This window comes from Onychomys torridus, chromosome 22 (assembly GCF_903995425.1).
Source record: "Onychomys torridus chromosome 22, mOncTor1.1, whole genome shotgun sequence".
NCBI lineage: Eukaryota > Metazoa > Chordata > Mammalia > Rodentia > Cricetidae > Onychomys > Onychomys torridus.
The window spans coordinates 18,842,972-18,972,661 of NC_050464.1; the positions used below are offsets into that span (position 1 = coordinate 18,842,972).

The 129,690-nt window shown below is 50.8% G+C and overlaps 3 protein-coding genes across 8 annotated transcripts in view; all 3 read left to right on the forward strand.

Annotated features, from left to right (window-relative positions):
* Positions 1 to 19,641: 19,641 nt before the first annotated feature.
* On the forward strand, positions 19,642 to 23,814 carry LOC118572675 (syncytin-A-like). Its single transcript, XM_036172455.1, has 3 exons — positions 19,642 to 19,656; positions 20,042 to 20,163; positions 21,642 to 23,814. Exon 3 carries the CDS (start codon positions 21,737 to 21,739, stop codon positions 23,612 to 23,614), a length of 1,878 nt encoding a protein of 625 aa, XP_036028348.1. The 5' UTR covers positions 19,642 to 19,656; positions 20,042 to 20,163; positions 21,642 to 21,736; the 3' UTR covers positions 23,615 to 23,814.
* Positions 23,815 to 32,744: 8,930 nt separating this feature from the next.
* Clip2 (CAP-Gly domain containing linker protein 2) lies at positions 32,745 to 94,026 on the forward strand. 2 transcript variants are annotated; one of them, XM_036171767.1, is made up of 17 exons: positions 32,746 to 33,126; positions 48,407 to 48,597; positions 60,369 to 60,919; positions 65,295 to 65,419; positions 66,307 to 66,520; positions 67,018 to 67,215; positions 68,830 to 68,933; positions 73,347 to 73,407; positions 79,906 to 80,010; positions 81,314 to 82,249; positions 84,544 to 84,601; positions 86,066 to 86,149; positions 87,371 to 87,527; positions 89,722 to 89,881; positions 90,835 to 91,023; positions 91,346 to 91,408; positions 92,682 to 94,026. In XM_036171767.1, the coding sequence occupies exons 2-17, from the start codon at positions 48,474 to 48,476 to the stop codon at positions 92,691 to 92,693; spliced, it is 3,141 nt and encodes a 1,046-aa protein (XP_036027660.1). In that variant the 5' UTR covers positions 32,746 to 33,126; positions 48,407 to 48,473; the 3' UTR covers positions 92,694 to 94,026. The 2 variants fall into 2 exon arrangements, with proteins under 2 accessions (XP_036027661.1, XP_036027660.1); XM_036171768.1 differs by lacking the exon at positions 79,906 to 80,010 and having other exon boundaries at positions 32,745 to 33,126.
* A 27,977-nt stretch (positions 94,027 to 122,003) lies between these two features.
* The window catches only part of Gtf2ird1 (GTF2I repeat domain containing 1), a 76,463-nt gene continuing 68,776 nt past the window's right edge, over positions 122,004 to 129,690 (forward strand). For 2 of the 5 annotated variants that reach the window (XM_036171956.1, XM_036171960.1), the window contains exon 1: positions 122,446 to 122,498. Coding sequence is in view for 1 of the 5 variants with exons in the window: in XM_036171955.1 (XP_036027848.1) it covers positions 122,199 to 122,498 (300 nt within the window). In the remaining 4 variants the exon portion in view is untranslated. Of the gene's footprint in view, positions 122,022 to 122,188; positions 122,499 to 122,756; positions 122,908 to 129,690 lie in introns of those variants that run through there. The other 3 variants (XM_036171959.1, XM_036171955.1, XM_036171957.1) reach the window with 3 other exon arrangements.

A 129,690-nucleotide genomic window follows, 5' to 3' on the forward strand; every position in this document is an offset into this window, starting at 1 on the left:
ATAAAATAAAAACTAAAGATACTTTCTGGCCAGGCATGGCGGCGCACATCTGTCATCCTAACGCCAGCGATGAGAATAATGAGTTCTAGACCGGCCTGGGACTACATAAAGGGAGCCTCTGCCTGGACAGAATAACAACAAAAAAAGGCCGACAGGAGACACATACCTCAGCACTTGGGAGATGGAGGCCAGCCTGAGATACGCAAGATTCCGTCTCAGAGCAATAACAGGGTTTGTGTTAGAAGCCTCGGGTGTGGGGGGCAGATGTTTCCCCCAAGGTGGCATTTTCAAGCATTGGAGCTGGTGATTTCCAAGTGGGCGTGCCCGACCGTTAGCAAACTCAGCAGAGCATTCATATGAACTCGCCTGCTTGTCTAGACACATTCCACCAAGCGCCTCTGCTAAGCACAAAGGTTTTCATTTGAACTCTAGTTGAACATTGACAGTTTTGAATTGCCTGCCTGGCTTTTCGTTTTGTTGTTGTTGTTGAGACAAAGTCTCTCTAGGTAACCCTGGCTGACCTAGACTCACTATGGAGACCAGGCTGGACTTGAACTCACAGAGCTTTCCACTGCCCCCGCCTTTGGAGTGCTGAGATTAAAGGCTTCTCCACCACTCGTGGTCATACTTTGTCTTCCTTAATAATAAAAAAGCAAGAACAGAACTTTCCCAGATGGGCACCAAGCACAGATTTTATGTCCCAGAAGGGGCTAAGATATGGCTCAATGGTAGAGCCCCTGCCTAGAATCCCCCAGTGAGGGGCTGAGGTGTGGCTCAGTGGTAGAGCCCCTGCCTAGAATCCCCCAGTGAGGGGCTGGGGTGTGGCTCAGTGGTAGAGCCCCTGCCTAGAATCCCCCAGTGAGGGGATGGGGTGTGGCTCAGTGGTAGAGCCCCTGCCTAGACTCCCCCAGTGAGGGGCTGGGGTGTGGTTCAGGAGGAGACCATTTGCCTAGAATCCCAGACTGACCTCAAAGTCACTATGTCATTTAGGATGGCCTTGAACTTTTAATCGTCTTGCCTCTTCTCTTGCTCATGTGTGCTGGGATTACAAGTGTGTAGCACCACACACACACACACACACACACACACACACACACACATCCCTTTTAAGGTTTATTTTTATGTCTATGTCTGCATATGCATATGGTCTGACTGGAGCTGTCCACCTGTAGGGTGGGCGTGTGCACTTGGATACCAGAAGAGGAAATCCTATCCTCTGGAGCTGGAGTTGCAGACAATTAGGAACTGAGAACTGAACTCAGGTCTACAAAAGGTACAAGTCCCCTTAACCCTGAGCCAGCTCTCCAGCTCTCTTTTTCTTAAGATTTATTTTATTATTATTTTAAAGTAAGTGTGTATGTGTGTGTGTGTGTGTGTGTGTGTGTGTGTGTGTGTGTGCGCGCGCGCGCATGAGTGCAGCTGCCAGTGGAGGCCAAAGTCATTGGATCCCGTGCAGCTGGAATTGCATATGGTTGTGAGCTGACGTCTGGGCTGGTAAGAGAACTCAAGACCTCTGCAAGAGCAGCACATGCTCTTACCATCTCTCCAGCCTCCCAGGCATTTTCAAAGTCATGCTGGGCACCAAACCCAGGCCTTCATGCATCCTTGAATCCTAACACTGTAATCCATGAGCCACATCCCCAACACCTAGGCCGATATTGCTTGTGTCTATTCTCTCTAATTCCAGGAATCTCTGTGTGTGGGCTTCATTATCTGAAGCATTCACAGTGAGCCCTCTGGCAGAGGAGTCCTGGCCTGCCGAGGCATGTGCGCACACGGGGACGCACAAGCTCACCACATTCTGTGCTGCCCTGAGGGTGTGCATTCCAAGAAGGCGGTGTCTTACAGGAAATAATACTTTCCTCATACCTAGCTTGTTAGGTGCAGGGTGTAAACCTTTGCTACTCTTCCAGATCCCAAACAGACTTCAATTTTGGTGCCTTTTTGGGTTTTGGGTTTTTGTGCGAGTAGGTCTTACCACGTAGCCGAGGTTGGCTTCAAATTTGTGATCCTCCTGCCTCCATCCCCTGATTGACAGTAGGACAGAATCGCTGGAGTCAAACTGATTACATGTTAGTCGATCATCTTGGGTGCATGGTGGAGCAAGCAGGCTGAGGGTGGAACTCAAAGGGGAAGAAAACACAAAGGACTTACAGCCAAGGGCGTGGTGGCCCACGCTGAAGTCCCAGCCATTCAAGGGGCTAAGACAGCGGCATGTTCAAAGGCAGCCTGGTCACCTTAGCCAGATCCATCTCAGAACTAAAAGGCGAGAGCTGGTGTGGTGGATCGGTGGGTGGCACTTGCCACCAAGCCTGAAGACTGGAGTTTGATCCCAGGGACCCACATGGTGGAAGGGGAGAAGCGACCCCACTACCATGCTTTGGTGTGTGCGCACGCACATATCAATAAATGTGAATAAGTAAATGGTGGACAGGTCCGAGGATTTAGAGCCCTTGTAGAGTAGAGCACTTGCCTGACATCCCCCAGAGAGGAGCGAGGGGCGTGGCTCAGCAGCTGAGTGTTTTGCCTAAAGGAAGCCTCAAGTTTGATCCTCAAACAACAAACCACAAACATACTCACTCATGCTGGGCTTAGAGCGAAACAAGCCTGGTTTTTTTTGTTTTTTTTTTTTACTTAATTTATTTATTTTTATTTTATGTGCATTGATTGATGTTTTGCTGTGGGTGTTGGGTCCCCTGGAACTGGAATTACAGACAGTTGCTGCCATGTGGGTGCTAGGAATTGAACCCAGGTCCTCTGGAAGAGCAGTCAGTGCTCTTAACCACTGAGCCATCTCTCCAGCCCCCAAGCCTGGTTCTTAACCAAGCTCTGTTGCCTGTCCCATTCCAAAGGTTATTGGAAACTTGAAGAGTTCTGTTCAGGAATTGGTTTTCAATTCTCTCTTTTTCTATGTGTGTCATACCAGGGGGTGGGCCAGGCCTTGGGCTAGGCCAGCACTCTACCACTAAGTATTGCCCAACTTTTTTTTCTCTTCTTTTTGTTTTTATTTTATGTCTGTGCACCACACACATGCAGTGCTCTGGGAAACTAAAAAAAAGCGTTGGATCCCCTGGAACTGAAATTACAGATGGTTGTGAGCCACCATGTGGGTGCTGGGATTTGAACTCAAGTCCTCTGGAATACCAGCTAGTGCTTTTCTTAGCTGCTGAGCCATCTCTCCAGCTCCCCTTACCCCCATCCCTGTCCTTTTTTTTTTGAAATTTCATGACAGGGTCTCACAAAGTTGCCAGGGTTTCTTTTTCTTTTTCTTTATTTATAAATTATTATTATTGTTGTTGTTATTATTATTTTGTCTCACTATGTAACCCTGGCTGTCTCATTATGTAGGTCAGGCTGGCCTCTAACTACACACATCCTCCTGAATGTGCCTCCCGGGTGGTGGGATTAAATGTTACCATACCCCAATAAATACTTTTTTTTTTTTGGTTTTTCGAGACAGGGTTTCTCTGTGTAGCTTTGCACCTTCCCTGGAACTCGCTTTGGAGACTAGGCTGGCCTCGAACTCACAAAGATCTGCCTGCTTCTGTCTCCCGAGTGCTGGGATTAAAGGCATGCACCACCACCCCCCGGCTACTTTTTGTTTTGTTTTTTGTATTAAGTATTTGACTATATGTCTGTATATGTACTGTGTGTGTGTGTGTGTGTGTTGTCCGGGGAGGCCAGAAGAGGGCAGTGGATTTCCTGGCATGAGAGTAAAAGACAGATGTGAGCCTCCATGCAGGCTGGGAATGAACCCAGGTCCTCTGCAAAGCAGCAAGTGCTTTTAACTATTGCGTCATTCTCTCCTAATTAAGAAAAAAAAATTAGGGTCTTATGTAGTTCAAGTTGGCCTGGAAGTGTCATATGGCTGAGGTTGACCTTGAACTCCTGACCCTCCTGCCTCTACATCCTGAGTGCTGGGATCACAGGGGTACGCCATTACACCTGGTTTTATGCTGTACTGGGGATGGGACTCAGGGACTCATGCATCCTCTAATGCATATTGAGTTTGAGATCCTGCTTGGCAAAGTGACCCTGTCTCAAAGAACGAAAAGATAGGGCTGGGCATGGTGATACATTTAATCCCAGCACACTCTGGAGGTAGAGGCAGCTGCATCTCAGAGTTCGTGCACAGCATGGTCCATATAGTCAGTACTGGAGGATCGGGCCTACAGACAGAGACCCTGCCTCAAACAAACAAACAAAAACCCAGAGAAGATGGTGGGGGACTCATGAGGCCTCCCACGGAGACGAAGAGCTGTTGGTAATTGATAGCATCTGGCAAAGGAGAATCAACTTTCTTTCTTTCTCTTTCAGATTTATTTTATTTGGGTGTGTCTGTGAATACGCATGTGAGTGTAGATGGCCAAGGAGGCCAGAAGGGGGCGTCAGATCTCCTAAAGCTGGAGTTACAGGCAGTTGTGAGCCACTAGACATAGGTGCTGGGAATTGAACCCTGGTCCTCTGAAAGAGCAGCAAGCACTCTGACCCACTGAGCTATCCCTCCTGCCCAGAGTCAGTTTTCTTCTGAGAGTCAAGCTTGACAAGTTGTCCACACTCTAGTGGTCGACCACACCTAGGCACAGTGGGCAGAACCAATCAGACACTGAGTCAGAAGAGAACAAGAGCGTATGAAGAGGGAGTGGGACACGTGGGGACACAGGGAAAGACAGTGGGTGAGTGGGGGTGGGTATAATCAAGGTACATGTATACGTGTTTGAAATTGACAAGGAACAAGTATAGGCTAAGCCAGTGGTTCTCCACCTTCCTAATGCTGCGACCCTTTAACACAGTTCCTCGTGTTGCGGTGACCCCCCCAACCGTAAAATTGTTTTCATTGCTTCATCATAACTGTAATTCTGCTACTGTTATGAATCGTAAATATCTGTTAGGAGGGATATGTGATATGTGACCCCTCAAAGGGGTCTCAACCCACAGGTTAAGAACTGCTGGAATTAAAAAAAAAAAAAAAGCAGGGTGACTTGGCACATGTTTTTAACTCCAGTTCTGAAGAGGCAGGTATATCTACCAGGATGCAGTAACCAGGCAGCCAGGCCAGTGAGACAAAAAAAAATTAAAAAAAAAAAAAAAGTCAGGGGCTGCAGAGGTGAAGCAGATGAGGCACATGCTGCTCTTGCAGAGGACTCAGATCCCATCAGCACCCTCACGGTGGCTCGGCTCACAGCCATCTTTAACTCTAGTTCCAGAGGATCTGACTCTCTCTTCTGGCTTCCACAGGCACCAGGCATGCATGTGGTGCACATACGTGCATGCAGGTAGAATATTCAGACCCATAAAATAAAAACGAATAAATCTTTAAAAACAAACAATGGCAGGTCCAGAGAGCTGGCTCAGCAGGTAAAGGCGCTTGCCACCAAGAATGATGATGAGGATTCAATCCCCAGAACTCACACAACAGAAAGAGAGAACTGACTCCTGCAAGTTGTACTTTGGCGTCCATACCCCTTTGGTAGTTCCTGTGTATCACACACACACACGCACACATACACATGCACACAACAAATAAATGTTTTGAAAGGTTTTGTTAAGATGCACTGGTGGGAGGAGAACGGAGGATGTGGCTAAGTGGGTAGAGTGTTTACCTAACGTACTGGGAGCACAGGTTTATCATGCCCACCCAGAGTGACACACATCTGTAATCTCAATATTAGAGGAGATGGGTACCGAAGGATCAGGAGTTTATGGTCATCCTCAGCTAGGTAGTGATTTCAAGGTCATTCAGGATTACATGAGACCCTGTCTCAAAAATTAAAACTAGGCCAGGTGGTGGTGGTGCACACCTTTAATCCCAGTACTCAAGAGGCAGAGGCAGGCGGATGTCTATGAGTTCGAGGTCAGCCTGGTCTACATAGTGAGTTCTAGGACAGCCAAGACGAAACCTTGTCTCAGAAAACAAAATAAAACAAAACAATTAAAATTAGATCCTTCTTCAAAACGGAGGTGTCCCAAGGCAGATATGATGGTAGACCTACAGAGGCTGAGGCTGAAGGATTACACCAAAGCCAAACAACAAAATGCAAGGTACAGACAGAGGGGTAAGCAGGCAGGGGCGTGGGGGAGGTAAAGTATATAAAAAATAGAGATGGGCTGTATCTCAGTTGGCAGAGTGTCTGTCTAGCATACACAAAGCCCTGAGTTCAATTCTTAGCGCTGTATAAACTGGGCATGGAGCTGACTGCAATCCCACGGCTCAGGAGGTGGAGGCAGGAGCATCAGAAGTTCAAAGACACCCTAAACTTATCGGGAGTTTGGGGTCCAGCCTGGGTTACACAAGACCCTGTCTAAAAATAGGGCCAGCTTCCTGTGAAGCCTGGGCCATGTGTCGCTGTGGGTGACCCTCCCCTTCCAGTTCCCTCCAGCTATCCGACAGCGGTGTGGGTGGACGGTACACCAGGACCTATGTACCAGGATGGTCAGACCATGAACCTCCCCTCTGCTCATTTCCCATTTCCCACACAAAGCTCACGAGGCAGCTTCTTTTCAAGGTGACATCTGGGGTGATGTCCCTGTCGAGCAGTTATTTTTTGGATGCTGTTGCCCAAAGCCACCTTGTGACCTACTTAATGATTGTGATCGGGGAATGTCTCTCAAGGAGACAGTGGGGGATAGGTGACTCAGATAAGGTGGAAAAGAAAAGTCTGTTTGTTTGTTTTTTTTTTCCTGAGACAGAGTTTCTCTGTGTAACAGCCTCTGGCTGTCCTGGAACTCACTCTGTAGACCAGGCTGGCCTCGAACTCACAGAGATCCGCCTGCCTCTGCCTCGCGAGTGCTGGAGTTCAAGGCGTGGGAGAACCTCCTCTGCATGTCCCAGGCCACCAGTGTTCCCCAGGCAGTTCCCAGCCCGGCCCAGTTAACCTCAGTGAGGCAAGCTGAGTGAAGCCAGCTGCAGAATGTAGATGTGGGCACGATGATCCCGTAGGCATCACATCCTGCTCAGAGGGAGACCTTGGGGACCTTGTGCCACTGTGCCACAGTACCACAGCTGCCACGGGGAACTGCCAGGATTCAGCCATTCCACCTGGACGGGTCAGGTCGTTAGGTAGCCCTAAACTGAGGCATGCTGGCCCATGCCTGTAATCCCATCCCTTGGGATGCGGAGGTAGTAGGACTACATAGAGAGGTCCAGGACAGCCTGGACTACATAAGAACTAGGAAAAAAGAAAGAAAGAAAAGGGGGGGGTGGATCGGGGCTCGGTTCCACGGTGGGGCTCCCTTGCCTAGAATACCACGCCCCCTCCCATTCCTCACACGTGCCGCGTAGGTACACACCAAGGGGAACTACTGAGGGCTGGGAACAAGGCTGCCGTAAGAACCGCAGTGAGACTCTGAATCAGCTGGGGCAAGGGGAATGCGGGAGCCCCGGGGGTTTGGAGGACAGAATGCAAGAGAGCGTTCCACAGGATCGGGGGCTCGCCTCCAGGACACTCGAATCGCAAGCCGAGCTCCGGCTCCGAGCACCCCCAACACTGACCGCCAGTACACCAGGACCTCCAGCTCAGTCCTCCACCCTCAACCTGTAGCCGTGTTGGAGGTGGGCGGGTCCCCAAGGAAGCATTGTCCCTGGCGTCCCAGCTCGGGACAGCCCCTGCGCAGATATCGCCTCTCCTTCAACTGCCCGCAAATATTTACATCCTGTTTATGCCAAGGCCTCCCAGGGCCTCAATTTTCATGAATAAAATATGAGTTTCTAGGCCAAGCTTAGAAGGGAAGAAACCCAGGCTAGCCAGCTGGTAGGGACCAGAGGTGGTTTAATATTTTGGTTGCTGTCGCCTCCCGTATGGGATTTCGAGGGACTTTTCCTCTGTGGTCAAGGAGACCAGAGGCGGGCGATTTTTGTGGCATTTTCTGTATTTCTTGGCCATTTCCTGGAATTAGACCACCAAGCTTTACTCACAGGTCTGTTCCAGAGGAACATAAAAATTTTTCTTGTTTTCTTTTTTCTCTAGTTTTCCTAATCTTTTAAGAACGTCTATTTTATGTATTTTTTGACCGAGTGTCATGTAGTGAAAATTGACCTGGAACTCAGATCTGAAAATGACCTTGAACTTCAGATGTTCCTGCCTCCGTCCCTGTTGGGTGCTGAGATTACAGGCATGCACCCCTGTTCCCAGTTCTGGGGTGCTGGTGTGGAACCCAGGGCATCTTGCCTGGTAGACAAGCACACTACTCACTGAGCTCTGGTCAGAGCACTTGTTAATTTTTCTTTTTTTTTCTTCCCCCCCCCCCCCCCCCCCGAGACAGGGTTTCTCTGTAGCTTTGGAGCCTTTCCTGGACTAGCTCTGTAGACCAGGCTGGCCTCGAACTCACAGAGATCCACCTGCCTCTGCCTCCCGAGTCCTGGGATTACAGGTGTGCACCACCACCGCCTGGCTAATTTTTTTAAATATTTATTTATTTAATATGTATAAGTATTTTGCCTGCATGTCTGTTCCCCGTGTGCACACAGTGCCCTTGGAGGCTAGAAGAGGACATTGGATGCCCTGGAATGGAGTTACAGACAGTTGCGAGCCTCCATATGGGTGCTGGGAACACCAGTCATTTCAAGGTTTAGCCAGAGCTCTTAATGCTGACCCAGCTCTCCAAGCCCTTGCTTTTGTTTTTATTTTTTATTTATTTTTATTTTTGGTGTTTTCGAGACAGGGTTTCTCTGTGTAGCTTTGCGCCTTTCCTGGAACTCACTCTGTAGCCCAGGCTGGCCTCGAACTCACAGAGATCCGCCTGCCTCTGCCTCCCGAGTGCTGGGATTAAAGATGCCGACCGCTATGCCTGGCAGTCCTGGTTTATCTTAGAGATAGGGTCTCAGTGTAGCCTAGGCTGTCCTCTAACTTGAGACAGTCTTCCTGCCTCAGCTTCCCAAGTGCGAGATTACAAGTGGGAGCCAACACACACACACACACACACAGCAAAGGCTTTTATTAATCTTTCTGGATTAGTATAATCAAGTCAGAACATTGTGTAGCTAGAGTGGGGGATGTTTAGGCAGGAGATTATCTTTCTCCCAAGCCTTCATTTAGACACGAGCAAACACAGGATCAGAGGGCAAAGGCTGGCGGTAGTTCTGACAGTTTATCAGGGATTATTTATCTATCTATCTATCTATCTATCTATTTATTTATTTATTTAGTGTGTGTGCCTGTGAACTTGAGACTCGGCACTCAAGTGGAGGTCAGAGGAGAGCTTTCAGGAGTCGGTTCTCGTCTCAGCTTGTGGGTTCCAGACATAGAACTTGGGTGGTCAGGCTTGGCGGTAGACTCCTTTACCTGCTGAGCCATCTCATCACCCACAGGCACAATTTATTTATTATTTGTTTCAAGACAAAGTCTTATGTAGCCCAGGCTGACCTTAAACTCACTATGTAGCTGAGGATGGTCCTGAACTCCTGAACTTCCTGCCTTCACCTCCCAAGTGTTGGAATTACATGTGTGCATTGCCACACCCCATCATCCCCCGCCCTTTTTTGAGCGGGATCTCAATAAAAGCTCAGGCTGGCTTTGAACTCATGATCTTTTGGTTTCTGTTTGTGGAATACTTGGATTATGTGTATACTACCATGTCCTACTTAAAATAATATGTGTGTGTGTGTGTGTGTGTGTGTGTGTGTGTGTGTGCCATGTGAGTGCAGGTATCCTAGAGCACAGAAGAGGGTGCTGTATGCCATTGAGCTGGAATTACAGGCAGTTGTGAGCTGCCAGACATGGGTGCTGGGAACCCAATTCAGGTCCTCTGCAAAAGCAGCAAATGCTCTGAACTGCTGAGCCATTGCTCCAGTTCTGGTTTTAATTTTAATTTTGGTCCAAATAAAAAGTATTTCAGGTTGGGGATTTAGCTCGGTGGTAGAGCACTTGCCTAGCAAGCACAAGGCCCTGGGTTCGATCCTCAGCTCAAAAAAAATAAAATAAAAAAATAAAAAGTATTCCAAATATCCCTCCTTTTTAAAGTGGCCTCACCGAGTTGGTAACATGAAACATTTTGTTGCTGTTGGTTTATGGGAAAGGAAATTATGATTTAGACACATTATTGGAATTGGTCAACATGGTGACTAATGCCTGCAATTCCAGCACTGGAGAGGCTGAGGCAGGAGGACTGCTTCCAGTTCCAGGCTAATCTGGGTTACAGAGAGAACTCCAGGCCAGCCTTGGCTATAAAGTATGACTCGTACCCAAATTTTTGTTTTGTTTTGTTTTTTTTAGACAGGGTTTCTCTGTGTAAGAGTACTGGCTGTCCGGGAACTGAATTTGTAGACCAGGCCTGACTCAAATTTAAAAAAAAAAAAAAAAAAGAATGTGGTTGGGGAAATAAAAACAGGAAGTTCCCAGCTTAAAAGGGACCATCTGGGAATGTGCTATAATCAGGCCTTCAGTGGTCCAGGCTGCTGGGTTTCCCCGTGTGTGTGTGTGTGTGTGTGTGTGTGTGTGTGTGTGTGTGTGTGTGTGTGCTGGGCTCAGGAGAGGAGAGAGAGGCACTGGGGACTGTCGGAAGCCCTGTGCTTGACCTGCTCTCCCAGTGGTGTCCTGTGGGCTGGAGGCCACAAGGTGATCTAAGGGGAGGAGGCAAGGGTAGTGTATCAGGGTGGGGGGTGGGGGGGTCAGGGGCCTGGGAAGGCTGAGCGGATGTAGCTGTCAGGGCTGGGGCTGATGAATCAATTGTGTGGGTGTTGCTCCACAGAGAGGGCCTGAGCCTGCCTGGTTCCAGCTATGTGGGCTCCTGGAATGTGTAGACACTCTCCCAGGGAGCCCTGCTAGGCTGGAGCCTCACTTCCGCCTTGGATACAAATTGTCCCTGGCAGTCTTGGCTCTGGGAGAGCAATGGTCACTGCATCCCGGAGACCAGTCATCATCTCCTACACCATCCTGATCACCAGTTTGACGAAATTTGAATCACCCAGAGAGAACTCTGGGCTTATCTGGGAGGGAGTTTCTAGACTGAATTAACAGAGGTGAGAAGACCCACACTGAGTGTGAGCAGCATCACAGGCTGGGGCCCTGGACTGAATGAAGAGGAGAAAGTGAGCTTTGGTCTCTCTTTGCTTCCTGACTGCAATGGGTAATGGGACCAGGCACACTGCTCCTGCGGCTGTGAACACCCCACCCCACCCCAGATAGGGTTTCTCTGTGTAGTTTTGGTGCCTGTCCTGGAGCTTGCTCTGTAGAGCAGGCTGGCCTCGAACTCACAGAGATCCTCCTGGCTCTGCCTCCCGAGTGCTGGGATTAAAGGCGTGCACCACCACTGCCACCACCCGGAGCAGCTGTGACTTTTCTACCATGATGGGCTGTATGCCCTCAAACTGTGAGCCAAGATTAACTCTTCCCCAATTAAGCTGTTTTTTGTTGTTCTTGCTTGGTATTTTAACTAACACATCCTCTTTTGTTCTTTGTTGCTTTATAAGACTCTGGGGAATTGTTCCAAATCACATGTAAGGTTGATTGAAAGAAAATGGCCCCCAAAGTGCATGGCACTATTAGGAGGTCAGGCCTTGTTGGAGGAAGTGCGTCACTGTGGAGGTGGGCTTTGAGGGCTTGTCAAGCCATGCCCAATGAGGCAGACCACTTCCTATTGCCTTGAGTAAAGATGTAGGACTCTCAGACTCTCAGCTACTTCTCTATCACCATGTCCGCCTGCACGCCACCATGTTGCACCATGATGGTAATGGACTAAGTCTCTGAAAATGTAAGCCACCTCAATTAAATGTTTTTCAATCATGGTGTATCTTCACATCAATAGAAACCCTGACTAAGACCCCGTATTTCTTTTCTTATTTTTTTTACACACATACCTAAGATAGTTTATAAGTTAAGCACTGTAGAGATTAACAGTAACATAGAAACTATGGTACCACAGCAGTGGGTTTGATAATAGACACCCACAGAATGACTAACAGGAGGGTAGCACATACTGTGTGGATATGTTGCAGTTCGAGGCTCAGGTTCTTCTCCACAAATTAAAGAATTGAAAGAGAAAAAGTTCAAGGCAAAGTGAAGGTAAATTTCACTGGCAAGTGATACACACTCTGAGTGAAGAAGGGCCCCTGAGCTTGTAGTCCACTGACTTTAGAGACCTGGATTTCCTAGAGTCTAAGAATCCCCTCTCACTTGCTACCCTAGTCTTTCCTCTATTGGCTCAAGCTGTCTATGCACTCCCTCTGGAACAGGGATTGGATCCCCCACTTCAAATGCATCCATTTGTCTACTGATAGGGCTCTCCCCTCCCACCCTACCTCAGGACACAAGTGTTACAGTAGGGTCCCTGTCTCAGGGCATGGGTATGCAAATAATTGGCTGGTAGTTGGGATCTGTTACCAATCTGGGTGGGCTCCTAGCCTTTTCTCTTCTCTTAGGGCCAAGGTTTCAGAGACATTAACTAGCAATCCATTTGATAACTGAGATAGCTATCAGGGTTGTGTATACAGGGTTGATACTCTGCACATCAATCAGTCTTTGAAGAGGGCTATTAGTTAGACTTAACAGGGGGGTAGGATATACACCATGGAAACACTCCACAAAGAGATAATTCACATCCCAGGCAAGATGGATGGATAGAAAGGGACCGTGAAAGATTCCATCAGGCTACTTAAAATGGCACAGAGATGTACATTTATGAATTGTTTTGTGTGTGAGAGAGAGACAGAAACTAAGAATCTCACTATAGTCGGGTGGTGGCAGTGCACACTTTAATCCCAGCACTCGGGAGGCAGAGCTCTCTGTGAGTTCGAGGCCAGCCTGGGCTACAGAGTGAGATCCAGGACAGCCTCCAAAGCTACACAGAGAAACTCTGTCTCAAAAAACCAAAAATCAAAAAACAAAAACAACTCACTGTGGTTGGGGATTTAGCTCAGTGATAGAGCACTTGCCTAGCAAGCGCAAGGCCCTGGGTTCGGTCCTCAGCTCTGACAAAAAAAAAACAAAAAACAAAAAAGCAACTCACCATATGACTCAAGTTGGCCTTGAACTTTCACTTTTCCTGTCTCTGCCTGCTGAATTCAGAGATTTCATGCCGGTACTTTCTAGAAATTTCCATTTCAATACTTTGAGACTACGATTTTTAGCAGTAGGTAACTGAGACCTCAGCAGGCGGAACTCAGATTGTAGGGGTGTAGAAGGGGTAGAGGTATGGGGAGCGATGGGGATGGGGTGGGGAGTGTGATGCTACTTACAGCTTACCAGGTTGTAAGTGAAAAGTTCTGGAGAAAAGAAAAGGGTGATGTCACTTTGTTGCCCCAGATTCCTGTTGGGGAGGTGCTGCCATGTCCCCATTTGGCAGAGACTAAAGTATGCAGGTGGAGAAGGGCTGTGGCCTAAGGTTGGGGCCCAGCTCTGAAGAGTTAGCCCACTCCCTGGAGGAGACAGGAAGGCAGAGGTAAGGATGGGGAGGCCCCAGTGCTCACGGCCTGTGGCTGGTTGGGTAGAGGACAGGAGGCAGAAGGCAGCGCCACCACGGAGAGGCTTCCCGGGTGAACAGGATTCATCATGTTTTTCTCAGTCCGGAGGGTCTCCTGCGGGGGCCTCAAGGCCAGCACACGGGCAGCGCCCTCTGTACCCCGGGCCACCCTCAATCACACCAGCCTGTCCACTCTTCAGCGCAGCTGGAAGGCAGATATGAATTCGAACACCCACCCACGGTATGATTTGGAGGGGAAGAAGCCTTGGCTGTGCTGGCAGTGATGTTTTTCGAGGAGGCCTTGTGACTGCTGGTGCTGCTGGTGCCACCAGGCCATGGGCAGGGTCCAGGGCTCCCTCAGCCCACAAGGACTGGTCCCTCCAGGGCCCATTGTCCATCATCATCCGACTGCAGGTGAGCTGTTCTAGTCTAGGAAGCTGATCTAAGTGGGGCTTTACTGTCTCTGTCTGCTTCCTTTCTCTCTCCTCCTTCTCCTCCTCCTTTCTTCTCTCTCCTCCTCCTCTTCTTCTCCCTCCTCCTCCTCTTCTTCTTCCTCCTCCTCCTCCTCTTCTTCTTTTTCCTCTTCTTCTGCTTCTTCCCTCCCTTCTTCCCTCCCTCCCTCCCTCCCTTCCTCCCTCCCTCCCTCCCTCCCTTCCTCCCTCCCTCCCTCCCTCCCTCCCTCCCTCCCTCCTTTCTTTCCTTCACCGGACTACACAGGTTTCTCTGTGTAGTTCTGGCTGTCTTGAAACTTGCTCTGTAGACCAGGCTGGCCTCGAATTCAGAGATCGGCCTGCCTCTGCCTCTGCCAGTGCTGGGATTAAAGGCAATCTCCACCACACCTAGCCTCTGCTTTCAAGCAGCACCCTGCCTTAGTTAATGTTTCTGTGGCTGCAATGAAACACCATGACCAAAAAGCAAGCTGGGGCTGGACAGTGGTGGCACGTGCCTTTAGTCCCACTGCTCAGATATCAGTGAGTTCAAGGCCAACCTGGTCTACAGAGAGTTCCAGGAAGAGCCAGAGCTGTTACACAGAGAAACCCTGTCTCATAAAAAAGCAAGTTTGGGAGGAAAAGGTTTATTTGACTTACATTTCCATATCACTCATAGCTCATCATCAAAGGAATCAGGACAGGAACTCAAGCAGGGCAGGAATCTGGAGGCAGGAGCTGATGCAGAAACCATGGAGGGGTGCTGCTTACTGGCTTGCTCCTCATGGTTTGCTCTCCATGGCTGCTTTCTTATAGAACCCAGGACCACCAGCCCAGGGATGAAACCACCCACAAGGGGCTGGGCCCTCCCCATCAATCACTAATTAAGAAAAAGCCTTACAGCCAGATCTTATGGAGGCATTTTCTCAATTGAGGTTCCCTACTTTCAGATGACTCTAGTTTGTGTGTCCAGTTGACATGAGACCAGCCAGTACTCATCCCATATCAGAAGGCCAGGTGCATTTCTAGACCATCAGCTAGGAGCCCTTAGTTCCCTAGATCATAAAAAGAGGACCTTGGCAGGCGGTGGTGGCACACGCCTTTAATCCTAGCACTCAGGAGGCGGAGCCAGGAGGATCTTTGTGAGTTCGAGGCCAGCCTGGGCTACCAAGTGAGTTCCAGGACAGGCACAAAGCTACACAGAGAAACCCTGTCTTGAAAAACAAAACAAAACAAAACAAACAAAAAAATAAAACAAAACAAAAAAACAAGGGGATCTTGGATATTGGTGTCCTCAGGTCTTAGCCTGTTCCCAACATGCTGTCTCTTCTTTTTCTAGGGTAGTGAGGTTGGAACCTAACTAAGGCTTTGTACATACTAGATAAGTGCCCTACACCTGAGCCACGCCCCCAGCCCCTCACTGGGGGATTCTAGGCAGGTGCCCTACACCTGAGGCACACCCCAGCCCCTCACTGGGAGATTCTAGCAGGGGCTCTACCACTGAGCCACAGCCCAGCCCCTCACTGGGGGATTCTAGGTAGGTGCTCTACCACTGAGCCACACCCCAGCCCCTCACTGGGGGATTCTAGGCAGGGGCTCTCCCACTGAGCCACACCCCAGCCCCTCACTGGGGGATTCTAGGCAGGGGCTCTACCACTGAGTCACACCCCAGCCCCTCACTGGGGGATTCTAGGCAGGTGCTCTACCACTGAGCCACACCCCAGCCCCTCACTGTGGGATTCTAGGCAGAGGCTCTACCACTGAATCAGACCTCCAACCCTTAATTACTACTTATTTTGAGACCATCTCCACAGTGGTCTTGGATCACCTCTGCAGCCCATTTGCCTCCTGGATGCTGGGATGACAGGTATCAGCCACCACACTCCTCTCAAAAACAAAACAAAAGCAAAAATACGAAATCAGTTTTCTGTTTGTTATCTAAAGCCAGGATGTCAGCCCAACATGGTGGCTCACACTCGTAATCCCAGCAACTGGAGAAGCTGAGGCTGGAGTTCTGCTGAGATTTCAAAACTAGCCTTGACTACATGGGAAGACTGTCTAAACAAACAAACAAAAAAATATGGCTGGACGTGTGGCACATGCCTGTAACCCCAGCAATCAGCAGGTAGAGCACTCAGGAGGACCAGGAATTCAGTCAGCCTTAACTACATAGAGAGTTCTAGGCCAGTCTGAGTTACATGAAACCCTGTCACAAAAATGTACAAGTAAAATAAAATTAAGGGGCTGGAGACATGGCTCAGTGGTTATGAGTACTTGCTGCTCTTGCCGAGGGACCAAGTTTGGTTCCCAGCACAGTGGCATACATTCAGACGCACTCAGGCACACAAATAATTAATTAACAGCTCTAAAAAGGGCTTTGTTCTTGAGACAACAGCAGCTTGAATAGGAACCCTCACTTTTGTACACTTTTCTGTAAGGGACTCACAGGTAAGCACTAAAGAAACCAGGAATGTTAAACATGCAGGAGTGTCTCCTGGATGAAGAAAATAAAACCACCTGCTTTCCACCCAGAAATCTGGGAGTGGATGTTCCAGTGACCTTTTGCTATCTGTAGAGTCAGACCATACCCAAATCCTTCAGAATGATGTTTGGTTTTTGTTTGTTTGTTTTCAAATAGAGTTTCTCTGTGTAACAGCTGTAGCTGTCCTGGATCTCACTCTGTAGATCAGGCTGGCCTTGAACTCAAAGAGATCCACCTGCCTCTGCCTCCCGAGTGCTGGGATTAAAGGTGTGTGCTATTATGCCTAGCTCCCCTGAAATGACTTATCCCAGACTCTCCTTCCCTAGACCTTTATGTTTAGCTCAGTTAATGGAAGACATCCTTAGTGGAGATGACACTTGTAGTTTATGGCCTGCTGACCTCTATGCTATCTCAGTCAGAGACCACACTGGATTCAAGGGCTTCTAGCTTTAGAACCCATCTTCATGGTCACAAGGGTTTCTATGTAGTCAAGTTCAGTCAACTTCAGGTGGAGTTTCTCTGTGTCCTGGCAGCCGCTCCCAAATATTCACACTGAGACTTATTATTTATTATAACTGCTCGGCCAATAGCTTAGACTTGTTACTAACTAGCTCTTACAACTTAACCCATATTTCTTCTCTACCCTCTGCCACATGGAGGTACCTTCTTTTGGCACGGCACGTTCATCCCCTGCTTCCTCTGTGTCTCCTGAAACTCCACCCTTCTTCACCCTAGCATTCTCTCTGCCCCGAGAATCCTGCCTAGCTATCGACCGATCAGCGTTTTACTGAGAATCGAGAGCAACCCGTTTTCACAGCGTACAGAAGGGTTATTCCACAGCACCGATCCAGCCTGGCAAAATCGAGCTGAATTGAGTTTCCATTCTCGCCTCTCCATGGATTATTATTTCGCTGCCAGCATGATGCCAGCAGGAACCCCCACACTGTTCACACACTGGCCCCATCTCTGGGATGAAGCTGTTCTAAGTGGTGAAGCTACTCGGGTAAGTCTCAGCCTAAGGAGATCGCTCTGCCTCAGCACTGCTGAGCTCCACCTGAAATGCCACAGCAATTGGATGGATCAATGACCCCCCTGGTGACTCTCAAACATCTGGCCCCCAGACATTGGGGGTGTAGTGACATATGAAGCTCAGGTGGGATTGGGGGAGAGTGGAGGTAACCCAAGAAAGGCCAAGCCACAACTCTCAGAGAAGCCAAAGTGACCTGGAGCATGGGAAGGAGGATATTACGGAATAGTGGTTCTCAATCTGGGGGTCGCGACCCCCTTGGGGGTAGAATGTCAGATGTTTATTTTACGATTCATAACAGCAGCAAAAATTAGTTATGGAGTAGCGATGAAACAGTTGTATGGTTGAGGGTCCCCACACACGAGGAACTGTATTAAAGGGTCTCAGCATTAGGAAGGTTGCGAACCACTGTTGTAGGACGTGGTCCTTTCAGCCAAGCGGCCTCCATCTCCATGAGATCAGCTGTGCCCTTGTGGCTGCACGGACACAGCTCACTTCAAAGGGGAGAAGAGATGGTTTATTCTGAAGCCAAATATGAGTGACCGTGGCCCGAGAACACAGATTTAGGTTACTCAAAATTCTGTTTCCCCATGAGGCCCCAATTTCATTTAAGTTTTTAATAGGAACATAGCAAAGTAAGTCATAAACGCAAACACTTCTTTTTTCATTAAGGATTTATTTATTTATTTTTATTGTATGTGTTCAAGTGTTGCATGCATGCATGTATGTGCACCAAGTGCGTGCCTGGTGCCCACAGACACCGGAAGAAGTTACAGGCAGTTGCAAGCCACCATGTGGGTGCTGGGAACTGAACTTGGGTCCTCTGCAAGTAAGTGCTTTTCACTACAGAGCCATCTCTCCAACTCCAATACTTTTTTTTTTTTTTCAATTACGTCAGTGGAAACGTCAGAGTGACAGGTTATAGCAACGCTGGGAAACCTTTCCTAATGGCTTCACATGCTATCTGAAGTCACCCTTTGCTGTTGGGTTGAGCAAGGTAGTTGCCTGCTAAGCTAATACATTTTTAAAAAATACCTCACCTGATAGTCACAAGAGTGTTAGATCACGTTTAGAGCGCTCGTGGGAGGTGGGGGGGGGTATGCCTAAAGATAGCCCAAGATAAATTTTAATTAGGCTCTGGCCTGCAACATTCCCACCTCACCACAAATGCAGAAGGTTTGATCAGTTGATCAGCCTCAAAGAAGGTTCAGGGTGAGACGCAGCTTCTTTTGGAAATGCCTGTGCACATCTGTTACGAGAGTGCATCATGGTTGTCCTGTTGACTCTTCCATGGCCTTTTAGAAGGAGGGGGTGCCTGAGATTCCAGCCATTCCTTATACAGAACTATGCTCTAATTACACATAGCCTGGAGGTGTTGTCTAAGGACATGCTAGAGTATATTTAAACTGGGGAGAATTAACCGAAGAAGCTCAGTTCATGTGACCATGTGGAAGTCATCATCCTTGCTGGACAAAGACTTTCCAGGGCTGATACTTTTGGGTCACCCACACTCTATAGGTAAGCCCCAATAAACTCACTGGTTTCCCCTAGGTCACCTTTAGTGGAATCATACTTTGGTTGGTCATTGGGATTTTTTCTTTTTAGATTTATTTTTATCATTCTGTGTGTATGAGTGTTTTGTGGGCATGTACGTCTATGCACCAGATGTGTGTGTGAGGAGGTTGTGAGCCCCCATGTGGGTGCTGGGAATCGAACCTGGGTCCTTTGCAAGAAGAACGAGTTCTTGCTCTTAACTACTGAGCCAACTTTCCAGCCCTGGGATCTTAAGAAGAGTGAGGAGATGTGTATATCTCCCTAGGAAAAGAATTCTTTTTGTTTTGCTTTATTTGAGACAGGGTCTCACTATGTAGTTCAGCAGGCTTGGAGCTTGCTCTGTAGATCAGGTTGGCCTTGAACTCACGGAGATCTGCCTGCCTCAGCCTCCTAAGTGCTGGGATTTAAAGGCCTGAGCCACTTTGTCTGGCAAGATTTCTTGCAATGTTAAGGACCAAAGTCACTTCTGTCAGCCATGGCCATGCCATCTTGAAATTTTTCTCCATTTTGGTGAATTAATGATAGTTTCTCAAAACTACACTAATCAGCATCAATCCAGGCTTGCTTTCCTAGATTCCTCCCAGCAATCCTGCAACCCACTAAGAATAACTGGTCATAAGAGATGTTTATGACTGCCTGACATTCTGTTTTGTTTTTTGAAACAGGGTCTCACTGTGTATCCTTGAATCTGGAGCTCCCTAGGTAGACCCAGCTGGCCTGGAACTCACAGAGATCTACCTGCTTCTGCCTCTCAAGTGCAGGGGTTAAAGGTGTGTGCCGCCATGCCCACCCTGACATACATTCTCTTTCTCTTACTCAACACTCCACTCCTGGCATTGGAAGATTTTGTCCTTCCAATAACTACCCCTACTCTGTAAGCAGTGAGCGCTCTGGTTTTCCCATCTAGAGACCTCTGGTGTGGAAGTTGCACATTTCCTTCTGACCTTTGGTGGTTCCTACAGGGAGCTGGGGTGAGGGCATCTGATATTAGAAGCCTCAAAGATTAGAGACTGACTCTCACACCCCGGGAGAGCCTGCCCCATTCTGTGCCTGCCACTTTGCCCCTGCCCCCCAAGTGGGGAGGAAAAAAAAAACCACTCCAAACCAGATTGCATTCAGCTCTAGTTGCCCAGAGCCCGGCTCTTTCTCTCCCAGGTCCCAACAATCCTCTGAACCTGGACTCCCGCTTGGCAAGCTTTCGGGGATTGATTATGACTGCCTGGGATCAGGGGTCCTTGCCCCCAGCTATCATCCTCAGTGGACCCTAGGTAACCTGGGTAAGATTACATCGTGTTTATTGGCTTGGGGGCGGGGGAGAGCTGCTTATTCAGTTTTACCAGAATCGGCTGGACCCCAGCCTGTTCCCTCCCCCTCTTAAGGGACAGGAAGACGTTCCTGTGAAATCTAAGCAACACAGGCCAGTACTGCAGACTGTTGGGGCATCCCTTTCCCCATTCCCGACTCCTCTCTCGGGAGGTGGCATTCTAGATGAGTTCTGCACTGCTATTGTCATTATTTCACAAAGCCTGCACAGGGCAGCCGCCCTCCTGTGACTTTAAAGTCATCCAGACCCGACCCTTCCTGAGGACCGTGATAGCGCGGTCCTACTCTGACACCCTCAGATCGCCGCTACCTCCCCCACCGTTGCCACCCACCATACTCCTAATTTAAAAAGGACCTTTCTGTGGGGCGGTGGTGGCGCATGCCTTTAATCCCAGCACTGGGGGAGATGGAGGGGGCGCAGAGGCAGGTGGGAGGATCTCTGTGAGTTCCAGGACAACCTGGTCTAACAGAGCGAGTTCAGGACAGCCAGGGCTGTTACACAGAGAAACCCTGTCTTGAGAAACTTTAAAAAAAAAAGGACCTGTCTGCTTTTTGTGTGGCAGGCTCAGTATCCACTCACTCTAAAGGAACTCAAGGGATTTAAACTTGTGATTAGCAGTCTCTGGAAAGCCTCCGTTTCACACTCCACTAACTCCCCACACCATCCTGTCCCGGAAGTCCAACTCACAGAGATCTGCCTGCCTCTCCCTCCCAAGGGCTGGGATTATAGGCATGCACCACCACCACCCGGCTTCCTTGCTACTTTCTAACCCTAACCCCAACCCTAAGTTCCTATTGCTGAGACTCCCTAACTGGTATATTGATGAGTGCCCTAAGGTTATGCCATTGTCACAGGCGACCCCACCTTAGAGGCCCTGCCCCCAACATCCCCTCAAGGCAGGGCCCTGGCACAAAATCAGAAAGTTGGTATCTACACTGACTCTAAATACACACACACCACATCCTCCATCCTCATGCCTTCACTTGGCAGGAGAAGGTCTCTCTCATGTCACAAGAGCCACCTATAATTAATTGCAAATTATTCTACAAACTCAACCAGGCCACCACCAGTGGCGGTTTATCCACATTAGCCATCAAGGTAGCCCAAGGCCACACTCAGGGGCTGTGACAGAAACCAAGGTACAGGGGCTCTGTCACTTGCTACATCTAAGCTCAAAAGTGGCTCCAGGGCTGGAGAGATGGCTCAGCGGTTAAGAGCACCGGCTGCTCTTCCAGAGGTCCTGAGTTCAATTCCCAGCAACCACATGGTGGCTCAAAACCATCAGTAGTGAGATCTGGCACGCAGGCAGAACACTGTCTACATAATACACAATAAATAAATCTAAAAAAAAAAAAAAGTAGCTCCAGATCCTAACTCTAAGGCTTCTGACCCTTCTGGGCACCCTCCCACTTTGTGTTTCTGTTCTCACAGATCCATAAGTATAATCGGAACAAGCCGGAGCTTCCTTGACTCCTCAGTCACTCCTGCACTAAGTGACAGACGACCACTCCCCTGTGCCTCCCACCATGGCCGGCCACCCCTGCAGAGCCATGATCCGCCCTTGGGTTCTCTGTCTCCTCCTTTCTTCTTACTCCTCTGCCTCTTCCGATAGCTGGCTGCCCCTCGTAAACCTCGCTCACCGCTTCCTCAAGGACACTAACTCTTCCTTCCTTTCCAACTGCTGGGTCTGCCTGTCCATCCAAACCCAGCGCTCGCTAGCCATCCCAGCCCCACTCACGACCTGGACGGACTCACCCATGAAACTTCATATTACATACTCGGCCCGGACGCTCTCCGGCCCTTATCCTATTACTGACCTCGAGAAACGCCTCCTGAATTTCCACCCATTAACTGCTTATTACTCCTTCGTCAATCCCGACCGGCGGTCCATTGCTCTTCTTCATCTCACTAGCTCAACACACATACTTCCGATACTTTCCCGGCTCACCTCTGTGAAATACACTAATGACCACGTCTATGAATCTGCCCAGCGCCCCATATGGGGGCCGCTCTCTACCCAGACACTCCTCACCTCCCAGGCCCCTCTCTGTATATCCCGTTTCTTCAAGAACTCAGAATATGCCACCTTCGTGGGCAATCTCTCGGCCTCTCTTTGCAACCACACCTTTCACCTCTCCCCCTCGGCCGACCACCAATCCATTGATCTGTCCACCAGCTACGCGTTTGCCGAGCTAATGACCATGCCAGGCTCCAAGTGGAGAAACCCCTTACGCTTTTCAGGGCCCCCTTCCCTAACCTCAGGGAAGCCTTACTACCCTTGCCTGGTGGATGACATCCACTGTCACACCTACCCGACCACTCCCTGGAGGCGATGTCCTTCCTTCCCATCTAGCACCTGCTCTAATCTGACGCTCTTCGAACGCGACAACATCACTCACCCCCTTACCCTGTCTGTGGACACCACCTACTTCAAGATTAAACTTCACGGACACAAAGAACCCTATCCGATCTTTCAGTACCAGCCCCTCATGGGGGCTGCTCTCTCTGGACAATATTCAATCTGGGAGGATGAACCCACTGTCCAGGAAAACGGGGGCATCACTCCAAACATCTTCTCACACCTCCTCTCCTTGACCTACTCCTTCTGTCTCAACTCCTCGGGCGTCTTCTTCCTCTGCGGGAGCTCGACTTACGTCTGTCTGCCGGCCAACTGGTCGGGTGTCTGTACCCTTGTCTTCCAATACCCAGACATTGAACTCCTCCCCGGCAACCAAACCATAACTGTCCCCCTTTTTGCTACAATCCCCTCCGCGGTCTCCACGTCTCGCCGGAAGAGAGCCATTCACCTCCTCCCTCTCCTCGCGGGCCTGGGCATTACTTCCGCCCTCGGGTTGGGCATCGCTGGCATCACCACTTCGACCGTCTATTTCCAACAGCTCTCGAAGGCTCTCTCCGACAGCCTAGACGAAACAGCCACCTCCTTTACCACCCTCCAGGATCAAATAGACTCGCTGGCGGGCCTCGTTCTCCAAAACCGCAGAGCCCTGGACCTCATCACCGCCGAGAAAGGGGGCACCTGCCTCTTCCTCCAGGAGGAGTGCTGCTTCTATGTGAATCAGTCGGGAGTAGTCCGGGATGCCGCAAGAAAACTTCGAGAAAGAGCATCCCAACTCCGCCCAAGCTCCAGCTCTTGGATCCAGGGGCTGGGGCTGGGATACTGGCTGCCCTCCTGGCTGACTTCCTTCGTGGGACCCCTTCTCTTCATTCTCTTTCTGCTCATTTTCGGGCCTTGTCTTCTTAACTGCCTGACTCATTTTGTGTCCCAGCGAATGAGCTCTTTCATTCAGAGCACAACCAAAGGGCACGTGGACAAGATCCTGCTGCTCCGAGATTCCCAGTACAAGAGGCTTCCCCTGCAGCCCCCCGAGGAGGACGCCTTCTAACTGGAAGGGGCTACCTGAACCACAGCTCCCCCACCAAACCCCCTCCCCCGTCTCTATCTACCGATCTGTAGAAATAAACATCAATGCTAGCCACACCTGGGCCATTTTGGAAAAACTCCGTTTTGTTTAAATGGTGGCAGTTTTCCCCAAACCACAGCAATCAGTATTCTAGGCTTATTTTTCCAGATGCCACGCATCCCTTGCAGCCCTGATAATGGCTGGCCCTTGGAGATGTTTGTGTTCACCTGACAATCTTCAGTCACTGCTCACGACGCTGCGATGGTTACTCCCGGAAACAGGAGCTTTTAAGCCTCACTCCCACTCCCCCAATTCCATATCTGTAGGGTAAAAGGGCGAGTCAAAGCAACCTGTCCTGGCCCTGGAACCAGAGCAAGTAAAAGAAATCCACCCTGGCCCCAAGACCCAAGCCAGTGAAAGAAACCGCTTCATTTATTTATTTATTTAGTGATTGATTTATTTATTTAGTGACTTATTGATTGATTGATTGATTGATAAAAAATATATTTATTATGTATACAGTATGTATGACCAGAAGAGGGCACCAGATCTCATTACAGATGGTTGTGAGCCACCATGTGGGTGCTGGGAATTGAACTCAGGACCTCTGGAAGAGCAGTCAGTGCTCTTAACCTCTGAGCCATCTCTCCAACCCCAAGAAAAACACTTTAACACTGAACCCAGAACCAAAGAAACACACTCTGAAACCAATGCCAAAGAAACTCACTTCAGTCCTAGAGTCAGAGCCTGGCCCTGAAATTAGAGGCAAAAGGACCAGTGAAAGAAACACACTTTGGCACTCAGGAGGCAGAGGCAGGTGGATCTCTGTGAATTCGAGGCCAGCCTGGTCTACAGAGCTAGTCCAGGACAGGCTCCAAAGCTACAGAGAAACCCTGTCTCGAAAAAACCAAACACACACACACACACACACACACACACACACACACACACACACCACACTTTGGCCCTGAAACCAGAGCCAAATCAGCCCCCGACCAACTAAGCAGAAAATGAACCAATCCCTGGGCAGGAAAATCAGCCAATCCCTGAGCAGAAAACCAACCAATTCCTGAGCTCAAGATCTAGCCCATCTGAGCTCAAGGACTGAAATCTGATCAATTCCCACCAGGAAAAATCTTCTCCCTGGGAAAACTCCACCCTAATAAGCCCTGTATGAGCCGTGCATCTGTTCAATTGGGAGCTGCCTTTTTCCACCCCGATGAGGCAGCCGCCCTCCTGGATTTTTCCCTCCCAATAAATCTCTTGAATGAGGTTTGGATGACGAGCTTCTTTTGCCAGAGGGGAAACTGGAGCAGAAAGCTAGGGAAACCCTCACCTGCCGAAGCAGAGCTGTTACACTGGGAAAGCCTTTCCCTGGAGCAGGGCTGTAAGCTGCTACGCTCACTGTGACCCAAGGTATTACTTGGCTCCAGACTGCCAGAATACTTTTCCATCTGAGCTGTGCTAACACTTACAATATCTACCCGCTAGTCTGCAAGCGGAGACATCCTTTCCCATCATTTTTTTTCTCGGATTGAACCCATCCTGTTGCACAAGTTGCTCATCTCCTTGTCTGTCTTTCCTTCCTTGGACCTTTCAGCCACCACCCTGGGGGCTTCTGAACCAGAGGAACTTGTCTGGATGCTGGCTCCCCAGTTCCAGGGACAACGGTCAGCCGTGAATATATTTCCCGTCCTGCTGATGCCAAACGAACAAAACGGAGACTTTTCTAGAAAGTGAAGTACACTGGGTTTACAAGGAACTTTGTTATTCCGAAAGTAGGCTGGGGTCCTACCTCGTGCCCATGTCTTTTCTGTGAGGGGGACTGTTAGTTCCCTCCGCAGCAGGGGCAGCCAGCAGCAGGCCTGAGCGGGGACAGCATCACCCGCCACCAGGTACCTTTGCATGTCAGCTATGCAACCCACACACCCTTAAAAGTGCCTGTCTTTGGGTTGGGGATTTAGCTCAGTGGTAGAGTGCTTGCCTAGCAAGCGCAAGGCCCTGGGTTCGGTTCTCAGCTCCAGGGGTGGGGGTGGGGGTGGGGGTGGGGGTGGGGGTGGGGTGGGGGTGGGGGTGGGGGTGGGGGTGGGGAATGCCTGTCTTGGAGAGATGGCTCAGCAGTCAAGGGCACTGGCTGTGCTTCTGGAGGTCCTGAGTTCAATTCCCAGTAACCACATGGGGGCTCACAACCATCTGTAATGAGATCTGGTGCCCTCTTCTGGCCTGCAGTCATACATGCTGCATTCATAATGAATAAATAAATAAATAAAATTTTAAAAGTGCCTGTCTGTCACAGTTCCCTCTCTTGCTTCTCTTGCCTCTTCTTGTCCTCCGCTTGCCTGTTCTCTGTCTGTCTGTCTGTCTGTCTGCCTGCCTCTCTCATGTCCCCACTCCCAGACGGCCTTTGGCTCTTTCATTGCCCCGCCCCCAACCTTTGCACACGTTCTCTTAGGGGCATAGCTTGGCAGGGCCCTTCCTAGGTACCCTTTTCCTGCGTTTTCATCCTTTCAGGGAGCATGGCCCCCACAGGTTCAGATGTTTGAATACTGAGTCCCCTGTGGGCAGGTGATGTTGGGAGATGATGTAGGGGGTGTGGCCCTGTTGGAAGAGGTGTGCTCTTGGTGGTGAGAATTTAAAGAAGCAGGCCACTTTGAGTGTGCTACCTCTGCCTTGTGCTGGAGGTTCAAGATGTGAGCCTTCAGTTTCTGCTATGTCTACCATTTGCTGCATGCCCCCGCCCCCGCCCCCACCCCATGACAGACACACCACTCCAGAACAGTAAGACAAATAATCCCTCACCTCTATAAGTTGCCTTGGTCATGATGTTTTATCAGAGCAATAGAAAAATAATACAGACGGGCGGTGGTGGCACACGCCTTTAATCCCAGCACTCAGGAGGCAGAGGCAGGTGGATCTCTGTGAGTTCGAGGCCAGCCTGGTCTACAGAGAGAGATCCAGGAAAGGCACCAAAACTATACAGAGAAACCCTGTCTCAAAAAACAAAAAACAAACAAAAAAAAAGAAAGAAAGAAAGAAAAAGAATACAGAGGGTGACAACATGGGTTATTTCATCCAGCATGTATGAAATGTAGTCCAGGCTAGACCTGAACTCTCACAGTAATGCTCCTGCCTCAGCTTCTTGAGTACTGGGACCACAGGAATGCATCAGCACACTCAGCTCTAACATTGTTTTTTGTTTTTTTTTTTTAGTCAAAGTCACAAACCAGTGACATTCCATCTGTCTCTCGGGCTGCGTTTTGGGAGGAAATAGAAGGCTCTCAATGGCATGAATTCCCAGAAGGGCCCAAAATTCTCAAGAGATGTCCCCTTATAGGGCTGGAGAAATTAGATCCGTGATTAAGAGCGCTTCTCTGAGTTGGGTTCCCAGCCACCAAGACTGGGTAACTCACAGCTGCCTGCAACTTGGCCTCCAGGGGATCCTGGCTCACTTTTCTGACTCAAGGAGACTGCACCCAGGTGCACACACATGCACATAATTAAAAAAAAAAATCTTTAAACAGATGTCCCCTTAGGCTTGTACGGATCCTAGGACAGGGCTGGAGGAAGACACCTGTCCCCAGGCAAAGAGCTCACAGAGAGCTGGGTTTGACAGCGTGTCTGTCATGCCAGCCAGCACTCCAGAGGCTGAGGCTGAGGCTGGAGAATTGGAGGTCAGCCTGGGCTACATAAAGGAGACCTTATCTCAAAAAGCTGAATCTATGCAGTTTTATTTACAGAGGGAGGTCTCTCAGGAAATCCGGAAGGCTGCAAGGAAAAGTTCCCAGGACCTCAGAAGCCCAGCTCCCGCTGCCGGGTAGCAGAACCCCGCCTCCTACTCAAGACGTCCGCTTCCCTTCCTCCACAGCGGTACCAACCAGAGGCGGAGACGTTCGGCTTCCTCTGTGGCAGGAAGAATCCGGAACCAGCCAAGTCCACATGTCTGGAAGCAGCCCGGTGGTGGCCAGCTCAGCAGACGTCTCCATGGCGACACCTCGCCCATCCCAATGGGGAGGGCTCAGTTGTAAGGCCAGGCTACCTCAGATCCAATGGGTAGAGGCTACCATCCTCATTCAAACCAGAATCTCCACAGTGGTGTTTGGACTTTTAAGTTTCTTTAATGCCTATTGGCAATGGCAAGAGGAGCCGGAAGGAAGGCGGGAATGGTGTAGTAGAAACAGAAAACTCCCATGGATTTCCTTCCCCCTCCCCGCCCCCAAGGCCCACTGTAGCTGGAGCACACAGGGTTAATGACGTGCTGTATCCACAATATTTTGTCCAGGGCTTTTTTTTTTTTTTTTTTTTTTTTAAGCAAGCTATACATAACAATTTAATTTAATAGAACCTGAGAATCTAATTCCAGTAATTTTCAAATTCATCTGTAAGTCTTTCCATTCTGGGGCTCACTGTGAAATGAAAACTTCAGCTGAATGTCAAGCTAACTATATATGACATAGTTGCTTCTATAATGCAATTATGAAGGACTGTCAAGAAACTTGTATGTAGAAAAGTTAGTCAAAATACTAACCATAATATAAAATACGAAGCATTTCTCATTTGCTAGATGGAGAGGCCTTTGGCTCATCATTTTTAACTACAATGCCATGGAGCTGAAGGAACCAGTCGCCTTGTGAACATAAGGGAAAAAACACATGCAAATGGATAAAATATTACAACTTTTCTAGACCATCTCTACCTTTAACACTTCTTTTTATTTAAGGAGAATAAATTTCTTATTTTATGTGTATTGTTTGTGTATGCGAGGGTGCCAGATCCCTCGGAACTGGACTTACAGACAGTTGTAAGTCCGTGACGTCAGCACTACAGTAACAAGAGGTGCAGTGTCCTTTTGTTATGGTCCCAGAAAGCGGGGAAAGAGGTCATAGGGAAAAGAATCAAAACTGTTACAGCCCAGAAACTATTTGTTGAGTTTCACCACGGTGCCACCTTCATTTTTACGTAACTACGACGGCATTGTTCAAACTCAATAAATCAGAAGTCTTAATATTTAAATCTCACCTTGACTTTCGGTTATGACAATATTAACAACCAAAACCTAAGATAAAGCACAAAGGGAAGGGACTATGGCACCGGCTTTGCTAGAATCTCACTGTGCAGCCCTGCCTGGCCTGGAACTCACTCTGTAGACTAGGCTGGCCTCGAACTCACAGACATTCACCTACCTCCACCTCTCAAATGCTGGGATTACAGTCACCGTGTCCAACAAAAATGTACAGTGTGAGGAGAAAAAAGCACCAAGGAGTGGAATGCTGTACTCAAGGAGATGAAGCTGAAGAAAGGCCTGATGGGGGCTGGACAGATGGCTCAGAGGTTAAGAGCACTGGCTGCTAGAGGACCTGAGTTCAATTCCCAGCACCCACATGGCGGCTCACAACCATCTATAACGGGGTCTGGTGCCCTCTTCTGGCCTACAGGCATATATGCAGGCAGATCACTGTATACATAATGAATAAATTACTTTTTTTTTTTTTTAAAAAAAGAAAGGCCTGATGGTATGTTAATAATTACAAATTAATGATCCTGTAACCTGCAAAAAAGAAGCTTATGTAACAAAGGAAAACATCAGCAAGTCAAAGCTCAGCAAATGTAACTCAAGGAAGACGCCAGGTTCCGGCCCAAGCAAGCGGAACTTGGTGGGAGCAGGACTGGGACTGTGGAATCTTCCTCCGCCGTTAAAGAAAGCCACTGAGGCATGTGGCAGAGTCCCTGCATGGAGGTCCGGAGATGCCATGGCCTGAAGCTGTGAAAGTGAAGCCTGGCTTTTGTTGGGGCATCTCCCCCAAGATGTTAGGGGTCCCAGAGCCATGGGATGTCTGCAGAGGAGAGCCGCAAACAGAATGTGGAAACAGCCCAAGAGAGAGAACTGTGGCTGTCTGCAAAGCTGGAAGGAGTGGGAGGTCCCAAAAGCAACCGCTTCAGCCTTTGACGTCAGACATGGACTTACAGGGTTTGGAGTCTGTCCTGCTGTCCTGCTTTCTTTCTCCACTATGCCCCTTTCTCCCTTTTGGAATGATAACAGATATTCTCTGCCACTGTACATTGGAAATATATTGTTTGCTTTTGATTTTAATTTCACAGAAGGTTGTAGGGGGTGTTGTTTTTGTTTTTTTTTAAGTTGGGTTCAAGGACATGAGTGTTTCTCATGTTATTCCAAATTCCTTAGAAATAGCTTCTAATTTATTTTGAGACAGGTTTCTTCAGTATGTAGCCCTGGCTGTCCTGGATCTCACTCTGTAGACCAAGCTGGCCTTGAACTCACAGAGATCTGCCTCCCAAGTGCTGGGATGAAAGAAGACCTGTGCCACTATGCCCAGCTTTAAATAGCAATTCAGAGACTGGAAAACATTCCATCAAAGAACTGGAGGCGACGGCTGTACGGGTGGCTCAGTGGTTAGCAATGCTTGCTGCTCTTGCAGAGCACCTGAGCTCGGTTCCCAGTACCCACACTGGGAGGATGGGTCCTTATCATCACCTGTAACTCCAGCTCTAGGGCAGTTTCAAACCCTCCTTTGGCCTTGGCAGGTGCCCCCACTCATGTACACATACTTAGACAAAAACACGTGGGAAGACATGATTAAAATAATATCAGCCATGCCAGGCTTGGTGGTGCATGCCTTTAATCCCAGCATTTGGGGGACAGTCTAATGTTGTGAGTTCGAAGCCAGACTGGTCCACGTAGTGGGTTCCAGGCCAGCCAGGGCTAGCTACATAGGGAGGCTCTATTTCAACAAATAAAATAAACCTTCCAAAAAAGCGGGGGGGGGGGGGGGGGGGGTGGGAGTGCCTGAGTGCCAAAGCATTTGCTTTGTAAGCATGCCAGCAGTCACGGATCCCATCCCCGTCTTCACATACACACAAAATAGTAAAATTATGGGCTGGGACCAGACATGATGGCACATGACTGGAATCCCAGCACAGGAGGGTCAGAGGCCACAGAGGGAATTTAAGGCAACCCTGGGTAACTTAGTGAGACTCTGTTTAAATAAATAAATAATGGAGGGCCAGGGGTGTAGCTTATGGGTAGAGCACTAGCCTAGAATTTCCCCCATTGAAACTGGAGGTGTGGCTAAGATACAGAGTACCTGCCAGAAACCTTCCAGTAAAGGAAGGGTTTATCTTTTTCTCACCTAGAAGGAGCTTGCCAATAGCCAGGGTCAAAGGTCCACCTCTCAAGTCGGTCACCCTTTGAGGAACTGCCCAAGAGCTGCTTGGTGGGGCTCTGGAGCTGAGTGCAACAGCCTGAGGCAGGTGTTCAGTCTGCAGGCCTTGCTGTGGGTCCACTGGGGGCAAGACAGTGGTTCCTTCTGCCTACCTGCCCAGGGCACAAACAGGATGCTCAGGTGCCTCATGTGGGCACCTATGACCTGAACAAATCCCTGTCCCTTTCCCTCTTGAGTAGGGTCTCATGTAGCCTGGGCTGTCCTCCAACTTATGCAACCAAAGCTGGCCTTGAACTCATGACTTGTCTTCCTCCATCTCCTACCTGGATTACAGGTATATGTCACTACACAGTTTTATGCTGTGTTGGGGATTGAATTTAGGGTTCTGTGTGTAAACTGAACTGTGTGTAATTCTGCCAACCGAGCTACATCCCCAGTTCCCATTTGTTTTTCTGTTTTATTATATGTTTAATTATGTGTATATGTGTAGGTATGTGCATGCATATGTGAGTTACAGGCAGTTGTGAGCTACCTAATGTGGGTGCTGAGAACTGAACTCAAGTCCTCTGCAAGAGCAGTATATATTTTTTAACTATTTCATCTGTGAGATTGTATTAATTTTCCTTCTTTTTGAGACAGGATCTCACATATAGCCCTGGCTGGCCTGGAACTCTAAGTAGACCAGACTGGCCTTGAACTAATATAGATCTGTCTCGGTGTCTCAAGTGCTGGGATTAAAGGCAGGTACTACCATGTCTAGGTAATTCATTTTTCTGTTGGTGGAGATGGAGCCTCATTAATACTAAGCAAATGCTCTACCACTGAGTCACATCCCCAGCCCCTCACTGGGGGATTCTAGGCAGGTGCTCTACCACTGAGCCACACCCCAGCCCCTCACTGGGGGATTCTAGGCAGGTGCTCTACACTGAGCCACACCCCAGCCCCTCACTGGGGGATTCTAGGCAGGGGCTCTACCACTGAGTCACACCCCAGCCCCTCACTGGGGGATTCTAGGCAGGTGCTCTACCACTGAGCCAGGACCCAACTCAGGAGGTAGATTCTTCCCACTCTGCTATGATTTGGGTCCTATATCAACACTGAAGCTGTCCACCTAGCTACACAGAACTTGCTCTTTCCAAAACACCCCCTTCTCCACCTTGTATCCCCTCCAGTCATGAGGGGTTAGCTCCTTCTTTTCACCTGAGCACTCTTGGCTGCGGATCTCGTCAGGGCTGGCCCAGTGCTGGCATCATTACGCGACCACTCTTTTGTTCTGTTGAACTGAAGCACCCTGCCTCCTTTAAAGATAGGGAAACTGAGGCCAAGAGGTTAACGTACCACCACACCAGGCTGAGTGAGACCTGGGGGGTTTTGTTGTTGTTTTGAGACAGGATCTCACTACGTAGCTCAGCTTGCCCCCCACCCCCTGCCCCATCAGCCTGCCAGGTGGTCCGGGAGTGCCTTCAGGAGGCACACCTGAAGTTCCCATTTCAATTGCATCACCCACCCCGCTCCTCGCCTCTTTCAACACGGTCCCTAAGTCAACTCTTCGGTGAAGCCTTCCAGATCCCGGCCCCGCCCCCCTTGCCTTCTCAAGCTTCTGTGTCTCCTAATATGGAACATTCGCGTTAAGCCCTGCGAGGCCGACACAGAAAATGGAACGCACATAGGATGCCTAGAGCCGAAGCGCGTGTGGGTGAACTCTATTTCCAAGGTCCAAGTCAGCTGTAGGTGGTCAGGGGTGGGGGAAGACGAGGTTCCAAAGTCTTCTCCGCCCGCCCGCTCCCCAGTTTCCGAGCGTCACTAACGCCGGAGAACCGTGAGACCACGATTGCGGGCCCCGCCCCCGACGCTCCCCCCCACCCCCAGTCGCTCCGGGAGCCCCACCTTCCTGCGCCTGCCCGTACGGACGCCGGCCCCTTTTGTTCGCTCCCTGGCCGCTGCGCTTTCCTGGCGCTCGGCTTCTCTCGGCTGGGCTCGGCTCGCCTTGGCAGGGCTCCACGGGGCTCAGCTCCGCTCCGCTCGGCTCCTCTCGCCTCCACCCCTGTTCGGCGGCTCGGCTCCGCTCGGCTCGACTCGGCTCGGCTCCGCCTCGGGGCGCGCAGGCTGAAGAAGCCCGGCTTACCGGATCGGCCCCTCCCTCGATCCCCTTCTGGCTGTAGATCGTGTGCGGCGAGGCCCGGACTGGGAGCGCGGAGACCGGGCTAGGGTAGCGGCGTGCGAGGGACCGGCGCAGCATCCTCGTTTCCGGGGCGCGCGGACCGAGGAAGAGGCGAAGAAGGGGTGTCGGGTCCGGGTGGCTGCTGGAGCTCCAAGGTAGGCGCAGCTCTGGGGACGCGCGCGATGGGGGCGCGCGGGCAACAAAGGACGCAGAGTCGCGGGGGGCGGCGGCACCCTAGCCTGGGAAGAAAAGGGGGGTACCATCACCGAGGCATTGTCGCTGCGTGGGCAGGGACAGCGGGCAGGGTCGCCGCCGTTGGTGGGCGTGGGCGGGGTGAACCCCAACTTCCTCAACCCGGAGGGCACGCTGCTGGGATTGGGGGGGTGGCGCCCCTGGATTGCACGTCCGGGTGGTGCGCACATCCACAGACTGGGGTGCGGGTGTATTTGTTGGGGTTCTCTTTCCAAGAGCAGGTCCAGGCAGCTGGATGAGCTGCAGAGCTCTCGGGGGAGGCTCTCAGGCTCTTGGGGAGGGTGGGGGGGCACAGCCTGGTGGGCGCGGCCATCAGTCCTCATCTCCAGACCTGGCATCTGGGATGAGACACGGAGGCCCCCGCCCCGCCACCTGGGGTCGCCTGATTCGTGCCCTTTGCAAAACTTGACTGGAGAGCCTGGCTTGGAATAGGAGGGTAGGGTAAGGGGGAGGCCCAGGCAGGGTGGCTTTCCGCAGGGGTCCCCCCCCCCCCAAGCTGGCGCTGGTGGCTGGTGAGGCAGCAGATTTTTTTTTTTCCCTTCCCCCCCAGGGAGGGGCAGTGGCGACGCAGGATGCAGGGCTGAGCCTCCAGGGCGAGCCCGCGTGGACTCTTCAGGCGGGGCCTGTGTGTTTGCCCCCGGGCACACAGGGCTTTGCCACGCGTGCCTCCTCTACAGCCAGGTCCAAGCCTGGAAAGGTCGTTGCAGAGGGACACCTTACGGGTAGAGGAATCACAACACAGGAATGCACCCAGTCTCTGAGATTCCTTCCGTTCCTGTCTTCTGGGCTACAAATGGCCGGGAGTGGGGGTGGGGGTTGGGGTGTTAGAACTAGGAAAGGAATTGGCCTTAATCTTGAAAGGTGCCCTAGACAGAGGATGGTGGGGGTGGGGCTGGCCTAGGGTGGTGCTCTGAGGAAGAGATGGGGAGCACCACGTGGGGCTACCTTGCCTCCGCTGTGAGAGCCAGAGGTCTCCTCCCCTTCAGTTGTAAATGTAAACAATGAGCCCTTCATTCATAAGGCTGCTGTCACCTGGATTGGCACCACCAGGGGCTGGCAGGTACGCAGAACCGGAACCGTTCTGCACAGCCCAGCCCAGCCTGATGCCCCAAATGGGGAGAAGCTGGGGGCACAGACGTGGCACAGCTGGAAGGTGGGGCAGACCCTGAAGGGTGGTTGGGCTCGGTGCCCTGCTCAAGGGTGCTTTTTACATAACAGACCCTGAAGGGTGGTTGAGCCAGGTGCCCTGCCCAAGGGTGCTTTTAACATAGGCAGTGTGGCTCTCACAAGAGCTTCCAAACAGGAGGCATACTGGCTTAGATGGGCAGAGGTGGATTTAGGTTACTGGGGCATGAAGTTCAAAGCAGAGCCTGTTAGCCAGTTCTCTTCCTGTATACAGTCGGTGCCCACTTAGCACAGGACGCATGGGTCTCAGTAGTGCCCTACAAAGGAGTATGCTGAAATAGATGCTCCATAGTGAGGGTAGAGATAGAGGAGCCCCAAAGGTAGAAGAGGCTTGGAGGAATACACATATACACACTCCCAGACACTTGGGGGTGGGGTGGGGAATGGGCTCCTCAGAGCCCCAAATTCCCAGCCCAGAGACATCCTGAGGAGCAGGTGCTGCTGTGCGCTTGGATGGCTGAGAGTTCAGAGTTTCACATCATGGGTTTAAATCCTTGCTCGGCTACTTACATAGCTATGTGGCTTTGGACAAGATCATGTACCCTTCTGTCTCCATTTCCCCATCAGTAAAATGTGGGTACTTAGGGCATTTGCCTCTTAGGGATTTTGAGAGACTCATGGACCCTAGAACAAGAGTTTTTGTGATTTTACTTACTTGTATATTTGGTGGCATGGGGAATTGAACCTAGGTCCTCATGCATTCTCTGGCTGAGCCATACCCCCAGCCCCTCACTGGGGGATTCTAGGCAGGTGCTCTACCACTGAGCCACATCTCTGGGGGATTCCAGATAAGAGCTTCACCACTGAGCTATATTCCCAATGGAGGAGTTTTTTGCTACAGGAAGTGACCCTCAGCCTGGGGCAGGAGACTTCTCCCCTGCTCCGTCGGCCCTCTAACCTTCACACAGCCTAGCCCTTTAGACCTGCCCCAGGGCCCTGCTCTTTTCTGCCTCTCTGTCCAGCTGCCTGCTTACCTTCATTGATGGCAAAACATCATAAAATGCTCCTATCCCCAAGTCTTCTCTGTTCCCACCTAGAAGACAGACTCAGTGTGATTTCCAGTTCCTCTCTGGCGCTGGAACTGCACAGCTTTGCCCAGAGTGGGGACTCTGCACTTCCACCCAGTAGCTCTTGGGAGAAATCCCCCCCCCCCCCCCAGACAGGATTTCTCTGTGTAACTTTGGTGCCTGTCTGGGATCTCACTCTGTTGACCAGGCTGGCCTCAAACTCACAGAGATCCACCTGCCTCTGCCTCCCAAGTGCTGGGATTAAATGCATGTGCCACCACCACCCAGCTCTCCTATAGGTTTTTAAAAAACACATACTAGGGGCTGGAGAGATGGCTCAGAGGTTAAGAGCACTGACTGCTCTTCCAGAGGTCCTGAGTTCAATTCCCAGTACCCACATGGTGGCTGACAACCATCTGTAATGAGATCTGGTGCCCTCTTCTGTGTACATAATAAATAAATAAATCTTTAAAAAAACATACTAAGTGCTTACTCTGGACCAGGAATATTTGGTTCTGCACCCCTACCCCCTTTTGAGACCAGGTCTCACTGTGTAGTCCTGGCTAGCTTGGAACTTGCCATGCAGCCCAGGCTGGCCTTGAACTCACAGATATCTGCCTGCCTCTGCTTGCTGAGTGCTGGGACTAAAGGCATGCACCACTGTGCCCAATGGCTCTGCCCTTTGTATATACATGCATTCGTTTGTTGGTTTTCACAGAATTTTTAAGATTTATTTTTATCTTTATTTATGCGTATCTATGGGACTGTATGCCATGTGTATGCAGGTACAGCATAGAGGCCAGGAGGGAGGGTATGGGGATTCCCTGGAACTGGAGTTTCAGACTGTTGTGAGCTGCCTGATGTGGGTGCTGGGAATGAACCTGGGTCCTCTGAAACAGCAGTAAGAACTCCCAATCCCTGAGCCATCTCTCCAGCCCCCGCTTTGTTTATTGGAGACAAAGTCTCATATATCCGAGGCTTGCCTTAGACTTATATAGCCCCAGCCTTGAACTTTTGCTCCTCCTGCCTACATCTCCCGACAGCTGGGATGACAGGTGTGCCACCCCTCCAGGTTTACATGGTGTTTGGGATAGACTTGGGAGGCGTACGTGTTAGGCCGGCGCTTCACCAAATGAGCCACAGCACCCGCTCTGCTTTTGTTCTGTTTTGGTTTTAGACAAGGTCTCGTGGAGCTTAGGCTGGCCTCAAAGTCACTGTGTATGTAGCCCGGGCTGGTCTTCCTGCCTCCGCTTCTGGAGTTCTGGGATGACAGGTACGCACGCACCACTGTGCGCCCTGTCCATGCGTTGTTGGTTAAGCACTTACTGTGTGCCTGATGGGCACACCATCTTCTGCAAAATCCTTTTACCCTGCTCCCGGCTCTGTTTCTCTAAAGTGTAATTACAGTCTGGCCGACGCCTCTACCCCTTTTGCTCAGTACAAAGTCTAAACACACTCTGGCTTTTGGAGCTCACACAGCTGTCTGGGCCTTGCCTTCCAAAGGACTGGCTCTCCTCTGTGTCTCTGTCTGTCTGTCTCTCGTCAGCTGGCCAGACTTTACACACCTCCACTAAAGTCACCTCAGTTCTCTTTATAAGCTATAAGTGATGGGCATGTTTGTTGAGCCCAGTTGTCACGGAAGAGACACAGGATTGGAAGAGGGTCACCTTTGAGGCCCCGTTGTTGGGAGTTTTTGTTGCTGTTTTGAGACAGGCTTTCATGTAGTACAGGCTGGCCTCAAACTTGGCTACACCCTGGAGGCTAGCCTGATTGTCCTTTCCAAGTCCTCGGGTTACAGGAGTGTAACACCAGGGTTGGCGTTTGTGTGGACATGCACGTGTAGAGGCTAGAGGTCAACTGTGTCTCCCTCACTCGCTGTCCATTTTGTGTCTTATTTGTTTTGTGTTCATGTGGTTGTGGGGGTGTGTATATGCGTGGAGGTGAGAGGATCACTTGCCCAGATCTCATTCTGAGCCCTGTGGATCCCAGGGATTAAAGTCAGGTTGTCAGACTTGGTGGCAAACCCCTTTAACCACTGAGCTGGCCCTTCAGCTTATGTTTTGAGACAGGGTCTCTCACTTAACCTAGAGCTCACCGACTCCATGAGGCTGGCTAAATCTCCAGCCCCACGAGCCTCCGACCACCTCTAGTGCAGCGATTCCAGGCCCGCGCTGCTTCTTGACGTGGGTGCTGGTGATCTGAACTTGGGTCCTCGGGTTTGTGTGGCAAGCAGTTTGCTGAGGGAACCATCTCCACAGCCCCACCGTGTCTGGCTTCTTTGAGAAAAGTCTTGTCCCAGGAATCAGAGCCTCATTCAGTTAAGTAAAGGGAGACCTAAGTTACATTTATTTATTTAATATTTATTTGTGTGTGTGTGTGCGCGCTCCCACACACTATGGTGTGCCTGTGGGGGGTCATGGAACAACTCTGGGAAGTTGTTTCTCTTTCCTCTGTGGGTGTCGGGGATTGAACTGAGTTCTTTAGGCTTGGCAGCCAGTACTTTCTCCTCTCACCCTCTTGCCGGCCCCCAAAGGAGATTTCAGAGTATTGCAGGGGGCCTGGGCCACCTAGACTGGGGAGCTGGCCGGCAGCCCCTCACGTTTCTCTCTGGATGTTGGCTTCATTTTTTTCTACCTTTCATCTTGCCTCCGCCTCATTCTTTCCTTGACTCACGAGTGTGGTCTGGCCCAGTGTGGCCGTTCCAAATGCTCCTGTTCATAGGCCCCTCCTGGTGGTATCTCCTTTAGTCCTGGGTTGCTAAAGAGACCAAATGAGGAAGTTACCCCCATCTGCTGGGCTGGTGGTAGTCTGGGGCTACGGATACCTAGTATAGTCTGTCAGTCAAGTTTTCGGGGCAGGAAGTGTGTGTGTGTGTGTGTGTGTGTGCGTGTGTGTGTGTGTGTGTGTGTGTGTGTGTGTAGAACTGGGGTATGGCTGTGCACAGGAGCGGGTGACGGTGATGGGGAGGCAGAGTGGTGGACAGTTCACCCGTGTGTCCCCAGCTACTGTGTGATGCTCCAGTCCCCAGCTCTGTACAGACTTCGGAGAAACCGAAGGGTGTGACCTCCGTAAACCCTTGGCAGCGCAGGCCCAGGAGGAGGGGAAACCCTCTCCTCCCAAGAGCTGGATATACTGGAGGTGGGTCCAGCTGCAGCACCCTGTGTTTTCTGAGGGCCGCCAGGGCCTCCGTGGGTCCATCTGCCTGGTCTTCACAATGAAATGCTAACTGTAAGTGATGCCTTCAGGAGCGCTGAGAAAGGTTAATGAACTGTTGTCTTTCAGAGCAGGAGGCAGCAGAGGCTGGGAGGGATCATTAGCCAGCCATAAATAGAGGGCTGTGGGCTATCACTCCTGCCCTAGGGCCTTGCAGAGTTTGGCAAGTGCTCAACAGCTGACCCACACTTCTTGCACCCTCACTAGAGGATTCTAGATAGGCACCTAACCCTGTCCCATGCCCCCAGCCTCCAGCCCAGATGAGGATCATTCAAATTGTTTTCCTTTTAGTTTATGGACGTTTTGCCTGCCTGCATGCCTGGGCGCCAGATTTCATAAAGTACCCGTTGAGGCCGGAAGAGGGCGTCAGTTTCCCTGAAACTGGAGTTAACTGTAGTGAGGTGCCTTGTGGGTGCTGAGACTTGAACCCAGGTCTTCTGGAAGAGCAGCCGGTGCACTTAACCACTGAGCAACCTCTCCAGAGCCACACCTCCTTTAAAAACAAACAAACAAAAACAACAGCAAGGTCTGGCTTCACCCAGGTTAGTCTCCTGACCTTGTACTCCTGATCCCCCTGCCAATTGTGGGCAAGGCCAAGCCTATGTGGTCCTGGGGATGGAACCCAGGACTTGGTGTAGGTTCAGCCAGGGCTCTACCAACTGAGCCATATCCCCACCCCTCAGGGCTCTCTTTCATGGAGCCTTTAAGCTTGCAGTTTTGAGTATCATGCATTAAGCTTGCAGTTTTGAGTATCATGCATTAAGCTTGCAGTTTTGAGTATCATGCATTAAGCTTGCAGTCTTGAGTATCATGCATTAAGCTTGCAGTTTGAGCATGGTGCCTGGCGCTGTCCTAGGTCCTGAGACACACACACACAGTGAGTAAGATTTGCAAGTCTGCCCCACCCCTCTGCTCTCCTGAGTGCCTCCTGGTGAGAAAGAAGTGGGAGAGGCCATTCTGGATGCTGAGTACCACTTTGCAGAAAACCTGGGCGTGAGTAAGACGGTCCGTGTGTGGTGGATGATTGACATGCAGCCCTCATTGGTAACCAGGGTAAGGCTGCCTTTTTGGAAGCAACCATAGATAATACCGATTTGGATGTCTGGCTGGTGGTGACTGAGCTTATCTCAGAATCACTGCATTCCGTCCCGTCTCTCTTCCATTCTTTCCTCCCCACCCACTTAGTATTCCTGGACTTTAGTATCCTGTGTGTGAGCGGTACTCTTGACCTGCTTTGCTGGCACGTTCTTCTTCCTCCTGGCTGCCCCATCTCAGTCCTCCCTGCCCCCCCCCCCCCCATCCCCGCCGTGTCCGGCTGAAGTCTCTCATGCTACCCCGGGGCCTGAGCCCACCATCAGTTCTCTCTTCTTCCTGTCTCTTGCCTGCTCAGGATGCCGCCAGAGTAGAGAGGATGCTGGGGTGTCGGCACGGAGGCTTGCTGCCGGGAAGCGGGTTCCAGTAGGAGACACTCATTTTGTTCAGTACCACCTTGTGCCGGACTCTGACCCTGCCTGCCGCATCCTGCCCTCAGGGGAAGTCAGAACCTTGGGAGAGACGCGCAGTTATATAGATCCATAGGAGAAGGGGTTGCTTGTTTCCAGGCTGGGGCGGTCTGATGGCACCAAAGCCCCCAAGCCTAGAACCCAAGGAGTTACCTATGATTTAGTCATCCAGTCCTTAGCTATAATCCCAGTTAGATAGATGAGAGAGAGGAAGAATAGGTGTGTAGGTGTGTGTGTGTTAGATGGGTACGTTTGTGCAGATGTGTGTGCCTATGGAGACCAGAGTAGACTTAGGTATCTCGAGATGCTCCACCCTTTTTTTTTTAACTTTTAATTTATTTATATTTTATGTATGAGTGAGTGCTCTGCATATATATATTGAGAGAGCAATATATATATTGTTTTGTTTTGTTTTTTCGAGACAGGGTTTCTCTGTGTAGCTTTGCGCCTTTCCTGAAACTCACTTGGTAGCCCAGGCTGGCCTCGAACTCACAGAGATCCACCTGGCTCTGCCTCCCGAGTGCTGGGATTACAGGCGTGCGCTACCACCGTCTGGCTTTTTTTTTTTTTTTTCCTGAGATAGGGTTTCTTTGTATAACAGTTCTACTTGTCCTAGAACTTGCTTTGTAGACCAAGCTGGCCTCAAACTCACAGAGATCTGCCTGCCTCTGCCTCCTGAGTGCTGGGATTAAAGGCGTGTACCACCACGCTCTGCTTTTTTTTTTTTTTTTTTTTTTTTTTTTTGAGTATTATACTGGGGCTAAATAGTTGGATCAGCAATTAGAACACTTGAAGCTCTTGCTGAGGACCCAAGTTCAGTTCCCAGCACCAACATGGTGGTTCCCAACCATCCATTATTCCAGGATCTCACACCCTCTTCAGACCTCTGTGGGTACCAGACACACGTGTGGTACCCAGACATACACACGGGTAAGACTCTCATGTGAAATAAAATGAATAAATCTAATATAATTCTTTTAAGTTGTTTGTTATTTTTTTCTTTCTTTTCTTTCTTTCTTTTTTTTTTAATTTGAGAATCTGACTATGTAGCCTTAGCTGGCCTCTCTCTCTCATGTAGAGTGTGCTCATGTGTGTCAATGTTCTTGGAGGCCAAAAGAGACCATCAGGTACCTGAGAGCTGGAGTTACAGGTCGTTGCAAGGAGCCAAGTATGGGTTCTGGGAGCTGAACTCAAGTCATCTGGAAGCAACAGCAGGTGCTTTTAACTGCTGAGGCGGCTCACCAGCTTTGTTGTAACAATTAAAAAAAAAAAAACAAGCAACTTATTATTACCGTGTGTGTGTGCTATCGTGCATGGTGTGTATGCGAGCACACACTCAGGTATCATGATGTGTCCTTGGAGGTCAGAGGGTAGCTGGTTGGGCTTGGATTTCCCTTTCCATCTTTTCTTGGGTTCTGGGAATTGAACTCAGGTCACCAGGTTTTTTAAAGTCAACTTTATACTGACTATAACCTTACCTACAAAAGCCCACATGATGCCTCCTGCCTCAGGTAATCCCATCAGGGCTCAGGAGGTGGAGGCAGGAGGATCAGGAGTTCAGACAGTGAATTTGAAGCCAGCCTGGGCTACATGAGACACTGTCTCAAAAACAAAACAAAAGATGGGCCAGGTGTAGTAGTACATGGCCTTTATCCCAGCACTGCGGGGGACAGAAGCAGGCAGACTTTTGAGTTCGAGGCCAGCCTCATCTACGTGAGTTCCAGGGCTACATAAAGAGACCCTGCTTCAAAAAACAAAATCCAGCCGAATAAACAAACTGACCAACAACGTTGGCGGTTGACGGTGGGGGCGGGATGCTGGTGGTCTTCCCTCCCTGCTCAGTGTTCCCAGCCTCATCCACTCCCCTCCCTGAAGTCCAGTCTCTGTGGTGTCTAGTTGCCGCCTACTCCGCTTTCCCAGAGCCTCACACTGGTCTCCGCTGCTGTTACTCTCTACATGGTGGTCTGGCTTGTTGGCCCTCTCAAGGGGGCCCAAGACCCCAACCGGGGTCCTCACCCCCATTCTGTGCACATCTCTGCCATGGGCTTGCCCGTCGTTAATGCAGTTGTACAAGTATTGGGCCTGGCTGTTTCCCAGCATCCTGCTGCCTACTGACCCTGGTGACCAGAGGAGAGAGGAGGGAAAAGGGTGAGGAGCTAGGCAGATGGTCTCCATCTCCCTGGTTCTCCCAGGCCTGAGGCCCAGCTGGTTGGAAGCCTGGAAGCTGGCAAGACTCACAGGGAGGGACTGTCCCCGCCTTCCCCTTGGTGTGTCTTTGGCTGGGAGGTCATGGACTTGGGTCACCTCTCAGTGACCCGCAGCTAGCTGCCCATGTTCCCTGACCCTTAGCCAGATGCAATCAGAATGGTGTCCTGGGCCCATAATCTCAGCACTGGGGAGAAAGAGGCAGGAAGGAAGGTGGAGAGTTTGAGACCAGCCTGGGCTATATGTCAAGTACCAAAAAGAAGGGGCTTCAAGCTGGTTCAGCGGGTGAAGGGGCTTGCTGCCAAGCCCCAATGCCCTGAGTTCGGTCCCCGGAACCTTGTGAAAGGAGAGAGAGGAACCAACCCCAGGCCCAGTTGTCACACTTCGTACATAGAACATGCATAACCGCCCCCCCCCCAATAAATATTTTAAAACTGAAAGAGGAGTCTGGGCATGGCTAGCCTTGGTAGTAGTAGTACCTTTATCTCCTGGTGGAAGCACCCTATGAATGAGTCAGGGCCAGGGGTGTGGCTGGACTTCTGGGCCAGGGTGCCTGTATCTGGGTGCCCTCTGCCCCACCCCAGAGCCACATTACCTCCGAGGAGCTGGGCTTTCCATTGCTCCACTTGGCACGGTTCCCCTCTCTAGGGCAACCCCAATTCACTGGGTCAGCATCCTGGGCCCTGTTACCCTACCGGAGCCGTGGCCAGTCGGTCACCCCCAGGCAGCTGAAATGGAAACCCTGAACCAGAGCTCAGGTTTCTTTCCAGGAAACGGCAGTTGAGGGCAGCGCAGAGGGGCCCATGGCTCCAGCTGAACCCGGATCCTCAGACAAGGCCTCTCTGTGCACAGAGCCGCTGGAGAGTTGTGACACGGGACTTGTGAGCTGCCTCAAGGATCTACGGATGCTCCTGGAGTTACAGCTTCTCTTTCCCAACTCAGGCATCCGCACCTGCCCCGCAAAGGCAGCCATATTTAGATCCCTGTTTTTGTCTTTTATTTTATTAATTAATTAAATTAATTATTTACTAATTAATTAAAATTTTGAGACAAGGTTTTTCTGTGTATCCCTGGCTGTCCTGGAACTCACTGGATAGACCAGGCTGGCCTCGAACTCATAGAGATTGCCGGCCTCTGCCTTCTGAATGCTGGGATTAAAGATGTGCACCATTTAGCTGGTGTGTGTGTGTGTGTGTGTATATATATATATATAATTTTTTAAATTGTTTTTGTAGCCCAGGCTGGCCTCAGACTCACTGTGTGGCTGAGGATCACCCTAAACTTCTGATCCTCCTGCTCTAACCTCCCAAATTTTGGGGTTACAGGTGTGCACAACCAGGCCTGGTTTGTGCAGGGCAGAGGATCAAACGCAGGGCCTCAGGCCTCCTTGGGCAAGCACTTTAGCAACTCAGCAACTCTAACTCCCAGTTTGGTTATTTTTTTATTTTAATTTTTATTACATTTCGGTATGTATTCATCAGTTCTGCCTTTCTACCGTGTGAACCCTGGGGATCCAACTCAGGTCATCAGGTATGGTGGCAGTTGTTTGTACCTGCCAGGCCATGCTGCCTACCTGGAACTCCAAGTCTCCCTTCCTCCGGCCTCTTTTGTGCTGGAGTCACTGTGTGCTGACCACGCCTCCTACCTGTATCCCATTGTACAGGTCATAACCTCGGGACTGTCACCTGGTTTCATGTCTCAAGGCCTCTTGGAGTGAGACTGGGTTGGACCTCAGGCTACACAAGGTCTTACTTCATGGCTTCTACCATCAATCGGCTGTACCGTGTCACAGATTTCCCAAGTCCCCCACCCCTCAGCCCCCCTATCCCACAACCAGTTCTCTGTCCCAGAGCAGGGCTGAGTCCCAGAGCAGGGCTGAGTCATAGAGGGCCAGCTCAGCCCTTTGCCTCCTCTCCTCTTCCTGCTACCACTGTCCCCTCCCCCCCCCCCCTTCCGGTCCCCTCCAGTCCTCCGGCTGGGATAAGCTGGAACTGGCTGAATGCCCTCTTGGTTCCTTTCTGCCAGCTCCCGGCTCTCTTTTGTTAGTTGAAGCAAGCAGGCGCTGTCCCTCGAGGTCAGGGTCTTGGAAATATTGTTTTAGGGAAGGGCCACCGGGCTGGGAGGTAGGGAAGGGCTAGCTAGCTCTGGGGCCACTTCAGCGTGGCCGGCCGCTCCACTGTGACTTTGATGGAAATCATGAAATTGATTTTTATCTTTCTAGCTCCTGGCTCTATGAATGTGTTCTTTCTTATATTAAAAAAAAAAAAAAAGAAGTACACTTTATTTTTGTGTGTGGTGGCGTGTGTTACATGCACATGTGGAGGACCGTTTGCAAGAGTTGCAGTGTGGGGCCTGGGGATTGAACTCGGGTCATTAGGCTTGGCAGCAAGCTTCTTTCCCTTCTGAGCCATCTCACTAGCATCTGTTTTCTTCTCCCTCTTTTCCCTTCTTCTTCCCCTTCTTCACTAATCTCCATTTCTTCCTCCCTTTCTCTCTCCTTCCTTCTTCTCTCCTTCTATTTTGTGTGTGTGTATGTCTATATATATACACACACACACACACATACTTGTGTGTGGAGCTCAGGGGTCAACTCTGGATGTTGTTTCTTTGTCTTTTGAGACAGGGTTTTCCCTGCCTTGGGGTCACCGAGAAAGCTAAGCTGACTGGCCAGGGAATCCATCCCTCTCTGCCTTCCCAGCCCTGGGTTAAAGGCATGCATCACTGTCTTGGTTACTGTTCTGTAGCTGTGAAGAGACACCATGACCAGGACAACTCCTATAAAAGAAAACATTTAACCAGGGGCTTGATTACAGTTTCAGAAGTTTAGTCCGTTATTATCATGGCAGGAAGGGTGGTGGCGTGCAGGCGTGGTGCTGGAGAAGGAGCTGAGAGCAACATCCCGACCACAAGCAGAAAGAGAGAAAGAGAGAGAGAGACAGAGACAGAGACAGAGACAGAGAGACAGAGAGATACTGGGCCTGGTGTGGGCTTTGGAAACCTCAAAGCCCACCCAGTAAGTAACATACTTCCCCCAACAAAGCCACACCTTCTAATCCTTCTCAAGTAGTGCTGCTCCCTGGTGACTAAGCATTCAGATTTATGAACCTGGGGGGCATTTTTATTCACACCACCACAGTTATCATGCCTGACTCTTTACCATGAGTTCTGGGGATTGAACTCAGGTCCTCATGCTTGTATGGCAAGCACTGTACCACCCAAGCCCTTTCTCCACCTCTTTTCTTTTGCTAGGATAGGCTCACGACATAACCTAGGCTGGTCTAGAGCTTCACCCTCCTGCCTCCGCCTCCTGAGTGCTGTGATAACAGGTATAACCCATCATACCCAGCTGTTTCTGAACTTTTCTCAACTGTGAATATACTCCTTGTAAGATGCCTGCTATTGCCAGGCAGTGGTGGTGTACGCCTTTAATCCCAGCACTTGGGAGGCAGAGCCAGGCGGATCTCTGTAAATTCAAGGCCAACCTGGTCTACAGAGCGAGATCCAGGACAGGCTCCAAAACTACACAGAGAAACCCTGTCTTGAAAAACAAAACAAAACAAAACAAAACAAAAAAAAGATACCTGCTACTCATGTACTCATGCAGCAGACTTGGGGATCACCAGGCCACATCTGTGCAAGGTGTGGTATACACTTAATAGGTGCAGCACTACACATAGTAGGTGCAGCTTGGTGCACAGGTTCCTCACAGTACACAGTAGGTTTGTTAGGATCATCAAGAATGGTAGGGAGACTGAGAGAGCCTCCTTTGAGAGGATTGTTGCAAGGACCTGGGGCCTGGCAGACCTCCATCCTCTCTGCATGGCTGTGGGTGTGCTCTCACATGGGGTTTCCAGTCACGGGATCTGGGTCACGTACTCTGACAGGTGGGTTCTCAGAGAGGAGATACCAAGGTCTGATTTGAAGTTGCCCACGGTTCCCAGGAGGCAGAGTGCAGAGAGAGAAGGGCAGCAGACTCTCCTGGGTGTAACAGGAATCTTAAAAGTTCTTCTTAATAAAATCAAACCTGAGGCCAGTTATTGGGGTGAATGCTGGAAGATCAGAGAAGCAGAACAAGCCACAGCTTCCTCACCTCGCCAGTTCCTCAGCTGATCCTGTTTCCTCAGACTGGAAGCCTCTGAGTCCTTATCCAAATGGATCTCAGCTGAACTACTTCTCAAAAGCCTGAATGCTTAGCCAGCTTAGTTCCTGGTTTTCACGCCTTATATACATTTCTGCTTTCTGCCATCACTCCCTGGGATTAAAGACGTGAGTCACCATGCCTGGCTGTTTCCACTGTGGCTTTGAACTCACAGAGATCCGGATGGATCTCTGCCTCCCAAGTGATAGGATTAAAGGCATATGTGCCACCATTTTCTGGCCTCTGTATCTAGTGGATGTTCTGTTCTCTGACCCCAGATAAGTTTATTAGGGTGCATAATATTTTGGGGAACACAATAGCACCACACCTGGGCTCCCCAGATGTTTCCAGGGCCGGTGGTCCCACGAGGCTACCTGGAAGAATGAGACTTGGTGGGCCAAGTGTCCTCTGGGTGAGGTACAGCTGGTGGAAAAAAATTTCAAGAGCCCATTCCGATGATGTAGGCCTGTGATTTAGTTACTCGGAGTTTGAGGCAGGAGAATAATAAGCTCGAGGCCTATCTGAGCAGTTTATACTCATTATCAAAATAAAAGGTGAGAAGAGGGTGGGGGATGTAGCTCAGCAATGAAACACTTTCCTAGAGCCCCTCCCCCCAGTGACGGGCTGGGGTGTGGCTCAGTGGTAGAGCCCCTGCCTAGAATCCCCCAGTGAGGGGCTGGGGTGTGGCTCAGTGGTAGAGCCCCTGCCTAGAATCCCCCAGTGAGGGGCTGGGGTGTGGCTCAGTGGTAGAGCACCTGCCTAGAATCCCCCAGTGAGGGGCTGGGGTGTGGCTCAGTGGTAGAGCACTTGGGCACCATGTGGAAGACCATGGGTTAATGCCTACCTCACAAAAATACAAGTGAACAACTAAAACACCCACTGGCTGCTGAACACATGACTGAGAGACATTCTGAAATACCAAAGCATTTCTGCCAAGAGAATTTTGTGTGGATTTCTAGATTAACGCTCTTCCCTTCCCACACTTACGTGTGTGTGTGTTTCCTTATTCCTTATCTTCCTTTCTTTGCCCCCTCATCATCTCTCTCTCTTTCTTGGCTTTTTAAAGACAGGGTCTTGCTATGTATCCCAGGGTGTCTTCAGACTTGCAGCAATCCTCCTGCCTCAGCTTCCCAAGTGCTGGGATTAAAGAGGTCAACTGACAGCTTTTTTTTCTTCCTTCCTTCCTTTCTTTCTTTCTTTCTTTCTTTTCTTTTTTTTTTTTTTTTTGGAGCTGAGGATCGAACCCAGGGCCTTGCGCTTGCTAGGTGAGCGGTCTACCACTGAGCTAAATCCCCAACCCCTTTCTTTTTTTTGGATCTTTTTTTTGGTGCATGTGGCGGTGCCCTTCAGATAGGTGTAGGCCAGACAGACAAGTGGGCCTAATGGAATGCTCTGCCTTCCTTGGGGGCCTGGTTCACCAGCTAGCTGTCCCCTGGGGTCATAAGGTGATCTCTGCAGCTTCTAGCAGCCACACCCAGGCAGCCCCCAAGCAAAGATCTCATCTCTGTCTATAAATGGCCTGGTGTAGTGAGGCTTCCTGAGACACACTCGTAATCACAACACTCAGGAGGCTGGCTTAGGATTGGAAGATACAGTCTAGGAGATATAGTTGAGAGTCTGTGTCAGAAAAAAACAGATCGAGGGAGTGGAGGACCCATGCAGCACATGCAGAGAGCCCTGAGCTCCATCCCTAGGCCGGAGTAAATCAGGTGTGGTGGCTTGCATCTGTAACCCCCATCCTCAGAAGATGAAGACGGGAGCTCAGTGTCTTTCTCTACTGTGTGAGTTTGAGGCCAGCCTGGGCCACATGATACCCTATCTCGAACAAAACAGAGAGGAAATGTCAGTTTCAGGACCACTGGGACCCCCAGCCGCCTTCCCACATCCTAGTGAGGGCATGATGACTCCATCCCTCTTGTGCTCTTGTCCACAGGTGACCAAGGATGGCAGGGAGGATGTGACCGCCATCTGCCTTTGTCGGCCCTCCGTGTGGCACCACCATGCAGAAGCCCAGTGGGCTGAAGCCCCCTGGCCGAGGAGGCAAGCACTCGAGTCCCGTGGGCAGGCCGTCCATCGGCTCAGCTTCATCCTCTGTGGTGGCATCGGCCAGCGGCTCCAAGGAAGGTATGTGGGGCCCAAGAGTGGGAAAGGGGAGGAGCTGCAGTCTGGGGACTTTTCCTGGGGCGACAAGAGCAAACGTGGATCCCACTCAGCTAGGACATCAGCAACAGAGCAAAATAAGGATTCCACTGAGTCCAGCATGATGAGCCAGTGAATTTATTGGGGTTACCTACAGGCGTATAGGTAACTCAGAAATAGTCTGTGTGTCACCCACAGGGCTCAGAAACTCATTGTGTAGCCCAGGCTGGCCTCAGGCATTCTGTGAGTCTCTTGCCTCCCACTCTTAGGCGCTAAGAGTACTGATGTGCGCCACAGTGCCCAATTTATGTGGTGCTGGGAATGGAGCCCACCCAGCTACATCCTCAACTCCAACAGCAAGATTGTAAACCACAAGGGATCTCTGAAGTTTCTTTTGCTGTTGCTGAGATAAAATGCCCAGGCACAACTTAAGGGAGAAGTGTTGGGTTCCGGTTCACAGTTCGAGAAGTCCGTCATGGTGAGGAAATCTAGGTGACAGGAATTAGAGACCGTTGGTCACATCTCACCCGTAATTAAGAAACAGAGGATCATCCCAGAGGTTTGGAGTCAACCAACTTGAATACGGTGCAGCCCAGGTTCCCCTCCAAGATGGCAGATCCCCTCGTTCTCATGGGAGGCATTCCAGAAGAACCTAGGAGGGCACACGCCTTTAATCCCAGCACTCAGGAGGCAGAGGCAGGCAGATCTCTGTGAGTTGGAGGCCAGCCTGGTCTACAGAGCAAGTTCCATGACAGCCAGGGCTACACAGAGAAACCCTGTCTCAGAAAAACAAACAGACTAAACAAGAAGCTGGAGGTAGAGGTGGAAGTGATCCTGTAGACGGCTGGAATGGTGGTATAAAAGCCCGAACTTACCAGGCAGTGGTGGCACACGCCTGTAATCCCAGCACTCGGGAGGCAAAGGCAGGTGGATCTCTGTGAGTTCGAGACCAGCCTGGTCTACAAAGCAGGATAGCCTCCAAAGCTACAGAGAAACCCTGTCTCAAACAAACAAACAAACAAACAAACAAACAAACAAAAAATCCCGAACTTAATTTGGGGAGTTTGTGTAGAAATAAGACTCATCTTGGGGCTGGGGGATGGCCCGGTTGGTAAAGTATTTACCACACAAGCCTAAGGGCCTGAGTTTGGACCCCCAGCACCTGTGAGAAAACCTGGGAAAACTCAGCCTGAAAGTGGGCAGCACTGGTCTCTGGTTTGGGGCCCTGGACTGTATGAGAGTAGAGGAAGCCAGCTGAGCACTAAGTATGCAGGCCTTCCTTTCTCTTTCCTCTTGACTGTGGATGTGATGTGACCACCTGTTCAAGTTCCCACCTTGACTTCGCTGCTGTGATAGACCGTGACCTGGAACTCCGGAGCTAAAACACCTCCCTAAGTTGCTTTTGGTCAGGGTATTTTATCACAGAAATAGGTACTACAACACTCAATACTGACCTCCGGCCTCCTCTGCATGCAAACACCATGTCCGTGCCCATACAACATGAATATGTACACACACAAAGACACCTCTGTGTACAGTCATCCAGTGAGCATGCATCCTTCACCTGGATGACTGAACATTTGCTCTCTGGCTTGGTCCTCCCATCAACCCCCACAGTCTATGCTCACAGTGAAGCTAATATACTTGGGGTCCCCTAGGCCACACGCTATATAGCTCTTCCCATGCTGGAAAGATATCTGAATCCCTGACCTTCATCTCTGATACCTCCCCTACCTCAGCATCCACTCCTTTCCACAGAGGTGTCTTTGTCTTCCAGAGTCCTGAGTTCAATTCCCAACCACCACATGGTGGCTCACAACCATCTGTAATGAGATCTGGTGCCCTCTTCTGACATGCAGGCCTACATGCAAACAGAATACTGTATACATAATAAATAAATAAATCTTTAAAAAAATAAATACTGAAGAAACATTTAAATGCAAAGAGACAAGATTAGCCACAAGCTTCCAGTAGGCTAAGCTTACTCCAGCAGGGGTGGCTCCATGGAACCCGGTGGTTGGGGAAGTGTACCAGCCAGTCTGGCCCTAGGCCAGGACATGACCTTCAGGGAGAAAGGCCCATTGTCTCTTCTGGGTTCTTTCTTCACTGGCTTTCCCCATCAAGTGAGGCCCCAATTTCTTTTTCTTTTTTCTTTTCCCCAAGTGTCTGGGATTTAATCCAGAGCCTCACACATGCCAAGCTGGTGTTCCACCACTGAGCCACCTCTCCAGCCCCTCACAGGGGTGGGGAGACTGCTAGGCAGGTGCTTGACTACTGAGCCACAGCCCAAGTCTCTCACTGGCTCATTTTAGGCAAAGGTTCTACTGTGCTCTAGGGAGTCAGTGCCAAGAGCCATGGTAACAAGCGCTAGGGAATAAGAGTAGAGAGCTAAGGAAATCAGTTCCCATTCCTGCTGGTGGTCCTTTAGGTTTCCGGCCACCCGTGGGACTGGCCTTCTGCTCTCTAAAGTGATGGAGATGGTGCCAGGCATGGTGGTACATTTCTGTAATCCCAGCACTCAGGCTGAAGCAGGAGGGCTGTGAGATGAGGGCTAGCCTGGGCTAAATATTTGATATTTAGCCTGGGCTAAATAATTGGTCTAAAAAAAATAAACCAACAGTGTCTGGAAATGTAGCTGAGTTGGAAGGGTATTTTCCCAGCATGCACAAGGCTTCTGGGGTCCATCTCCAGCACTATGTAAACCAGATGTAATGCACATCTATCATCCCAGCCTGTGGGAAATAGGGGAAGGGTTAAGAGTTAAAAGTTATCCTTGAGGCTAGCTCGGGATATATGAGAGCCTGTCTCAGAACAGATACATCAGTCAATAATACAAAGTGTTGACGAGACTGGGACTCTGTGGGGGACACCCAGGATGATTTGAGAGAGCCATGTGTGAGTTGGCGCCTGCCTTGGGAAGCAAGGCTGTGGCTCCCTCCCAAGGCATGATGTCAGCTTTGGGCAGAGAGAGTCTGGCACGGGAAACAGCCTGGATGGATGCCATGTGTAGCAGAGAAGGTCTGTATTGGTACCCAGAAGCATGACACAGGATGCAGCAGGGCCCCCGGGAAGAGACTTCAAGGGTGGATATCTCTCTGGAATACAAATCGAGGAGGTTTGATAGGTGGGCAGGTGTGGAGCTAGGTGGAGGAGCATGGGTAGGATGGAGCACCCCTGCAGGATGCTCTGGGAGGCCCTGTCAGCGGGACCCAGGACAATGTTAGCATCTGTCCCGGGCTGTGAACAGGAGAAAGGGGTTCACGACTCCTGCTGGGTGTGGCCCCCGCTCTGTCCTGTGCTGGTTAGGAAGGTTCTGTTGGGTTGTATACAGCGGCCTTTCTCCAGCATCTCCTTTTAGTCCAGTGTATGTGTGTGTGCACATGCCTGTGTACAGGGGAATCCAGATGTGCATAGGGCAACGAGAGGTCAGAGGACTGTGCAGATGTTCATGTAGCTTCCGTAGGGAGGGTCTCCCCCCCCCCCCCTCTGAGATAGGCTCTTACTATGTCGTCCCAACTGGCCTAGGACTCACAGGAGACAGGATCTCCTATCATCTACCTGTTTACACCAGGTTAGCTGGCCCATGAGCTTCCAAGGATTTTCCTGTCTCCATCACCCATGGTGCTGTCCAAGCTCTGAGGTGCATGACCATGCCCAGCTTTATCTGGGTCCTGGGGATTTGAACTCAGGTCCTCATGCCTGCATTGCAAATGCTTTGCCACTGAACCATCTCCCTAGCCTCTGGAGTGTCCTTCTAATGCACTGCCTAAGAAGTCCCTTCTGGCCCTTGGGAGATGTGCTGGGAAGCTGGCATTGCCAAGCAAAGAGTATGGGCCTCAGGCAGCCCTTGTGCTCTGTCATTCAGGCAGGCCTGGGAGGACTTTCCTGGTTGTGTTTGTCACCTACCTGTCACAGCATTCATCTGGTCGATTTGAATAACCCAGTGACATAGTTCATCCTACACCACTGAGCCACACCCCGGCCCCTCACTGGGGGATTCTAAGCAGGTACTCTATCACTGAGCCACACCCCAGCCCCTCGCTGGGGGATTCTAGGCAGGTGCTCTACCACGGAGCCACACCCCAGCCCCTCGCTGGGGGATTCTAGGCAGGGGCTCTACCACTGAGCCACACCCCAGCCCCTCACTGGGGGATTCTAGGCAGGTGCTCTACCACTGAGCCACACCCCAGCCCCTCACTGGGGGATTCTAGGCAGGTGCTCTACCACTGAGCCATACCCCAGCCCCTCACTGGGGGATTCAAGGCAGGTGCTCTACCACTAAGCCACACCCCAGCCCCTCACTGGGGGTTGCTAGGCAGGTGCTCTACCACTGAGCTACATCTGAGCCCCTCATATGTATGTTTGTTTATTTTAGATATATTTGTCTATTATTTATTTTACATGCATAGGATGTGTAGTATGCGTGTGGTCGGGCACACATGCCACAGCAGGTGTGTGGAGGTCAGATGACAACCTGTGAGCGCCGGTTCTCTCCTTCCACCATGTGGGTCCCAGGGATTGAACTCAGGTTGTCAAACTTGGCCGCAAGTGCCTCTAAGCCCTGAGCCATCCCACTGACCCCCCTCTTGTTTTGGAGATAGTTTTTCTGTGTAATCCAGGCTGGCCTACATCTGTGGCAGTCCTCCTGCCTCACCCTCCTGGGGACTGAGCTATGCTTACTCCTCCACTCCCTGCTCATCACTTGAGTGCCTAGTCTGAGATGCTGTTTGAATCACTGGAGGATTAGGCCTCTGTTGCTCTTAACTACTTTCAATCAGCCAAGGTCAAGAACGTTCCTTCAAGGCCGGCTCCTCCACTCCCTCCCCTGACCACATCCTAAACTTTTTAATGGTGTCAGGATGGGGAAGCCAAGAAGAGCTTTTCCTGGGCTGTGTGGCAGGGGGTAGGGCTGACTCCTAATACTCCTGACGTTCTGTTCACTATCGATCTGGGAGGAAGGGACCAAGGCCAGCGCCTGTCTGCCTGCCTGCCTGCCTGCCTGCAGGACCCTATGGCCAGTGTCTGAAGCTTCTCTATGGGGAGCTGGCTTTGCTCATTTCAGGGTAAGAAGGAGCCTGTCACATGCCCTCCCCACCCCTACCCTGGTACCCCAGCTGTCTACGGGCCTGAGTGTGTGTGTGTGGGGGGACAGAGGGAGCTCATGAGTGGCATTTGACTGTGAAAGGATGCTGAGCGCTCCTGGACCCAGAGTAAGTGGATGGAGGATGCCTTCAGGGAAGCAGGGTACAGAGGCAGCGTCGCTGGCTAGGTGCCACAGGGTGGGGGTGTTCAATCTGCCCAGGGCTCTCTTCTGCTATAGGAGGGGCAGACTCAGCCTTCCTTGAGCGCCGTCTGGTTGGGAACTGTCCGAAGGCTGATTGAAGGGGGGATGTAATTCCGGGGAGGTTCCGTCATTCCTTCCTTCACAGCCTGTGTCTTTGAGAGCCCCTGGGGAGAGGGAGAGGCTTGGAACAGAAAACCATAGGGGCTTCAGGCCACGTATGTATGTTTTTGGAGGTGTGGGGAGGGGAGCCGCTAAGGATGGACCGTCTGTCTAGAGGGGGGTTGGTGTATATCCAGCTCCCGGAGCTGAAGTCCACTAGCTCAGCAGGGAGACTGTGCAAACTGGGAAAGTGGCACCATGGAGTCGGGGGAGGGGAGAGAGGTTAAGTGAGGGGCTGTCCGTGGCTGCTGTTGTGTGAGGGGTTGTTGGGAGTTGGCACAGGTGGGCAGGCAGGCCTCCTTAGGTGGCACCAAGAAGAAACTGCTGTATCCGGGGCCGGGTGGCATACCTTCCCTGCTTTGGTATTTCTTACAGCCAGAGATTGCAGATTCAGCAACCCATCAGAGACTCGCCATATTCATTACCCGTCATGTGTGGTCAGAGTGCTCATTTACATGTTAAAGGCTCCGAGAAGTCCCGTAGGGAAAGTACCCTTCACTTTGTGTAAGGCATTATTTGAGCTTAGAAGTTAGGTTTTGTTTTGGTTTGGTTTGGTTTTTTGGTTTTTTGAGACAGAGTTTCTCTGTCTCTGTGTAGCTTTGGCACCTTTCCTGAAACTCACTTTGTAGCTATAGCCCGGGATGGCCTCGAACTCACAGAGATCTGCCTGGCTCTGCCTCCCGGGTGCTGGGATTAAAGGCATGCGCCACCACTGCCCGGCAGAAATTAGTTTTATTATCCCACTTTGTAGCATCCTGTGTTCCTAGAACTGTGTCCCATGGAGCATTCAGAAAGGTGACCGCCTCCTGGAAAGCCCAGGGATACTTTTCTTCCATCAAGGAAGAAAAAAGCCATGGTTATCCCAGAGACTCTAGGTCCTGGTAAGGCCTGTGTGCACATGCATGTTGGGGAACATCTGCATGTGTGGGCATGCCTGTGTGGACCTGGTGCTACTGTGGGATTCTTCTTCATCTCTCTTTCACCTTATTCACTGAGGCAGGGTCTCTCAATCAAACTCCAAGCTCATCGATATGACTATTCTCCTACCCATCCTCCACCAGGGTTTCCCTGTCTCCACCTTCTGAGGCTGGAGTGACATGTGGCCGCCTGGCATTTATAGTGGTTCTGAGATCCAACTTCAGGTCTTCAGACTTGTAGATCAAGCACAAAACCACTGAGCCATCTCCTCAGCTTTTAAAAAAAAAAATTTATTTTTTAACCTTTGTGTGTATGCATGTATGTTTTGGGTTATTTTTTGTTGTTGTTTGTTTCTTTGGTTTTTTTGAGGTTTTTTTGTTTGTTTGTTTTTTGTTTTTTCGAGACAGGATTTCTCTGTGTAGCTTTGTGTCTTTCCTGGAACTCACTTGGTAGCCCAGGCTGGCCTGGAACTCACAGAGATCTGCCTGGCTCTGCCTCCCGAGTGCTGGGATTAAAGGCATGCGCCACCACTGCCCTGCTCTTTGTTTTTGAGACAGGGTCTCTTGTAGCTTAGGCTGGTCTTGAACTCACTATAATCAGAGATGACCTTGACCCTGCTGCTTCTACTTCCAAAGTGCTGTGATAACAGGCATAGGTCATCCATCAAGTTCATGTGCCGTTGGAAGTGGGCTTCATGTATGCACTCTACCAGTGGGGTCACGTTCACAGCCCCACAGAGCCCTTCCAGAAGAGCAAGATCGCTCCATGAATAAAGCAGAGTGAGAATGTGGGAGCTGAGGGCTGTGTTGGCTTTTAAAAAAAAAAATTAACATTACATGTTTTAAAATATTCTTAGTCAATTATGTGTTTGTGTGTGTGTGTGTGTGTACGCCACACACATGCACCATGGTGTGCTTATGGAGGGAGGTCAAAGGACAGCTTGGATGGGTCAGTTCTACCCCCTCCACCATTTTGGTCCTGAGATCAAACTTCAGTCAGTCTTGGCAGCAAGCACCTTTACCCACTGAGCCACCTCACTGGCCCTGCCCTGGCCTTTCACAGAGTAGAGGGGAAGGTTTCTTCTCCAAGGCTCTCAGGAGCCCAGTCACTTCCTGAGGCAAGAGATTATAAGAACCTCATTCAGAGCTGAGCCTCCCTTCCCTCCAACACCTCCAGGGCTCTGGCTCCCTTCCTTCATTATCCTCAGCTGGCTGAATTACAACTTCTCTTCTTGAATGTCCCCACCCTTCCCCCATCTCTTGCTGTTCTCCCCTGTGGCCTCCTTGTGACCACAGGTTGGCCGCTAGTAGTTGCTCATTGAGCTGGGGTTCCTCCTGGCTGAGTCTTGGCAGGTGAGGAAAAGCCCTGCCGGGGTTGAACACATAGTTCAGACCAAGAATGAGGGCCAGAGTTCAAGCCCCAAAAACCTGTGGAAAAAAAAAAATTATTGGGGGTGGGGCTGGGACGGGACTCTGTTGACCAAGCTTATAGAAAGCTGTGGATTTCATACCTGACGTCACATAAACAAGGCACGGTAGTGCATGTCCGTAATCACAGGACTTCAGAGGCACAGTCAGAGAAAGGTCTGAAGTTCAAGGTCATCCTTTGCTCCATAGCAAGTTCCAGACCAGTCTAGGTTAGGAGACACTTTGGAAAAATAATTAGGTGAGGTGGTGTACATGCACTGTAGTCCCAGCGCTGTTGAGACAGATACTTGGCAAGTCCAGTGAGAGATCCTGCCTCAGAGAACAAGGTAAGGGGCTGGAGATGGTTCCATGCTTCAGAGTGCTTGCGGCTTTTCCAGAGCTCGGTTCCCAGCACCCACAGCTGGCAGCTCGAAACCACCTGTAAGCTTAGCTCCAGCAATTTCATGCCCTCTTCTGGGCTCTGTTGACCCCTGCACACACATGGTATATGCATGTGTGGCACACGCACACACGCAGAGAGAGAGAGAGAGAGAGAGAGAGAGAGAGAGAGAGAGAGGGAGAGAGAGAGGGAAAAGGCTTGTCCCCTGCCTAAGACAAGGCAAATCTTCATGCAGCAGAGGACAGTGCCTTTGGGGTCCCCACACTGAGCTCTACACCTGCTGTTGAGCCAGCCAGCTGTTTTCCTCCCTCACTTTGGCCTTAGTCCTTTGCATCAAAGCTCTACTTGAAACTTTATTTTTTTTGAGATAGGGTCTCAACTATGTAGTCCTGAGGAGCCTGGAACTCAATATGTAGACCTGGCTGGCCTTAGACTGTTAGAAATCCACCCGCCTCCTGTGTGCTGGGATTAAAGATTAAAGGCATGCGCTACCAGACTGGGTTTAGTTTGAACTTAAAACCTGCAATAACAACACCAAAGTCTGAGACAACACATGTAACCCAGGCAGGCTGGCTTCAGGCTCTTATGTATAATTGGGGAATGACCCTTAACTTTTGATCCTTCATCCTGCCCCTCTGAAGTGTTGGGCCACCACACACACTCAGCCACTCAAGATAAATTCTGCTGTGCCTTTCTCATGAAGGGAATCACTGTCCAGGAAGAGAGTAGATTGCTTGCGTGAGGTTTAGCTCATGTCATGGACGCCTGGATGAGGCTCTCACTCAATTGCCCGGTCTAACCTTGGAGTCTATCAGTAGCTCAGGCTGGCTGCAGAAGTCATCCCTCCTCAGCCAACCCCAGTTCTGGAATGACAGGTGTGCACAACCCGATGTGGCTGGCCCCTGGGGTTCCTGGGTCACTGTGTACCATGATAGACACTTCAGAGACAGCATCAGGTCCAGGCTCCACCCTCAGGTGATTCCGTGAGGGTGTGGGCCAAGAGAACCACCCGTGTGCCAGATGTTTTGTTTGGGTTTTTGTCTCCCCCTCCACCTCCAGACAGGGTTTCTCTGTGTATCCTAGGCTGTTCTGGAACTCGATTTGCAGACCACGCTGGCCTTAAACTCAGAGATCCTTCTGCCTCCTCCTCCTGAGTGCTGGGATCAAAGGCATGCGCCACCACCGCCCAGTCCATTTGACAGATCTTAAGAGCTCTAACTACACACACTACCTGCCCCTGGCATCGATTGTCAATATCAGTATACTTGGTGACCTCACACCTAAAATCTTGGGGAAGATAAGGCAGGTGGATTACTGTAAATTGAAAGCTAGATTTTCCCGCATGGTGAACTCAAGGCCAGCTAAGGCTATGTAGTTTGACTCTAAAAACAAACAACAGAAAGGCCCTGGGAATGTGGTCCAGTTGGTATTGTGTTTGCCTAGCAAGCTGGAAGCCCTGGGCTCCATCCCTAGCATCTTGTAAATCAGGCGTGGTGGTGGTGTACATCTGTAATCCCAGCACTCAGGAGGCGGAGGCAGACAGATCAAAGCTATCATGTGCTATATAGGGAGTTTGAGACCAGCCTGGGTTACGTGAGAGCATCTCAAAAATTTAAAAATAAAAACCAGAGCCCAACAGTACTGTGGAAGTAGGTAGGTAGGTGAGAGAGAGAGAGAGAGAGAGAGAGAGAGAGAGAGATACACACACACATATATATATCTTACCTAGTTGTCTCTTGGGGAAACTGAGGCACTAATTTAGGGAGGGGGTTTAACTAAGCCTGGCCAGTGTGTTACAAATCTGGGGATAGGGTGCTGTGTTGGGGCATCCCTTATTCTCCCATCCCCAGACAGCCAATGTCTCCCTGCCTGTCTTTGTGGGGAACTTGAAAGGGGTTTGGTCCCTGTGAGGCAGGGCCAGCTGGAGGGGCCAAGCAGGGGAGGCTAAAGGGGGAAAAAATAAATCAAAGAAACTCTCTGCTGGCGTCACAGACTTGTGACCTGAGTTGTAGCAGCTGTTGAAGCAATTGGTTGGAGAACCTGTGACCCCTGGGATAGGCAGGGGTCAGAAGAGATTATCTGAGGGTCCTGTGGGCTGGGACAGCTGAGGGTAGGGACAGCTGAGCGGGCAGCTTTTTCCTAAGAATAGCCACACTGGGTCCCCGAAACCCTTGGAGCCCCTTCTTGTGTTTTAAACAAAGAGGACAGGTTAAGTGGAGTCCTCGATGGGACTAAGGTGGGTTGGTCACCACCAAGGGCTTTACAGGGTTATGGCCCATAGTTGCTTAGGCCCACCAAGCACACTCACACTTAACAGGATTTTTTTTTTTTTTTTCTCGAGACAGGGTTTCTCTGTGTAGCCCTGGCTGTCCTGGAACTCCCTCTGTAGCCCAGGCTAGCCTTGAACTCAGAGATCCACCTGACTCTGCCTCCTGAATGCTGGGACTAAAGGCATAGTATACCACTGCTGGCTCAGAATTTTTTTGGAAAGATTTTTTTTAGTTTATTTTGTGTGCATTGGTGTTTTGTCCGAATTCATGTCTGTGTGAGGGTGTTAAATCCCTAGGAACTAGAGTTATAGACAGTTGTGAGCTGCCATGTGGGTGCTGGGAATTGAACTCAGGACCTCTGGAAGAGCAGCCAGTGCTCTTAACCGCTGAGCCGTCTCTCCAGCCCTCCAGAATTGTTTTGCATTCATTTATTTATTATGGAAGGGAGGGTCGGCCTGGATTCCATGGCACACATCTGGAGGACAAAGGACAACTTGTGGAAGTTGATTTTTTTCCAACATGTAGGTCCTGGGGTTTGAACTCAAGTCATTAGGCTTGGTGGCAAGCTCCTGTAGTTGGAGAGCTTCTCTCCAGGTGCCACCAAGCCCCCACGGTCCCACAACCCATGTATAAAATAATCACACAAACATTTATATTATTTAAACTGCTTGGCCATTAGCTCAGGCCTACCATATTTTGTGGGGTAGCTTACAAATGAAGGGATAGGTTGCAGGGTCTGGGAAAGGTATGGCGCAGTCCGGCGGTGTTCTCTGGAGAACTCTGCTTGTTCTACCTCCAGTGTCCAGGGTCCTGGAACCAAGAGAAGCCCCTTCTTTTGATCCTGGGTCTTCAGCGTCCTCTCTTGGCCCCGGCTTGTGGGCGTGACCATTATCGAAGCCTCCATGGGGGTTGGAACTTCCAGGCCAAGGCTGGGATGGCTACCCACTACAAGCTCCTTTACCCACCTAGCCATCTCACCAGTCCAGCTTTTGTTTGGCTTTGTTTTTGAGGTCCTGAGAATGGAACCCAGGCCTCATGAGAGTGCTCTACCCCATCAGCCACACTCCCTCCAGTGTGGACCCTGTAGGTGGCAGTGTGTCTCTGAAAAACTCAAAACATTGGACACCCAGAAAGAAAAAAGGGAAAACTGAGTTACCCGCTGTCCAGAAGGAATAATAAGCCTTACGCAGATCATACTGCTGGGCATGCCTGCCTCAGTTTCCCCATCAGACAACTATCGCAGACACCCTCCAGCTCTGGTTGGCTGTTTCCCCAGCTCCCAGGCTAGCCCTAACTCCTGCCTCTTAACTTATCCACAGGGTCTCCCCTGCACAAGCAGGCATCGGGCCCCTCCTCGGCTGGAGCCGCCACCGCTGTCTCTGAGAAGCCAAAGGCCGCCGAAGTGGGTGATGACTTCCTGGGGGACTTCGTGGTGGGCGAACGGGTGTGGGTGAACGGAGTGAAGCCGGGCGTGGTGCAGTACCTGGGGGAGACCCAGTTTGCGCCAGGCCAGTGGGCCGGCGTGGTCTTGGACGACCCGGTGGGCAAGAACGATGGCGCCGTGGGGGGCGTGCGCTACTTCGAGTGCCCAGCTCTGCAGGGCATCTTCACGCGGCCCTCCAAGCTGACCCGCCAGCCCACAGCTGAGGGCTCGGGCAGTGATGCCCACTCCGTGGAATCCCTCACTGCCCAGAACCTGTCCCTGCATTCGGGCACCGCCACGCCCCCGCTCACCAGCCGCGTCATCCCCCTGCGGGAGAGTGTTCTTAACAGCTCCGTGAAGACAGGAAATGAGTCCGGCTCCAACCTGTCCGACAGTGGCTCTGTGAAGCGTGGTGACAAGGACCTCCACCTGGGAGACCGTGTGCTGGTAAGTGTGGGTGGTACCTGGCTGGGCACACCCCCTCTCTGTCTTCTACCCCTCACCCCATCATGGATAAGCTGGACCCCCAGGGGCTGAGCAGAGACGGGACTCAAAGGGAATGTGAACAAGGTCCAGGCTGAGGCCACATCCCTCATTGGTACCACGTAGAATAGAAGTGGAGAAGACGTGGGTTCTGAAGCCTGCTGCTGTGTGAGCCCGGGCATGTGTATTAACCTCTCTGGGTCTCGGTTCCTATCGGGGTCTGTCAGCTTTCGGTGGCTGTGATGAAATACCCAAAATGACAACGACTTAAGAGAGGAAAGATGGGTTTAGGTGACTAAGGCAGGGGCTCCGTTCAAAGTCGGCCAGCTCCATAGCTTTGGGTTAGGAGGGAAACATCCTGGCCGGAGGGCATGGTGGGAGAAGGCGGTAACCTGTGGTAGCTAGAAAGAGGGACGGGGAGATGGGGGAGTGAAAACCGAGTGTACAGCTTAGGGATGAGATGTCAAAATACCCACAGTGACTGCTTCCTCTGAACAGGCCCCACCTCCTAACAGCCTGTCTAGCGATGATCTCATCGTGGGTTAACATGGATGAGTCAGCGTCCTCCTGGTCAGTCACTTCTCAGTAGTGCCCCCAGCTGCTGGAGACCAGGCCTTCAACGTGTGTGTGTGTGTGTGTGTGTGTGTGTGTGTGTGTGTGTGTGTGTGTGTGTTGGGGCATTTAAATCCAGACTGGTTCTTTCTTTTTTTTTTTTTTTCTTTTTAGACAGGGTCCCACCATGTAGCCCTGGCTGACCTAGAATTTTTGATGCAGGCTGGTCTTGCTCAGACACCATGCCCTGTCAGAATACATTTTACAAAATGGGAACTTCTGACTTGGGGCTGTGTACAGCTCAGGTGGTCGTGGCAAGCACAAGTCCCAGGGTTTGATCCCCGGCACCCCATAAGACAACATGCCGGCATACACCTGTCTTCTCAGCACCTGGGAGGTGGAGGCAGGAGGATCTAGGTGAGCCTTAGGCTGAGACTGGAGGACAAGATGAGTTCTTCTATCCTGCAGGCCAAGCTGTGCCCCGCTCCCCGCCCCGCAACTTCCCACTTCACCCTCCTGAGGCTGGCAGCCAATACAGCAGTCTCTGTGGTAGAGGCATCCAGAACTTTCCATAGGGAAGATGGTCAGTCATCTGAGAAATTGGAGAAGGCACGTCAGACTACCACTGAATATAGGGTCATGAATATTCATATCACTACAGATATTCATGTGGTGACGAATATGCGCACATGAATATTCATATGTTCATGAATATTCACTGGGGCAAAAAAAGGGCTCTGGGGAGAGTGAAAAACATGGTTACTGAAATAAGAAAATGTCCAGACGGGTTAGGAGATGAAGAGACGTTAGAAGTGGTGAGGCATGTCTCTGTGATCCCAGCATTCTAGGGGGAGAGGCAGGGGGATGGATGGTGAGTCTGAGGCCAGCCTGGGCTACAGAGTGATTATCAGTCCAAACTGGGCCGCAGAACAAGACCCTGTCTCAACAACAAGCAAATGGGTGGGGCAGTAATTCAGTTGGTAAGTGCCGTACAACGACCTGAATTTAACCCTCAGAACCAAGGTGAAAAATTCAGACTGTGGGGGTGCCTTCTTGTAACCCCACAGCTGGCGAGGTGGAGACAGGAGGATCCCTGGGGCTTGCTGACCAGCAGCCTAGCTAAATCCCTCGGCTCCAGGTTCAATGAGAAACCCTGTCTAAGGTGGAGAGATGAGGAAGCACCTGACCTTGACCTCTGGCCTGGATGTACATGTACGTAGTCACATGAACACATGCACACAAAGAGATTTTACACACACACACACACACACACACACACACACACACACACTTGAAATGATACCATTAGCATTAGCCTGCTGTTTATCTAAGGCTGGCCTTGAACTCCTGATTCTCCCGCCTCTACCTCCTGAGTGCTGGGATTACGGATGTGCACACGGAGTTGGATTCCAGGGCCTCCTGCCTGCCTGCTAGCTGAGCACTCTACCAGCTGAGCTGCATCCTCAGCCCCCTGTTAACGTATTTTATTATGAACGTTGGAGGGGTCTTCAAAGGTTCCCTTATTTAAAAAAAAAAAAAAAAAAAAAAAAAAAAAAAGATGACTACGTCAGGGAATTGAAACAATGTTCCCTGATTTGAACACTGTAGACATATGGACACCCTATGCACAATCACATTGTACCCATTTGTAAGAACAGCTATTGTCAGTTTAAAAAAAAAAAAAGAGGACCAGTGAAGTACAAGCTATTCTTATGTGTCAGTTAAAAATACATTAAAAGTTTAAAACAGAAGTTGCACAGAAGCCTGCTATTTAAAGAGATGTCACAATTACAGAATCATCCCACCCGAAAGAGGAAATGGTGTTTGTTTGTGGGGAGGGGCGGGGGAGAGAAGCTTCTGGACTTGGGAAGGTGGATTGCAGCAGTTCTCAACCTGTGGGTCGTGTAAGACCATCAGAAAACATAGGTCTTTACATTAAGATTCCTAACAATAAGAAAATTACGGTTAGGAAGTAGCAGGGAAAATGATGTTACGACTGGGGGTCACCACCACATGAGGAACTGTATTGAAGGGTCACAGCGTCAGGGAGGTTGAGAAACTCCTGGTGTACCTGGTCACTATTTTGTTTTGTTTTTGTACTGGTTAGTTTTAATTGTCACAACCTAGAATCAGCTGGGAAGGGAGTCTCGTGAGGAATGTATCCAGGTCACATTGGCAGATGGACATGTCTGGGCAGGGGGTGGTCTTGATTGTTTATCGATGTAGGAAGGCCCAGCCCACAGTGGGTGGCACCATTCCCTAGGCAGGAGATCCTGAACAGAAGAACAGAGAAAACTGACTGTAAGAAGAAAGCCAAGACGTGCATTTGCTCTTGTAGATGTGATGTTTCAGTGTCCTGCCTTAACTTCCCCATGGTGTTAGACGATGACCTGGGATTGTGAGCTAAATAATTGCTCTCCTCTCCGTGACCAGTTGCTTCTGGTCACGGTGTTTTATCACGGCGACATAAAGGAAATTAGACCAGACTTGGTTTTGGAAGTACTTGGGCCTGTAATTTATGTTTCTGTATAACTTGCAGTTTTGTTTAATTAACTCATTTAAACAGTGCTATATACTTTCTTGTTTTCATTTTTTAAAATGTTAAAGTGTGTGTGTGTGTGTGTGTGCGTGCGCATGTGTGCATGTCACAGCCTGGATCTGGAAGTCAGAGCACTGCTTTGGAAATCAATTTTTTCTATCTACTGAGGGTTCCAGGGATTGAACTTAGGTTGTTAGGGTTACAACTGACAGGTTTTACCTGCTGAGCCATCTCACTAGCCCTGCTTTTAATTTTCCCGTGGTGTTGGAATGGAACCTAGGACCTCATGCATGCTAGACAAGCTTTTTTTGTTTTTGTTTTTTTGTTTTTGTTTTTTGAGGCAGGGTTTCTCTGTGTAGCTTTGCTCCTTTCCTGCATCTCACTCTGTAGACCAGGCTGAGACCAGGCTGGCCTCAAACTCACAAAGATCCACCTGCCTCTGCCTCCCGAGTGCTGGGATTAAAGGTGTGTGCCATCACCACCTGGCTTACACAGCTCTTTACCACTAAGCCATGCTCCAAACCCTTTACTGGGGGCTTCTAGGCAGGTGCTCTACCACTGAGCCACACCCCAGCCCCTCACTGGGGGATTCTAGGCAGGTGCTCTACCACTGAGCCACACCCCAGCCCCTCACTGGGGGATTCTAGGCAGGTGCTCTACCACTGAGCCACACCCCAGCCCCTCACTGGGGGATTCTAGGCAGGTGCTCTACCACTGAGCCACACCCCAGCCCCTCACTGGGGGATTCTAGGCAGGTGCTCTACCACTGAGCCACACCCCAGCCCCTCACTGGGGGATTCTAGGCAGGTGCTCTACCACTGAGCCACACCCCCAGTCCCTTACTGGGGAATTCTAGGCAGGGACTTTCCTGCTGGGCCACACCTCCAGCCCTGAAAACTGCTTTTGTATTTTTACTGAGAACATTTCCCAAGGCTCTAGCATCATGCAGAATGCTATGTCCATATGGTATTTAATTATCACAAAAATTCTTTTGGTAGATGAAGATGCTGAGGTTTGGAAAGGTTCTTTAACTTGCCCAAGCTCTTGCAAGTTAACTGCAGAGTTTGAGTTCAGATCTGTGTGTCTCTCACCAAGCCCGTGCCCTTCCACATAGCAGTAATGTGACCCACTGGAACCCATGTCCCTCCTAGCCGTCCGTGGGTATCTCCTCTCTCTCATCTGCCCTCTGCCAGGCTCAACCCGTGTCCCCTGCATCCTCTGGACCTGCCTCTCTCCATGTGCCAACAGGTTGGTGGGACGAAGACCGGCGTGGTAAGATACGTCGGGGAGACGGACTTTGCCAAAGGCGAGTGGTGTGGTGTGGAGCTGGATGAGCCCCTTGGGAAGAACGATGGGGCTGTGGCCGGCACCAGGTATGGGGGGAGTGGGGGGAGCTATCCTGAGGATTGTCAGAAGGGATGAGGATCAGGGGGCAGAGCGATCGTGGCCACGTGTGTACCAGACACCATGATGCACATGTGTTCTTCTTCCCAACAGCGTGTCCAGCTAGGCAGGGGGGATGGTCATCCCATTTGATTGACAGAGCTAAAGCCAGAGGTCATTGTCACAGGCAAGCATCAAGAGAGTCCCTCCGTTCTGTGTTCCCTTGGCTACAACACAAGGCTGAGTTAGGCGGAATACTAGGAAGGCCGAAATCGAGTCTCTGTTTACCTCTGATACCTGGATGATGCAAAAGAGCGGCAGGTGTCCTGCATTCTCATATCCCTCTCTCCTTTTTGAAACAGTCCTGTGGAGCACAGGCCCGCTTCTCATTCACTCTCTAGCAGAGGCTGGCCTTGAACTCTGTATCCTCTAACCACCTCTACTTCAGGGTTTTTCTTCTCTATGCCAGGGGCTCCCAGGGAATAGAGAGCACCAGCTCTCTATTAGGAGGCAGAGCAACTGGAGTTGCAGCTGGGGCATCCTGGTTTGTAGGCTCTGGGAGCAGTGCATCCTGGGAGCTCCCATCTTAATTTTGCCGCTGCTTCTGTGTGATGGACAGCAGGCTTCTTACTATTATTTCCAGCTGTAAATTCTTGGCAATCCGGTCCTCCTAACCCCCTGCCTCCACCTCTGGAGTGCTGGGATTACAGGTGTGCACCGCCATGTCTGACTCCTCCATGTGGAGGACTTTCACTTTGGGATGTGACTAGCAGGGCTTATGGAGAGGCCTGTATCTTTTGAGGCACTGAGATGGAGTGGGAAGCAGGGGAGACCCTAAGTAATGATGGCATCACTCTGGCTCTCTCATGCTCCCCAGGTATTTCCAGTGCCCACCCAAGTTCGGTCTCTTTGCACCCATCCACAAGGTCATCCGAATTGGCTTCCCGTCTACCAGTCCTGCTAAGGCCAAGAAGACCAAACGTATGGCTATGGGTGTCTCGGCCTTGACCCACAGCCCCAGCAGCTCTTCCATCAGCTCCGTCAGCTCCGTGGCTTCCTCTGTGGGCGGACGGCCCAGCCGTAGTGGCCTGGTAAGTGTAGAATTGGGAGTTGGAGAACCCTGATATCAAGGGTGGAGGTAGGATCGAGTGTCTTTATGTCCCCAGCTTGCTGATTCCAGGCATCCCTCGGTTGGAGTTGGCGTGGGGTGTGTGTGATCTTTTCATAGGAAAAATTGATCCACTTATATGTTTTGTTATTGTTATGACTGGTTTCTTGGTCACCTTCCCTGGGTAAACAGTGTGGGGTAGATACAGGCAGGGAATTCCAAAAGACTCTCAGGGACCCAAGGTGAGGAGAGGAGAGGAAGCCATGCGGGTTTGGGCGGAAGGACTTCAGTACAGCTTGGTCTAGAGTGGAGCTGGCCAAGGTGAGGCAGCCCTATTGAAAGGGGAATCTCAGCCATCGTGTTACCTTTGAGGATGAATCAGCAAGTGAGTTTAGGACATCCCGGGGAACTGCCAAGGAGAGCAACCTGAGCTACACCACCGCCAGTATCTTGAATCCCACCCATGCCCACTCTCTCCAGCTCACAGAGACCTCCTCACGCTACGCCCGGAAGATCTCAGGCACCACAGCCCTGCAGGAAGCCCTGAAGGAGAAGCAGCAGCATATTGAACAGCTGCTGGCGGAGCGTGACTTGGAGAGGGCCGAAGTAGCCAAGGCCACCAGCCACATCTGTGAGGTGGAGAAGGAAATCGCCCTCCTGAAGGCACAGCATGAGCAGGTGGGTGGCTGGCGGGCTCCAGGGTGTGCGGAACATCTCTTCCCAAAAGGCTGGAGATGCTACACGTGGTCATGAAAGCTGGAAGCCTAGAGCACACCGCACCACCTCTAGCCAGCTCAACAGCTTGGAAAGTGTCTCTACTAGTGAGCTCAATTGGTTTGGGCCTCTCACAGGCGACTTGTCTTGTTTGAGAGCTCTCCCTTGCCTACATAAGCATAAGGGGAAGGGCTATAGTAAATTTTGTCAGTTTCAGGGACTTCCTGAAGCTGTTGAGTTGTTTATTTCCTGGGTTTTCACAAGCTTCTCTACAAGATGGACTGTTTTACTTCCCTTGAGAACATCCTGAATTTTAATAGGTTTTCTTTGAGGGACCCCTCCACCTCAGGAGGGAGGCCCATAACTACTTCTCAGCCCTTTGGCCAAGATCAAGTTCAGAATCTACCTTTAAACCTGTGCTTCCTACTTTTAGTACTCCAGCGCCAGTGTTTTCTAGGCCCACCTCTGGGGATAAGACTGCTCATGGGGTGCTGGAGAGATGGCTCAGAGGTTAAGAGCACTGGCTGCTCTTCCAGAGGTCCTGAGTTCGATTCCCAGCAACCACATGGTGGCTCACAACCATCTGTAATGAGATCTGGTGCCCTCTTCTGGCCTACAGTCATACATGCAGGCAGAACACTGTAAAAATAATTTTAAAAATTAAAAAAAAAAAAAAAAAGAAAGAAAAGAAAAAGAAATTCTTGAAAAGACTGCTCATGTTTCAGATAATGCTTAGGGGTGCACACATCTGTGGGAGAGAGCCCGTTACCCCAGCCTAGGGTTTATTGTTACCTATCCTGTCCTTCATTCCTTATGTTTGTATGAATGCATTTTTACAATAATAGGGATCCAGCCTTGGGGTTTATACATGTTCCACCACAGAGCCAAATTTCCCAGCCTCCTCCTCTTCTTTTTTTCTTTTTTCTTTTTCTTCAAACAGTCTCAGTGTGTAGCACAGGCTAGCCGAACTCAAGCGCCTCCCCTCTCCAAGTGCTGAGATTACAGGGCTGTGGCACCACACCTGACATAATGCTTGTCTGTTGTATGAGGTCCTGTTCTGGGCCCTGTGCCCGTTTGTATGCTAGCTCATCCTTCCCCAGATGCTTGGGGGCTTGGATTAATACGGTCACATCAGGGCTGGGATGGAGTTTAGTGGTGGAGTACTTGCCTAGAGACCCCAGTGAAGGGCTGGGGGCGTGGCTTAGCATTAGCGCACTTGCCTAGAATATATAAGGCTCTGGGTTTGATCTCCGGTATTAAAACAAACAAATAAACAAAAAGCCAACTATCATAAAGCCAACCTCAGATATATGCTCAGAGGAATCTAGGGCGCACACACGTGTACACACACACACACACACACACACACACACACACACACACACACACGCCCTGTGGGGCCTCTGCTTCCTTCCCTGCTGGGTCTCCCCTCTTCATGTCTGGTTCGCTCTCCCTGCCTAGCTGGGGCCTGCAGGGAACAGGGACCTCTTCTCCTACACTTCCCCTGCTTCTGTCCTGTCCCCAAGAGCAGGCTGGAACTGACTTGACCCTGTCCTGGCCTTGCTCTGCCTGGGTCAGTATGTTGCAGAAGCCGAGGAGAAGCTGCAGCGGGCGCGGTTGCTGGTGGAGAACGTGAGGAAGGAGAAGGTGGACCTGTCCAATCAGCTGGAGGAGGAGAGGAGGTAGGTGCCCGGCGCCTGCTGGGCCAGATTGGAGCCCAGTGAATGAGTGGGGGTGGGGGGAGCTGGACGGGGCAGCATAGGCCTGTCTGTAATCCTAGCACTTGGAGGCTGAAATAGGTGGAATCAGTAGTTCCAGCCTAGCCCAGGATATGTACTGAGTTCAAGGCCAGCCTGGGCAACCTAGCACAACAACAGCCTTCAAATAAAAACAAAAACAAAAAAATTGTGGTCAGGGATGTAGCCCAGTTGGTAGAGAGCTTGTCTAGCATACACAAGCCCTGAGTTTGAGTCCCAGCACCACATAAACTGGGAGTGGTGTCACATGCCTGTAATCTCAGCATTCAGAAGATAGAAGGAAGATCAGGAGTTCAGGGTCCTGGTCAGCTTGGTAGTGAGTTTGAGACCAGCCTGGGCTACATAAGAACCTGTCTCAGAAAGAATAAAACAGCAAGGCGCCTGGTGGTGGCGGCGGCGCACGCCCTTGATCCCAGCACTTGGGAGGCAGAGGCAGGTGGATCTCAGAGTTTGAGCCAACCTGGGCTACAGAGTGAGTTCCAGGACAGTCAAAGCTACACAGAGAAACCCTGTCTCGGAACAAACAGACAACAGCAACGAAAACAGCAAGGGCTTGGACCAGGTATGATGGCTTGGGGTTACAAGCCCAGCATTAAGGAGACTGAGGCAGGAGGATTGCTGACAGCTTTTAGGATAGCCTGGTCTACATAGCAGGTTTCATGCCAGCTAGAGCTGCACAGCAAGATGTTATCTAAACCCCTCTGAAGAGCTGTAGCTTAGTGAGAGGGTGCCTGTAGAGACTGCATAAGACTGAGTTTAATCCCTAGGCAGGAATCGTGGCCTTGGGTTCTTTTTAAAAAATACTTCGGGGCTGGAGAGATGGCTCAGTGGTTAAGAGCACTGACTGCTCTTCCAGAGGCCCCTGGTTCGATTCCCAGCACCCACATGACAGCTCACAACTGTCTGTAACTCCAGTTCCTGAGACCCAACACCCATGGCAAAACACCAATATAATAAAAATAAATAAATTTTAAAAAAAATACTTAAAGCCGGGCAGTAGTGGCACTTGGGAGGCAGAGGCAGGCAGATCTCTATGAGTTCGAGACCAGCCTGGTCTACAGAGTGAGATCCAGGACAGCCAGGGCTACACAGAGAAACTCTGTCTTAGAAACAAAGAAACAAACAAAAAACTCTGTGCATGTGTGTGTGCGCGCGTGTGCATGTGTGTGTGTGCGCGCGCGTGTGCGTGTGTGTGTGTGTGTGTGTGTGTGTGTGTGTGTGTTTGCGCGTGCGTGCGCGCTCGTGTGTGCATGTGTTCACTGAGTGAGTTTTCTCTCCAGTCTCCATTTTGGTTTTGTTTTTCCCATGAGGCAGGGTCATCCTGTGCACTTGAGACTAGCCTCCGACTCATGATCCTTCTGCCGCGGCCTCCTGAATGCTGGGATAACAGGCGTGTGCCACTTCACCTGGCGTGTCTGTCAATTAAAAAACAATTTATTTGTGTCTAATTGGGTGGCGGGTGGGGGGGCATGTGTGTGGATGTCAGAAAACAACTTAATGGGCACCAGTTCCTTTCACTGTGTGTGTCCTGGGGATCGAACTCAGGTCGTCAGGCTTTGCGGCAAGCACCTTTCCTCACTGAGCCATCTTGCTGGCCCATATGTCAGCTTTTTGAGACTGCCCCAGGGATGGAGCATAAGTTTCCCCAACTCCTGGTTCCATAGAAAAGCCCTTAACGAAGGTCAAGGACAGGAGCACACTGATGGGAAGCATCCATAGAAAGACGCAGGCGTTTGTCCATCAGCCCCTACCAGAGACACAGGGCCTGTCTTGTTCCTGGTCGCCTGCTGGAATACAGAGCTGGTTTTGTCACCTCCTTCCCAAGAGATGACGGCTTCTGTGTGGCCCTTCCTTCCCCCATGCTGGCAGCAGCCCCTAGTCTTGACACCCCCATTTGCCTCTGTTTTGGGCATTCAGCCGAGTCCTGCAGTTACTGTCTCACTAGGGAAATGAGGGTGTATTTATATCTGCATGAGATGGTAGTCCGGGCCTACACATCTGGTTCCCATGGCGATGCATCTCATGCCAGAAAACAAAAAAACAGCCTGTTAAGGCATCATGAGGTGGGGGCTGGGAGATGGCTCGTTTGGTAAAGTGCCTGCTGCGAAAGGGACTGTATCCAGATCCCTAGCTATAAGACAGGCATGGTCACACACGTCTTTAACCCCTGCACCGGCTGTACAAAGCCCTGCAGACCCCCAGAGCTCCCTGGCCAGACGGTCTATCTAGTTAGCGCCACCAGATTCAATGAGAGACCCTGCACCTTTTCCACACAACGCTAGGGAGGCAGAGGCAGGTAGATCTCTGTGAGTTCAAGGCCAGCCTAGCCGGGCGGTGGTGGCGCACGCCTTTAATCCCAGCACTCGGGAGGCAGAGGCAGGCGGATCTCTGTGAGTTCGAGGCCAGCCTGGTCTACAAAGCGAGTTTCAGAAAAGGCACAAAGCTACACAGAGAAACCCTGTCTTGAAAAACCAAAAAATAAAAATAAAAAATAAATAAATAAATAAAAAGGCCAGCCTAGTCTACATAGAAAGTTCCAGGTGAGGCAGGGCTACATAGTGTTGACTCAGAAGAACCAAAACAACTAATAAGAGCCCACCATAGCAAAAAGAAAGTGGAGAGTGGTAGAGAACATCCCCCTGATGGAGCTCAGTGGGTAAGAGTACTTTCATCACAAACTGTAGGACCTGAGTTCAAATCCCCAGCACCTGTGTAAAGCTGGGCATGGCCACATGTGCCTGTAACCCTAGTGTTGGAGGGATGGGGCAGAGCCACATGGATCCCTGGAACTTGCTGGATGCCAGTCTAGCTTCAGGTTCGGTGAGAAACCCTTCTCAAGGGAATAAGGCAGAGTGACAGCAGGATACCCAATGTCCTCTTCTGGCATCTGGGCATATGTATACACACATACGTGTACACACACACACACACACACACACACACACACACACACACACACACCGTCCAACCTTGGTCTCCTACACTCACATACATAAACTATGTACAAACTCAAACGATTTTTTTTTTTTCATTGAAAATAAGGCATCATGGGAGCTGTGTTCACCAAGGGCCTAGGTGCCGGTCCCAGCATTGCTGTCTTACCTCAGTGCCCTTACAGATCCTGTCAGCTGTCAGCAAGCCCCATTTGTAAGTGGCAGTATGAGGTCGTGCCCTGTCCCTGGCCTGTGCTTCTTTGGCATGTGTATGGGTGAACGTGTGTCCCCAAAGGGAGCCCCTGACTCCTGCAGTGAGAACCAGGGGGAACGTCTACATCAGTGGGCAGCCCAGGAAATGCATGATAGGACCTCAGCTCTCAACTTTGAGGAGGAGAGTGGAGTGAACAAACAGGGAAGCCCCCTGACCTCCCTCATCCTCTTTGCTGAGATAGGGCCCATGGCACAGTATGCCCGCTGACGAAGAGCTACCGTCCTGATTTGGTGTTTTTTGATTTTTGGTTTTTTTAAAGATTTATTTATTATATATGCAGAAGAGGGCATCAGATCTCATTACAGGTAGTTGTAAGCCACCATGTGGGCGCTGGGAATTGAACTCAGGACCTCTGGAAGAGCAGCCAGTGCTCTTTAATCTCTGAGCCATCTCTCCAGCTCCATGATTTGGTGTTTTGAAGCAAGGTCTCACTATGTAGCTCAGGCTGGCCTCCACCTCCCAGCCCTCCTGCCTTGACCTCCCAGGGCTGTGCACACCACACCTGGCTCAGACTATTGTCCTCTCTGGCCATCCTGAGAGGAAGAAGGCTTCTACTCAGTGCAGTAGGCTTCCAGAAGGTTCTGCCCCTCCTCAACTGCAGGATTCCAGGTAGTTCCTGGTTATGTGGGGACAGACCTTTTGAAGTTTAAGCTTGGTCCCTGAGATCTTCTGATGCTGCCATCCTCATAGCTGGCCCTGGTGCACATATGTTTGCCTTTGTGTACGCACGTGCGCGCGCGCGTGTGTGTGTGTGTGTGTGTGTGTGTGTGTGTGTGTGTGTGTGTGAGAGAGAGAGAGAGAGAGAGAGAGAGGAATGGGGTTGTGGATGGAACCAGGATCTCCCATGTGTTAGGCAGGTGTTCTACCACTGAGCCATACCTCAGCCCCTCACTGGGGGATTCTAGGCAGGGGCTCTACCACTGAGCCATACCCCACCCCCTCACTGGGGGATTCTAGGCAGGTGCTCTACCACTGAGCCACACCCCAGCCCCTCACTGGGGGATTCTAGGCAGGGGCTCTACCACTGAGCCATACCCCACCCCCTCACTGGGGGATTCTAGGCAGGTGCTCTACCAGTGAGCCACATCCTTGGCCACCAAAGCCCACCTCTGCCTCTTTTCCTGCCCACAGGAAGGTGGAAGACCTGCAGTTCCGGGTGGAAGAAGAAACCATCACCAAAGGAGACCTGGAGGTAACGGGGGCAGTCCTCGCCTGCTCACTTAGCCCTGTGGGCCCAGTCCTTGCCATGGGAAATGGCCTTGGCATTCAGGCAGCAATCTCCTCCGTGGGGAGGCCGGGGTGACTAAATGGAAAAATGGGGAAAAGTCAAAGGCCCCCTTCGTGGAGGAGGAGCAGGCCTTAGGACATCTGGTGTTAGAAATGGTTATGAGTATGTTCTCGGTTGAACATGTTGAAGGTAGAGTCAGGACAGACTGAGGTCCCTGACATTTTAGGTCTTTACCTAACAACATAGGAGCCAGACTCCTGGGATCATGGACACGAGCCTGCCTAGAAGGAGCTGTTGGGATCACAGAATTTACAGCTGGCAAAGCGAGGGCTCACTGGCTGGGGCTGTATCTCAGTTGGCAGAGTGCTTGCCTGGCACTCATGGGTTCTGGCTTCCATCTCCAGTACCACATAAACCGGGCGTAGTGGCACAAGCCTGTTACCACAGCACTGGGGAGGCAGATGGAGCAGAATCAAGTTCAAGGTCATCCTCAGCTATCTAGTGAGTTTAAGGCTAGCCTGGGCTATATGAAGGCAGGGGGCGGGGAGGGGGGTGGAGAACCAGAGTTCAGGAAGGTAGAGAGTATCTCAATGCTATAACCAGCTAGCAAGTGTGGGTACCAGAGACAGCGATTGTTGGGTCCTGGTCCAGCCTGTACCCTCTCCGTATCGCCACCTGTATGCATGGTGTGGACACAGCCGGATTGTCCCTAGTGTGACCTCGTAAACACACTGTGCTGAGTTAGGGACTAGGGGATCTTGGGTCCATTCAGGAGGCATCTAGCCCTGCCTCTAAGGCCTGTAGAGACCTCTGAGATCAGGAGACCACCCTCGGTCACATTTCCTGTTCTGTCTCTTGATGTTCCTTAGAAAGGAGAGCGGTAGAGCTCCTGGAGCGGCCGAGTTGGTCAGCGAGCCAAGCTCTTCCTGTCCTGTCTCTGGCCTGTCCGGCCTCTGGAAGTCACTTCCCTTTTGCAGCCCTCCGCTTCCTCCCTGTAAAATAAAACAGTCGAAGCCCATTATAGGTAGTCAGGTTCCTGTGGGGCTTGGTTTTGGGGGGTGGGTTTTTTGGTTTTTTTTTTGTTTGTTTTTCAAGACAGGGTTTCTCTGTGTAGCCATGGCTGCCCTGGATCTTGCTCTGTAGACCAGGCTGGCCTGGAACTCACTGAGATCTGCCTGCCTCTGCATCCCAAGTGCTGGGATTAAAGGCGTGCGCCACCACCACCTGGCTTGTGTGGGACTTGTTTAAACGCAGCTGAGACCCAGTGGTCTGCATGTGTGACTAATTCCCAAGTTCCTGAGGGACCTTGGAAGTCACAGCCATAGGTCCTTTCTGGGCTCAACTCAGATTGGTCTGGGCTTGGTGGCACCCTAGCTTTCTAGAGTGGCTGAAGCAGGACGATTGGAAGTTTGGGGCTAGCCTGGGCTATAGACCAAGTCCAAATCAGCTTGTACTTCTTAGCAGGATCTTGTCAAGAAAAAGTAAAAAAGGGATCTGGAGATGTAGCTCAGGTGGTAGAGTGCATGCTTAGCATGTGTGAAGCCTGGGGTTCAAATCTCAGCATGGTAGGGCACCTAGTATAGAGAGGTAGAGGCAGGAGGATAGACATTAAAGTCACTTTGGCTACACAGCAAATTCAAGGCTAGTATGGTCTATGTATGGAGTTCTAAGCCAGGCAGGACTGCATAGTAAGACTCTGTCTTTAAAACAAAACAAAACAATGGCTGGGCGGTGGTGGCACACACCTTTAATCCCAGCCCTCGGGAGGCAGAGGCAGGTGGATCTCTGTGAGTTCAAGGCCAGCCTGGGCTACCAAGTGAGTTCCAGGAAAGGCGCAAAGCTACACAGAGTAACCCTGTCTCGAAAAACAAAAACAAAACAAAAAGCTGGACATGTTGGCACACACCTGTAATCCCAGACCTCGGGAAGTATAAGCAGGAAGGAGGATCAGGAGTTCAGGGCCAGCCTCAGCTACGCTGTGAGTTTGAGGGCAACCTGGGATAAATGGATAAATGAGACCCTGAAAAGAAGGAAGGGAGAGAGGGAAGGAGGGAGGGAGGGAGGGAGGGAACAGACAAGCCCAGCATCCTTACCCAGCCTGAAGCTGTTATGATTTGTGGTTTTGTTACAGCCAAAGGGACAGGACAGGTGGTTGTAGCTGGCTTATCTGATGGGCAGCAGCCCCCAATGCAGAGGACAGATGGGTGGGCTTGTGGGGAGAGGGGGGCTGCCAGAGCTGAGCCCCCTCCACCTGCTCCCATCAACAGAGGCTTAGGCAATGATGGATTACCGGGAAATGCACACGTGCTCACCGCCCAGGGCGGGCAGTTCAAGGAACTGGAGCCAGGGTGGTACCAGATGCTCACAGACCCTTGGTGACTCCGGGTCAGCCTGTCTGTCTGCCTCCGGTCTGTCTGTGTCTCTTACTACACCTGCTCCCTGTTCCAGACTGCCAGACGTTACCACCCAGTTATCCCCTGGAGAGAATCTGGTTGGTCCCAGGCCTGCCAATAGGCTGGCGCGGGCATTGAGGCAGGGGGACAGGGCGGATAGTGACCCAGCCAATATAGCCAGAAGGTCTGTCACATCCAGTTTCCGTTGTTTTATTCTAAAGACTAAATTGTGACCATGTTTGGAGTAGCCAGAATGTGAACCCTGCTAAAGTCCAATTTATCCACATACACACTTGGTTTGGTTTTTTTTTCCGAGACTGCCCAGGCTGGCCTGGAACTTAGAATTCTCCTGCCTCATCCTGCAAGTACCAGGATTGCAGGCTGGTAGCCATGCTGTTTCCCCACTCATCCTAAAAGACAAACCAAGAGACTACAGAGATGGCTCAGTGGTTAAGAGTACTTGCTACACTTCCAGAGATGCTGGGGTTCAGTTCTCAGATGGCTCACAGCCTCCTGGATCTCCAACCCCAAGGGTTCTAAGCACCCTCTTCTAACCTCCAGTCCATGGGGACCTGAACATATACCCATGGACGGACGGACACACGGGCGGGGACACACACACACACACACACACACACACACACACACACTCTTTTTTTTAACATTAAAAAAAAAAAAAACTAGCTGAGTGTACACGCCTTTAATCTCAGCATTTAGGAGGCTGTGAGTTCAAAGCCAGTCTGGTCTACAAAGTGAGTTCCAGGCAGCTAGGACTATTACCCAGAGAAATCCTGTCTTGAAAACCCAAAAGCAAACAAAAAAACCTGGCACTGCAGAGATGGCTCAGTGGTTAAGAGTACCTGGGTTGGGGATTTAGCTCAGTGGTAGAGCGCTCGCCTAGCAAGCGCAAGGCCCAGGGTTCGATTCTCAGATCCAAAAAAAAAAAAAAAGTACCTGCTGTTACTGCAGAGGACCTGAGTTCTGCTCCCAACACCCACATGATGGTTCACAACCATCTGTAACTCCAGTTCCAGGGGATCTGATGCCTTCTAGCCTCCAAAGGCACTACACATGCATGCTGTTATTATACGTACACACAGGCAACCCATTTACACACATAAAATAAATACATAAATCGAAAAAAGATTTTTATGTCAAAACCAAGGGCTTGGGGTGAGGCTCAGCAGTAGATAGCTTACCTAGAAACCCACATTGGGGACACTGGGGACATGACTCAGCAAAAGAACACCTGCCCAGGACCCCCTCCCTAGTTGAGGGCCCACGGTGAGGATAATCAGTAGAGAGCCTGAGCTTGAATCCCTAGCACTCTGATTAGAAACGGACATGGCGCATGTCTAACCCCATTGCTGAGGAGGCAGAGACAGGCTCCTTGGAGACTGCTGGTTGGCTTAGCCAAAGAGCTCCAGTTTCAGTGAGACCCTGTCTCCGAAAACAGGGTGGAGATGGGTTAAGACCTGGTATCCACCTCTGATCTCCACATGCATCTGAACACACACACACACACACATACACACACACACACAGTCAAAATTGAAAAATTGAAAGCCCGAACCCTGTCCTAAACAGAACACGTGGTCCTCTCGGACTGGGTCACCCCATCCATCCTCTACTGTTTCCATGACTAAACTCATCATTGCTCCTTAGGCCTCCCTCCTCTTCCTTTGCTGAGGGGCTGCTATTAGGTTCCAATCTTTCGGTCTCCGTGGCTGGCCACTTCTTCTGGGCCTTTGAATATTATCCCCCATTGTCTAAGCCCCGTCCACCCCTTCAGACTTGCTGCAGGCTTGTGGGGTGGAGGGGGAGGCTGTTGCTTTAACCTGTGTTTGCCTAAGGGTGAGCCGCACCCTCCCCACTCTTCCTGAGACAAACCTGGTTTCCAGGCTAGTCTCCTAGGAGTACCCCAGGGTGCGGGGTGCGGGTCCTCCCTGCCTCCCTGCTTCCTTGCAGAGATCCATCACGGGCCATCCAAATGCCAACCCTGTGCCACCCAGAGAATGTCCTGCTTTGTTCTCGAATGAAACGGGCGCTGTAAAGAGGGGACAAAAGTGCCCTTGTACTTAACAGAGACCAGGCGTCCTCTGTCCTCTGCAGAGCCTGGGGAATGGGGAGGCGGGGGAGGGATGTCGACCAAGCCAGGCTCCAGGAAGGGCCGTGGGTGTCAGCCCAGGCCCCACCTAGGAGGTCTGCTGAGGAGAATCAAGATGGCGTGAGTTGCGTCAGGCAGGGATGGTGGCATGTACATGTCATCCCAGTGCTAGGGAGGCTGAGGCAGAAGGATTGCAGGTTCAAGGGGTATCCTCGATTACATACTGAGTTCCAGACCAAGCTGGGCACATGGTACTGTCTTCATACTTGGAAAGTGGGGGGTCAGCCTTGGCTACATAGTGAGCCCCTGTCTCAACAACAACAAAACTAAACAAAACAAAGTCAAGATGATTGGGAAACAATTTTTCCCCCTTGAATGTAGGCCTGGGTGTCCTGAAGCCAGGGGCCATTCATTCATTCATCCTGTGTGCAGGATCCTCTAACTAAGACTTCAGGCTGGACGTGAAGTCACATGCCTGCATGTAAACCCAGCACTTGGTACGCCCTGTAGCAAAACCCTGTTTCAAAAGACTGAAAGGAAAACAGGGGTGGTGGTGCACACCTTTGGTCCCAGCACTCAGGAGGCAGAGGCATGCGATTAATTTGTGAGCTCCAGGCCTAGAGGGGCATCCAAGGCCAGCCAGAGCTGTGTAGTGACAAAAAACAAGCGGGGTTGACAAGATGGCCCAGCAGGTGAAGGGACTTGCTGCCAAGGCTGACAACCTGAGTCTGATCCTCGGACCCACATGGTGGAGGGAGAGAACCAACTCCTGCACTCTGACTGTCCTCATGTGCACTGTGGCATGTGTGCCCGTGTGCGCACGCGCGCACACACACACACACAATGAATTAATAAAATTAGCAAAAAAGAGAAAGGGGCTGGAGAGATGGCTCAGAGGTTAAGAGCACTGGCTGCTCTTCCAGAGGTCCTGAGTTCAATTCCCAGCAACCACATGGTGGCTCACAACCATCTATCTGATGCCCTCTTCTGGCATAAAGTTGTACATGCAGACAGAACACTCGTTCTTAAAATAAATACATTTTAAAAAAAGAGAGAGAGGGAGAGAGTAAAAAGCTGGGCAGTGGTGGCATACTCCTTTGATCCCAGCACTCAGGAGTCAGAGGCAGACGGAGCTCTGTGAGTTTGGAGAAACTATCTCTCTCTCTTTTTTAAACTTGCTTATTTTAATATGCACTGGTGTTTTGCCATGGTTCATTGCATCCCCCGAATCTAGCATTACAGACAGTTGTGAGCTGCCATGTGGGAGCTGGGAATTGAACCCGGGTCCTCTGGAAAAGTAGTTGGTGCTGAGCCTTCTCTCCAGCCTGAGAAAGCCTGTCTCAAAAAAAAAAAAAAAAAAAAAAAAAAAAAAAGACCCTTAAAGGTGCCCACAGGCTCCCAGAGCCAAAGAAAAAAGCTGGGCCTAAAAGTAATTGGAAGAGCAGGGCAGTGGCGGTGCACGCCTTTAACCCCAGCACTCAGGAGGCAGGGGCAGGTGGATCTCTGAGTTCAAGGCCAGCCTGGTCTACAGAGCAAGTTTCAGGACAGCCAGGGCTACACAGAGAAACCCTGTCTCGAAAAAAAACAAAATAAAAAAAGTGTTGGAAGAAACTGGGGTAGCCATTGCCACCACATTACCAGAGGCTGGCAAGGGATGGTTCCCACAGCCTCCTCTGCCTTCAGTATACTCACAGCTAGATCCCAATGAGGGGAGAGCACCCAGCCCCCCCACACCCCACTTCTGAGATCCTCTCTCTCTTCCCCAAGCGATTCCGGCTCATTGATCTGTTTTCACGGTCTTGTTCACTGAAGATGACGCCTCCTCTCTTTCTCTCTCTCTCTCTTCTTTCTCACTCCCTTTCTCTCTTTCTCCGGCTTCCTGTTCCCCGTGCCCTCTTCCCCACACCCCTGCCTTCCTTGTCCGCCCCCGCCATCCCCTCTCCCCCTCCCTGGGTGGAGCAGACCCAGACCCAGCTGGAGCACGCGCGCATTGGGGAGTTGGAGCAGAGTCTGCTTTTGGAGAAGGCGCAGGCCGAGCGGCTGCTCAGAGAATTAGCGGATAACAGGGTAAACCGCGCCGGCTGCTGCCACCCCACCTGGCTGGCCCCTTGGCCCCTCGATACGCCCCGCCCCCTTGCTTTTTTATCATTTCCTCAGCCATCGGAATGGCTGCTCTTACTTTTTAGAATTTCCTTCCGTGCTCCCCTCCGGGAGGGAAATGGAGATTTCCCCGTCAGGCTCACTGTGGCCAAATGGTGCTCTTAGGGAAAGGGGTGTTGATCCTCTGGGATTGCTGCCAAGTTCGTGGCTCCTTGAGCTGAGGCATCTCTTTGAGACCTTCCCCTGGGCTCCCTTCCTGTGCATTGCCACAAAGAAGCCTCCTGGGACTTTTGTTGGTGGTCTCGGGTGGACACCGGCTTCCTTTGTCCATGCTGCTGAGGAGGTCAGAGAATGGGAATGCACATCCAGGGGGCTTCTAGCCTAGAGAGTCTTAAGGTGGCAGTAGAGGGCCAACCTGGAGGGCCTAGGGCTCAGGAAGTGGGCCTTTTCATACGTTGGGGTATCCCCCAAAAGGATGAGTCTAGGTCAGTCTCCAAGTCTGAACATAGCCATACAGTGTGTCAGGGAGGCCCTGAGAGGCTGGCTGCCTTTGGGAGAATGGTCCGGTCAATCCTAGGGTGTGGTTCTGTGTTCCACACTCCAGGCCCAGCTGGCCCCTCCACACCTGTTGTGCATGTACCGGACATATGTCCAGATAGCTGGCCAGTCCAGCTGTGGCTCTGCTGGGAGGAGTTTGGACCAAGCAGCATTGTTCAGGAGAACCACCTGCAGACAGGTGCTTGAGGCAAGGGCCCGGTTTCTGCACAGAGGCCACAGCACTGCAGGGCGTGTGGGTGTCTGGAGACACATGGGTTCACGTGCACACTGGCCATTGCCTGGTGATCGTATTGCACTGTGTGTGCCAGAACGCGATGCGCGGGAAACTCGCTAGCTGGGTTCGCGCCCTCCAGACGAGCTCAGCCAGACTGCAAGTCAGAACAAGTTTACCCAGCTGGGCATGGTGGCGCATGCCTGTAACCCCAGCCCTTGGGAAGCTGAGGCAGGAGGATTGCCGAGATAGGCATGCACCTATAAGCGATAGCATCTAGAAAGTCCTGAATTCAAACTTCTCTCATGCACCGATGGGTTCTGAGTCCACCTGAGCCACAAGGACATGTTTACCCCATCAATTGGGGTACACTAGGATCCCCGAGAAAAGCCAAGGACCTAGCTATAGAGATAAGCATCATCTGACTGCCCCCCCCCATCAGGTGTGTCCCCCTGCCTTCAGCCTTGGCCTCTGACTCAATCTCCCTTTCTCTGACACTAGCTAACCACGGTGGCCGAGAAGTCTCGGGTTCTGCAGCTAGAAGAAGAGCTGAGCCTGCGGCGCGGAGAGATTGAAGAGCTACAACACTGTCTCCTCCAGTCGGGCCCGCCACCCCAGGACCACCCGGAGGCTGCTGAGACCCTGCGGCTGCGGGAGCGGCTGCTGTCGGCCAGCAAGGAACACCAGCGAGACAGCACCCTGCTGCAGGACAGGTATGAGAAGATGCTAAAGACCTACCAGGCCGAGGTGGACAAGCTCCGGGCGGCCAATGAGAAGTACGCGCAGGAGGTGGCGGACCTCAAGGCCAAGGTCCAGCAGGCCACCAGCGAGAACATGGGACTCATGGACAACTGGAAATCCAAGCTGGACTCGCTGGCCTCTGACCACCAGAAGTCTCTGGAGGACCTGAAAGCCACGCTCAACTCCGGCCCAGGCGCTCAGCAGAAGGAGATCGGAGAGCTAAAGGCCCTGGTGGAGGGCATCAAGATGGAGCACCAGCTGGAGTTGGGCAACCTGCAGGCCAAGCATGACTTGGAGACAGCCATGCACGGGAAGGAGAAGGAGGGCCTGAGGCAGAGGCTGCAGGAGGCCCAGGAGGAGCTGGCGGGGCTGCAGCAACATTGGAGAGCGCAGCTGGAGGAGCAGGCCAGCCAGCACCGGCTGGAGCTACAGGAAGCACAGGACCAATGTCGCGATGCCCAGCTGCGCGTGCAGGATCTGGAGGGACTGGATGTCGAGTACCGTGGCCAGGCGCAGGCCATAGAGTTCCTCAAAGAGCAGATCTCACTGGCTGAGAAGAAGATGTTGGATTATGAGATGCTGCAGAGGGCGGAAGCCCAGAGCAGGCAGGAGGCAGAGCTGCTGCGGGAAAAGCTTCTGATTGCAGAGAATAGACTCCAGGCCGCCGAGTCCCTGTGCTCAGCCCAGCACAGCCATGTAGGCTGCACTCTGCTCCTGTGGGGCCCCCGGCTGGGGAGGGAGGTGGGAGGGAGGGGGTGGCCTCAGTGTGCCAGGCGGGGAGCATTTTCCTACCAGTTGCCTGGAGCTAGCCAAAGGGGGCTCCGAGGAGGCCCTTCCATCTCCCTCAGAGCCATGGTGATCATTGGGACCAGTGCGGTCTGAGCTGTCCTTCACAGGCGGGCTTTGAGAGCCCGGGAAGCACCATTTTGCCAGTCCCTGAACCCTGATTGGTTTAGGCTGGAGGGCTGAGAATCGGAGGATTGCAGGTTCAAGGCCAGGCTCAGCAACTTAGTGAGATTCTGTTTCAAAGTTAATTAAAAAAAAAAAAAAATGGGCCAAGGGTGTGGCTCAGTGGCCAAGCACTTGTGTGGCTCAGTGATAGAACACTAGCCTAGCATAAGTCCTGGGTCCCATCCCCAGCATGACAAAGCAAACACGCATGGTCTATTGAGTGGGCTGCCCAGTGTCTCCTGTTGCTCTCCTGGTACGCAGTACTCGGGTGTCACCCCTAAAGTGGGCACACACGTAGAAGGAAGCTCTGCCTCTCCCAGATCCTTGTCTCATCCAGCACCTATCCAGGGACCCAAAGATGTCTCCCTTTCTTCTAGAGAGGCCACAGCCACCAGGATCTATTTCGTTTCATATAAGATGCCCAGCTATCTTATCCTTGCCCCAACTAAGCATGCCCCGTTTGTCCTCAGGGGAGGTCAGGGAGTATGGAGGACCATGTCCCCCTCCAGCAGGCCCAGGAAGGATGCTTTAACTGGCTCTGAGCCTCATACCCGCTGAGCCCCGCCTTGGTCCATTTCAGGATTTATTGTGTTTAATTCTGTGTGGGTATTCACATGTTGAGTACCAATGCCCATGGAGGCCAGAGGCTTCAGATCCCCTGAGCTGGAGTTCAGGTTGCTGTGAGCCCCCTGATTTGGGGCTCAAGTCCTCTGCAAGGACTGTACACACTGTACACACTCTCAACTTCTGAACCATGTCTCCAGCCTCTAATAACTCATTTAAAACTTACAAGGGGCCAGCTAAGGCCTTAACTATTTAATCCAGTCCAGTCTCCATCTGCAGTGCGCTGTTTAGGGAACTAGTTGTCTGTAAGCTTTCTCCCAGGAAGAGACATTTCTCTCTCTCTCTCTCTCTCTGTGTGTGTGTGTGTGTGTGTGTGTGTGTGTGTGTGTGTGTGTGTAGCCAGGGCCTTGCGCTTGCTAGGCAAGTACTCTACCACTGAGCTAAATCCCCAACCAAGAGACATTTCTTATGTGTTTGTTTGTCTGAGATAAGGTCTCAGGCTAGCCTCAAACTCACTCTGTAGCTGAGGATAGCCCTACATTCCTGATCCTCTTGCCTTTACTTCTCAAGTGCTACGATTATAGATTCGAGCCACAATATTCTTCTACCTTGCTGATATGTGTGCGTGGGGTACATGTGGTGGTGGCCAGAGGTCTGCCTTGGGTGCCATCTACTTCGTTTTTTGACACATTTAACTAGCTTGGAGCACCTGAGGTAGGCTAGGCTGGTTGGCTGGCCACCCAGCAATGCCTGGTCTCTGCTTCCCAGGGGTGGGATTAAAGGTGTATGTATGCCACCACACCTAGCTATGCCCAGCTTCCCAGGGACTGGGGTGTGGCTCAGTGGTAGAGCCCCTGCCTAGAATCCCCCAGTGAGGGGCTGGGGTATGGCTCAGTGGTAGAGCCCCTGCCTAGAATCCCCCAGTGAGGGGCTGGGGTGTGGCTCAGTGGTAGAGCCCCTGCCTAGAATCCCCCAGTGAGGGGCTGGGGTGTGGCTCAGTGGTAGAGCCCCTGCCTAGAATCCCCCAGTGAGGGGCTGGGGTGTGGCTCAGTGGTAGAGCCCCTGCCTAGAATCCCCCAGTGAGGGGCTGGGGTGTGGCTCAGTGGTAGAGCACCTGCCTAAAATCCCCCAGTGAGGGGCTGGGGTGTGGCTCAGTGGTAAAGTCCCTGCCTAGAGTCCCCCAGTGAGGAGCTAGAAGCATGGCCTAGAGCATCTGCCTAATATGGAGAAGCCCTAAAGTCCATCCTTCATTCCTTACTCCCCAAAATAGTGTTTCAGGGGCTGCAGGGGAATCCTTTGAGGGAGCTTCTGTAAGCCAACCTGAGCTTCTCTTTAATCAGAAGACTCCAGCTGTGTCTGCGCCCCCTGCTGGTATATTGGGTCCCTGCATCCCCAGGGTGCCTTCTCACAGGTTGAGGTGTAAGGTGGCCTGGGTAGGGTAGCAGGTGTGCCCTCTTACAGGACTGTCCTTTCAGGTGATCGAGCCCAATGACCTTTCTGAGGAGAAGATTCGGATGAAGGAGACTGTGGAGGGTGAGTAGCCTCGGGTAGGAGCCCAGGCTTGGTGGAAAGATAGCTGGGTGCCGCCTTGGAGCAGAGTCAAGAGGTCTGGTCACCAGCTCCTCACTGAGGCACCTGATGCGGACAGCCACCCTTCCGGGGGAAGATGTCACAATCAGGGACACAAGGAACAAGTATCTCATTGTCTCACAGACCACCTTCCCGTGGGCCTGTGAGGCGGCCCTGCAGGTACAGACACTCGACGCCAAGCCTGACGGGTTAAGTTCTATACCCCAGCTGGCACATGCTTGGGGAGAGACTCGGCTTCTGCAGATTGCCCTCTGAAGGACCGCCAGGCGGTGGTGGCGCACGCCTTTAATCCCAGCACTCAGGAGGCAGAGGCAGGTGGATCTCTGTGAGTTCGAGGCCAGCCTGGTCTACAGAGCGAGATCCAGGACAGGCACCAAAACTACACAGAGAAACCCTGTCCCGAAAACAGAAAACAAAAAACTGAAGGACCACCTTCCCTGTGTAGGATATTTATAGTCACGGGAACTAGAGGATGTGTGTTAAAATTGCAAACTGCAGGAGCTTTGGTCTCCACGTGGTGAACAGCTCTTACGCTGGTGATGGTTCGCTCTAGAAAATGGAGTGTGGAATAGATGGAGTTGTAAATGACAAAAGCCTCTCTACCTGCTGCTGGCTCTTGTAACTTGTTTGGTTTTTAATCTTATTTTTAAAAATGAGATATGAACTAGCCAGGGACGGTGGCACTCACTTAAAATCCCAGCACTAGGGAGGCTGAGGCAAGATTGCCATGAGTTCAAGGCTAGCCAGGGCTACATCTGGAGACCCTGTCTCAAAAAATAATTATGTGAGATAGGCATCCCATGAGATCAAGTCTAGCCTCGGCTACCTATCAAGATGGTATTTCAAGAAAAGTAGGTATATGTTGTGGCTGAGGATGTGGCTTCAGTGGGGTGCTTGTCTGGCTTGTGAGAAGCCCTGGTTCTGCCCCCAATAACCACATAAACCTGGACATAGTGTTGCATCTCTGCTCCTATGGAAGTGGAAGCAGGAGGATCAGAAGTTCAAGGTTATCCTCGGCTATGTAATACATTTGCGGTCAGCCTGGGCTATGTGCAAGAGACAGGTGATAAGCTAATTAACTTAATTAGACCCATCCATAGTCTTCGAAGCATATTCCTGGTGGGTTTGGGAAGCAATCCAACACAGGATCTCTTTGATGGTTCTGCGGCCACCATCTTTATTTCATTGTTTCGACTTCTTTTGCTTGGGGAAACCAAGGACATAGAAATTCCCTAAACCACACACTATGGGGTCATCTTCCTCTGTGTGGGCGACTCAGTCGGTGAGAAAAGACCTTTGGCACAGAGGCTGAGTGTGACCCCTTTTTGGATGCCCCCAGGAGGGTCACCCCTTACATTATTGGCCCTGGGGTGCTCATAGGTCCCCTGTCTTCTCTTTCCCTCCTAGGCCTGCAGGACAAACTGAACAAGAGGGACAAAGAGGTGACAGCCTTGACATCCCAGATGGACATGCTCAGGGCCCAAGTAAGTGGTAAGTCTCCCTCCCTAGGGGCAGAGGTTGGGGGTTGGTGGAGGCTGGCTCTGTGGCCCTGCCGGTCCAGCTGGGCTGGTCTACCTGCTTGAGAGCTAGCCTGGGCTCTGCTGAGTGATCAGATGATGTGGACGCTCTGCCTTCTCCCCAGAGCCAACACAGAGGGCCTGGGAGAGGCTGGAGTCTGGAATTGGTGACTGTGGGACTCAGTGGTTCAAAGTGCCCTTGGCATTGCCCTAGGAACACCCCTCCCCACCCCTGAGGGGTCGCCCCCATCCCCCTTTCCTTCCAGTCCCTGTTACATTTCTGTGACCTCAGGGGTCATGAGAAAGGTCAGCGGCCTGTTGACTCTCCCAAAGCCAAAAGTGAAGACTTAGCTTCAGTTTTTTCCTTGCCTGGATAAAAAAACAGCCACGGTGACCTGTCACGCATCCCCACCCCACAGAGCCAGGGATGCTGGCTTGGTAGAGCTGGGCTTGCGCTTCCAGGTCACAGTCCATCATTGAAGGAAGTCAGGGCAGGAGCTTGAAGTTGAAACCACAGGAAGGTTGCTCGCTGGCTTGGTCGATGTCTTGTGTGTTGTTAGCTTTGCGATACAGCCCGGGACCACCTGTCTAGGGAATGGTGCCGCCCACAGTGGGCTGGGTCCGCTTGCATCAATTAACAGTCAGAAAAATACGCGTCCACAGACACCCCCCCCCCACCCCAGAGCAACCTGATAAAGACAGTTACTCGGTTGCAGCTCTCTTCAGTCCACTCTGGGCTGTGTCCAGTTGACAGTACTAACTCAGACACTACCTTTTCCTTTTTCCCTTTTGAGGCATGTTTTGAGCTATGTAGCATTCCCAGCATAGCTGAGGATGACCTTGATCTTCTAACCCTCCCTCCTCCTGCCTCCCAAGTTCTGGGATGACGGGTGTGCCCTTCATGCCTGGTTTAAGTGGTGCTGGAGATGGAGCCCAGGGCGTCGTGCATGCTAGGCCTTGACTCTTGTTGTTGTTGGGGATAGGGTCTCTGTCTTGAAACTCACCATGTCACCACTGTGACTTTGAATTCATAGTAATCCTCCTGCCTCAGCCTCCGTGGTCACACCGCCTGCCTCTTAGGGTGACAATCATCTCCCCACCCTGACTAGACGAGCCTCTCATTGGTGTTTGAGATAGGGGTCTCCCGAAACCCAGTTCCGAATTGTGTTTGAACTCTCTTTGTGGCTTCCCCCAGCCCTGGAGAACAAGTGCAAATCAGGAGAGAAGAAGATGGACTCCGTCCTGAAGGAAAAGAGGCGTCTGGAGGCGGAGCTGGAGGCCGTGTCTCGGAAGACCCATGATGCCTCGGGCCAGCTGGTCCACATTAGCCAGGAGCTGCTACAGAAGGAGCGGTGAGTGGGCTCAGCTCCAGGGAGGCTGCCGAGTCCTTTTCTTTTCTTCCTACCTCCTTTCTTCCTCCTTAATCATTTGTTTGTTTTTATTTTTGTTTTTTAAGACAGGGTTTCTCTGTGTAGCCCTGGCTGTCCTGGAACTCACTCTGTAGCCCAGGCTGGCCTCGAACTCACAAAGATCCACCTGCCTCTGCCTCCCGAGTGCTGGGATCAAAGGCGCGCGCCACCACCGCCTGACGTCTTTTTAATCTTCTTAGATGTGTTTATTTTATGTATATGAGTGTTTTGCCTGCATGTAAATCTGGGTGCCCCATGTGTGCCTGGTGCTCACGGAGGTCAGAAGAGGACATCAGATCCCCGGGAAATTGAGGTACAGAGGGTTGTGAGCTGACACATGGGTGCTGGGAACGGAACTCGGCTCCTCTGCAAGAGCAGTAAGTGCTCTTGACCCCTGAGCCGTCTCTCCAGCCCCTCAGAGTCCCCCAACACAGCTCTCCAAGCAGCGCATATGAGAAAGATGAGTGCCACCCTCACATTGTGGTCTTGTGGATGTCTTGCCACTTGTAAAAGTAATTAAGTTTACTCAGAACTTTTGTGGGTTGTTTTTTGTTTTTTGTTTTTTTTTTTTCCTTTTCTGGAGCTGAGGCTCGAGCCCAGGGCCTTGCACTTGCTAGGCAAGCACTCTACCACTGAGCTAAATCCACAACCCCTCTTTTTTTTTCTTTTTCTTTTCTTTTTTTTAGCTTTGGAAGCTGTCCTGGAACTCACTTTATAGACCAGGCTGGCCTCGAACTCACAGAGATCCACCTGCCTCTGCCTCCCGAGTGCTGGGATTACAGGCGTGCGCCACCACCGCCCAGCTACTTTTTAAGGATTTGCTTATTTATAATTTCAGGTGTGTGTGCCTGACTGTGTACCATGTGTGCACAGGTGCCTGTGGAAGCTGGAAGCGGGGCATGAGATCCCCTGGATCTGGGGTTATGGATGGAACTGAGACTCGAACTCAGGACCTCTGAAAGAGCAGCCAGTGTTCTTAACCACTGAGCCGCTTCTCCAGCCCCAGCTCTTTTCTTCAGATAAGGCCTCTCTGCATACCCTAGCCTCGAACCCCCTAGTCATCCTGCCTCAGCTTCCCCATGTTAGGGTTATGGGATGAGCCATGCCCAGCTCTTCTAACATGAGGAGCAAAATGGTTTTCAGGTCTGTTTTTGTTTTGTTTATGTTTTTTTAAGTTTAAATTGCATTTTATTTATTTATTTGCCTGTGGGAGGTTGTGTGTGCCACAGAATGTGTGTGAAGGCCAGAGGACAAGTCAGTTGTCTCCTTCCACTATAAGGGCCCAGGGGTTGAACTCAGTCCTCAAACTTAGCCACAAGTGCCTTTACCCACTGAGCCAGCTCGCCAGCCCTCTGACTTTGAAATACTCCCTCACTTTATTTCTAAACCCAGACCGATAGCCCAGCACAATGGTGCGCGCCTGTGATCCCAGTATTCGAGGGATTACCGTGGGGCTGAGGGATGTGGCTCCGTGGGTAGAGAGCCTGACTGGCGTGCACAACACCCTGAATTCCACGCCCAGCACCACATACACCAGACATAATGCCTGTGGCTGTAATCATCAGACTTGGGAGGAGAAGGCAGGAGGGTCAGGAATTCAAGGTGCTCCATAAGAGAGCTGGAGGCCAGCCCACGCTACATGAAACCCCGTCTCAAAACAAAATGGACCAGGGAGGTGGCTGCTCTTCCAGATGATCCCTGTTTGATTCCCAGCACCTACATGGTGGCTCACAAACATCTATATCCCTGCAGTTCCAGGGGATCCAACACCATCTTCTGACCCCAGGGAACACCAAGTTCTGTGTACAGGGTCCACAGACATACACAAAGACCAAACACCCTTACCCGTAAAACACAAATAAGTAAATCTTTAAAAAAACAAACAAACGAAAGGACTTAAGTACAGCCAAGTCCTCCTGATCATCCTACATCCAAAGGCTGTTCCTCTTGGGTGTGGCAGACTTCCTTTGAGCGGGTCTCTGGTGCACCATTGCCTTGTGGCTGGCGCCCCCTGGTGGTCATGGGTGGTCACGGGCCTCCAGGCACCTGGCTCCTACTGCATGGTGGGGGTGAGGGGGTGAGGGGGTGAGGTGCAGGGCTGATGCCTCTGGTTCTGTTGACTGTCCGCCCACCCCAGGAGTCTGAATGAGCTGAGGGTGTTGCTGCTGGAAGCCAACCGCCACTCCCCAGGGCCCGAGAGAGACCTGAGCCGTGAGGTGCACAAGGCCGAATGGCGGATAAAGGAACAGAAATTGAAGGACGACATCCGGGGCCTGCGTGAAAAGCTGACGGGGCTGGTACGTGGAGGTCAGGGGTGGGGCTCAGGGTGAGGGGATCCGTGGCAATCCTGCTGCCAGGCCAAGAAGACCAGTGACCTCCCAGGGTCGCAGAGGGGACTGAAAATCCAGGAACTCCAGCATCTCAAGCATGGAACAGTAGGAGGAGCCCTCTTTTTAGACATCATAACCGGGGATGCCCCTACACCGACACTCCCAGCCTGGTCTGACCAGAGCCGAAAGCACAAAAATCAGTCATGTGTGAAGGGTAAAAAAAAAAAATCCATACAGGGAGGTAACCAACCAGAAGCCGGGAGCTGGGCTCCTTGTTCAGCGGTGTGTGGAGCCAGCCTGGACTACATGAGACTCTGTAATAAAGATCTCTTTAGGCATATGGACTCCATCTAGTTACATACCTGGTCCTAAGTATGGTGGTTATTGGGCCCAGCTGCCCTGTTAACATTCTAGTCCTATGTCTGGCCTGGTCAGGTGCTGGCACACACATGCATCCCAGGGTACATGTGGCCTGTGCAGCTCCTGTGCTGGTGGGCTTTCCAGAGCCATGTGGGGTACATACAGGTAGAGGGGAGTTTATATTTGTACCCTGGGGCTCCAGGCTAATCGACCAGCCCTGTGCTGGGAAAAACATAATGAAAAGATGGAAGCCATATGAAGAGCATGGGGCCTGGAGCCACATGAAGAGCATGGGGCCTGGAGCCACAGTGAGGTTTGCATTGATGCTCTGAGCTTGGCAGAAGTCCCAGGGTGGAGAGAGAGAGGAGTGAGCAGGCTAGGCTGGCCAGGTGCATCTTGGGATGCTTCGGTGGGAGGGCTCAGTGGAGTGTGTGGACACTGGCCCTCATAAATCACGATGGGGAGAGAGGAGACACTTCTAAGGGGCTGGGAACACGTGAGGAATGTCCCAGTTTGCAGCCACACAGGCGGGTCACACGCCCACGCCTCCACCCTCCCAGGACAAGGAGAAGTCCCTGTCAGAGCAGAGACGCTACTCCCTCATCGACCCGGCCTCAGCGCCCGAGCTGCTGCGATTGCAGCACCAGTTGGTGAGCACCGAGGATGCCCTGCGGGACGCGCTGGACCAGGCCCAGCAGGTGGAGAGGCTGGTGGAGGCTCTTCGGGGCTGCTCAGACTCCAGGACGCCGGTGAGCTCACAGGGCTGCAGCCTCGGGAACCCCCGTCTGGAGGAGGGAGGGTGGCCGAGTCCAGGAACCCCAGTCCCAAACGGGAGGCAGCTCCATCCTGGGGACCCGAGTCTGAAGGAGGGTGGCCCCATCCTAGGAGCCCCGATCTGAAAAGGAAGCAAGCAGTGTTGTCCTGGGAAACCCCATCCATCTAAAAGGCTTCGGTTCTGAGCCTGGCTGGTCCCACTGGGAACACCGCTCCCCCTTGTGGTTACCTGCGGAACTGCACCCTGGCCGCCTGCTCAGCGGCTCCTCCCCATCCCCATCCCTCACTCCCTCACAGACCATCGGCAACTCCGGTTCTGCCAACGGTATCCACCAGCCAGACAAGGCCCACAAACAGGAGGTAAGCGCGCCAGCAGGCCTCTGAGAAAACCTTCAAAAGTCAATAAGTTTATAAATGAATGCTTTGTGTGTGTGTCCTGTAACAGCGGGGGTTGGGTTGCTTACTTAGGAGGATTCTAGTACTAGTCTATCCCATCCAGGAGTGGTCCTGCTTTCCTTCTTTTGGTTTTTGTTTTTCCTGTGGTTCTGGGAATGGAACCCAGGGCCTTGGCATTGACCATGGCCCCAGCCCCTCACTGGGGGATTCTAGGCAGGTGCTCTTCCACTGAGCCACACCCCAGCCCCTCACTGGGGGATTCTAGGCAGGGGCTCTACCACTGAGCCACACCCCAGCCCCTCACTGGGGGATTCTAGGCAGGGGCTCTACCACTGAGCCACACCCCAGCCCCTCACTGGGGGATTCTAGGCAGGGGCTCTACCACTGAGCCACACCCCAGCCCCTCACTGGGGGATTCTAGGCAGGTGCTCTACCACTGAGCCACACCCTAGCCCTTGGATTTGGGAGACAGAGTGCCCCAGTTCCCCACCTTTCCCCCAGCATCCACCCAGATGATTGCAGCTGGTCTAGGAGCATCTGTGTCCCCAGCTAGCTGTATGACCCAGGCAGGGGAGGCTGGAGTGAAGACAAGCTGAGCTTGCTCCTTGGCCTTCCAGCTGTTCCGCATTTAATGAGGGTCGGGCTTGGGAACGAAGACCTTGAAGGCCATCCATCCCTAGCCAGGTCGCTGTGGGCAGGGCAGCTGGCTGGGTTGGGTTGGCAGAGTAGCCGCCTCCCTGGGAACTGTTGTCTAGACCACGTGAGGGTTTGTTTTTCCTGCAACCTTGTAAGAAACATGGTCATCATAACTTCCAGACGTGGAGACTGAGGTTTGGAGTCGGCTTTTTTGGTTTGCTTGGGTTTTGGTTTTGTTGTTTTGTTTTGTTTTTGTTTTTGTTTTTTTGAGACAGGGTTTCTCTGTGTAAGAGCTCTGACTGTCCTGGATCTCACTCTGTAGCCCAGGCTGGCCTCGAACTCACAGAGATCCGCCTGGCTCTGCCTCCCGAGTGCTGGGATTAAAGGCGTGCGCCACCACTGCCTGGCTTCCTCTTATTTCTTCAGATCCATTTGTCCACAAAGATTCTTGGGTCGCCCTCTAGAATCCAGGCTTTTCCTGCCACAGGACCTTGGCACATGCTGTTCCCTTTACCCAGCATGCTCTCTTCCCTTTGTCCCTCCCTCATTTGCCCATTTGTCCCTTCAAGACTCTTGATGATCAAACCCTTGTTCTCTTTAGGACAAACACTGACCTCCAAGCAACACCGTGGACCGGCCCCATTCACACCAGAGCCCTGCCAGGCTTCCCAGCAGCTCCACCTCAAGGCAGGAGCCAGAACTGTCTCCCTGGAGATGAGACTGTTTGTATTGTCCTCACAGCTGTGGACAATTCCCATCTGAACCCCCTGCCGGACCAGGAGGCTCCCACAGACACGGCCTTCCACCGAGTGCAGTACAGCTGGGCCTGGCCCCGGAGAACCTCTCTTGTCTCAAGGCGCTTCTGGAATTTGCAGAGGCTGAAGCGATCCAGTCGGGCCTCTCTTGGCTATAGCAGGCCGCTCTGAGGCTTGTCTGGGCACCTGGGTACTTGCCTGCCCCCTTTTCCTTTGGTGTCCCCAGGTCCCCTGCAGGCCTCTGGAGGGTGGAGAAGGGCCGGCCCCTGCTTGGACACATTCACACTGAGAAGGGTTTCAGTCTTTAGAAACTAGGGAGGGTATTGTGGACTCCACGTGCGAGCCTCTCGTACACATTGGTACAAGGCCCCGGGGGCCTCTTTAGCCAGGGAAGATTTGGGGGTGACGGGCTCCTTCTTGCTCAACACCAAGCTAGTATGCATACTCACCTCCCACCTGCTGCCCGGAAACCATCGAGCAGACAGCTACAGTATTAGGTGAGCACACAAACCCATCCTTCCTCCTGTCTTTGACCTTGAGCCAGGCCTGGCTTGGGGCTTGGAGCCAAGCAAGAACAGGGGCAAAACTCTTTAAACAAAGCATCCAGATGGTGTTTTGCTGGGGGTGGGAGAGAAGTCGAACTGGTTCCCCTTTATTTCTGGGAACCCCTGCCATGTTACTCCAAAGACCCCAGCAACCCACGGAGGGCCCTGCTCCTAATCTTCCCAGTGGGTGACAGGTATGGTAAGTCATACGGATGGCCCAGAGTTGAATTAGCCCCTCCACTGTCCTTTCTGCTTCCTGTTGGCTTTTGGGTAGTACTCGCCTTTAACCAAACAGCAGCCTAGAGCCCAGAATTGCTGCTTCCGTGGTCTAACTGCAGAGCCAGATATTGCTCCTTTCCAGCACAATCAAGCAGCTCACGGATTAGGGACTAACGGCCAAAGGCTCCCACAGTAGGGACCAGAAGGGGCTGAGCCCCAACCCTGGAGTGGGCTTGCACCTGGTAGGTGTGCGAGAAGCCATTTCCCCACAAGCACTGGCCTTTGAAGGCCCCCTCAGCCTACCTGGTGTGGCCACCCAGCTGTGGCTCAGCCATCCCCTCCCATGAACCCCCCCCCCCCCCAGTGGAATTGTGGAAGTGTGGCGCGTCCATGTTCGGACAATAAAGCTTGTGACTGAGGTACAGGACTCCTGCTGTGGACTGCGTCTGTCTTGGACACCCCAGGGACAGGACTGGGTCCTAACTCTGCTCTCAGCTGCCAGCTAATTTCTACTCAAATGTGAAGGGTCGGTGGAGGTGTGTGTGTGTGGGGGGGGGGTGCTTTAGAGGGGCTGGATTTGAAGGAGGTGGACCATGTCCCTAAGGAATAACACCCAAGTTTGTCCTCTGGCCTCCACATGTCCACACATGTACCTAGTGTGCATGCATGCTCATGTGCACACACTCATACACACAGGCACACGCTCGCACACATACACACAAAAGCTTTTTTTGTTGTTGTTTCTCTATATAACAGCCCTGGCTGTCCTGGAACTCGCTCTGTAGACCAGGCTGGCCTTTAACTCACAGAAATCTGCCTGCCTCTGCCTCCGATTGGTGGGACTAAAGGTGAGTGCCACCACTGCCCAGTAAGCATATTTTTTAAAGTTTGTGGGTGTCATAGGTTTCTATTGCTGTAATAAAACACTATGAGCAACTAATTTCAGCTTACAGTTCCACATCACAGTCTGTCACTGAGAGGTCAGGGCAGGAACTCAAGCAGGGCAGGAACCTGGAGACCGGAACTGGAGCAGAAGCCATAGAGGGGTGCTGCTTCTTGGCTTGCTCCCCTCGGGATTTATTTATTATGTATACAGTGTTCTGTCTGCATGTATCCCTGCAGGTCAGAAGAGGCACCAGATCTCATTACAGATGGTTGTGAGCCACCATGTGGTTGCTAGGAACTGAACTCAGGACCTTTGGAAGAGCAGCCAGTGCTCCTAACCTCTGAGCCATCTCTCCAGCCCCCTCAGCCTGCTTTCTTATACACACAGGATTACCTGCCCAGGAGTGGTACTGTCCCCAGTAAACTAGGTCCCCCCCATGTCATTCATTAAGAAAATGTCCCCCAGACTTACCTACTGGCCAATCTGCTGGGGGCATTTTCTCAGGTGAGGTCCCTGTCCTAGCCATTTTTTATTGCTATGACAATGCACCGTGATCAAGGCAACCTATAGAATAAAGCAGTTAATGAGGCTTACGGTTTCAGAGTGTGCATCTATGTCCATCGTGGTGAGGAGCATTGCAGCAGGCAGGCATGGTACTGGAGCAGTGGCTGAGAGCTCACATCTGAACCACAAGCATGGGCAGAGAGCAGGAGACCTAAATGAGAATAGCATGAGCTTTTGAAACCTCAAAGCCCACCCCCAGGGACACCTCCTCTAACAAGGCCACACCTCATAATCCTTCCCAAACAGTTCCACCAACTGGGGACCAAATATTCAAACATGAGCCTAAGAGGGCCATTTACATTCAGACCACCACATTCCATTCCCTGGACTCCATAGGCTTGTAACCATATTATAATGCAAAGTGCGTTAGTCCAACTTCAGAAGTTCCCTGTAGTTCTTCAGTCTCAACATAGTTCCAAAGGCTCTTCTGAGACTTCAAGGCAACCTCTTAATTGTAACCCCCTGTAAAACCGAATTACATACTTCCCATAAATGGTGGCAGAGAAACTGCCAAATTCTGTGTGTGGAAAAAAAAGATGTATTGGGGATCAAATTTAACAAGGCTACCATTTGTGGGGGAACAGAGAGAAGAGCCAAATGATGGCAAAGCAGGCAGAATTTATATGATAGTCAGCAGGTGGGGATCCGAGCTGAACCAGGCTGTGGGGTTGACTAGGAACTAGGTGCCCTTCCTGAGGTAATTGGACTTTGGGGGGAGGTTATGGGAAGTTTCTGAAGGATTAGGATAGCTCCTGGTAAACAGAACCCCCCACCCCGCCTCTAACTTTGTTTTCCAGATAACAATCCTGATGCATTAGAGTGATCGCTAATAACCACGGACAGAGTCACTATTAGGCCGTCTTGAAATCTCTGACAACAAATTGAACCCAAAACTCTTTAGTTTCGGCTCAGGCAGGGTCTTAGGGGAAGGGCAGAAAGCAGTCACATTCTTTGCTGAACTATCACAAGAATGGTTCTCCAGCTGGGCAGTGGTGGCGCACACCTTCAATCCCAACGCTTGGGAGGCAGAGGCAGGTGGATCTCGGTGAGTTTGAGGCCAGCTCTACACAGTGAGTTTAGCCCTGACAGTCTTGGAACTCACTTTGTAGCCCAGGCTGGCCTGGAACTCACAGAGAGATCCACCTGCCTCTGCCTTCTGAGTGCTAGGATCAAAGGCATGAGCCACCACACCCAGCTTTCTGCTCCCAGGGATAAGTTCCATGCTAGTCTGTGCTGCCTGGGTGGTGCTGGATGGATGATGGTGTCTGCAGATCCATTCAGCAACCATCATCCTCTGCTCCCAAAATGGATCCAAATGATGGTAAAATGGGGTCTCTTGGGGGGGGGGGGTAAAACACAGCCCGAAAGAGCAGTTTTACCCAAGATTGAGTAACTCACAGCAGGGCACAGCCTGTTATCGGCACTAGCTTGCACAGAAAATTTAGAGTCAGCCTGGGTCGTATGAAGGAGGGAGAGGAAGAGGAGATAGGGAAGAAGATGGAGAGAGTGAGGAGAGAGAGAGGGAGGCAGAGTGTGGGGAGGGAGAGGAGGGTAGGGAAGTGAGGAGAGAGGAGATGGGAAGGAGGAGGAGCAGAGAAGGAGAAAGGAGGTGTGTGAAGATCAGGAGAAGGAAACAAAGTTTGCATATACATCTGCAAGATAGTCTTGCCTGTAATGCACAGAACTCACCACAAGATGTCGCCCTCAGCTCTTGCACCTTCCGGTCCAGCCCATTCTCTGAGGAGCACAGAAGGCTTAGGACCTGACTGGCACCGGAAAGGGAGGACATAGGTGTCTCCCTCCTGACCCTAGAGTCCCCTGGTGTCTCCCTCCTGGCCCTAGAGTCCCCTGTCCCCAGGAGCCACCAGGCTTGGTTCAGACCTCTAAGTGGGTATCCATCTGTCCACCCATCAACAGAGGCCAGCTAGAGAGGGGACATGTGTTCCTATCCGGGACCCCTTCAGGTAGGACTTGGTGCTCCTAGGCTGACACCCCCCCCCCACGCCTCGCACCCCAGTTCCTTGTCTAGCAAATCTCCCTGAGGGTGACTCAAAGTGTCTTCATTAGGGTCCTTGCTGAATCAAGACAGCATAGCTCTAGACCTTTTTCTGCAACCCCGGGCAAGGCTTCCCATCCTTTCACGTACCAGCTGTCCCCACGCTGTCCTCAGAGTCACCCTCAGAGCCCCTTCCCTGGCTCAGTGGCCGCCCCTCCCTCTGCCTGGCTGGAAACCACTCTGCCCTGGAATTCCGAGGCTGTTCAGGTACTAGATACATTTTTCCTTGTTCCTCACTCAGTCCACATGCGCCTGCCCCACACTGCACCCACTGCTTTCTGCTCCCCCCCCCCCCCACGGTCAAAGCTCCAGTTTTCAACTTGACACACCTAGAAAGAGGGAGCCTCAGCTGAGGAGTTGCCTCTACAGACGGTCCCGTGATCGTGTCTGGGGGGGGCGTTGGCTTGGTTGCTGGTTGATGTCTGGGGGCTCAGCCCTCTGTGGGTGGTACCACTCCTAGGCAGGTGGGGCTAGCTAGAGAAGAAAGGTAGCTGAGCAAGCCAGTGAGCAGCACTCCTCCATGCCCTCTGCTTCAATTCCTGCCTTCAGCTCCTGCCTCAGGTTCCCCCGACAATGAACTGTACCCTGTAAGCCAGATAAGCTCCCCACCCCCAATTTTATTTTGGTCAAGTGTTTCATTACAGTAACAGAAAGAAAATTAGGTCACCCCCTCCATCCCATTCTAACCTCTTTCCATACCCACTCCGGTCTGGGCCTCAGTTTCTAGCTCAAGCCTTACAGAGAAACCTTTTCATGTAAGCACATGCCTTACACACTCATATGGACACAGACACCTACACACATGGGGATCCACTGACACAATATATGTGAACACATATTCATAATTAACTGCACAGCAAATACCACGTGTGTACATATTGACACCTATACATACAGAACATGCACGCAATACCACACACATATAAAAATCCATATATTGCTGGGCAGTGGTGGAGCACACCTTTAATCCCAGCACTTGGGAGGCAGAGGCAGGGGATCTCTGTGAGTTGAGGCCAGCCTGGGCTACAGAGGGAGTTCCAGGAAAGGCACAAAGCTACACAGAGAAACCCTGTCTCAAAAAACAAACAAAAAGTCCATATATGCACACATGTAGCTATACATGTATATTATATATTACATAGTATATATTATATATACTTGCATTGTAATGGCTATTCTTGGTTGTCAACTTGACTACATCTGGAATTAACTAAAACCCAAACATGTAGGGCACACCTGTAAGGGATTTTTGCTTAATTTGAAGTAGGAAAAGGCATACCGTTAATCTGGATTTTTTTTTTTTTGTGTCTGTTTGTTTTCAGACAAGGATTTTCTGTGTAGCTTTGGCTGCCCTAGAACTTGCTCTGTAGCCCAGGCTGGCCTCAAACTCACAGAGATCCACTTGCCTCTGCCTCCTGGGTGCTGGGATTAAAGGCGTGCACCACCACCACTGCCTGGCATTAACCTGGATCTTGAAGAAGGAAAACGGACCTTTAATCCAGATCCTTTGAGCTGAGAAAAGACATGCCTTTTATCTGAGCTGCACTTTTAGCTGGAAGCCTGTCTAAGGACACAGAAGGAAGCTTTTGCTCTTTGCCTGTTTTCTCTTGCTTCGCTAGCAAGTCCATCCTTTCACTGACGTTAGATTCCAGAATCTCCTGATGACCAGCTGAGACATCCAGCCTTGTGGACTGAGCAACTATTGGATTCTTGGATTTTCTCTTCATACCCAGCTATTGTTCAATTAACTGTACTGCAGCCTAGAAATCCCCCCCCCCTCTCTCAATTTGTTTGTTTTTCAAGACAAGGTTTCTCTGTGTAACAGCCCTGGCTGTCCTGGAATTCCCTCGGGTCTGGCCTCGAACTCACAGAGATCCACCTGCCTCTGCCTCCTGAGTGCTGGGATTAAAGGTGTGCACCACCTTGTCCTAACCTTTCTGATTTCTGTTCTTTATTGTTTTAAGATTTCTTTCTTAGCTGGGTGGTGGTGGCACACACCTTTAATCCCAGCACTCGGGAGGCAGAGCCAGGCAGATCTCTGTGAGTTCGAAGCCGGCATGGGCTACAGAGGGAGTTCCAGGCAGGAAAGGTTCCAAAGATACACAGAGAAACCCTGTCTCGAGGGGAAAAAAAGTTTTTTATATGTTTAAGTATTTTGTCTGCATGTATGTGCATGTGTTGCATATATTCCTGGTGTCCACAGAGGCAAAAAGGTGCCAGATCCCTAGAACTGGAGTTACAGACAGCTATAAGCCACAGAGCCCTCTTCCTCAGTTCTTAACCACTGAACCATCTCTCTAGCTCTGATTTACTATATTTTCTGAAGATTTACGTGTGTGTGTGTGTGTGTGTGTGTGTGTTTACTTGTGTGTCTGTGTGCACATGAGTGTCGGCGCCTGCAGAAGCCAGAGAGATCAGGAATCGCACCCTGGAGGTAGCGTTATGAGTAGTTCTGAGCAGTCCAACATAGGTACTGGGTATTAAACTCAGGTCCTCTGCAAGAGCAGTATGAGCTCTTAACCACTGAGCCCTCTCTCCAGCAGCAGGGTTTATTTTATGTGTTTTATGCGTATGCCACATGCATGTGGTTGGCTACAGAGGCCAGAAGAGGGCGCCAGATCCCGTAGAGCTGGAGTTACAGGTGCTTTGTGAGCCAAGACAGCAGCCAGCACTGTTGAGCACTGAGCCATCTCTCCAGAGCCCTGTTTTGTTTTTGAATTAAAAAACAAAAGTCTTGGCCAGGCAGCGATGGCGCACGCCTTTAATCCCAGGAGGCAGAGGCAGGTGGATCTCTGAGTTGGAGGCCAGCCTGGTCTACAGAGAGAGTTCCAGGACAGCCAGGGATACACAGAGAAACCCTGTCTTGAAACACAAAACAACAAAAAAAGCGAAACAAACGTCACACGATTTCTTGTGTGCAACAGGGCAGCTGGGCACAGGTCAGCCTTGCAGAGGGCTTGTATGGAGCCAATTAGCCTATGTGTGGTTGCACATGTCAATCGTGTTTGGGTGGCACAAACACGAACACTCAGAATCTTCTGCCCTGGTCAGCGTCTGGTGCACAGCGTTGAGTACTGTGTGTGTCACAGACTTCTTCCTCTCTAACACCAAGTTCGTGTCCACAGGCTGCGCCGCTGACCACCGCCTGTGGGCCTGGTTCCTCTCAGTCCAGAGCCTGTCCGAGTATTTGTACTAAAGAGGTATCAGATTCTCATTCTCTCTCTCTCTCTCTCTCTCTCTCTCTCTCTCTCTCTCTGTGTGTGTGTGTGTGTGTGTGTGTGTGTGTGTGTGTGTGTGTGTGTTGCTGTTTTTTTGTTTTTATTTTTGGGTTTTGGCTTTGGGTTGTTGATTTTTTTTTTCTTTGTTTTTATTTTTGAGCAGAATCTCACTCTTCCCAGGCTGGCCTCAACTCCAAGAGTAACCTGAAATCCTTGATCCTCCTGCCTCCATATCCCTAAGTGCTGAGATAGCAGGTGTGTGCCATCCCACCTGGCTTCTCTGTCCCTTCTTTTCTAGAATCTTCCAGCTCTGGGCTGGAAGCTTTCATCCTTTGAGGCAGGTTTAGGTTTTTGTTTTTTTTTTTTCCCAGACCTCTTACCTTTTAAGCTTCTATCATGTTTAGAAAACAAACATGCAACCCCACCCCACCCTCGGGCTGACTCCCCCAAGACTTCACCTCCTGGGTGGCCTCCTGCATCCAATTAGACCTCGCCTGAATCTTTAACGTTGATAGTTAAAAAGAAAAAAATCTTTTAATCCAAGCTCCGGGCTTTGATCTCCTATCTTCCGGAATCATTTTCATCTGTCACTTAATTTTATCGTTATTTTAAATCTCTCCACTTTTATCTGGCAAGAGTAACTTTCAAGGCCCTTCTTCCTGGCTTCTAATTTTACCTCTGTGTGTGTTGATCGGGACTCAGACTTCAACCCTTTGCGGTTCTCACTTTCCATCTTGCTGGCATGGCTCTTCATTCTTTCATCTGAACTACTTTTCACTACGGAAAGAAAATTCCTGGGGCCGCAACTGTAGCTCAGTTGGAAGTGCGTTTGCCGGGTCTGCACAAAGCCCCGGGTTCCGTCCCCACTGCCGCAGACACCAGGATGGTGGTATACACCTGTAATCTGTTGAGGCAGGGATCAGAAATTCAAGGTCGTCTGCAGCTACCTAGCGAGTTGGGGGTCAGTCTGGGCTACCTCAGCTTCCTGCCTAAAACAATAAATCAGAACAAAGGCACCTACGTTTTGTTTGAGATAATTCACACACCTCACACATTCACCCATCAGAAGTATACAATTCAAAGGGTTTTATTACAAATCACACGTTGTACACTTATCACCATGATTCTAGAGCATTCTCGGCATCCCCAGAGAAACTCCACACCCTTTAGTCATTACCCAGCAGCACCCCATCTATTCCTGGGGTAGTGTGTTCCTGGGCCAATGGTTGCCTTTCATCTTTGAGAATAAGATCTGCTGATGTTCCCACTGCCAATCAGTTCTGGAAGAGTTCAGAGACCCAGCACCCAGGAGGGTAAAGCAGGAGAATCATGAGTTTGAGACCAGCCAGGGATGCCAAGACCCTGCCTGTCTCAAAATTAAACAAAAATGGAGGCTGGGGAGATGGTTTAGTCAGTAGGGTGCATTTTTTGCACACTTAGGGACCTGAGGTCGATCTCCAGGCCCCACAGGAGGGCTGGAGAGATGGCTCAGAGGTTAAGAGCACTTAACCGCTGCTCTTCCAGAGGTCCTGAGTTCAATTCCCAGCAGCCTGGGTAGCTCACAACCATCTGTAAGAGATCTGGTGCCCTCTTCTGACATGCAGGGAGGCCACTGTATACATAATAAATTTTTTAAAAAATCAGATATGATGGCATGAACTTGTAATCCTATTTCTGGGGAGGTGGAGACAGGAGGATTTGGGGTGATTGATGGTCAGACAGCCTATCCAGTCAGTGAGCTCCTGTCTTTAGAAAAGGTAGAGAGTGATCAAGAAAGATACCTGAGGACAAACCTCTGGCCTCTGTGTGCATGTACACACATGTGCAATTACATGTACAGTGCACACTCACATGAATATATACTCAATAATAAATGAAGCAAGCAAACCCTTCAGGCAAATCTGTAGGCTTAGTATGATGCAGCTTGGCTGCGATCCCAACACATGGTAAGCAGAGACTGGAAGGTCAGGAGTTGGAGGCTAATATGGGCAACATAGTTAATTTCAGGCCAGCTTGGACTATCTGAGACTCTATCTCAAAAACACAAAACAACAAACAAATAAAAAACAAAATTGTGCCTGCCGGGCGGTGGTGGCTCATGCTCCCAGCACTCGGGAGGCAGAGCCAGGTGGATCTCTGTGAGTTCGAGACCAGCCTGGTCTACAGCTTGAGATCCAGGACAGCCACCAAAACTACACAGAGAAACCATCTCAGAGGGAAAAAATATCATGTGCAAACTGAAAAACAAAACAAAATAAAACAAAGGCTGGGGAGTTGCCTCGGTAGTTAAAGCTAAGCAAAGAGATGGGAGCTCAGATCCCCAGAACCCAGAGGATTCACAGAGCAGCCATATCAGTGAACTCTGGGTTCAACTGAGAAACTTGGTCTCAAAGAATGAGGTCAAGGAAGATTCCAAACATCCATCTTGAGCACCCACATGTAGGCACATACACTCACTCACACACACACATGTGCACCCCATACACATTCAAACACACACACATATACATGCATTCTACACAAAAGTTGACATAAAAAAGAAGCCGGGTGGGTGTGGAGCACTTGGAAGGCAGAGGCAGGCAGCTCTCTGTGGGTTCGAGGCCAGCCTGGGCTACAGAGCGAGTTCCAGGACATCCAGGGCTACACAGGAAAATTCTGTCTCAAATAAATAAATATAAAAAGAAATAAGGTAAAATTGAAAACCGGAACAAAATTACATGTGACTGCCTCTGTCTCCTTGATGTCTACCTCATTTTCTCGATCCTTTTTTTTATTTTTTTGTAGACGGGGTTTTACTATGTAGCCTATGTAGCCCTGGCTGGCCGAAAGACTCTATGTAGACTAGGTTGGCCTTGAACTCACAGATATCTGTCTGCCTCTGTCTCCTGAGTACTGGAATTAAAAGTATGTACCACCATACACAGATCAAGAGACTATATAAAGTGTGTGTTTATGTATATATATGAGAGAGGGGGAGAGAAAGATAGATTTACTCTGTAAATTCTGGTACTCTAGAGAACCCTGACTAATACAGTGTGTCTGTATGCGGATATGTGCACATGAGTCAGGTACCCTAGAGTTAAGAATAATATACTGGGACTGGAGAGATGGCTGAGTGGTTAAGAGTACTGACTGCTTTTCCAGAGGTCCCGGGTTTGATTCTCAGCACTTACATGGTGGCTCACGACTCTCTGTAACTCTAGTTCCAGGGGACATAATAACCATAGCAAAACACCAACGCACAGAGATCTACCTGTCTCTGCCTCCCGAGTGCTGGGATTAAAGGTGTGTACTACCTAATTTCTGAACTTAATTTTTTTTTTTTTTTTTTTTTTGGAGCTGAGGATCGAACCCAGGGCCTTGCACTTGCTAGGCAAGCGCTCTACCACTGAGCTAAATCCCCAACCCCCTGAACTTAATTTTTAAAGACTTATTTTATTTTTATTCATGTGTATGATTGTGTGTCTGTGTCGATGAACGCTGGTACCCATGGAGTCCAGAAGAGGATGTTGGATCCTCTGGAGCTGGAGTTACAGGCAGCTGTGAGCTGCCCAACATAGCAGCTGAGATCTAAACTTGTTCTCATCAAGAACAGCAAGAACTCTTAACTGCTGAGCCATCTCTAGGCCCCTTCCAATAATTGTTTATGAGACAAGGTCTCACTATATAGTGCTGGCTAGCCTATAATTTGCTATGGAGACCATGCTGGCCTTGAACTCACAGAGATCTGCCTGCCTCAGCCTGCCAAGTGCTGGGATTAAAGATATGCACTACCATGGTTAGCTTTTGGGGACAGGGTCTTACTCCATAGCCCAGGCTGGTCTCAAGCCAGCCTGTGACATCATTCTCTGCTACTTGAGTGTTGTTGGAATTCCGAGTCTGAGCTACTATGCCTGGGTAAGTGTTTTGCTCTCTTTTTTAATTATAATAATGTAAATCCCTAAGTTAATGTTACAGAGTTAGTTATCAAGGTCTTGATCCATCAAGATCTTTAGTAAATTTATTCCACAACACCTTGTATTTGTTTTGGACTAGTCAAATCATGGTGCAAGGACAATTAGCTGTCCATATGGGAAAAGAATGAAAATAGATTCCCACCTCCCACATAAGCAAAAGCCAGACCCAGATCAAATAACAACGTGTGAAAAGTTAAGTTGTAAAACTTTCAAAACAAAATGTAGAACAGGGAAATGTACGTGACTAGAAAAAATAAACATGGAGGTTTAAACTGTCTCTTTAAAAACTTCTCTCTCTCTCTCTCTCTCTCTCTCTATATATATATATATATATATATATATATATATATATATATATACATATATATGTATGTATATATATACATATATGTGTGTGTGTCTATATATATTGGTTTTTTTGTTTGTTTGTTTGTTTGTTTTTTGAGACAGGGTTTCTCTGTGTAGCTTTGAGCCTTTCCTGGATCTTGCTCTGTAGACCAGGCTGGCCTCGAACTCACAGAGATCCTCCTGACTCTGCCTCCTGAGTGCTGGGATTAAAGGCATGCGCCACCACCGCTTGGCCCTATATATTGTTTTTTTGACACAGGGTTTCTCTGTGTTGCCTTGGCTGTCTCGGAACTCTGTAGACCAGGCTAACCTGGAATCACAGTTCTCCTGCCTCTACCTCCTGAGTGCTGGGATTAAAGGTGTGCGCCCCCATGCCCTGCAAAAGGCCTCTCTATTTTTATTTTTATGTTTTCTTGTGTGCCTGCTTGTCTGTACATGCACCATGTCATACAGGTGTTCATGGAAGCCAACAGGGGCATCAGATTACAGGTGGTTGTGAACTGCCTGGTGTGGGTGGTGGGAAGGGAGCTAGGTCCTCTGCAAGTCATCCTGCCATCCCTCAGTCCCTTGGTCTCTTATTGAAGATTATTTATTGGGGGTCCAGCCAGTAATGTGCTAGCCTTTCAGGAGAAAGGGGCTACATTTAACCCCTAGAGCCCTGTGGAAACAGTTGGGCATGGTAGGGTATGCTTGTAATCCTAGTGTTGGGGAGGTTTAGGTTGGGGCCCTGAGTTCGAGGTTGGTGAAAAACCCTGTATCAAAAACAGGATGGGGGACAGAGAGGTCACACACACACACACACACACACACACACACACACACACACACGGTGGAGGGAGGCACTATTCTTGGTTGTCAACCTGACTACATTTAGCATTAACTAAAGCTCAAAAATGGAGAGCACACCTGTAAGGGATTTCTGCTTAATTTGAAGTGGGAGGATCACTTCTAATCTGGATCTTTGAAGTAGGAAGAGACACCTTCAGTCCAGATCTAACATGCTCCATGCCTATATACAGTCATGGAAGAAGGACATTTTTGCCCTCCGCCTGCTGGCTCTGGCCTTGCTGGCAAGTGCATTCCTTCACTGGCATTGAAGCCCACTTCTGGACTCCAGCATACACTGAAGAGCAGCTGAGACATCAGCCTCACGGACTGAGCAACTGCTGGATTCTTGGACCTTCTGTTCATACCCATCCATGGTTTGATTAGCTGACAGCAGCCTATAAGTCATTCTGATAAATCCCCTTTCTGTATATAGAGATTCATTCTGTAAGTTCTGTTACTCTAGAGGACCCTGACTAATACAGAGAAAGAGTTAGGCCTCTATCTGTCCTATCATATTGGTATATTTCTTTCAAGTTGAAGTCACCTCAAAGTCCAAAATGAATGGTGGTGCTCCAGCCATCGCATCTTATTCCAAGTGACATTATGAAGAACATGAGAAATGTTCCAGAATTCCCATAGATATATTCTGTCACAGTTCACTGACCAGATGTCAGTCTTCTGACCATACATATTTGGAAACCAGACTGTAATCCCAGTACTTGGGAGGCTGAGGCAGGAAGATCAAGAGGTTTTTTTTCTTTGTTGTTTTGTTTGTTTGTTTGTTTTTACCTGACCTATGTAAGAGTGTTTTTTTGTTTTTGTTTTTGTTGTTTGTTTGTTTTCGAGACAGGGTCTCTCTGTAGGTTTGGGGCCTGTCCTGGATCTCGCTCTGTAGATCAGGCTGGCCTCGAACTCAGAGATCCACCTGGCTCTGCCGCCTGAGTGCTGGGATTAAAGGTTTATGCCACCACTGCCTGGCTTTAAAAAAAAAATCTTTTTTATAAAAAATATTTTTATATCAATAAACAAATAGCCCAAGGGGCAGGACAATCCTGTTATCTTAGCTACCAACAAGGCTGAGGCAGAGAATAGATAGTTCAAGACTAGCATGGACCTCATCTAAAAAATAAGGAAAAAAAAGGGTTAAGGGTAAATTTCAGCAGTAGAGCCCCTGCCTAGACTCCCCCAGTGAGGGGCTGGGGTGTGGCTCAGTGGTAGAGCACCTGCCTAGAATCCCCCAGTGAGGGGCTGGGGTGTGGCTCAGTGGTAGAGCCTCTGCCTAGAATCCCCAGTGAGGGGCTGGGGTGTGGCTCAGTGGTAGAGCCTCTGCCTAGAATCCCCAGTGAGGGGCTGGGGTGTGGCTCAGTGGTAGAGCAATTGCCTAGGACCATCCCAGTGATAGCTGGGGTGTAGCCCATCATATGTAAGGCCTTAGGTTCAGTCCCCAATACTCTGTTAAATAAAATTTGCATCCTGTTTTTAGGATATCTGAGAGGCAGAAATCCCATCGGGCCTGAGCAAAGAGGAAGTCTGCACTCGTATTTCAAAACCAGGCATTTTGATTTAGCTAGTTCTGTGTGCCCAGGTCCCTGCCAGGCCACAGGAGGGACCAGAGAACAGGAAGGTACAGAATGGAGGGGTTCTTTCTGTGCTCTTGATAAAGCCATAGGCCAGCTCAGAAAACCAGAGCATCCTGGGAGGAGCTAGTCCGTTGCCTGATAGGACGAGGAGAAACTGGAAATCTGGGTAAGGTGGCTGTAGATGGCAGGTTAGGACTGAGGCCTGGAGTGCAGGAAGGATTTCCTTATAGCCCATGCTTGCCCCACTTAAAAAACAACAACAAAGGTTTATTTATGGTTGTGTGTGTATATGTGCATGTGTGTGTAGTTGCCAGAGGAGGACAGAAGAGGGCGTCAGATCTCCTGGAGCCAGAGTAACAGGCAGTTGTATGTGAGTGCTGGGAATGGAACTTGGATCCTCTGCAAGAGCAGCAAGCACTCTTACCCACTGAGCCATCTCTCCAGCCCCTCCTCTTTCCCTTCACTGCATTCCTCACTGTGTGAAATGGGACACAGTTTAATTCCTCCACGGAACCCCCAAATAAGTTCTGGATAATCCCTCCCACCCCAGACCTTACATTTGTCATCTGTGAAATGGATCCTTCATATCCTTTCCCTCTTTTTTACATTTTGTTTTTTGTTTTTGATTTTTGAGATAGGGTCTCTACATAGCCCTGGGCTGTCCTGGAACCCACTCTGTAGACCAGGCTGGCCCCCAGCTCAGAGATCCATCTGCCTCTGCTTCCCCAAGCACTGGGATCAAAGGTGCGCACCACCAAAGCTGCACACCACCACCACTGCCCGGCTTTATCCTTCCCCTTATAAAGGAATGGAAAAGACCCTGTGAAATTTCTAAATCCCAGAACTGCGCAAAACCCCTTAGCGATGATGCTGTTTCTATCCCCAGTGCCCTGTGAATTCACAAGGGGAAACAGAAACCCAAAGAGCTCAAATGCACACACAGGAGTGTTCAATCACTCTCAACAGGTCCCCGCCTGCGTCAGAGTTTTGGAACACGAGGACCATGTTCTTTGCTTTGCTGAGCCTCCTCCTCCTCCAAGAGTGAGGGGCCTCACCGGAGGAGGGGGTATCTGCTGCCTTCTTTGGTACCTCGCAAATGTTAATTGGGGGAAATTATGCAAAGACGAGAGATGCTCATTTGCATGTTAACGAGGTGGCTATATTAAAAATAGCAAGAGGAAAAAGTTAAGTTTGGGATTGAAGTGAGCCTGTCAGACATTCTGTGGGAGATCCAGGCTCCTGGGAGCATAAGGTGGAGGTGTAACCTGGCTTGATTGGACAGGGACACCACCCCCCCCTCCAGCTCTAATAGCTTGGGACCTCCGTATAGCCCTGCCCCCTCTAAATCCTGGAGAGTAACCCTTTCACACACTGGGCAAAGATTTTAAAAGTCACTTCTGGCTGTCTCTCCTCTGCATGTAACCTGCTGAGTCTTCCCGTTGCCCTCAGGATACCTGGTCCACTAGCCTCCTCTCCTGACACCTCCAGCAAGACCTACCTTCATCTGGTCATCCAGTTTCACTTTGAGGGTGAACCTTTCCATAAAGGCCTTCCGGCTGCCTGGGACTGTAGTATGAATCTTAAAGGTTCTTATTAATAAAATCAAACCCGAGGCCAGTTATTGGGGTGAACGCTGGAAGATCAGAGAAGCAGAACAAGCCACAGCTACCTCACCTTGCTAGTTCCTCAGCTGATCCTGTTTCCTCAGACTGGATGCCTCTGAGTCCTCATCCAGAATGGATCTCAGCTGAACTGTGCTGCTCCAAAGCCTAAAAGCTTAACCAGCCAAATGCTGCTAGTTTTTGGTCTCACGCCTTATATAATCTTTCTACTTTCTACCATCACTACCTGGGATTAAAGGCTGGATTTCTGGGATTAAAGGCATGTGTCTTTTAAAGATGCCTGGCTGTTTCTAATGTGGCCTTGAACTCAGAGATCCAGAGGTATTTCTGTCTCTGGATTAAAGGCGTGTGCTAGCACTGCCTATCCTCATGTTTAATATTGTGGCCATCCTGTTCTCTGACCCCAGATAAGTTTACTTCAGGGAACACACAATATTTCGGGGAACACAATACCACCACATGGGACAACATGGAGCAGCTGGAATGGTAGGTGTTTTCCACTGAGCCAGCCATACAGTCTCCCAGGCATAGGTACCAGGGCATAGGTGCTTTCTTCAGACTCTGGGACTAGCTGAGCTATTCTGTCTATCTGTCTATCTATCTCTCTATCTGTCTGTCTGTCTGTCTTTTTTTTTTTTTTTTGAGACAGAATTTCTCTATGTATCCCTGGCTGTCCTGGAACTCGCTCTGTAGGCTGGCCTCAAACTCAGAGATCTGCCTCTTGAGTGCTGAGATTAAAGGCATGCACCACTACCACCGCTGCCTGGATGGCAAGCTTATTATTATTATTTAAAGATTTATTTACTATGTATACAAAAGAGGGTGCCAGATCTCATTACAGATGGTTGTGAGCCACCATGTGGGTACTAGGAACTGAACTTAGGACCTCTGGAAGAGCAGTCGGTGCTCTTAACCTCTGAACTGTCTCTCCAGCCCCTATTATTTTTCTTTTTCAAGACAGGGTTTCTCTGTATAACTTTGGTGCCTGTCCTAGATCTCGCTCTGAAGACCAGGCTGGCCCCAAATTCACAGAGATCAGCCTGGCTCTGCTTTCTGAGTGCTGGGATTTTTTTTTTGTTGTTGTTGTTTGTTTGTTTGTTTTTTGTTTTTGTTTTTTGAGACAGGGTTTCTCTGTGTATGTAGCTTTGCACCTTTCCTGGAACTCGCTTTGGCGACCAGGCTGTCCTCGAACTCACAGAGATCTGCCTGGCTCTGCCTCCAGTGCTGGGATTTAAAGGCGTGCACCATCACTACCTGACTACCTGGTTAGCAAGCTTATTTAAAACAAAAACAAAAAAAAACTTATTTATTTAATATTTATGTGAATGTGCTTGAGTGTATGTGTGGGTACCATGAGCATAGAAGTGTGCAGGAGCTTTCGGAGGTCCAAAGAAGGGTCAGATCCCTTGCAGCTGGAGTTTCAGGCAGTGGTGAGCCTCCCGACATGGATGTTGGGAACCCAGCTCAGGTCCTCTGCAAGAGCAGAGCATGCTCTAAACTGCTGAGCCGTCTCCCCAGCCCCCAAGTTGTTCCTTTTATGGGTAGGGAGACAGGGTCCAGTGTATCCAAGGCTGGCCTTCAACTCACTGTGTAGCTGAGGATGACCTTGAACTTCTGACCTCTCTGCCTCCACCTCCTGGACACTGGGGCGAGAGGAGTGTGCACTCAAGCTACATCTATTCAGTGCTGGGGGTGGAACCTAAGGACTCATGCATGCCAGCCACGTACTTTACCCAGCGAGCCCGATCCCCACCCTCTGATTATTCTGACTCGGTTTCGTCTCTGGTCAACAACTCTTTGGTACTGTGGAGAACGCTGCAGGGTCTATAACACCAAACGACTCAGGCTGTGACCCTGTGTTCTCGTCAGGTGTGCGACCACGCGGAGACGGTCAAACCAAGCACCAGAGACGAGACTCTGGGTCCTTACTCCCATCCAGCCAGTCCTTAAGGACCGCTGAGGGAAGGAAGGAGATAAGAGAGGAGGCTGATTATAAATGAGAAAGCAAAACGTGATCAGGTCTTCCCTGATCCCAATAAACACCCACTGAGGGTATCAGTCCCTGGCGATTTACAAGGGTTTGGTTTACTCAGACCGGGAAGAATCTCAGTGAGGGTGTAGAGCCGGGGTTGAGGACGGCTTGCGGAGGGGCTGCAGGCGGTACCGTGAACATTGGGCGGAGGAAGATGACGGCCACAATTCCCCTCCCACAGGAAGCCCCTCATTTACACCCCACGATCTATTTTTCCATGGCTTACGTCATCGGGCGCCTAATAGCCTTGTGAGAAAGGTCCTATTTTAATCCATCTTATGACCAGGAACACAGGAGCGCAGAGAGGTCTTGTGACGCTAGTGGGTCACACAGGCAACGGAGAGCGATCAGTTCTGGGTTGTCTGTGCTTTTAGTTGATACTTGTTCACAGGAGAGAGTCTGGCCATCCACCTGCATCGGCCTTTACAAGTCTGGAATTACAGGCTTGCAGTACCATACCTGGCTTTTTTTCCCCCCTTTTCCTTTTCTTTTTTCTTTCTTTCTTTCTTTCTTTTTTTCGAAATAGGTTTCTCTATGTAGCCCCTGCTATCATGGAACTTGCTCTGTAGACCAGACTGGCCTGAAACCCACAGAGATCCACCTGCCTCTGCCTCCGGAGTACTGGGATTAAAGGTGTGTGCCACCACCACCTGGCTACAACCTGTATTCTTTTTGATGTCGTTGTTTTATTGAGTCAGGGTCTCATGTACCCCGGGTTGATATCAAACTTGCTGTGTAGCTGAGGATGACCTTGAACTCCTGATCTGCCTGGCTCTACCTTCTGAGTACTGGGGTTATAGGTCTGTGCTATCATGCCTGGTTTTATAGCCTGTACTTCTTTATTTATCTGTTCATTTATTTAGGTTGTTTTTAAATTGAGACAGGATTTCATGTAGCTCAGGCTAGTCAGAAACTTGGCTTTGTAGCTAATGATGACGCTGAATTTCTGGTCCTCCTGCCTTTATCCTGAGTGCTAGGATTATAGGTGTGTCCCACCGTACCAGGTTTATGCCATACTGGGTATATAGAAAGCAAGGCTTCATACATTCTAGGCAAGCCCTCTGTCAACCCAAACCAAATTCCCACCTCTTGGCTGCTTCCTCCACACCATTCTAAGGAGAGAGAGGGTAAAGGAGCCCCAGTGGGGCCAGGATTCCGGGGATCCTGTCCCTTTCCACCTCCACATCACCTCCCTATGCTTACTCATCTTCCCCCAAACCTCTGCAGCTTGGCTGGCCCGACATTCCTCCTCCTCGTCCACCCTGAAGGCAGTCGACCTGGGTCCTCAGTAGAATTAAAATAGACCTGACCTAAATTCAAACACAATGCAGGCACTGAGAAACGGCTGCATCAGCCTGGGTAGGAGAAGAAAAGGACTTGAAGATAAACTTTCAGAGGATCCTGGATTTCCATCCAAGTAGGAGACCAGGCTGCCCAAGGCCTGGAACACTGACTGATCCTAAGACATCCCTAAGTGGGACAGGAACGGAACTGGAGCTCAGTTGGCAAAGCACCTGCCTGGCGTGTGTGAGGTCCCGGGGTTCCATCCCTAGCACTGTCCCAGCTCCTCAATAAGGTTCAAATGAAGCTGAGCATGGTAGCGTGGGCCTTTAAGGGCAGTGCTCTGGAGGCAGAGGCAGGTGGATCTCTGCGAGTTCGAAGCCAGCCTGGTCTACATAGTGAGTTCCAGGGGAGCCAGGGCTGTATATAGAGAGCTTGTAATAAAAAAAAATAAAAATAAAAAAGACGAATATAAAGCCAGGCATGACAGTGCACATTTGTAATTCTAGAATTTGAAAGGTTCAAGGTCACCTTTGCCCATATGTTCATTTTGAAGCCAGCCTGGGCTACCTGGTGAGATCCTAACTCAAAACACCAAGAAAATGAAACAAACTCCGGGGCCTGTCAGGGGTAGAAGCACCTGTGTAGCCTATGAAAAGTTGTGGGTTTTCATCTCCACACCTGTAAAAAAAAGACAAGAAGAGGGGGCTTCGCTGGGCGCTGGGATCCCAACAAATGGTCCCACAGCTGGTACCCACAGATGTGCCTCAGGCAGGTCTCCACCCTGACACTTGTGGCTGTCAACTAAGGGAATCTCTTTGGGCTTCATGTCCACAAACGTCAGATGAGGCTGTTGCTTGGTGTGGTGGTGTCTGTCTGTCTTCTCAGCCTTGGGAGGCTGATGCAGAAGGATTGCCTGGAATTCAAGGCTGGGACCCTCCAGGTCAACATGAGACTGTTTCAACCAACCAACCAATCAACCAACAAACCAGCCCAGGGCTGGAGACACAGGGCAATGGTGAAGAACACCCGCTGCTCTTGCAGAGAACCTGATTTTGGTTCCCATCACCTACACTGGGTGACCCACAAGCACATATAACTCCAGTCTGGGGGGGATTTGACACCCTGTTCTGGCCTCCAAAGGCACCTGCATTCATGGGCACAAATCCACACACAGAGACACATCATAAACAAACCAACAAACCAACCCTGCAGCTTCTCTGGAGCTTGTAGAGAGGGTTCTGGTCGGGAGAAGGGACGGGGATACGTCACCCCCCTTCGGTGACACTCCTATCCCGGGCTGTCCCTCAAGCTCCGGGAAGCAGGGGCCTCACGCTTGGCTCTATCACAATATTTACCAACAGCATTGCAATTGAGCCAGACAGCTTGGCAATTATAATCACGTTATCATTATTGCTGATAATTTTGATCATAAGCATAAATTATAAACAGGAGCAGGGCCCAGCGGGTGGGGCCCTGCTCCTCTAGGAAGGAGTATGGGGCAGCTTCTTCCACCCTAGTCCTCTCCTGGCCAAGGCTGTGGGTGTCTCCTTCCTGAGGCCTGACCTAGACATGCTGGTGACCCCAGGTGGCTTTTCCAGCCAGGGTCCCCGGGCTGTCCTGACGGTCTCCTAGGAAGCCCCACTCTGCCGCACACACACTATTAAGGTGCAATTACGAAGGAGCCCGGCGCTCCAAATTGATCTCTCAGAAACGCCACAGCTGCAACCATGGAGACGGAGTCAATTACATGCCTGGCTCTGTTCTTCAAAGATTCCAGCGGAGGAGAGGAGAGGCGAGGGAGGCGGGGAGGCCTGGGGGGAGGAGGGGGAGTGGAGAGAGGCAGAGAGGGAGCCGGGGCTGAGGCGATACCCAGGGACAGAGCTGGAGAAATTATGTAGTCCCAGAGACACCTCAAGAGAGGCAGAGATCTTGAGACGGAGAGAGATCTTGAGCCGGAGAGAAGCAACCAGCTTCTCTTGCGTGGGGTGAGCACGAAAGACAGGGTTCGCCACAGTCTCAGCACTGGGAAGGCAGAAGCAGGAGGATCACTAGTTTGGGGCCAGCCTGGGATGCGGAGCGATTTGAATGCCAGCCTGAGCTACATAGAAATAGACCCTGTTGCAGCAACAGCAGCAACAACAACAACGAAAATAGAGGCGCTGTGGGAGGCTATTTAAAAAGACGGAGGGGTGGGGGTGAGGTGCTGGAGAGATGGTACCGCAGTTAAAGCCCTGGTTGTTCTAGCAGAGGATCCGAGTTCGGTTCCCGGCACCCATGTTGGGGAAGCACCTACACCCACATATATACACATAAATAAAGTTAAAATTAAAAAAAGATGGAACTAGTCATGGTCGCACATGCCTCTGATCTCAAGGCTCTGGAGGTGGAGGCGGGAAAAATCAAAAGTTTTAGATGAGGCTGGGGGTCGTGGTTTGCAACTTGAATCCCAGCGCTAAAGCAGAGGCCGGCAGATCTCTGTGAGTTTGAGGCCAGGCTGGAATACAAAAAAAACCCTGTCTCAAAAAACCCCAATATTTCCATACCTTGAATATTACTTCCTCTTCCCCCCCTTTTCTTCTGGTTTTTTGAGACAGGGTTTCTCTGTGTAGTTTTGGTGCCTGTCCTAGATCTCACTCTGTAGACCAGGCTGGCCTCGAACTTACAGAGGTCCATCTGCCTTTGCCTCCTGAGTGCTGGGATTAAAGGTATGCACCACCACCCAGCAAGAGCTTTGTTCTTTTTTTTTTTTTTTTTAAATATTTATTTATTTTTATTTTATGTGTGTTGATGTTTTGCCTGCATGTATGTCTGTGTGAGGGTCAGATCTTGGAGTTACAGACAGTTGTGAGCTGCCATGTGGGTACTGGGATTGAACCGGGGTCCTCTGGAAGAGCAGCCAGTGCTCTTAACCTCTGAGCCATCTCTCCATGGCTCCCAGTTTGTTTTATGTATGGTATAAAGGATGGAATCTATGTCCGTGCTGAGGATATGCTCTGCAGTGAGTATACCTCCCAACCTTTCACTGAGTGGGTATCTAACCAGGAGCTTTACCACTGAGCCACACCTCAGTCCTCACTGGGATGGGGTTGGGGATACTAGGCAGGCACTCTGCTATTAAGTTACATTCTCAGCCCTTCACCTCATATTTATATTTATTTGATTTATAAAGTATGTTAGTGAGACAGAGTCTCGTGTATCTCAGGTTGGCTTGGACTCACTGGATAGCTAAGAATAACCCAGAATTTCTTTTTTTTTTCTTTTTCCGAGACAGGGTTTCTCTGTGTAGCTTTGCGCCTGTCCTGGAACTCACTCTGTAGCCCAGGCTGGCTTTGAACTCAGAGAGATCCACCTGCCTCTGCCTCCTGAGTGCTGGGATCAAAGGCGTGCGCCACCACCGCCTGGCTAACCCAGAATTTCTAATCCTCCTGCCTCCTCCACGCCCCAAGTGCTGGGATATCAGAAGTGTGCCACCAAGTGTGGCTAATGTGGTGCTGAGGATAGACCCAGGATTTTGTTCATCCTAGGCAAGTCCTTCCCCTACTGAGCCACATCCCAACTCCTATTTTTTTTTTTTTTAAATTGGGATAGAGTCTTACTAGATAGCTCAGGCAGGCTTTGAACTCACAGCCATCCTCCTGTCTCACGCTCTCAACTTCCAGGACTGTAAACTTTTGCCAACAGGCTTGACTAAGCTTCTTTTTTTAATCTCAGGTACATTTTTACATGCATTATTTATTTAGGGGTCAGGGGCCATGTCACCGAGCACTTGGGGGGTCAGAGGCGAACATGTGGGAACTGGTCTCTTCCACCCTGTGGGTCCTGGAGGCCAAACTCGATCATCAGTCTTATGTGACAGGTACCTTGACCTGCTGAGCCATCTTAAGAATATTGTTTCTGCTGGGCGGTGGTGGCTCACACCTTTAATCCCAGCACTCGGGAGGCAGAGGCAAGCAGATCTTCTCTGTGAGTTCGAGGCCAGCCTGGGCTACAGAGTGAGTTCCAGGACAGGCACCAAAACTACACAGAGAAACCCTGTCTCGAAAAACCAAAAATAAATAAAAAATCAAAAATCATTGTTTCTTAAGGAGAAACAGTAATTATCAGATGAACCCCTGATCCCGAAGATAACAGGAAAGCCATGGTGGTGGCAGAGGCATGGCAGAGATCTGGAGAGTCTAGAGGTGGGCCCCTTTCTGCTCTCTCCCTGGCTGCTGCAGAACTACCCTGCTTCTGTGTCCTGTGCCTTCCAAACCTGTAAGCCCTCAGGGTCCCTGTTCTCACCTTCTGCTCACTTTGTGGTCTTATCCAAAGCAGTCTAGCCTCCAGCTTCCTCCGAGGTTCTCAGATGGGTTACCCTTTCACTTGCCTGTCCCTATTCCGCCCTGGCTACTTAGCCCCAGGAAGCAAAGAACGGTGAGAGGTGATCTAGCCGGAAACCATATGGCTTGGTGGAGGGCAGAGATCCAGGTCTCAGGGAGGCTAGAGACCGTGTCCCCTGGACAGCTGTCCCCAGTGACCAGCGGGGAGAGAACAGATCTTGCCACAGGAGCTCATGGGGTGACAGGGAAGCAGAGTGTCCCAATACATTCACTTTTATAACCAGCCAGGTGAGGGTGGGATGTGGTTCACTTGGTAGAGCGCTGGCCCGGTGTGCACAAAGCCCTGGGTTCCTCCCATAAAGTCGGCAATCCCAGCACTCAAGAGGTTCATGAGTGTGCTGGGACCATAGCCCAGTGGTAGAGTCCATGCTTAGCATGGATGAGGTCCTGGGTTCAATCCTCAGCACCCAGAAAAAAAGAGAGAGAGAGAAAGGTTCGTGAGGGAGATGCATCCTCAGGCTAGCCTGGGCTATGTGAAATCCAGTCACAAAAAACAGTCTATTTTAGCTCCATTTTATATGTAATGTTCAGAAAGATAAGGCCCAGAGTCTGACTGATTTGGCCTACGGTATACAGCATCAGTAGAACCCATTGGTAAACTCATATTGAACTGGGGTCATGGAACACTTTTTTTTTTTTTTTTCGAGACAGGGTTTCTTTGTAGCTTTGAAGCCTGGCCTGGAGTATAGACCAGGCTGGCCTTGAACTCACAGAGATCCACCTGCCTCTACCTCCGGAGTGCTGGGATTACAGTCATGCGCCACAAGCGCCCAGATCAATGGCGCACCTCTTTAATCCCAGCACTTGGGAGGCAGAGGCAGGTGGATCTCTGTGAGTTCAAGGCCAGCCTGTCTATATTGGTGAAATTATTAAGGCCACTCCACGTACTTAAAAGGGAGGTTTATTTTGTGGGGTAATTTACAAATGAAGGGGTAGGTTGTAGGGTCTGGCAAAGGTATGGCACAGTCCGGCCGTGTTCTCTGGAGAACTCTGCTTGGTCTACCTCCAGCGTCCAGGGTCCCGGAACCAAGAGCGACCTCTCCTCTTGCTCCTGGGTCTTCAGCCTCCTCCCTCAGCCCCGCCTTGTGGGCGTGACCACTACCGAAGCCTCAATGAGGGTTGGAACTTCCAGGCCAAGGCTTGGATGGCTACCCACTACAGGTCTACAGAGCGAGATCCAGGACAGCCAGGGATACATAGAGAAACCCTGTCTCGATATATGTATATACACATAATATTTTTTTCCTGTATCACATGCAACTGAATGGAATGTGGGACATAGCAAGGCAAAATTTCTGTTGTACCCACTGTTCCCTGCTCTCTGCCTGGAAATAGACAGTGTATGGTTGTTTATTTAGCCTGTCTGGGGGGCAGCGGGAACCCAGAGCTGGAGCAGGGACTTGGTACCCACCCCTTACTTCTAACCCTGCCGCCGTCGATTCTGTTGGCGGACGGCAGTGTTCAGCTCCAAGGGTCTTCTGCCCCAACAGGTCTCAGCTATGTAGGGCCGCAAGATCTAGGATTTAGGGTTGGGGAACTATTTATTCCTTCTAGAAACCAACAGACTGTCAGTGGCAGCAGGGATCAGACACAGTCCATTTTGTCAACCCCAGTAGCCTGCAGAATTCCTTTAATCTCCCTCCCCCCACAAGACAGGGTTTCTCTGTGTAGCCCTGACTGTCCTGGAACTCACTCTGTAGACCAGGCTGGCCTCCAACTCAGAGATCCGCCTCTCCTGCCTCCAGAGTGCTGGGATTAAAGGCGTGCGTCACCACCGGGTGGCTACTTCCTTTTATCTTTTACGGACTTCAGCTCAGGTAAACCCGGATCCTTGGTTTAAGGAAGAAAAGCATTTTGCTGGTGTGAAGAAGAACTGGAGTTTATTAAAAATAGAAAGAGGCCGAGTGTAGTGACCCACACTTTTAATCCCCGCACTCAGCAGGCAGAGGCGGGTGAATCTCTGAGTTTGAAGCCAGCCTGGTTTACAGAGTGAGTTCCAGGCTAGCCAGGGCTACATAGACCCTGCCAAAACCAAAGAAAGGTGTTTGCTTAGGGAAAGAAGAAGACACACACACGTGTAAGTCTGGGTATGGGCTTCTCCTAGAAGAGTCACACTTAAGTGTCTTAGAAGTGGACAAATATGCCATTTTAATGGCTCTCAACATCTCTTAAAAGATTTTTTTTTCCAGACCTGAGGACTAAACCCAAGGCCTTTGTGCTCTACCACTGAGCTAAATCCCCAACCCCATCTCTTAATTTTTTTTTTTTTTCCAGACAGGGTTTCTCTGTAGTTTTGGTGTCTGTCCTGGATCTCGCTCTGTAGACTAGGCTGGCCTCGAACTCACAGAGATCCGCCTGCCTCTGCCTCCCGAGTGCTGGGATTAAGGGCATGCACCACCGCCGCCTGGCTTAATTTTTTTTAACATTTATTTATTTATGTAGTTATTTATTTGTTTGCCTGTTTATTTATGTGGGGCCGTTTACATTTACTATGGCACCCTAACTTGGTAAGAGGGTAAGCAGCTTGCGGGAATTGGTTTTCTCCTTGTGCTATGTGGGGCCGGGGAAGGAACTCTGGTCAGGAGGCTTGGTGGCCTTTATCTACTAAGCTATCTGACAATTGGGATTATAAAATGGGGACCTTGGACAGGATGACAGTCTGATAAGGTAACACCAGCAGCCCGTGGGGTCACACAAGGGCTTTTTCCTGAGACTGACAGATAATTGCAGGTTTTGAGCTGGAAAGGGAGAGAAAGGCCAGCAGGAAGATGTTGACTGGGTTGGACTGCAGATTCTCAGTTGGAGAGAGGCTTCGACCAGAGTCTAGAGGGCTCCTCTCTGTTCCCACACCCTGTTAATGTGTGTGTGTGTGTGTGTGTGTGTGTGTGTGTGTATGTGTGTTCATGAGTATATCTACATGAATGTGCATGCAGGTATGTGTGTGTAGACCAGAAGTCAATGTAACTTAGTATGTGTGTATGCACATGTGTGTTTGTATACACTTTCACGTGTGAGGACATGGCACACTGTGCACATGTGGAGGTCAGAAGACAAGCTTTACCTTCTGGCTTTTTTTTTTTTTTTGGAGAGTGTGTCTCCTGTGTAGCCTTAGTTGTCCTGGAACTTGCTATGTTGACCAGGCTGGCCTTGAACTCACAGAGATCCACCTGCCTCTGCCTCCAGAGTGCTGGGATCAAAGGTGTGTGCCACTACACGCAGCCTGATTTGTTTGAGAGAGGGTCTCTCTTCCCATCTCTTCATAGGAGTGATGTGATTCCTGACACCTGTACTTTATTTGCCTGATTGGTTTTGTTTTAAGGAAAGGAAACTACTTCTATAGACCAGGCTGGCCCTGAACTCACAGAGATCTGCCTGCCTTTGCCTCCCAAGTGCTGGGATTGAACTCAGGTGCCACCACCGCCGGCCCCTTTTATTTTACAACAAATTCTCACTATGTAGCTTGGGATGGTTTTAAACTTTTTTCCCCCCCTGGAGCTGAGGATCGAACCCAGGGCCTTGCACTTGCTAGGCAAGTGCTCTACCACTGAGCTAAATCCCCAACCCCTTAAACTTTTTTATTTGTGTATTTATTTATTTATTCATTTATCTATTTATTTATTTGTGTGTGTGTGTGTGTGTGTGTGTGTGTGTGTGTGTGTGTTTGTATACACACATTTGTGTGCCCTGGCACACGTGTGGAGGTCAGGGGACAACTTGGTGGAATTGGTTCTCCCCTTCTACCACATGGGACCTGGGGGATCAAAGTCAGGTCATCTGGCTTGGTGGCGAGTGCCTTTACCCACTTGGCCATCTTGCCAGCCAATGAATCTTCAATCCTCCCTCAGTCTCAGAGTAGCTAGGATCATAGGCATGCCCCGCCCCCCATGCCCAATGTGGCATAGAGATCTTACGTGACTTTCACTTAGCAGACGATTAACACACGATGCCCTTTCTCAGCATTATCCACTGTGGGAGCCAGCCTGTGGTTGGCTGAGAGGCTGTGGGAAGGGGAAGTGGAAACTCAGACGGGGAACTACCTTGCCCCTGGGGGTCACTTGGGTAGAAACTGGAAGAGCCAGGATTTGAACTCACACATTCAGCTGCCAGACCCTTGATATTTGCCCTGACCTTGGTGTCAAACCAGGGCAGGCACCAGGCAAGTGGGTCAGAGGGGCCATTTAGGTGGCCTCAAGGCATCGTTAGGTCTCCAGGGGCCCATCACCTATGGCCTCAATCCTGAACCCTGGTGCTCTGCCCAACCCCCTCGATGGGCGCAAGGGGCCCTCTGGCCCCTCCTTGGGGAGGAGCTCTCAGAGAGAGGTTTGTGAACTTGTCCCCAGAGATGGTCATCCAAGGTTAATAGTCACTAAGGTCTAGGCCTAATGTGTTTGTATGGGGAGGCCTGGAAGGAGACCAGGTAGATGGTTAGGATCTGTAGATTCTTGTTTGCTTGTTTTTATGAAAGGTTCTCAGGTAGCCCAGGCTGGCCTCCAACTTGCTATGTTGCTTCGGATGACCTGGAACTCCTGATCCTCCGTCAGATCAGCTGGTTTTATGTGGAGCTGAAGGTCAACCCCAGGGCTTCAAGCATGTTAGATAATCGTCCTATTTACTAACTGAACCATATTCCTAACTCACCGTGTGTGTCTGTGTGTCTGTGTGTTCTGACTTTTTGAGACAGGATCTCATAGCCAGGTGGGCTTCAAACTGTCAGGCCCTGGGATGTGAACCACTAAGCCTAGCTCTTAGAAAAAAAAAAGTTTTATTTTAAAATAGGGATTCTGTATGGCCAGACTGGCCTGGAATTTCCTATGATGCCCAGTCTGACATGAACCCACAATCCTCCTGCCTCAGCCTCCTGAGTGCTGAGACTGCAAGCATGTTAACCTTTGACTTAGAGAACCTGGGTCAGGACCTCCCTGGATGGTTTGGAGACTTGTCTGGTACATGACTCTCTCTGCTATACCTACCCCAACAAAGGTGTAGTGGGACTCAGGGGGACCACCTGGCTACCAAATCCTAGGTTGGTTGATTTAGGATATATGGTTTTGGGAAGGTTGGGGGGTATGCCCCCCCCCCCCCCACACACATTCAGTAGCCTACAGAAGGTCAGATGGAAGGTAAAATAGAAGCCTGGGTCTAAAAATCCTGTGTGGTAATGCTCTCTTGTAATCCCACTGTTTGGGAAGTCGAGGCAGGAAAATCAGGAATTCAAGGTCAGCCTCAGCTACATAGAGAGTTCGAGGCCGGTGTGGGGTGTGTGAAACTCTCTCCTAAAACAATAATAAGGGCTTTAGGATGTAGCTGTGTTAGGTTGGTTGTCGGTGGCCTTGCATGCAGAAAGCTCTGGGTTCGAGTCCTCCCTGGTGTAGGTGCAAGGCTTTAATCCCAGCACTTGGGGGTGGGGGTGGGTGGAGCCTGGAGGATCAGGTGTTCAAAGGCTATCCTCAGTTTCAGGTGCTGCTTGTTCAGGACCCTAATCAGTTTGACCGCAGCCTGGGCTTCATGAGATCCTGAGATAATTATAAATAAATAAAAAGGCCTGGGTCAGGCCATCCAAGATGGAAACCTGGAGTCCCTCCCTTCCCGACCTTGGACACTTCGGGATAAGAGTGACCAGCAGGGCAAGCCACCAGGGATCCTCCAGGCGTCCTCTGGGTGACCTTGAAGTATGCTGGTCTCCCCGGGGAGGGGGTTCTAATCCGCGGCTGGGGGACTCTCAAGGCCCCAAGGTTGTGAGTCCTCCCCCACGGTGGCACGGGGCGGGCCGTGCGGGCTAATCCCGTATGTAAATGACAGCCAATGGAGGGTGGTGTTGCGCGGGGCTGGGATTAGGGCCGGGGCGAATGGCTGGCAATCTTACTGGGATTACAGAACAAAGAGAGAACCTCCCAGAGCCCGGGCTCGGCTTCGCGCTCGCTCCGCGCCCCGCCCTCCGCCGCAGCCCGCGCCGGGGGTGGGGGCCCCGCGCAGCCCCCGGCCGGCCGCCCGCCCGCACCGCGTCCGCCCTCCTTCCCTCCCTCCCTCCACTGATCCTGTCCCCCATTCCCGGATTATTAACTCGGCAAGCAGAGGCGACTGGATCCACCGAGTCCTGGCCACCGGGCCGGGGCCGGGGCGCCCGGAGCGCTTGGGGATCCTGCAAGGTAAAAAAAGGAGAAAGTTTGACGAGGGGTGGGGTGGGAGTGGGGGCTGGGGTGGAGAATGATGGACAGGGGGTGCTCGGGAGCTCGCCTTGGCCTTGAGCCCCTATTTTGCACACCCACCCCCCCCTCCTCCCAGTGTGTTGTGTGCATGGGAGGTCCCTTCCCCTCCCCTCCCCCTCCAGGTGTCTCTGTTCTAAGGCCCGCCTTTTGGGGTGTGTGTGCACGTGATCGGGATTATAATTCGAGTTTGGAGGGGGATGGGTTGGGATGGTCAGCTTCTTCCCTCCGGATACCTGCTGGAATCGGGAAAGCGGGCACCGCTCTTAACCCTCACATTCCCTGGAGGTGGAGAGAGAGGCGCCCCACTGGCCTGGAGCCCAGCAGGCCCGGATACAGTTGGGCGAATGAGGTCAGTGGTGCTGCCCTGCCGTGGGAGGCTGGTGGAAGGGGCGTCGGAAAGAGGCTTTAAAGACCTCCTCCCCCCCACCCCCCGCTTTTTTTCCTCTCCTGTCTCCCAAAGCGCGAGCCGAGTCCGCACACTGTGCCCCAAGAGCGGGTGGTATCTTTTTTTTTTGGGAGGGGGTCACCCTGTAAAGGAAGGGGCTGGCTGGCATGGTAGGAGCCGGACCTCCTTGGTTGGTTGGGGGTGACGGTAAAGAGACTTAGGGTGGCAGTGAAGAGGGGCACAGAGGGTGCCAAGGAACAAGTTGGGGAAGCCTGGGCTGTGGGTGGTCTCTGAGTTCTCCAAGAGGAGGGGGAGGGGCCAAAAGGGTGCTCGGCGGCTCCCCATCCGGAGTTCAAGAAGTGATCTTGATCGTCGCGACACCTCCCGGCCTTGCAGCCAGGCAGGAGCCGAGGGTGCAACCTTCCCCTGGCCTAGGCCCCGGGGGAAAGCTGGGGGGACGTGGCTCTTAAGAGTTCTTCTGCCCAGTCAGGAGGCTAGTGGAGCTGTAGCTTTGGCATCTGGTCGGGCGACCCGGCATCCCAGGAGTAGACTTGGGCAGTTCCTGGGTCCCCATCCTGGTGAAGTGAAGGAACTCGGGAGCCGGGCTCCCCGATGGAGTGTGTGTCTCTGGAATGTGGGGTATGATGGCCGGACTCCCGCAGCTTTTTAGAGGAGTGGGGGTTTTTGCAAGGGGCTTCTCCTACGGCTCGGCTCGGAGTGCAGAGGCAGCGTCCCGGGTGCTCAGTGGTCAGTGCGCCGTGTTCCTCTGTTGAGGTCCTCCAGTCTCTCTGGCCTTGGGAGGTGCCTTGATCCGTTCATTTATTTTAGCAGCGTCATTCCCAGAGGGAAAGGGCACCGGCATCGATTATTTATTCTATTTGGAGCAAGAGGAAGTGGTAGGAGACTGGAGGCTGGCAGCTGGGAGGGGCTGGGTAGTGGGGCATCAAAATGGAGTGCCCATACCGTCCGGTACCTCGGCAGCGTAAGTCACCTGTTTGGGGCTTCAGGAGTGTGTGCGATTGACTTTGGCCTCTTTAGAAAAGCTATGGACAGACCTAGAAACAGGCCTAGCCTGGAGGTGAGGGGGGCGGGGGTGTCGGAACCCCCTAGCCTGTTTCTGTGTTGTGGAAAGCTCACACTGTATCTCATTCCATAGCCAGTTCTGAGGATGACCTAGAAATTGCCGGTTCCAACTCCAAGGGTCCCAGTGGATCCCAGAGAAACAGGAAAGGATTGGGTCTATGCAGTCCTCCTTGGCTGGTCATTGGACACAGGAGTTTGGTCGTGGGCATGCCTAACTTACTAAATCATCTAGATTCGGGGGAGAAGGGTCATTTATTTACATACTAATGACATTTTTGTTATCATTTAAGGCAGGCCCCTGACACGCGGCAGCAGTCTAGTGCCTGGTACTTGGAAATAGTCCGAAAGGCAGACATAATAATAGAGGTCTCAGAGGCAGACCTCAATTGCTGCATGTGCAAAGATCAGGGCGTGTATGGCTGGGTAATAGCTGGGTTGTTGGGGACCTGAGCTGAGCTTCCCTGGTGGGAAGGCTTGGGGTATTCATCATGTTTTGAGTGTGACCTCGGGACCACAGACAGCCTCTCCTGGCCTGGACCCTGGTTTTTCTCACCTTGGCCCACCAGTGAGGACACCCTGGAAGCACTCAGGGGATACTTCTGTGGGCCTGGCTAAGGGAGGGTGTATCATCGTGTAGAATTTTCCTCTTTTCTTTCAAACTTGCCGAGTTACACTTTGTCCCCAGAGCCTACCAAGTCTGTCCTGGCTTTCTCCTGTTCAAGTGTGTCCCTTTGGTCGCACTAGATGTGAGTGGGGGTGGGCTCTTGTTATTCACTTGTTGAGAGGCTACATGTTGGAGTGAATGACTGAAACCCCCTGTTAATTTTCTCTGTGTGTGTGTGTGTGTGTGTGTGTGTGTGTGTGTGTGTCTGCACATGCACATTCATGCTGTGAAGCAGTAGGCTAATTAGGTAGTTACTTTATAGCTCAGGCTGACCTGTAACTCAGGGCAATCCTCCTGCTTCAGTCTCCCAAGTGCTGGGATCACAGGCATGTCCTAGTGTTTTTCTAGGACATCTTCCATTCCAGGTTACCAAGGGACACCCTGTCAAGTTATTCCAATCTATGTGTTCCCCCAAACACAAACTGGCACTGTGTTCTCCGGCCTGATCCTTTCTGCATCTGTGTGTGTGTGTGTGTGTGTGTGTGTGTGTGTGTGTGTGTGTGTGTGTGAAGCAGCCAATGACACAAACCAGGTTCTTTGGGACAAGCCAGCTGCCTGGAGCCTACAGAAACCTTGACAGACACTTGAAAAGCAAGATTTGTGGTGGTTAATTCAGAAGCACCAGGGGACAGGGCAGGATCCCCACCTCACACTGAGTTGGTTTTGTTTTTATTTTATTGATTGACTTATTATTTAAAACAGGGTCTCACTATGTAGCCCAGGTTGTCCTTGAAATCATGATCTTCCTGCTTCAGCCCTCCCAAGTATTAGGACTGCAGGCAAGTGCCACCACGCTTGGCGTGAACTCAGGGTGCTCGAAGGCACTCCTGGATGAGGAGAAGTGGAGACGTGGACCCTTCAGAGAGTAGAGAAGTCCCAGCAGAGACTTAATAGTGGAGGTGGGCCTGGAAAAAATGGATTTCTGGCCTTAGGAGTCAATAGCATGGAGGAGCGGGGGAGCCCCTTGTCAGCACGCCTGTCTGAGGTCTAACAACCCCGATAGGAGCTAGGGAAATAGAGTGCTTGGCACCTAATCATGAGGATGTACGTCAATCCTAGCAACCATGTAAAGAGCCAGGCATGGTTGTGCTAGTTGCCATTCCAGTACTGGGGACAAGGGGACAAATGGACCTCTGGGGCTTGCTGGCCAGCCCATCTATCTAGCATATTTGGTGAGTGTCAGGTCCCAGCGATAGGCCTGGTCTTAAAACAAAACAAAACAACAAGGTGGTTGAAAGTAATGGTGCAGGCCCTTGGGGAGGTGGAGGCAGGGGGATGGATCTCTGTGAGTTCGTGCCCTGCCAAGTCTACATAATGAGTTTCAAGCCAGCTGGGGTATGTCATATTGACACCCTGTCTCTAAAACAAAACAAGGTGGGCGACCCTCCAGAAGAACAGCCCCGGGCTGGAGAGATGGCTCAGCGGTTAAGAGCACTGAATGCTCTTCCAGAGGTCCTGAGTTCAATTCCCAGCAACCACATGGTGACTCAGAAGAACAGCCCCCTGAGACCTCTGGCTTCTGCGTACGCTTGTATTTACACACACTAGAATGTTGCAGGATATTTGATCACAGTGTGAACCCCCGAGATTGCGTGGCTTACTGGAAGAACCTGTTTTGAATTGTGGTGTGGCTCAGCCCTAGCACACACCTTTAATCCAAGAGTTTTCTGCTTGAAGATTATAAACAGGATTAAGTCGACCATAGGTCGGGAGGTGGAGCCAGCAAACCGTCGACAGGAAGTGAACATAGGATTGTTAAGGAAAAAAGCCATAGAGAGTAAGGAGGAGTCAGGAGGATGGATAGAGAGACGCGCAGGAAGTAGAAGGGAGGGCCATGGAGTTTGAGAGACATGTTTGAGACGGTAGGAGAGAGGAGAGGCTTATGGGACGTTGGTGGAGGAGGAAGGTCAGCTGGGTGCTGTCTCTGTCTCTAAAAAAATGAAGTGAGGAGGGGCTGGAGAGGTAGCTTAGCAGCTAAGACACTTGTTCTTACAGTGGACCCAAATTCAGGTCCCAGAAGCTCTATGTTGGGTGACTCACAGCCACCTGTACACCTCCAGGTCCATGGCATCTGACACCCTCTCCTGGACTCTATGGACACCTGCACGTGCCTATCTTTAAAGATAGCTTTAAAGATAGGATCTCCCATCCAAGTACTAACCAGATCCAACCCTGCTTAGCATCAGGCATGTCCAGTACAGTATGGCCAGGGATGAGATAAGATCTCACTAAGTCTCCTAGACTGCCCCTGAACTCCCTCCATTCCACCAGCCTCAGCTTCCCAAGGGGTGGGGGGAATCCGAGGTGTGCACCACCATGCCTGGCTTTAGCATTTCATTCTATAAGCTAAAGACAGTCACTACAGCTGAGGGACACAACTAAGATATGAGCCCGAAAACTTACTGCTGTAAACACTTCTGAAATACATCCCAGTGCCAACATCTGGATCTGGAGAGTCCAGGATTTCTGGCTCCTGAGGCTCTGAGTTCACACAAACCACGCTGAGAGACTTACTGGAGATGCCAGCATTCCCATAGTCCAAGGGATCCCTGATGTTCTGGGGAAGTAGCCTGTGTTGGATCACCCTGCTGACATCAACTTCTATTTCTGAGGGCCTCATTTACCCCAGGGGCCTTCTAAAGAGGATCTCTCGGGTGGCACACATTTATCATCCCGGCACTTAGGAGGTGGAGGATGGAGGAGGATCATGAGTTCCAGACCAGCCTAAGCTACACAGTAAGAGAGACCGTTCCTTGTAAAGCCAACCAACCAGGGCTCGTGAGATGGCTCAGTGGATGAAGGTACATGCCACCAAGCCTAGCGATTTGTATTTGATCTCAGGGACCCGCATGGTAGGAGAGAATTGCCTCTCCCAAGTAGTACTCTGGTTTCTATATTGCCTGAATGGCGCGCGCGCACACACACACACACACACCCCACATACACACATACACACAAAACTAAAGTAAATTAAAATGTAAAAAACTAAAATAAGCACAAGAGTGTTGCTCTCTGCCCCCAGGAGAGCCTGGCCCCCATTTACATGTAGTCTAGCTCAGGAAAAACATGGCCAAGGTCACAACAGCTCACATTTCCTCTCATTAGTGAGCCAAGTTGGTAAATAAGACTCGAAGAGAATATTTCAACCAATTTAGAAAAACACCTCTTATCCAAGTGTGCTGCTGCAAGCTGGCAGTGCAGGTACTTCAGGAGACAGAGCGAGGATGATCAGGAGTTCAAGGTCATCCTCCTCCATGACACAGCCAATTCTAGGGCAGTGTGGACTACAGTCTTCCCCATCTCCAAAACTGGAGGAGGAGAAGGGGAGGGAAACAAGGAAGAGGAGGAGGAGAGAACCACCTCCGGGGCCAGTGAGATGGCTGTGAGTAATGGCGTGTGCCACTAAGCCGGATGACCCAAGTTCAGCTCCTGATGAGACTCATATGGTAGGAGAGAATGGACTCCTGGAGGTTGTCTTCTGACCTCTGTCTGTCTCTCTCTGTGTCTTTCTCACTCACTCTCTCTCTCTCTCTAATAAAACAAACAAATAATAAAAAAAAAAAATTAAGAAAGAAAATCATCTCCCAGCACCGCTAAGTATGTTTGCCCGGGGTCCTTCTGCTCAGGGCCAGATGGACCCCTCATCCGACCACTTCCATGAAGGTCCAGTAGGGACAGACTAGGTCCCAAGACCTCAGCATCCTTTCCCAGGGTCACACCAGGACTCTACAGTCTCTCCCATAAACATAACTCTTTGTTGTTGTTGTTGTTGTTTTTCAAGGCAGGGTTTCTCTGTGTAGTTTTGGTGCCTGTCCTGGAACTCACTCTGTAGTCCAGGCTGGCCTCAAACTCACAGAGATGCACCTGGCTCTGCCTCAGAGTGCTGGGATGAAAGGCGTGCGCCACCACCGCCCAGCTTTTTTTTTTTTTTTTTTTTTTTTTAAGGCACCATAGTGTAACTCTTAGGCCACTTGCAATGCAAATTCTGGAATTTCTTTTTCCTTTTTTTCCTTTGATACTAGAGAAAGAATCCAGCCGGGGCAGTGGTGACTCACGCCTTTCATCCCAGCACTTGGGAGGCAGAAGCAGGAGGATCTCTGTGAGTTCGAGGCCAGCCTGGTCTACAAAGTGAGTTCCTGGACAGCCTCCAAAGCTACAGAGAAACCCTGTCTCGAAAAACCAAAAAAAAAAAAAAAAGAATCCAGGACCTGTTCTTAATGGGCCAGTATGCACCACTGAGCCACACCCTAAGTCCCTCACTGGGGGATTCCTGGCATATGCACCCTACCACTGCACTACACATATAACATGGTTGTTTTGAGACAATATCTCCCTATGTAACCCAGGCTAGTCTCCTCCGCCTTATGGCAATTCCTGCTTCAGGCTATGGTTGTTTTTTTTTTTTAATTTTGCTTTTACATTTATCAATCTATTGGGGGAGGGGAGTGCCACATGTGGAGAATTCAGGACAGCTTTCAGGAATCAATGTCTCCTTCCACCAAGTGGGTCGAACCCAGTTCATCAGGCTTAGTGGCGTACACCATTATTAGACTGAGCCATCTAATCAACCCCACGGCCTACAGATTTTTGAGACAGGGTCTCACGATGTAGCCCAGACTTAGCCTTGAATGTACAATCCCCCTGCCTCAGCATCCCAAGGGCTGGGATCCCAGGTTTGCCCCACCACGCACGCACGCACGCACGCACGCACGCACGGCGACATCCTTTGGTATTCAAGCAGGCGAGGTCTTTTAGAGAAACAAACCTTCGAGATTGTGATTTCTGTACTCCTCCTCGTCTGTTCCCTGGAGCCCCGTCTACTGGAAAACACATCAGATAGACAGGCCAACCTCCGCCTCACGCAACATCAGCGCTGGATGTCGAAATGATGAAGAATGAGTCCAGGTGCGAAAGTTCACGCTATCCAGAGTTCAAAGCCAGGTCACAGCCTGGCTTCCGGAGTCAGACAGACGGCGAGGGAGACGGCGAGATGTCTCAGC

Coding starts and splice junctions, on each gene's coding strand:
- LOC118572675 (XM_036172455.1), top strand. CDS start 21,737: ATGGCCGGCCACCCCTGCAGAGCCATGATCCGCCCTTGGGTTCTCTGT.
- Clip2 (XM_036171767.1), top strand. CDS start 48,474: ATGCAGAAGCCCAGTGGGCTGAAGCCCCCTGGCCGAGGAGGCAAGCAC. Junction 82,250..84,543: donor GCTCAGCCCAGCACAGCCAT/GTAGGCTGCACT, acceptor CTGTCCTTTCAG/GTGATCGAGCCCAATGACCT. Junction 84,602..86,065: donor GATGAAGGAGACTGTGGAGG/GTGAGTAGCCTC, acceptor TTTCCCTCCTAG/GCCTGCAGGACAAACTGAAC.